General features: G+C 37.8%; 4 protein-coding genes across 4 annotated transcripts; 2 read left to right on the forward strand and 2 right to left on the reverse strand.

Annotated features, from left to right (window-relative positions):
* The first annotated feature begins 26,677 nt into the window (after window positions 1-26,677).
* On the forward strand, window positions 26,678-30,999 carry HSPA13 (heat shock protein family A (Hsp70) member 13). Its single transcript, XM_065741846.1, has 5 exons — window positions 26,678-26,732; window positions 27,108-27,448; window positions 27,902-28,115; window positions 28,688-28,855; window positions 30,249-30,999. The coding sequence occupies exons 1-5, from the start codon at window positions 26,708-26,710 to the stop codon at window positions 30,917-30,919; spliced, it is 1,419 nt and encodes a 472-aa protein (XP_065597918.1). The 5' UTR covers window positions 26,678-26,707; the 3' UTR covers window positions 30,920-30,999.
* A 4,297-nt stretch (window positions 31,000-35,296) lies between these two features.
* LOC136052045 (multidrug resistance-associated protein 1-like) lies at window positions 35,297-67,904 on the reverse strand. The gene is made up of 28 exons (XM_065741848.1): window positions 67,860-67,904; window positions 66,990-67,051; window positions 63,469-63,610; window positions 62,224-62,381; window positions 61,622-61,799; window positions 58,894-59,148; window positions 57,915-57,980; window positions 57,149-57,286; window positions 55,826-55,972; window positions 54,522-54,606; window positions 54,342-54,408; window positions 52,948-53,074; window positions 52,180-52,356; window positions 51,539-51,706; window positions 50,312-50,498; window positions 48,150-48,219; window positions 47,184-47,241; window positions 45,958-46,177; window positions 45,407-45,561; window positions 44,242-44,397; window positions 43,191-43,390; window positions 42,437-42,563; window positions 41,010-41,111; window positions 40,007-40,150; window positions 38,781-38,939; window positions 37,921-38,087; window positions 36,546-36,740; window positions 35,297-36,234 (listed from the first exon to the last, which is right to left on the reverse strand). Exons 1-28 carry the CDS (start codon window positions 67,899-67,901, stop codon window positions 36,123-36,125), a joined length of 3,864 nt encoding a protein of 1,287 aa, XP_065597920.1. The 5' UTR covers window positions 67,902-67,904; the 3' UTR covers window positions 35,297-36,122.
* A 1,648-nt stretch (window positions 67,905-69,552) lies between these two features.
* On the reverse strand, window positions 69,553-78,050 carry RBM11 (RNA binding motif protein 11). Its single transcript, XM_065741847.1, has 5 exons — window positions 77,929-78,050; window positions 74,482-74,644; window positions 73,453-73,531; window positions 72,624-72,717; window positions 69,553-69,942 (listed from the first exon to the last, which is right to left on the reverse strand). The coding sequence occupies exons 1-5, from the start codon at window positions 78,028-78,030 to the stop codon at window positions 69,610-69,612; spliced, it is 771 nt and encodes a 256-aa protein (XP_065597919.1). The 5' UTR covers window positions 78,031-78,050; the 3' UTR covers window positions 69,553-69,609.
* Window positions 78,051-81,531: 3,481 nt separating this feature from the next.
* On the forward strand, window positions 81,532-98,811 carry LIPI (lipase I). The gene is made up of 10 exons (XM_065744090.1): window positions 81,532-81,620; window positions 84,819-85,192; window positions 86,448-86,556; window positions 87,389-87,490; window positions 88,843-88,932; window positions 90,077-90,244; window positions 91,603-91,695; window positions 94,187-94,298; window positions 94,659-94,832; window positions 98,512-98,811. Exons 1-10 carry the CDS (start codon window positions 81,542-81,544, stop codon window positions 98,597-98,599), a joined length of 1,389 nt encoding a protein of 462 aa, XP_065600162.1. The 5' UTR covers window positions 81,532-81,541; the 3' UTR covers window positions 98,600-98,811.
* Window positions 98,812-129,239: the final 30,428 nt, after the last annotated feature.

Genomic DNA, 129,239 nt, shown 5'->3' on the forward strand with positions numbered 1-129,239 from the left:
GTGGTCGTCTTTTAATCACATTGATCATGGATTAAGCTGCCTGAGCATAAACAGTTCTCTGTCTGGCTTTCAGGCTGACTAATCTAAATAATTTCTTTTTAAACTCTTTCCAAGTTCTAGGATCTGTAGGAGAAAGTCTGATGGAGAACTGAGCCGCTTTTGAGGAATATTTGAAATGTCCGAGAGACACAGAAAAGGAGCAAGAGGATGGGGTTTTGTCCCTCTCTACTATTTTCTCACTGGTGTCAAGCTTCTGTTCATTTTTATAAACCTTCCTTCGTCAGTGAGGGGGATTACAAGATCTGTAACTCTCTTTCAGAGGTAACTGGGAGTCTGCTCTTCCCCACAGTTATAAAGCATACAAAAAGATGCAAAACCAGCCTGGAACGGTAAAGACAAAGCCAAGAGGGCCAATCTCACTGAAGCCAGTAGTGGCCTTCAGCTGGTGGGGATTTCCCCACCACAGAGGCTGCAGTGCAGGTGCAATGACTTCCCCTGAGGCTGTGGTACAGGGCTCACTACTGACAGGTGTGCAGCTACTCATCCTCAGCAGAAAGCCAGTGGCTACAGAAAGCAAAAAAGGTGGTGATGACCCCCATATCCCCGGGGGAGAATCACCTCTAGCCAGTTAACACTGCTTTTTGCAGCACTGCCTCATGCTCAGCCCCGTTTGCCATTCCAGCTAGCAGTACATTAAAAGGGGGATGTAGTCCCACAATCCAGGCAGGCTGGCCTGCAGGTCCTGAGAGTCAGCGTGCCCTTCTCTGGGTTTTGCCACCAAAATTCTGAAGGCAAGTAGACATAAGGGGATCAGCACAGAGTTTAGAAATGAGGAGCATTTGCATTCAATTTGCAAAGTTATGAATGAATACTTGAATGTGGTGAGCATATTGAGCACCCAATCCCATGCTTCACTCTGTGTTCCTCAAGATATCCCTGAGTACAGCTTTCCTCTGTCCAACAGCACATTACTTCTGCTATTATGGGGCAATACAAAGCCCACAATGTCAAAATGTAATTTACATGAGAGATTCACATTCTTACTTTCTAACTTATGTTTGGTATCAAAGATTGCCACAAACGATCCTCTACAGATGTTGTCTATACCTTTTCTCTTGTCACAGAATCTTAGCAATCTTAGCACAACAGAGGTAGGAAATAACTTTTGGGGCTCTCTAGTCTAGTCTAGAGGTCTGAGTCTAGTTAGATTTGTTTTCTCAGACCATGTCCAGCAGTCCTCCAGAGGTGGAAATCACACAACCTTTCCAGGCAACAAATACTCGTTTTTTACCAACTTTATGTTAAGACCTCTTAGCTGGCTCACTTTCATCTTCTTGTCCACCAGGACACCCAGAGCGTCTCCAGCAGAGCTGCTTTCCCATAAAAAGGCCCTGCAGACAGTCCACTCTGTTGCATGGAATAATTTAACCCCAGAAGCAGGGTGTCACATCTGTTTCTGTTTACCTTTATGAAGCTCCCATCGGTAACTTCTTCAGCCCTTCAGATGCCCCTTGAAAGCAGCCCTGCTCCCCAGGATATTAACCAACCTCCTCCAGTTCAGTGGTGTCTGCTAACCTGCTGAGAGCACACTCTGTCCCATCATCCAGACCATAAATGAAGACTAACAGCATTAGTTGCAGCTGGTCTCTGAGGGACTCAAGTGGTCACCACCTGGAACACTTGAACAACCCTTTGTGCCCAGAAGCTCAAACCATTTTGCATTTGCCTTATCTCCTGGCTATTCAGCCCATAATTCACCAGTCTGGTGAGAGTCAGTCTAGGTCTTCCTGTCCACAGAAAAAACACACACAAAACTCTGTGATACAAATATAATGAAAGAAACAAGCCTTTACAGTGTTTTTTTTTTTTTTGTTTGTTTGTTTGTTTTGGTTTTTAGCAGCTTTGAGTCTATCCTAACACAGTCTTAATGTCAGTTTCCCAATTTATTCATATATCACCATGAATGGTTTCACCTTCTTTAATATCAGAGGGAAGTGGTTCTTTCATATCTAGTAACAGAATGGCAATGCCTTTGTCTCCTATTCACAGCTCAAAACTGAGGTTATGGGTGACATTAGCCACTCAAGAGGTTATTTGCATCAACCTGTGTTGCCTGCTGGCTGTATATGTTGTACAATTACTTTATGCAATGATGGTCTTTGGTCAGTTACAGGAATAATTTACTTAGGATGAGTATAAGCAAGATTTCCTGCTGCATGGAGAGTTTGTTTCCATCCCTGATTTCAGGTAGGTAATGTGCAGATCGTCCCCTGCAACTCAGGAGAATATGGAAGAGGCTGTAAAGTGAATGTGTATGGCATTCAGTTTGTATATCTCCACTATATTTTCCATGTCATTAACCCACCAGTCTGTAGCTCTTTGTTTGACCATGATGACCAGAGGGCTGGCCTAAGGGCTGGCACTAGCTAGCATACTCACTACAGGCTGGCATCCAGCCACTGATTCTGTCGAGTTCCATTTTTTACCCAGTCCTACTCATTGGAACACAAACAGAAGCGTTGCAAAATCTTTTATTTCCTCCTGTCTAGGGAAGGCCAAGAGATGTTCCTCCAAACACGTGGAAAAAAAGGAATTAAGGAATCAAAGAATCATAGATTCATTTGAGTTGAAAGGGATCCTTAAAGGTCATGAAGTCCATCTCACCCGCAATAAACAGCAGCACCTACAGTTAGATCAGGCTGCTCAGAGCCTGGTCCACCCTGACCTTGAATGTCTCCAAGGATGGGGCATCCACCACCTCTCAGGACAACTTGTTCCAGTGTCTCTCCACCCTTATTGTAAAAATCTTCCTCCTTATTTCCAGTCTAAATCTCCTTTCTTTCAGTTTGAAACCATTTTCCCATGTATTATCATATCTTATCCCCCTCCTTTCTTATAGCTTCCCTTTAGATGGTGAAAGGCTGCTATCAGGTGTCCCCAGTCTTCTCCAGTTTAAACAGCCCCAGCTCCCTCAGCCTGTCCTTGTAGAAGAAATGTCCCAACCCTTGGATCACTCTGTAGCATTCATCTAGACATGCTCCAACAGGTCTATATCTCTCCTATGCTGAGGACTCAGTATCTGGATACAGTACTCCAGGTGAGGTCTCACCAGCTCAGAGAAGAGAGGCAGGATTGCCTCCCTTGACCTGCTGGTTGTGCTACTTCTGATGCAGTCTAGGAGATGTCTTTTTGTGCTAGGAGGATACATTGCAGGTCCTTTTCAGCAGGGCTTGCTCTTCCCCTAGCTTGTAATTATAATGAGGGTTGCCACAACCCAAGGTGCAAGACCTTGCTCTTGGATTTGTTGAACCTCATAAGGTTCACCTGTGCCCACTGTTCAGCCTATCTAGATCTCTCTGAATAGTAACCTGTCCCTCAGGTGTGTCAACCACAGAGCTTGGTGACATCTGCAAACTTGCTGAGGTTGCCCTCAATCCCATTGTCAGTGCAACTGATGCAGATGTTAAAGAGCACTGGTCCCAGCACTGACTGCTGAGGGGCACCACTTGTCACTGATCTCTGTTCTGACACTGAGCCATTGACTCACTGGGTATGACCTCACAACCTGTTCCTTCTCCATTGAACAGTCCACCCATCAAATCTATATCTTTCCAATTTGGAGAGAAGGATGCTAGAGGGTACTGTGCCAAAGGCTTTACCAAAATCTATACAGATGTTATCAGTGACTCTTCTACACTGGCACAGTTAGGCCATCATAGGCTACTAGGTTGGTCAATCAGGACTTGCCTTTGGTGAAGCCATGCTGGTTGTCTCAAAACACCTCCTGTTCTTTTGTGTGCTTTGGTATAGCTTCTAGGAAGATCTGATCCATGATCAGATATGAGGCTAACAAAATGGTAGATCCTTGGACCACCTTTTCTACCTTTCTTAAAAATGGGTGTGAGATTGCCTTTTTTTCCAGTCTCCAGGAACCTCGCTCAACCACCATGACTTTTCAGATATCATCAAGAGTGGCTTGATGACAATGTCAGGCAATCCCCTCAGGTCTCTGGGATGCATCACACTGGGACTCAGATGTTCATGTTCCTCAGGTGGTTGTGAACCTGATCTTTCCTTACAGCTGGAAGAACATTACTTACCCAGTTCTCCCATTTTTCTACTGATTTTAGGCACCTTCATCTGGATGCTATTGACCTGCTTTGATTGGATATGCAAGCCTTTTACCACCTCAGCATGAAAAGAAATAAGGCATTTGTAGGTTGTATCTATGACACATTATATCACAAATCTCTTTGAAATACTTACCATCGTATTTGAGAGCTGTCTCTTGCTGGCCATCAAAAAAAAAAAAAAAACACCCTCCAGGGAAAGCACTTCTTAAAATACTATCAGCAATAACTTTGCACTTTAGAGAGTACAAATGGAGAGTACAAATGTAAAAGAAGCAGTAAGAGAAAGTCACTCAAGTGGGGAAAATATTCTTTAGAGGAAATGTATACAACAAAACTGAAGAAATAGCATGTTCTTATAGAAATCTCACGATATATTACCCAAGTATTTTATCTCCTCATAGATTTTCTCTTATCACTCATATAAGGTGAATTACTAGCATCACTCTCTAATTGGCCTAATAAAGTAAAATGTAGCTTACTGGAAGATCAGTTATTTCTCTTTAAATACTTCCACGAGGAAAATGTACAGAAAATACCTATTTAACTTCCTTGACAATGTCTATCTATGTGGCTATTTAAAGACAGTGAAGTAGAATTGGAAGGATCTAGATTATTAGCGTAACTGATTGCTCTGTGCCAGTGAATTAATGCCATGAACATGCCTACAGGACATCTACCTTTCTTCTTAGTTCAGTTTTATTTTTAGATAAAATGTATTAGCAATCTTTTATCACTTCAAATTTTTAAGGAAAATGTGCTTTGTAACCTAGACAAGGCTTATATCTGGGGCTTTGGAGAGGTACTTCTTATTTTGTTCTCAAAGTAAGGAGAAAACTGTCACTAATGGAAGTGGCTGTATGAATAGCAACTATGTCAACTGTGGTTTCCCTTCATTAGAAAAAAATGGGGAAATTAATTGTTTTGTACTGAATTAGTGGAGATACTTAGAACTTAGATAAGATATCATAAATTTTTGCATGCTAACATTAATGCTTTGGCTATATTTGTGAGGCTCTACAGATGGATAGTGAGGTCTGTGAAAGGAAAGACAACAGCTAAGTGTTCAGCAGAACAAGACTATGACACCAGCTGCATATACTTCAACTTATGCTTTTATATAGCAGTGAATGCACATTTACAATAGCACTGATTTGTCCTGTGAGATGGACAAGCCACCTATAATTCTGTCATTAACTCTATCTCTACAGCACCATACTTTCATGTTTAACTCTGAGAAAAGACCTAAATCTTGTGCCAGAAATGTTAGACATTATTTGACAAAAATAAACAAATTTATGTGAGATGTGATTCAACAATTTAAGATTCTAGTCAACAGAATTAACTACGTACTGCACCGTACTTCACAATTTCAAAACTGAGTACAGGAGATCATTTAATTAAAACCTATTCAACTGAAAATCCTATTTGCCTGAAACAAATGTTTGTCCTATCTATAATATCAACAAACTACTCACATGAGCAACTAGCAATAAACAACAAAAGATGCACAATGAATGTCAATTAACACAATTTGCTTTCAAATAAACTTGTAGTTTATGTATATAGCTTTAGTACTGTCCTGTGTATCCATTATAAAGGTCAATTAACCTCAATTGCAGCTAGTCAGCTTGTTCAAAAACAAATTCAGCATTCCATATATTTTTTATTTTTTTAATCATCATCTCAACACTTCATTTGCCTGGGACTGAAGAATTTCTAAATAGCTAGAAGTCTTTGCTAGAAGTTTTAAGTTAGGAAATGTAAAAAAAAATAGAGCAAGAATGTCAGATTGGCTGAAATTGGTAAAGTGTAACAGTGTGTCTGGATGAAGCTTTTAAAGATATTCATTATTCAGCATATCATCATATGGATTCTGAACAACAAAGAGCCATGATGTGTGTGCCTCAGAGGAGGAAAATCTCCCTAAGTAAAGATTTCAGTGCATACACTAATCCAAGACTATACTAACAAATCTCTTGAAATGGAAATCTTTGCTGAAAATGATCTGTATGCATTAAAGACTATCAAAGTGTTTTTTTCTCCCTGTCCCTCTTTGGCTGCAGAATGTCAGCATTTATGGTAAAAGTCAATCAGGTGCTCAGTTGTTCTGCTTAATCAGGAAGAAATGGTATTACGTGGATATGGGAAGCTATCATCTGGAATTATACAAGCATCACTAACTCAAAGGACCATCAGTGTTGTAGAAAGCAAAGGTTAATGGTAAGAAGCCCAACATACTGGTCGCTGAAAGAGGCAGATGGTGACACTTCAAATGGGAATACTTGTAATTGCACTCATGAAATACAAGAAAATCACTAAACTTAGAGGAAGGCTTGTTTTATCAGATGTAAATAACTACATTGCTTAGTAATAAATAAATAAATAATATAACTAAAACAAACCTCAGTACTGATTATTGGTCATGCTATGTGACCCAAGCTGGCCATGCCCGCCACAACTGCTGTCACCTCACTCAGGTTGACCACACCAACCACTGAGTCAGGCTGATAACCAATTGGTCTGTGTTAATGTGAAAGGAGGTGGCTGACATAGTAAATCACAATTCTGGCCTCCTCTGATGCTTTTAGAGTAGTTTTGATAGTGATAGTACCTATAAAATTACAGCGGTGTATTTTCTCTGTAGAAAAAAAAGCATACAAGATTGTACAAAGACCTACGGGAAGAAAGATTGCTTTCTCAGAATGTACTAAAAGCTTCATTCACAGAAGGTCAGCAGGAGCTCTGTGCCTTCTGTGTCCTTTTTGAACTTTGCCTTTGCTGCTGGCAGACAGCAGTCAGTGCTACAGTGCAATTTTCCTGATGATACTGTTACTGCATCTCATGCAGTACCAAAAAAAATATGCTAAAAGACGAGAACATATAATTATGTTCAGACATAAAGCTGCAGGGAAATTTTTTCCTAGGTAAAATTTACTTGTGTCCTTAAGGTCTATGAAATACTTGTTTGCTATAGCAACCTGAGAACAACAAGGTCTCTAAACTACATTAAAGCATACAGACTCACTGGTCCTTCCTGCTCCCAATCTCAAACCCCACTAAAGGTGATCTTTGGGTACCCTTTTATGACTATTGCAACCTTCAAACTCTGTTACGCTACTTAAATTATTAGGACTAAACAATAGCAAGAGCCACATCCCTGGCAGATGGACATGCACTTTCAAAATTCAGCTACAAACAGGAACATTATTGTTTGTAACTGCTAGAGGTAAGAAAAATTTGATTTTAACTTGTTACCAGTGCTAAAAGATGCCTTCCTGAAAAGAAGTCAGTGTTTGAATCTTAGCATTATGGTTTTAGCATGATACAGATAAAACAGATGCTTGGGTGAACTGTTGATCTGAATAGACCACAGTGCTCATCCTTAAATTCATTGTAAAAAGTTACAATATATAGTTATTAATATAGGATATGTTGAGATGCTACAGATACCTCAAGAAGAGAGAAAAAAAAATTACCCTGATTCCTCAGCCGTTGAAAAACTTTGCAATGAAACAGTTTAGCACCCCTGTCAGAACTTCTTGCGAGAGCATGCCTCATAAACCATGGGACTTAGTCTGATAGTTATAAGAAACAGACGATCTGAATCAGCCAGCTTGGAGTAAGGTAATACCTCCTAAAAGGCATCCTGAACATCATCAGGGTCTTGTGAAACAACATTTTGATTATCTAAGTGAACATGAATCACAGGTGCTGGCATACAGCTACGCTATCATTTTATTCAAAGAATGATCAATTGGTAGCAGAGCGATGAAACATTAAGCAAAGATCAATTCAAGACATTATATTCTTACAATAATCCCAGATCCTCTACTCAGGACCTGATAGCTTCCACAAGACTTATCAGACATGGATGATAATTACAAAGATATGGTAATTGAAGGCATTAAATCAAGCATGCAAGCTAGATCTGCTGTCACAGCAAGAATTTCTTCATTGAGAACTGGCAGAGAAGGATATTCTCCCTCAACTGGCACAGCAGGATCATCATCCAGCCACTGGCACAGTAGCAGGTTCCACTTTAAATCTGTCCTATCTACACCCTGTTGAAGTAATTCCGTTAATTGCATGCATCAGTCTTTGGAGAAATCTTTCATACTGTTAGTTACGTCCTTGGATGAGTGTGGGAGCCATCAAGCACTGCAACGGCAAGCTGCAGCCTGTTAGACTTGGAATCGCTGTTACAGAGCCAAGAGTCCACTTAAGCACTGAGGGACCAAGAAGCCACAGGATCTTTGGAGCTTTTAAATACTATAAATTACACAAGAGATGTGGCGTAAGCATAAATGCTCAATGTGGCACGAAGCATTGTAGAGGAAAAAAACTAGCCAGAGCATGACTTGACAACTTAGAGAATGTGATACTAATATTAGTTTGTGAAACTTCTCTTTTTCAGCCTTAAAAGAAGAAGATGGAGCAGAAGAAACACTGAATACAACCCATAGAATTGCAAGGAAGGGAAGACAAAGCATTCACCCAGACAGCTGAGACACAGTTTTTTTTGTCAACTGTGTCAATGTATGTGCAGACTTCCACTTAAAGTGCTATTTTTTTTACAGACAAGGTTAACATTCCACAGTTTATTTGCTCACGAAATATAAGGTGAACAGAGACACTGATGCAAATGATCCAGTATATTAAAAAATGTACTGAGCCAGGAAATATCCAAAGTTCTGATGTATATTATCTTTTCAGGTCTGGGAGACTAGGCAGTGTTGTGCCAAGTCATACTAACTGGAATAGCTGGATTTAGAAGGAATTTGCTTTTGTGGCTGCTCCCTAAAAGAGGAATTTCTTGTCACACTCACACTATACAGATTTTTAAGTTATGGATTGCCTATCAACTTGTTAAGAACTGACTATCAAAGTAGACACAGCCAACTGAACTACTGTATTTCAAAGGAGCATGGTATAATAACAACTGTTTGATCCCTCCCTATTCCACAAAGGTTATCTCTGTCACTTATAAGTTTGAGGGGAAAGGCAAGTTGGCTTGGTTAGCTTCCGACATGAATTAGAACACTAGACTGTGGTGTTTCTGCTTCCTATATTGCACTCATAGCAGTCAGAGGACTAAAGACAAAGAGAGAAGAGCAGTGTTTGCATGTTACTGATTCAAACAACAAAGTTTTTCCACTTCTCTTCCTACTCCAGAACACGAGGCAGACACATTCCCAGCCCCCTCTTTTATTTTTAACTTTTATTCCACTGAGTCAGAGAACTTGAACTTTGGTAATAATGAAATTCTGAAAGAGCAAAATCCCTTAAAGAAATTCCCCCAAACTTCCAAACTGAGTGGGAAGTCCATGTGTAGGTGTCTGGTCTCAGTGTAAGGTGTATCTACATAAAGCAGTTTCACACGGAGCAGCAACACTGCAACAAGTCTCTGGGCAGACAGTTTTACTCTGCTGTGACACAGTTACTAGTTCCTATTTTTGAAGAAACTAGGGTTGGAGTGACTGATTCCAGTTAAGCCCCAAACTACTATAATGTTCAGGTGAGTATTTTGGGTGAGATGTAAATATTTGCAAAGAGGAAATTGCTAAACTCCACAATCAGAGAGTTTAAAGATTGCATGAGTATGTACAACACTAGTAGTTCTCTCTCTAGGGTTGCCCCTCAGTATTTAGGATTGCAAATTGCCGACATTTGCTGAGATGAATGAAAATGTTTTGACACAGACTGGAACAGTCTTTAAAATGAACTGTACTCATCCTCTGAGTAACATGCTACTTCCCCTCAAGAGACAAAAGCAGAAAGGTGAAAAAAATCTAATTGTCTACAAAATCTGATTTAAATATATTTGTTATGCTATGTGCTGTGATTGATACAGAAAAGAATCACAGAGTCATAGAAACATTAAGGTTGGAAAAAACCTATAAGATCATCTAGTCCAACCATCCCCCTATCACCTGTACTGCCCACCAACCCATGTACCTCAGTGCCACATCCAAATGTTCTTTGAACACCTCCAGGGACGGTGACTCCACCACCTCCCTAGGCAGCCCATTCCAGTCTCTGACCACTCTTTCTGATAGTAAATGTTTCCTAATAACCAACCTGAACCTCTCCTGGTGCAACTCGAAACCATTATGTCTCATCCTACCACTCTTACCTGGAAGGCCAACACCCACATCACCACAACCTCCTTTCAGGTCACTGTAGAGGGCACTAAGGTCTCCCCTGTGCCTCCCCTTCTCCATACTGAACAATTCCAGTTCCCTGTGCTGCTCCTCGTAAAATTTGTGCTCCAGACCCCTCACCAGCTTCACTGAACTTCTCTGGACACACTCAAGGGCCTTAATGTCTGCCTTACAGTGACTGGCCCAGAAAAGGGTCAGAGTTTTGATGGCAAGAGAAATTCCTCAGGAGTTGTATTGGCCTTGACCAACAAGAGATGCCAAAGAGATGCTGGATTTGAAAAGTTTTGGGACACCTTGCTCCCACTTTCAGTCAGGTTTATTTGCATTCAGCGTCCCATACGTTGCACTGAAAAGCCAAAAGAGACAACAGACTGTGCAGTCAGATGGGTCTGTGTTTCATGGTTCCTTGCTCAGTGCATGAGGTTTTTGCTAGGACCATGCAATTTGATCAGTCAAGCACAGAGGAACCCAGTCATCACATTCTCACCCATTCAGGCGCACTTTATAAACCACAGTATGTTAGCACTTTGTGGTGTAACCAAACCTCATTTCTATTTCTTCTGTCAAAAAATAAATCAACAGTAGCCATTTTTATAAGTACACTTCCCAGACACTTCAACTCAGCAGGTAATGTATATGGCCTCTTCCCTAGCAAGGAAAAGACTTCTGTAGTATTTACTATATGTGACCTACCTATCTGGCATTTAATAATTCTTTTTAATTTATATAAGAAAAATATCTCCTCTGGTATCTAGGCTCTTCAGGAGGTGGCTTTCTTCCTGTATAGTTTCACTGTGTGCAGTATGAAAAACAACTGCACTATTCATCTCTTTCTATCTCCTAAGCTTTAGCTCTAAGGTACAGAGCTGTGTACTGCTGCACATTATGCTAGAGGTCTATTAAGCAACATACTGGTGCACCGATCTGGAAAAATATAGCAGTCAATGATGCCACTACATTCAGCATGAGCCTCGTAAATTGTGGGCATGTTCTCTGCATTGCTTATAAGGTGCTGAAGTAAAAGAGAGAAGCTGTGCTACCTGCATGCATGAGTGATCATCAGCACCAATGTGTAGCTTCCTCGCCCCTTTGCTCTAAGGGGCACACTGATAGGGCAGGCAGAGACAAGCAGGAGAAAAAAGGGCACAGGGAAGCAGCCAGCCTGCACAACTATCTGCCTGTACTCACTGTGGCCATGGCCTTGGAGGAGCTGCTGAAGGCAGCATGCCAGAGCAGCTCCTGGCAGCTGCATGGTAGGCCGAGAGTCAGGCAAAAAGAGAAGCCAGAGTGCCTCGCCCTGCCTTGGCAAACACAGACTCAGCAAAGTGGAGAATGTGGCCCAGCACCTCTGCTGACTGCAGTGATGGGGAGGTAAGCAGGTTTGTGCCATTTGCATCCTCCCTCCAAGTCCAAAAGTGAAACATTTCTTCACGATTCACTTGCTGAGTTTTTAATTTTTTGTAGATGAATCGTTGTGTCAGCAGATTAAGCCTTGCTCTCTGAAAGAAGTAATCTTCAGCAGTGCTTTCAGGCAGGAGATCTCCAGAGCTGAGTCCAAACTCAGCCTAAGCAATGTGGGCTCTGGGTTCAACCCCAAATTCTGGCAGACATTTAATGTCACACAGCCTCCCTGGAAAGCATTGCTGTCCCTGCATCACATGCGTACATTGCAAGGTAAGGAGACCACATTTTGGTTAAGGCTCCAAAGCAAAATGGTGGCAGTTGGCATTACAGAGGAATACTAGGCTTCCTTCTCTCTGTGGTGAAGCTCTGGGAGTGTCAGCACCTCAGCCCCCACTGGCAGAACTGGGGCAGGACCTACATTTAACCTCTCAGCTGCTGCATGTGAGCGAATTCTGGAAAGGTGCACCCACTTTCTGCAGCACCTCGAAGCCCAGAACAGTCCCTCAAGAATCTTTCCTACTGAAGTGTCCAAACAAGCATCATGAATGATGATTAGGCATTCACAGCACAGACATGGAAACAAAACAAAACCACAGCCTTGATAACCATTTCAGAATAAAGATAAAGATAAAGATAAAGATAAAGATAAAGATAAAGATAAAGATAAAGATAAAGATAAAGATAAAGATAAACGCATCCTCTGCTCCCTGAGTGTGACTCAAAACAGCAGTGTGCTCCTCCTCCTCTTACTACTATTTTTGTCACTACCATACTGGTTGCAACTCTCCACCCCCCACCCCCCAGTCCTCTTCTCATCTGCTCATTTCAGGCTTCCACAGCTGCAGTAGAATTGGAAAACAGATGGGCAAGTTACAAGGCTTGACTTCTGGCATGTGAATGGAAGTACTTGCACAGCTCCAAGCAGCTTAACTGGAGCTCTTTCAAAAGCCAAACCTTCAGATGATCCAGAAGAAAACAAACTGAAAATCAACAATGTCATGAAGCAGGTGCCTTGGATTTCCCAGCTAAAAGCTTACAGTCTATGTGCAGCAAAGCACTCATCACAGTCCAATAGAATTAGGAGCATGAGGAGGTGCATATTAATATATGTAAGTCACTCCAAAAGTAATGCCTCCTATTAATTTCCATGGAAACTACAAGAAATACAAAAATCACAATAGCACTATTTGATAGAACAAACTTTCAGCTACAAAAAGTTATTTTTCAGCATAGTCAACACATACATTTTCACCAGCGAGGAACAAGAGTATGCATGTTGCACTCATTAAAATGTTCACCAGTGGAGGTAACTCACTGATATTGTCACACTGCTGAAATGCACTACCCACTAACTCACTGTGCTCACATCCCCTCCTTGGTCTCCAACAATGTTCAGCAGGTGTTGATGAATGTCACTGGGTGCCATTTATCACATGGAGGAATTCAATGACACACCTTTGCTTCAGATGTGCTTCTTCATCAGAAACCACTTTGCCAGACTGCCATCTGTCACATGCCTACAGAATGTAATGGAATATTGGCAGAAAGGTTCAGCCTCTACTGTCATACCACATGGGCCAAAATAATAAGACAGGAGGCATTACTTTTGGAGCAGTCCTCATACATCAGTGTGCAAATTCCCCTTTAATTGTGAAAAAGAGGCAAGCATCATTGCATTACTGAGGCTGTATTCTTTCACTATTTAATGTGTGTTTTGTTGGCTTTTTTTTTTCCCTATTAATTACGATTCATTGATGTTTTCTGTGTTTATGAGAAGTTGGGCATAAACCAGCCCAAGAGCAATGGTGAATCCTCACTGAAAGTTGCTGTGTGAATGGCTCGCTCCTCAGTCTGGCCTACTGTGCAGGCACCACTCTGTGAGCTGGGCTTGCAGCAGCCATCCTTGGCTTAACACATGGTTGCACTTAATACACATTTCTTCTCACACACACCTGCAAGTTTGGTCGAGCTGAAACCTCCTTTCCAAGCAAAACCTGATGAAAGCTGGCAGTTGTCACTGCACTAGGACACTGTGGCCCTTCAGGGGAGATCTGGTCTGCATCAACAGCAACGAGCAATGATACAAAGAGGCCTTGGGGGACATGTGAGAGGAAAGAGTGGCAGCCTAAGGCCTCATGCAAGTGTGGGGGGAAGAGTGTGAGGCCACAGCTTTACATTAAGGAGCACCCATGCTGTGGGTTAGGGACGTCAAAGATTCCTGGACCACTTTATGGTTGTCAGCAGTGTAAGCCGGCAGGGAGGGGTGAGCCTCTCCTTTGAAAAAGGGGATAATTAGGAAGTTGACACTTAATATATTTTTTCTTTGCTGTAAAAATGTTGCATTAGTGAGCTTCTGTTTTCTGTGGGGTTATAAAGGATGATAAATGGGATGCGAGTCCAGATCACCAAGCTTTCACAGAGAAGGTGAGAGCCGTGTTCAGGAATATCTCATGTTAAACAAGCAAGATAATTATTCTGCTCTACTTAGCATTGGCTGGGCCTCATTTGGAGCACAGCATTCATTTTGGGGCATCACATTTTAAAACGGACAGAGAAATAGGAGAGAGTTCATGTGAGAGCAACAAAAATGATGAAAGAGTTAGTAAATAAGACCTCTGAGAAAAGGTGGAGAGAACAGGGTCTGTTCAGTCTAGAGGAAAGAGGACTGAGGGGAAGCATTACTGTCTACAAATATGTAAAGGGTTGTTATAGAAAGGACGTAGACCAATTATTCTCATTAGAGAACAAGGACAGAACAAGAACTAATGGGTTTAAGATGCAGCAAGGAGTAATTTAGATTTAATATTAGGAAAACATTATAACTATTTGAAAAGCTAGGCAATGGAACAAGTTAACTGAGAAGGCTGCAGAATTGCCACTACCAGAGAAATATGAAGCTAAGAACAGACACTCATCTGTCATGGCTAGTTTAAGGCTAACAACGAAGCTCAGAATCCTTCTCTAGCGTACAGGGATGTTCTGGACTCCCTCACAGACAGATGAGCAGCAGCACAGTAAATAGAAAACCATTCCAAGAAAAACAAAGGGTTCATGTATACACACAAGTACATGTGAACAAATACTGCTGATACTATACAGGTAAGAAATAGTTCTTGATAGTAACAGCCTTTATTGTTTTGTCCCAAAATATCATGCCTTCATATCAATCTTTCTCTAGTGCTATAAAAACCATGATCCTAAAATTGTTACTACATTTCTGGACCTCAATTCTGCTGTTATTTCTCCAGAGGATGACAAGCTCAGCAGGGGACCAGTAGTAGCTTGGTAGTAGCTACAGTAGTAGCTGGAGCTTGATTGCAAACAAAAGAACATACAACATGGAAACTAACAGGCTACTGTCCAGGGAGATATTGCAGTAGCTCCATCATGTTCAACCCTCTGCCTTGGTCAGATACAACTGCAAAATGAAAACCAGATCCTTCCCACTCTATGATTACCTTAAGTGTAAGCCAGAAATCATCAAAGGCACAAAAGGAGAAACCACAGATGTTGATGGAAGCACTGAGTCACTCCTATTGCTACCTGTGGTGTTTGAAAACTGAAGAGACTGCACTGATAAACAGCACTTTCTTGCTATGAAAACAGCATGAAAACACAGGGAAATAGCAGTATCTTAAATTCAGATACACTATTACATTTGCATGATCAGTACCACCTCTGTGAAGGCCTAAATGATTTGAAAATCTACATAAGAAACTAATATGCTTTAGGAGGTAAATACTTATAGATGTCTAGTGAAATATTTATAAAGCATGAACACCACCCTTTGTCATTAAAAGATTGTCCTGTCCAAAACAAAAATACACAGCCATTCCACTGGATCTTCAAGGGCTATTATAATCATTTTGATATTTTGGAGTAAATAACTCAACTAATTGCAGGCAGGCAGTGTATGCACTATTAAGCCTAAAGTGAGGGTTTATGCTGGATTTAGAAATTCATTTGAAACAGATTTTTTTTTTTAAATGCAGATGGAGATATTATAAACAGCTGGCCCAACCAGGAAACATTGAAAATGGTGACAGGTAGCCAAGTGCAAGCACAAACTACTTATTTGCTAATAACCTCCTTGCTGTAGGTTAGTGCTCCACAGAGGTTATCATCACTGGACAAGCTCTTTGGAACATCACTGAGGCTATCTTAAAGGCAAGCAAGAAGCATGTGTTGATAAAAAACTGATTTGAAATGTCAGCCTTATGGGAGAAAGTGCCAACAGAGCTAGCTAGCTTTGTTTCTAACAAGTATAAAAGGATTAAAACCTTCCTGGTCAAGAAGTAAATCCTGGGGAAAAGCAGACAGAAGTCTGACAGGTTTGTGAAACTCATAGCCACAGCAATAATTTTGCAAATGACTAATAATAATGAGTCAATAATCCAAAGGACAGCCTCTAAAGTGGAGCACCAAATTCCTTGAGGGAGAAAATCAATTATCTCCTATGCAGCTTTGAGGCTGCACAGCCTACAGTATGTAAATGCACAAAAGTTATCATAGTCACAGAAACCTGAATATCAAACTTTAAAATGCCATGGAATTTTACAAGAATCACTGAAAGAATATCCTGCTCATGAATGGATGCATATGGGCTTTATTGAAACAGATACAGTGTTATTCTAATATTCTCCATCACAAAGGTTGACAGCCGTCTAGAGATGTCAGCATCTGTGAAAGAGATGCTGCACTGTAGTGAAAGCGGAACAGGGTGACTGGATCTGGTAGGCAGTACAGAAATCAAATTACCATCAAATACTGTGGGCTGATTTTTAACATCTTTTCTCTCACTGTAGTGTTTTACTCCATAACTAGGTCACTGAAATTAATGGGAGTGCTTGCAAGTAAAACAGTACTCAATGCACCTTAAAGCACCAGAGCCTGACCCACAGTATGTGTCCAAACATCACCTTAAATTTTAATGTTACTCAGACTGGAGGGCTTTTGTTTTTTTTTAATTATTATTAATTTAGAAATACCTTCCATATTGGGATCAGGCCTTATTTATTTATTTATTTTCTTACTAGATGCACAAATGTCTGTAGAGGAGACATCTGAGGTTTTGGCCACTTGTTATTAAAAAAAAACATTTCCATGCATGTGTAAACCACGTTCCCTGTAGGTTTTGAGAGCAACGAGTTTATCATTGATGAAAAGGGAGGAATACAGCCTGAGGGATGCTTGGGAACTCCAGACAGACAGAGGCCTCAAAGGGGAAGGTATTCTCCTCCAGCATCTGTGGGTGAGCAAGGAAAGGGTTGTATGAGACAGAATTCATCTACATTTCAGTTAAGCATCGGGTTCAAGCACATCACTTAAAATATATTTAACTTTAGGGTTGAAGGGTCATAAAATACTGTTATCCCTTTTTGGGGACCACTGGCCAAAGAACTGCATCAATTGAACTTGTAAGGAAGGGCCCCGCTAATTACAAGCACCACCTTTATGAACACACAAGGGTCATACATCTGAAAAGGATGAGAAAGAAATGGGATGAGGAAAGTTTCTTCAAGAACAGATTCACCAAGAGTGAGGATTCTTCTCAGTTTTGATGCATCACTGGCATTTTCGAAAAATGGGGACATAATGGTGTCACCTCTGAGACGCTAGAAAAAGCTGAAATTACTTGGACTCAAGCCATAGAAAGAGAACAACCCACTGAGGGACACGGATAAGGACCTCCCGGCATTATGGAGTGATGTGAGAGAAGGGACAGATACTTCTCTTGGGGTAAAAGAGAGAGAGTAAACATGTAAGTAGGTGTAAGTAGGGTTATAGTTACTCTTCTGGAGCAGCATTTAGTTAATGTGCACTTGCTCATTATATCACTCATTCTAAAGTTAAAAATATGTACATGAAAATAAAAAGGAAGATCTAGAAATTATACATTATAGTCCATGCAGCTGGGAATACGCTTGCTTTTGCTCATTATTAATAAAAATTACTGTTCTTGACCAAAAACCTGCCTCAGGAGGTTCCTTGAAACACTAAAACACATAAATTCTTGGAAGGTGCTTATAGCATATGAAACCTGATAGAAATGATAGTCCTAGAAATATTAGTTCCTATTTTGTACAGGTTAGCCAACACTGCAACTTGAAAGTCATCACTGCTTATATTTACTCTTGCTGTCAATATGAAAGTCCAGTCTGAGGCATCCACAACATTTAGTCTTACACAGGACAGCTCTCATCAAGAATTCAGTTCGCTAGGTCTTGACAGGTACTTTTTTTTTATTGAATAGCACAGGGAGTATATATATTTAAAGATAACACGGGAGATGGTTGCCTTAGTAACAGGATATCTCATCCACTGTGTTTAGTATTTACTCAGCACTGGAAATTTATACTGTATTGAGAAGAAATGTGGTACTTTTGTTAGTCTACCCTCTATTTATGCCCATCAGCAGCAAATGTATGCTGTGTAGCCAGACTTTCCATTTGTAAGCTATGTGAAACCACTGAGAAGACAGCATGCAGAAATGAAACCAGGGCACCAGGTGTAATATACTTCTGTTGCAAGTATTTTGAGAGAAAAAACTGTTCTGAGAGTTTGAAGTGCTTCACTAAGGATATTCCTTGTCTCCTTATTCTAACTCCAGAAGTAGAGTGTAAAAGCATTTATTTCCCATGGTTTCATATTCCGATGAAAAAAATCTCCAGAAAATAGTTATGAAAGAGGATATTTCTATGATGCCAGTTTCCACAGCTCTCGTAAAGTGCAATGCAGGTTTAAAATACTGTTAAGTACTATGTTTTACCTGACATCTAGGGGGGAGAGGAAGTAGGGGAACAGTTGAAGGGCTGTTTTAAAGCCTTCTTCAAGCCTTCTTATGGGAAAAGCAAAGAATTAGTTATAGCTACATCAATTAAAATTCAAGAGAAATTTGAATGAAGTAGAAAACAACCATTTAATTTTGAATCTAGCCAGGATGCCAAAAGGTTTACATCCATTCTTCTGGAAAATTGACATGGGATTTTTCAGTCTCCCACCAGCCCTGTAGAAACTAAGCAGGACCTACCTTCTGCAACTACCCCATGCTGCCTGTAGGGCTGCAAGGCCAGAGGAGGTCTTTTTAGAGGGAATAACACCTACTGAAGCAGCAAACCTTGCTCAGAAATCGACTTTTCACTCTCGCTGACTCCAATTGATTTTAGACCAAGTCCTAAGGACAGAATCTGCCCCTTTCCACTTGTCCAGCAAGTACATGGGGTGGTGTGGGAGCCAACCAGGGGGCTGGCAGCCCCAGGGCTGAGGATTGACAGCTACAAGCAGCATCAGCTCATCTGGCAGCCTGCTTCTGGTAATGGTCTGGGCACTGCCTCTAGCTCACAGAACTACTACGCCAGTGAAAAATCCATTTCCAGGCTGCTCTCTCATTATAATTTCGGATAATGTAGAATGCTTCCATATTAATACCAATTTAATATCTGATACAGTCTCTTTCATGGTACTATAGCAGACCCTTACAGGATGATGGACTCCAGTCTAATACAGCTTTTCCTCCTCTAACGACTGTGATCTCTTATCCATTTTACCACTCACACAGAAGAGTGTCTGTTCAGACAGAAAAGTAGAATATTATAGTTACATAGAATAACTTAAATGTAAAGGCAGATTGAGACCATTTATTCTATATTAATAAAAGGAGAATTTGAAAACAGATGTAGAAAGGCAATGCAGTGGTTCAAGTACTATCCAACAAGTACAGCCTTTTTCCTTCACCACAAACATCTTTCTTCTCCAGCGAGCTGGAAAGAGAGCAATAGCAGAAGGAGCAGAGGTGCAGATAGGTTTCCCAGAAGAAATCCCTTCCCTGAACTTGTACATAACAAGAAAACTGTTCTTTGGGTTTTGTTTGTTTGTTTGTTTTTAATTGAAGTATGATGCTTTCCTTGTCTGAAAGGACAGCAAAGGGAAAAGGAAAAAAAAAAGGTACATGATATATTTTGTTTAAATATGGCATTAAGATGCTAAGCTGGTTTTCCTGACAGACCCTCCATGAATTATCTCATTAAGATTATCATAGGCTGTAAACAAAACTGCATTTTTTCCTCAGGACAGCCTTTTACAGGAAGAGCTCTGATCCTAACTGATGATCACAAATTTCAGCTAAAATCTATCACCCTGCAATTTAAATAAAAATAATAAATAGAGCTCTTTTGAGAACTGAGGAAAGGTTTAAGCTAGTAAAGCTTTTGCCTAATGAACATTCCAGAAAAAAAAAAAAAAGTGCTTTGCTTGTCTTGATTAACTAAACTAAAAAATGTAAGCCAGTCACACAGCAGAAGGCTAATCCGTAACACTCGTACTCACACACAGAAGTCAGAAGGAAGATATGGAATGGCAATGAATCACCATCCTCCAGTGACTGCAGGTAACACTCAGATCAGTATTATTTTATGGAAGATCTACCATACGAAATTAAATTACCAAAGAGGTTTAACTATTTGGCTCCTTGTCATATACTCTTTGGAACTATCTGGACATGCCATATTTCCCCTGAATTCAGCAAAGATATTTAATACAACTTCAAAAAGTTGTGTGTTACTGACTGTGCACACACAGGATCATATATGATACACAACTTCTCTTTTGCTTTAAACAAATAAAATAGCAACAAGGATTTGTATGCAGATCTTTCAGTTCAGGTTATTTATTAGCACTGGACTTGCAAAACCTTTCCTTATCATTTGCTTTTGTTTTATTTTGCTGATATACGTACAGAACCTACCACTGCAGGTACTGTAGGTTTGTAGCTGCCATCTAACTACATTATTTTTTGAGTGCAACATCATTACGTATCTAGATCTACCCTGTACTTTTCCTGTTGTACCTAACTACTTTTGAAACAAAACCATGGAAGTTGGCTGCTGTAGCACACAGCACAGAGAGGACAGATAGCACATTGTATTATTACTCCTCGGATCCCCTTTAGTGAGCTGAGGCTAAGATATTGATGTTACTTGATACAAACTGAAACTGTGACTCCTTGTGAGACAGAAGACAGCCACTGGGGGAGGTAACAGGTAAGGAGAAAAATGAAATAAGTTTGTTTTTTTTCCAGCAGAAGAAGCTGTCAAGGTCCTTGCGAAAGGGAAAATCTGAAAGAATCAACATCCATCAGCTCTGTTCACTTTGGGACTGACTGACAACAAGAAATGAGCTATTATACTGAGACTAAAAATATTTGGAGCTTGTCCAGACATGTAAAGAAATGCATTCTCTGCCCAATAGTTCAGTGGAAATTAATATACTTCTATTACATTCTTCTGAGATTGCAAAATCCCTCTGTCTCCCTCACTCTGCTGTTTAATTCATATTATTGGTACTGTGGGAGCACCTGGGCATGCTGACAGCCCCAGGCCCTTTTTTGCTATGTGCTAAAAAGAGCAAAAACAGAAAAACAGACCCTCCCCGCCCAGTCAGACTGTTTGCACATAATCAAAATGTTTCTTAGAATGGTAACATAAACATACTGTTACATTTTTAACACTACTTCGTATTCTGCAAAAAAAATTCTGAAGCTTAAGGGCTCAGTGCCCACAGATATGCTGGCGTGCAGATTGCACATATCTTGTAAAGTCTACTACGGCGCTGGTGTGTGCATACACAGCAGCTGATTTTTCAAATGGGCAGAAGCATGCACTTGCATATCTGAGCAGCAGGACTGAGCCAAAAGCATGAGGATGAATTATTGGCTGTAAGAAGGTATTGATGCAGTCCAGTAGACCTATACACAGCACAATCATTCAAGAAAGAGAGAGAGAGCTGGCACAGGGCTTTTATTTTATTGTGATTGCACAGAGGCTCATTTCTGCTTTGGTGGATGGATCGTTTTCAGCAGCAAAGCACTCTTTTTTTTTTTTTTTTTTTCTAGAATGGCTCTAACTTTACAGTATCTGCTTCCAACAAACTTTTCTCCAGGCAAAACAGACACTTGCTACTCACATGACAGTGTGTGGGGGAATGATGTTGAGAAAAGAAGACATGTCATGGCTAACATCTTTGCTTGTCTTGTAAGAGTAATCTGACTAATGTCGAAATGATTCCATCAACATTGTCAGAAATAGGTTTACGAACCCTGCAGGTACATTGCAAGCCTTAGCACAGGCAAAGACTCATGCAAAGCAGACGTCAATTGACAAGAGGTGCTGGGAAGGTATGAAGCAACATTAAGGACCTTGAGTCAGGCTGATGAGCCTGAGTTTTCTTCTTGTTTGTTCCCAAGATTTCTTTCCTTGTTTCAGATAGACTAGAGTACATACAAGGCACTGTGGGATATGCTGTCAAGTGCTATTGGTTCCACATATTGCACTCAGAAATAAAACCAGGCTGAATTTGTATAACACTAGATGTGCTTGCTCACATCTTAGTCATATCTGAACTCTGCATCCATTACACTGAAGTACACTGGATATTCAGAAAATAGTGCCAACTCTAGTTCCTGTTCTCTAAAGACAATTAGGAAATACCATTACCACTTTCCCCAAAAAGCAATGTATAAATGAGGGCACTTCTGTCCCACTAGATCTTTGTTGGCTACCGTTGATACGAGTCCCATTTCTTAAAGGCACAGAAGAAGGTTGATTCTGCAGGGACCTCTCTTCAGTGGTGTTCAATACATCTTGTTTCAAACCATACTTGGTCTCTGTGCTCATTGTCTGTTCTTGAGTTGTATAGTCAATTTCTGTATTCCTTCACTTCACACTGTGCAAAGAGCAACCTATTCTATTCTGTTACTTATTTTTTCTTCTATATACTTAGATTAGAAATAATTTAGGTCGTGGAAAAACTCTTATGTGAAAGTAGGTATGACATAGCACAGTTGTTCCTAGAGTACCATAATACTACTTCTAAGTGTTAAATGAACTAGATTTTCTGTTCCTGTGATTCACCAGAAAGGCCCAAATGTTCTTATCTAATGTACAAACCCAGCGATGTACTCTAGGTGATGCTTTCAGGAAAAGAACAGAATGACTGTAAAATAAATATTCTGAGGCATCAGCATCAGTACCCCACAAACAGAAAAGGAGGACTTTTCTCTATCCAAACATATTGCAAAACCTCTTAACTTTGGCCTGGGGAGCTGCATGTTAAAGTAGCTAAATCTGAATGCATTCCTCTATTTATCCTTCTTTTTTGTCATGCCCAATAGATAAAATTGATAAGTCTTACTGACATCTGTATGGATTTCATATACACACAACACAAATGAGAAAACAGCCTCCTGGGAGACTGCTGGGATCCTCGTTCATTATCATTATCACTCTCATGATTCAAGCAGATGATGAGACTCCCAATCATATCCTCATTTCTGTGCTCCAGGTTGTGATTTGCAGCACATTGTTTCCACCAAACCATTGTACAAGTGATTTATTTCCCTGCCACACAGTTACTGCGGTATGGCTGTCCCTGCTTCTACATGGGACACCTTAGCTGAGCAGAAGCTGAATGATGTGCTCCAGACCTAGGGACAAATTTAGTCCAAGATCCACGCCCAACAAATCATGCTGCTTGTGGGTGGGTGGGGAGGAGCTGATCTCACAGCAGCATTCAGATCTTGGCCATGGAACACCTGCAAGGAATGGCATTGCAATGAAGCAAAAGAAAAGCTCCCATTAATTAGGCCAGCAAATACCAAACTTGTATCATCTCTTAAATAAAGGGATCTCTGCTTTTTTTTTTTTTTTCCACATCACAGCAAGCCTTCATCCATCTGTAGACCAACAGAATTTCAAGTAGAGAGGTGGGAGAGAGCCCAGTGGAAATCCCATTCTCCTGGCAGACTTTTTTTCCTGAACTCCGTCTGAGTTATGCTCTGACTGCAACCGTATTCATGAGAGAGGAAATAAAATTTTCATTGTTAACCTCAAAGTGATTTCACAAGGGTTCAGTGAAATGGAGATGTTAAGAGAATTAAACAAACTGCACTGAAAAATGAGACACCATTTTTATGACTTATGCCTTTACAAGAATTTGGATAACGTTTGCAAAAGGTTAATACGCCTCATATGAATCTGCAGGTTACCATTAAATATAAAAAGCAGCCCTGCATAGCAGGGACATCTGCTGGAAGCTTGACGCCAGTGTCTCACTCCTGCTTTTGGCGATGAATCTCTGAGCAGCCCTGCAGCAGCGTGCAGTGCCTCCAGTCGGAGAGCTGGTTTCTGACTAATTAAGGATTCCCTGCACACCTTCACAACTGCCGGGCAGTGGGAGCAAGAAATCTTTAAGCTATACTCGGGAATTTAAATGGAAACTTTTGCATCTCAATTGAAGGTTATACTTTTCTCCCAAACACCTGACATTGAACTGTCTGTCACAGAGGAAGATTGGACACTGATGAAATCCTTCCCTTCCACAACCAGATAGAGCGGGAAGAAGGTCAATGTTTTAATTATGTAGAGGAGGCACTTCTCTGCATTTCTGTAATTTTGGTGACACGACAGCACCAAGGCTAAGAAGCCACCTTTACTGAATTTAAAACCCAAACACGACATTTCAGATTATAGCATTTAAGTAAAATGTCTCTTTTCTCAAGGAGACATTGACCACACCCTCCACCTGGGAAGTGGATTCCAATCCCTGTCATGCTTGCTCCTGCACAGAGGTAACACCGTTTGATCAAACAGAATTGCTGGGAGCAAACTCTGCTTTTGACCGGCCTGGTACTCTGTGTTTTGATTTTGGACAATGTTTTGGAAATGACCGAGATGGTGCAGGAAGCACTCACTGAGGAAGAGGAAGCCCTGTTCTGCGCAATGGCTTTGCAAACTCAGTTCCCTTTTCTCAAAGTGCAGGAATACAGCTGATGAAAAGCATTCTAGAAATGGAAACAAGCTTTATTTGATTCAGTGAATGCTTGAACTGTGTATAACACATCACAGGTCTACGGTTTCATGGGTACTCCCCAGTGTAACAGTTTCTTCCTGCAGATACTAGTTTCTATCTGATGGAAGACTGGTTTAAAGCCAGCCTTTGCTCCTACACTGTAAGAACAACTCTCTCCCTCAAGCTATTTGTAGACATAAACATGTTTACCTCCACCTGTTAAGGCACCAGGAGAAAACATTATCCCCTTGAAGGAAATTAATCCCCCAAAACCTTTAGAAATGTTTTGAAAAGCTTACTACCAGAGTGAATAGACACACTAATAAGCCTAGCTGGGCTCTTGGCCCAGACCCCCAGAGGCAGGTCATGTGCCTGCCTTCTGCTCACATCAGTGGCAGGTAACGTTGATAGCCTGGTGTGCTGCCCCCAAGGCTTTATCAGCGCTGCACAGCCAGCACAAACAGACAAATCAGCAGAGATACTAGAAAGTGTGCAGAGACTGTTGTGCAAGTCACCAGAGGCTCTGATCCAACTGAGTTGAGGTGTATGGGTCTGAGCTTGCATTGCCTACCTTTGGGTGAGTGCTGAACACTGAAGTTTGGGCCTTCCTACCATTACAAGGATGTGGCTAAAACACATCATTTCAGGAAATAAAAAAGACCTATCTTCCCATGTCTGTTCCTAACCATGCTTGTGCTCAGTAGGCTGTCAGAGGGGCAGGAACTACCCATGGTCTTCCCTTCTCATAAGCCTCTAAATAAGCCTCTTTCTCTGGACCAATGAAAAAAAAAAAAAAAAAAAGATGTGGGATTAAAAATAGGCACTTCTGGACCTCATTTCAGATTGGGTGCTGAAGGACAAACATTGATTTCAAAGGATTGCAGAGAAAATTGGGTGGATGCAGGTTTCAATGCAGTTTTCAAAAAAAAGTCAAAAACAGACACAAGGAGGAAGGTGGCTCCTGGAGAAGTGTCTGGTGCGATGTGCAATTGCTGCAGTGATGCTCTCCTTGGTTTGACTCCTAGGCAGGTGTCCTATGCTGTGTAATTCTGCAGGGAGCAGGAAGGTCTCCTGGGAGCCAGAGTCAGGTGGAAAGGTCTTGGCTGATCCTCTGTGTTCATGAGACAGCTTTATTTTGAGGAGATGGAACAGAAGCAGTATGTGAATTCTCTCCTTCAGCATGCACATCACTGAGTGACCCCAACGCTTCCCAGAGTTTTAAGCTCAAGGATAAAAATAGAGCCTGGTCTGTGCTTCAGAAAGGATGAAATCTCCAAATGAGGTTCTGTCACGGTATTTTTGAAAGCATCCCTGTATGTCAGTCTCCAGAAGTGTGGGGTTTCAATGGGGTACATATGCACTAAAGCATACGGTGACTATCAAGTATAAAAAATTCAGGAAACCTCAGTTTAATCATAATCTCCATTTGTTCTATTTCACTATACACATATTTCATTATTATTTTTTTTTCAAAGTGTTTATCATCCACTTAGAGTTGTATAAAATAGAAAGTGCCAGCTCTTGAGTTATATGGGTGAAGAAATGCCATAAACAACCATTGGGACAGGCTGCCCAGGGAGGTGCAGTCCCCGTCCCCAGAGGTGTTCAAGTGGATGTGGCACTGAGGGACGTGGGCAGTGGGCACAGTGTGATGGGTTGGTGGTCGGGCTGGGTGTTTTGCAACCTTGATGACGCTGTGGTTCTCTGACCCAAGCTCTCCCCCACTCAGTTAGCTTTAGAACAACCACCTGGACAAAGATGCCATTTGGAGAGACATGATGCAAGTATTCAACACCAACTTTTGGAAAATAAGTTAGACACACAAGAAGAAAATCAGCTGGATGAGGAGCCCTCAAGATGGCCTAACTGCCTAACTGGCAGCCTTTCACACCTTGTGCGTCAAACTACCACACCCGACAAGCACAGCGAGGCAGCCGGACCCGTTCTGCGCATGCTCAAAAGCAGCTGCCACGCACCCTCCCTATCGACCATTGTCGTCCGCGTGCCTGCTGGGAGGTGTAGTTATTTCGCTGCAGGCAGCCTGCGTGCGCCGGCGGGGCGGGGGTGAAGCGCGGACTACAAGTCCCGGCGTGCCGCGCGGCGCGGCCTGGAAGGAGCCGTTAGGGACCCGTCAGCAGTCGGTGCTGCGGCAGCCGGCGTGCAGCGATGGCCGGCCAGATGGCGGTGTTGGGTGCGTGAGGGCGGGCAGGCAGGCAGGCAGGCAGCCGCTAGGGTCGGCACGGTTCCCAGCCTGGGGGTGTGGGCTGCCGGGCTCGGAGCTATCGCTCCTGCCCTGAGCACGGCGGGTCTCGTCGCTGGGTGCTCTGCAGCGGCCTTTCGTGACGTCCTTAAACCGGTTTACTTCTTTGTTTCTAAAGCGAGGGGAAGGCTGGGGGATGTGGGAGGGTGCGCTCGGGGAGCTGGGACGTGTTGTGCTGAAGCTTGATTTGGGAGCTCGTCACCTCTGTGTAATTTTTGCAGCACCTCGTTAACTAGGTCTCCTGTCAGAGTCGTTCCTAAGCAGTTGCTCCAAAAATAGTAATTAACCTGTTCGTTTGTGTTTCAGGTTCAGCTATTCTGGCTCTCCTTCTGGCTGGCTATCTGGCACAACAATATTTACCAATGCCTACGCCGAAGGTAATTGGGATTGATCTTGGCACAACTTACTGCTCTGTCGGCGTCTTTCTTCCTGGAACAGGGCAGGTGAAGGTTATTGCAGATGAAAACGGGCACAACAGCATTCCAAGTATAGTGTCCTTCACAGACAGAGATGTGCATGTAGGATATGATGGCCTAGAACTTGCTGATGCCAATCCTCAGAACACGATATATGACGCAAAAAGATTCATCGGGAAAATCTTCACTTCAGAAGAATTGAAGAGTGAAAGCAGCAGGTATCCGTTTAAGGTGAGCAAGCATCATCTTTGCTTATGTCCAAGTGGTAATATGTGGAAAGCTTTAAATATCTTATGAGGAACCAGTTCTTTTGAGTCATTCGGCTAAACCTGGTATGCCTGGAAACCGTGAGATGTATCCAGAGAGAGGAGGAGGAAATGGTGGTGGAAGTGATGTACTTCAGCAGGAGAGCTGATGATTTTCCAGGGGACCCTGTCCTCTACCGTGAAATGTGTTTCTAGATTACACGCCACCATAGTTTCCTATTGAATTTTTAACGGTACCTTACTGAAACTTTATTTTCCTTTGAGATAACTATTAAAAAAGAAAAGTATAAAAGTTGATGCTGTTTCTGTCCCAATACATTTTTACTTGGTGCTTTTCTAGAGCTAACTTGACCAGCAACAGGAGAGAATGGAAGGAAAAAGACATCTTACCTATGAGTTGTGCTGCTTTTCCTCCTAGATTTTCAACAATGATGGATTAGCTGAATTTTCTGTGACAACTAATGAAACCTTTCATGTTACTCCGGAGCATATCGGCTCTCAGCTCCTACTGAAACTGAAGAGAATGGCAGAAGACCATCTTGGTGTGCCCATTTTGAAGGCGGTCATTTCTGTGCCAGCAGAGTTTGATGAAAGGCAACGGAAAGCCACAGTTAAGGCTGCTAACCTTGCAGGTGTTGTCTTTTTATTCCAGAATTGTTCTATGGAGCCTTACGTTATCTTTATGTTTATTTCACTAATGGTGAAGTCGAGGGAGAATAGAAAGGCTTAGAATGGATTTATTTATTCTTTCTTTAAGACTGCTCACAATTGTGAAGAACAACTCTTGGGTACCAACAGATGCAGCAACTAATGCAAACATGGGTGGCTAGGAGAACTGACTCTTGGTCTAAGGAAGGTAGTTTTTTGGTTATCTCTAAATAGAGAGAACATACCAAGCACAACTGGGCAATAATTAAAATGCAAATAGAATGTGGACTCTACTTAGGAAAGAGTCTCTCGAGAAAACATGTTTGTGTAGATCAGGATTCATGCCTTCGTCCTGACCTAAAGTAGTATTTCTTCAGGCTTAAATAAGGAAAATAATTTTCTAAGCAATAATAATTGATGAACTGTTTCCTTGTAACTGGCATTTCAATTAACGTTTGGTTAATTGAACCAATGAATGAACATAACCAATGGTAAGTGTTGTTACATTGAGTACAGTTCTTGGTATTGTATGTGACTGTTGCTTTGCTCTTTTTAGGGCTAGAAATCTTGCGAGTAATCAATGAACCCACAGCTGCTGCTATGGCTTATGGACTCCACAAAGCTGATGTGTTTAATGTTTTGGTGGTAGATTTGGGTGGAGGAACTTTGGATGTGTCTCTGCTGAACAAGCAGGGAGGGATGTTCCTCACACGAGCCATGGCAGGTGAGAAAAACTCTTTTCTGTAGGGGTAGTGGGAGAGGGAAGATGCACCTGAAATCACCTTTAGGGGCGTTATTTAAAACATACCACTCTCACAAGGATGTGTTTGTAACTGACATTCATATGCAGCCAGGTTTGCAATTGGCTGTCTGTTAATAGAAATTAGATTTATAACCAACTCAAGATTTATAAATGGTGGTTTAATTTTATCTGAGGCTGTGATTTTTTACTAGTCTGAATGCTACTGCTTACAGAAAATACTTTGTTCTAAAGCTTTGTTACCTTTGAGCTGAGAGTATTTACCAAGTCAGTTTACTAAAGCTGAGTGCTTTAGAACATCTTTGCCTTGCATTTGGCTGCAGTGCAGTTGCATAGGGTTTGGCAACTGCATTTTGTTAACCTAGAAGTAACTTGTTTTTTTGTTTGTTTTTAATATATATATATGCCACAGTGATTCATCACTTGGCAAAGAGTTTTGGCAGCAATGTTTAGTAAAATTGGAGGGAATACACAACTGCTTTGCAGATGACCCAGATCTGGACAGAACTGAGATGCCCTGCTACTTTTAGCGTTGCCTTGAATGAACAATGTTTGCTGTCCACTAAGAGTGAAACAGCAAGAAATACTCAGCTACTTCAAATAAACCAGAGTGGATGGATGTTTAAGTGAATTCCTATTTTCACTCATAGCAGACGGGTTTGAGAATACAATTCAACACAGATGAAAACTGGCACTTTTAAATCTCCTTAATGGAAAGCACGGACAATTATTTGAAAGGTTTTGGAAATATGATGCACGAATAATCTTCCAGAGGTAATTGAGAGTAGGGAATACTTCTTTCTGTGAAGGCTAATGTAAGACATACCTGTTAACAGAAATGAACCTCATTGCTTGCATTTATTCTATTTCTTCCCCTATTTTTAGGGCATTTCCCTATACTCGGATAGCATGTAGCTTCTCCCACGTGAATGGATGAAACCATTGAATGACTTAAAAATGTTAAAACAGTAACTCCTATAAAGCTGCACTCTGGTAGTACTAACAGAAAAGTCTATTTGGGCAGAGAAAAAATGTAAATTTTCTGGGAACTTAAGCTGGGGAAAAATACTTGCTGTGAGATATTTCACTTCAGTGGCATGCCACCAGTTACAGATCTTTGTTATTTATTTTTGTCCATAGAAAAAAAATAATAAACATGTAAGTTACAGTCAATCACGTACTCTTCAGTGGATGATAATGATGTCTTTTTTCCTAGTTCAGCTAGCTCTCATTCTGTGTTTACAGTCCTAGTGTCGTTTTCTGGCCCTTGAGTTCCATTTCCCAGTAAAGAGAAGATGTGTGCTGCTTTCTGAAGTTTCAAGGGTGATGTTTGATGCATTCTATGTTGACATTTTAGGTAACAACAAACTCGGAGGACAGGATTTTAATCAGAGGTTGATGCAGCATTTATACGGTCAACTCCATCAAGTTTATGGTTCTCTGCCATCAAGAAAAGAAGAAATACATCGCCTCAGACAGGCTGTGGAAGCAGTTAAATTAAATTTAACTATTCATGAGGCATCTACATTAAGGGTGTCGTTGACTATGCCAGAAAGGAAGCTTACAGAAAAACTTCCTGAAAGAGAAGTAAAGCCAAATACTGTTCATAATGGCAAGCCTTCAGAGAAAGCCAAAGACTTGAAAAACCTTGGAGATGCTTCAGATGGAGAAAACAACTTCGTCAAAGTTGTGTTTGAAAGAGAAATTTCTAGGAAACTATTTGAGATGTTGAACGAGGACCTTTTTAAGAAGATTCTTGTTCCCATTGAACAGGTGTTGAAGGAAGGCCACCTACACAAAGAGGAAGTGGATGAAATCGTGTTAGTTGGGGGCTCCACCCGGATTCCTAAAATACGTGAAGTTATTCGGGATTTCTTTGGAAAGGAGCCCAATACCTCTGTTGACCCTGATCTAGCAGTTGTAATGGGCGTAGCTATTCAAGCAGGAATTGTTGGTGGGTCCTGGCCTCTCCAAGTAAGCGCTATAGAAATTCCCAATAAGCATTTACGAAAGACTAATTTTAACTAAAGGTAAACTCCCATTGCATCCCATCTCTCCAAAAGCATACTCTGATGATGCATACTTACCTGACTGTCAGTGGAGCCTAACCTTAGATTACAATGAAAAAAAAATATGGCTATTTGAGTTAAATGTTACCTTAAAGATACGAGTGATTATTTTAAAGATCTGAAGTTGTCTGTATTTCTTCTAGATTGGATATAGAATGCAGATCCTAAAGATGACACACTCACATTCTTTTGCTAAATTTTATTAGCAAATCCAGAAAAGGTGTTGGTTTAAAAATTAAATATAAAGGGAGTGTGACCAAAGGTTAGAAGTAGTATGGCATTGTAGTGTGGGTGTTTCCACGTGAAATGTATTTTACTTGGAAGAATGTGAAGCAGTGTTAATGCACACAGCACTAGCAGTGTTGAGCTAAAAGTTATTTATTAAAATGAGTCATTTGAGTATTTGAAAACCTTTCTGAAAGTCATGTTGCAGCTTGAATGAGATTTATGCATTCAGCTGGATCTTCTGCTGTTCATAACAGCATGCTAGTTTTACTAAGACCACGTGGCATATTACTGTCTCATGTTTGAGTCAAAACCTTAAGATATTTAGCTTTTGCTAATGTGGACTTGCTTAGTGGGTCTGCACTGGCTAACTTCCTGAAACGTTCTGGATGGTTAACACACAGATGCTGCTGTCTTACACTTAAGAACAAGTGCATATCACCAACTGTTTATACCTCTTCGCCATATTTGAAAACCGTGTTAATTCTGTATGTCTTGAAGCTACATGTATATTTTTTCCCATGAATTTTACCAACGTGAATTTAATTGTTGCACAATTACAAGTGTGTGACATCTTCCCTGCAGCCCTGCTGTTTTCAGGGGAAGAAGTCTGGGACTGAACGGACTGCTTGGATGAAGTCTAGTTCCTCTAGTTGAGGAGAACTCATCCGGCTTTGTCTTACATTTTAGCTAGAATCTCTGCTTTAAGTTGTGTCATATCCCCACTCTAACCTCACCATAGATTAGTGATGGTAGCTGTTCATCTGAGAAGGAGGCAGGATTTGAGGTAACGTTTCTCTGGACTTTATTTTAGGCAAACATTTTGCCATCCACCTACCTAACAAATGCACGAGGAGAAAAGAGAGATACAGTTAAAAAAACAAATTGTGAAGTTCAGCTTCTTTAGGAAAAGTTAAAACATTACTCAGTGGGTCACGGGATTTTCTCCACAGCTAAGACGTTAAGACTTCTCTTCATCCATCAGTGTGGTCTTAATCGGGTAAGCTCTAGTAATTGGTGATCTTAAGCATTTTCTTGTATGCCCCAAAAAATTACTGGAAAGTGTGCCAAGACGTAAAGTGTGGGCTTAGATCTATAGTTTAACCTCTGACCACGTTAAAATAGGCCTGTTATTTTCCTGACAGTAGACCAGATCTATTTCAGTGCCTTCTCAATTGTACTGATGCAGCTGTTTGCATACCTATAGTCTAAACATATTTGAAACAATCCTATTAAAAACCTCTTATATTGAATTTTAACTTTATGCAGCCATTCCACGGGTGCTGTTTAACTTCACAAAGATTCTCAAAATACCAGTTACATGCATAATTTCACTGAGTTAAAAACTGAAGTGACTTTTGATGCCTTTTTATTTCCCTTGTACCTTTTGAAAGTGACCCTGTCTTCACATCTATGTGGGATTTCGAGTAAAATGTGATGATATATTCAAGTAAAATGTTGCATGTTTATAAAAGCAAGTGAGGTAAGGGACCAAGGTGAATAGAACTAAAACTCTTGAGTTGAAAGTAGCATTTTCATAAGTTCATAAGTTCATAAGGTTGGAAAGGACCTATAAGATCATCTAGTCCAACCATCCTCCTATCACTATCTCTACCCAACTACTAAATTAAGTCCTTTAGCACCTCATCTTTCAGTGAAGTCATGAGTAGATGCCAGTATACAGTATAGTTCTCATATGCAGATGCCTTGCAGATTTATTTGTGCATATTTAAAATATTTTTCTGAAGCATTCAGAGTCATTGTGGCCTTTCTTCTGCCCTGCTGTTAATTCATCTCAAAATGTATTGGAATTTTTGTAGGACTTGAGGTTGACTTTTTTGTTCATTTGTTTAATGCATGTCTGCTTATTTTACACAGTGCAATAAAATGCAATTAAAATAAAAGGGCATGGCAGTTGAGTTAAACTATTAGAAACTTTTTGCAGTTTTGGGATGAGTTAGGCATAAATGAGGGAGTAACTTTAAACTGTTTAAGCAATGCAAATAAAGGAAGTGCTATTTTATTTTTTCTTTAGCACACTCCTTCAGTCTGGAGGTGGTTAAAAATCTCTAGTTTTAATCTGGGAGTTGTAATGGTAGGGCGAGCTGTTTATTTGTGTAAAAAGCCAACAGGGTATTGTTTCAGTTTTCTGTACAGATATTTGTACTTCACATCTCCCAATGCGTTTTTATTTATTATTTTTTTCTGAATTCTGCAGTCAAGTTATCTATTTTGGTTTTGATCTTACTACTGTATTTTGGCACAAACCATCATATTTTAAAGATGAGTAGGACGCTGCACTAAGTGGATGTTTCTAGATACGCAGATGTACTGCTTATCAGAAGTCTTTCTTTGTTTAAATAAATTGATATTTGAAGGCTGAAATCTTTCTACAACCTCACCTGGAAATCTTGAATATGGTTGCCTGTGGTGTTAAGTTTGACAGGTTTATACAGTTAAAGCTTGTATTGTGAGTTGAAATTCTGAAAGCCTAAGATGCCTCACCACAGTATGTTCCTGAATTGTTTCCAAGGGCAGACAATGAAATGCATTTTATAAATAACCTTTTAGAACGTTTTTAATAAAAGCAATTTCTGTCCTTTGGAGCTGTCTTGTTTCAGATTTTAACACCACTGTTTCCCTATTTCTTCCTTGAATTATGTCAGTCCAGCAGTAAGTACAAAAGACCTTTCTCTCCACCTAAATAAGTAAAACTACTAAGTAACACTTGTGCAACTCCTTAGATGACTTTCTCCCTACCTTGCAAGAGATGTCAGTCCCTGAGGTACTGCAGTCATTACCTATCCTAGTATTAACCCTAAAATATTTGTTAAGAGTAGCACCCAATTTTTTCCAGTTTCTCCTGTGCTACTTCTAGAAAAGGGTGGGTTTGGTGAGGAGTGTGAAGGTAAATAAGAGATGAAGACCAAGACAAGATTTCCTGGGCCACTCACTTCTTTACCCATTTGAAATGTCAGTATGGTTGTTTCTGCTTTATGGGGAAGCCACTGCTGCCCTCAGGTGGGGAACATGAAAGAGATGAAAAGCAAGCAGCTATTATTTCTCCTGAAAGTTTGTTCCTGCAGGAAGATCAGAAAACTGCAATTACCTAGTCTGGGTTGTTCCTACTTCTAACAAGTTCTAAAGTCACCATATTCTCTTAATCACCTAGTGCAAGCCATATTATATTTATTGTGCTTTACAGTCAATTAATCAAATTCAGCAGTACTGTTTTTAGTTTGCTTTGGTTGGTTATTCTTCACTGTCAGGAAAGGATAGCAATTATTTACCTTCACAGTAGTAGAATTGCATCTCTGAGGAAAATTTTCAGAAAGCCTCTGCTGTTTCTCACCACCTTTCTAAAACTGCAAACTTTGCTTCCTTCAGCTGATGTGTCAGTCAGCAGCACAGGCAGCAGCAACAACCACAGACCCACAGCTAAAAGGCAGAGTACACTTATTTCCATTATACACCTGGAAATCCCTAAAGCAGCATCCAGACAAAGGCACACAGGGAGAGACAGGCACCACTGAGCTTGGTCCATGCTAAAGAATGACAAGCCTAATGTTTATGCCCGTTGAAGTATAGTTTACTACTGTGCTTTGATCTTCTTCATTGAGCTCCCTGCTGTAATATGTTTAATAGAGCCTATACACCACCTATACATAAATGTTCTACTTGTCAAACACTATCTTCCAACTTTTAATCCATTCCTGCCCCATTCCACCCCCTTTGCTCAAAAGACCACTACTGCTGGGGGTGGCAGTATGGGAGAGTGTCATTTACAGAGGTGTGCAATAAAAACGTACAGGAAAAGGAATAAACATATCCCTACAATACTGTTTTAAGTAGGTGTCACACCCATCCTGACAGGGCATTGAATGTAGCCACAAGGCACCAGTGCTCAGTGCCAGGCCATCCCAGAATAGGGGCTCAATGATCCTGCCAACTGCACCCAATGTGTCAGTGCACACGGGCAGGCAGGCAGCACAAACAACTACAGACCCACTGCTGAAATGCAAAGAAAAAATATTTTTGTTACTTCACCAAGCAGCTGCAAGGTCACTTGAGCATGCGTTCAATCCTCCTCACCAGTCCTCACCAGTCCTCACCAGTCTTCAGTTCTTATCCTCCTCACAATCTTAGGCTTTTAACGCATTCCAGACACAGCTAGAATTGAACTTAAAGAGTTTAAGGATGTGTAGTAAAAACGGCAATATTTAGATGGCCTTTAGAAGCATGGGAATGTTTATCTGACACTTTCAGTAATGCATACATACTTTCGTGTAGCTCTAAATAGTAAAGTCTTGCATTAAAATCTGCTAGCAAATTGCTGTACCTATTTTGTAGTATTCTTTTAGAAAAATAATTGAAATTAACATGTTTTTTCAGCTGTTTAAAATAACTTTTCAGAAATCACAAAGTCAAAAAACAGAAAAATCAGCATGAGTTTGTTGCCAAAGAATCACTGAACTATTCACGCAAACATATGTGTATGTCCTGAAAATGGTTGTATGTCCATGCAGTAAACAGTTTGGTATTTTTATATATTCATGATGATATAAGAATCTATTAACTAAATGGGTGTAATGACCAAGCAAGTTTCTTAATTAAAACAGAAGATTTAAAGAAGATTAAAACAGAAGATTTATTTTTTTTAATCCATCTTTACTAGTGCAATATTTAAATATGCCATGAAAATCACTGCTTCATTGTGTTGGTCCTGTGCCAATATAATCAAAATCAGTGATTTGTATAAAATCAGAAAGTTGATTTAAGAAACTTGATCATTATGTACAGACTGTAGTTGTAGTAATCAGCAATGTTGTTAGGAACTTTCAAGGAAGTTCATAACATCAGGAGTGCTGCATATCTTTAGAGAGCGTACTTGTATAACGAATTCTCATCTTCACGAAGAATTCATTCATTAGTTTTCTTTATTTTGTTATACCTGCCTCTGCAACCATTTCAGAAAAAGCACTTTTTCGTTGTAACAAATTGTGTGGTGTATCATATTCTAGAATCCTTCCTGCATCCAGAACAAGCACTCTACAACACAAAAGCATAAAGATTACAGGAGATGTAATATTCAACCATATTTGACAACCCTTCTACAAACACCAACTTAACTGGAAATCTGAGAACATATATCATTGGTTTCTAAAATTCGTTATGCCCATCTTAATACAGCCTTTTGGAAATTGAATGTTCGCTCAGCAAAAATTCTACAGTGGATACACTGGGTTGTACAGATACAAAGCTACTAAGTTATAAAGAGCTAGAGTAAATATAATAGGTCTGAAAACTCACATTTAAAATAAGTCATTAATTTTTAAATGGCATATCAGAACTTAACTTACCTTTCTGAATCCATGACTGTATGTAATCTGTGGGCTATAGTTAATATTGTGCAGTTACAGAACTCTCTTTTGATAGTGGACTGCACCAGATTATCTGTTTCCATGTCAATTGAAGCAGTCGCTTCATCGAGGACCAGGACTTTTGTTTTTCGTAGTAAAACCCGGGCCAGACAGACCAGCTGTCTCTGGCCAACACTGTTAAGAATACATTGACAAGGTCAGGTTAGGCACTTTGAGGAAGGGGAGAATTATGTTGTTTCTCCAATACTTAGTCCTAGACATTGGAGCAGATGTTGTTGACATAAAGCTGGGACTACTATGGAGCAGATCTGTTCTAACAACACTTTATATTTCTCCAGCGTTTTTAGAACGATGTTTACTTCATTTTGGAAGTTTTTATTCCTTCTCACTCCGCATACCAACAGTAGATGCAGTATGACCTTTAAACCTAGCTTTGTCCTCAACTTCAGTATTCACAATATAATGAAGAGTCTGAATAGTCTGGACTGAACATAATAATGTTCAAGGTAAATGTTTGGATATTCCTGTATGTTACATCTGGTATGCCTCATAGATATTTCTGAAAACAGTCTGTCCTAGAAAACTGAAGTTCACAGAATCACAGAATTGTAGGAGTTGGAAGGGACTTCCAGAGATCGTCAAGTCTAACCCCCCCTGCCAAAGCAGCTCCCTAGCCCAGGTTGCACAGGTAGGCATCCAGGTGGGTCTTGAACATCTCCAGAGGAGACTCCACCACCTCTCTGTGCAGCCTGTGCCACTGCTCCATCACTGCACTGTGAAGAAGTTTCCATGCACATTTGCAAAGAACTTCCTATGCTTCAGTTTGTGGCCATTTCCCCTCATCCTATCACCACACACTGCAGAGAAGAGTCCAGCCTCATCCCTTTGCCTCCCACTCCCTAGATATTTATAGACATTTATAAGTTATTTTTCAATATACTCCATTACATTCTTGCTTATCTCTTTGCTGCTGAAAGCTTCACTATTTGTCTCTCTGAGTCCTATTTCAAGTGTCACTTTCCTTATCTATCTATGGGGTAATGTTCTACAAATTAAAGACAAGTTGTTTTGCCTAACCACACAAAACAAAAAAGTTCTCTGTAGTTTTGCTTTTTTTTTTTTTAAATAGATGAATAAATGAGCATTTTTGTTCCAAATCTAATTACGTGGTATATGAAGGCCACAGTCCCCATTCATTTATACACTTGAGCTGTAAAGACCTACTATGAAAATAATTCTTCTCAGAATGGAGAAGGGTAATCTTTACATAGGTAATTCATTACATAAATAAAGAAGGAAAACACAGTTTCACAGTATCAGAAAATAACTACAATAGCACTTGCTATTTATATACCTGAGATTTTCACCACCTTCTGAAATCTCATGAAGGAGCTTCTTTGGAAGTGACTCAACAAAACTCTTCAAGTCACACAGTTCCAGTACCTCCCACAGTTCATGATCAGAGTGTTTTCCAAGTGGATCCAAGTTTGACTGCAGTGTCCCAGAAAACAAGATGGGATCCTAAATAATAGCAGAATTTGAGTATACAGTTCCAACACAGACTTGAAAGAGTATGCCAAACACAACACTGCATTAATGTAGGAAAATGAAATAAATAATTTTGGATTTGTTGTAGTTTCTTAGGAAATACATAGGAGGCATTATTTTCAGAGAAACCTACAAACATACATGATTCATGATTATATATTACTTGATTCCCTATGAATTATTCAGTTGAGACTTGAAAACAGCATACATAGCTATAAACTTACAGATCCTGGAGAACACAAGTTACTCTGATTAAGACTGTTAAACTAAATCTGGCATAATAAAGCCTAATATCACAATTTGGGTCTGTTCTGTTTTGAGATTTCTTCCACATAAAGGCCAACATGCAATAATCATGACATTTTTCAAGATAGCATTATGCAAGCATTATTAAGGATCACTGCTCAATCGAAAAGCCAAGACTATCAAAAATTTGATTATAAAACCTGATTTGCCATTACAGAACCTGTTTTCAAAGTAGTAACATTCTATCAGAGTTTTATGCCTGTCTTTTGGCAGCCTGTAGACTTAGGCTTGTAATTTCTCCAACAACAACAAAAAAAACCCCCTCAGATCAACAACAAAAAAAATACTCCACAAAACTTAAATGTTTTGTGTTACAACCACACACACACACCAAGAAGTCATCTCAAAAACACATCTCACCTGTGGAATAATGTTAAGATTTCCTCGCAGGTCATGGAGTCCAATAGTCGATATATCAATTCCATCTATAATTATTTTGCCCCCACATCCCTCTAGAACTCTAAACAAGCAATTTGTGAGTGTTGATTTACCAGCTCCTGTTCTTCCTACAATACCAACCTGAAACAGAAACTTCTCTGGTAAACATTATAACATTCTACGCTGAGTTTTGTACATAAAAAGCAACTAATAAATTCAGTTTTACCATTCAGTTCAAATCAGTTTATTTCACCAACATTATAGGTGGATAAAATTGTTTAAAACTGACTTTTGACATGCTCACAACCATATTTCTCACTCCTGCCTGTGCCAGGTTGCATGGAAAGCCTTTCCTTAAGCCTTCCTTTTGTCTATGCTTCTCAGTTGAAGTGAATTACTCAAAACTAGGTTAGTGCTCCTTGATCCCAAACCCAAAGCTGTTTAACACCAGTGTAGTAGCACAGTTTCCTACAGCACAGTAGACAAGTGGTTTAATTTCAAATTTGGTCTAGAAATGACATATTTAGTTGGAATATCTGATTGGGAATGTGATTATTCACTTTTAAGAAAAGTAAGGCTCTCCTCAGAAGTTTCACATTATGATCAGCTACTTAAGAGAGCACTTTCTTGTACAAGCAGTGAACCAGCATTTACATCTTCCCTTAGCTAACTCTACCTAACTGCCTTACTCTAACACTAATACTGTTGGGCTGCCACTTTTCAGAAATAGCTCCATTTGCACATGAAGATTTAATATCTTCACCTCTGCAGTCACTAGGGTCAGAAAAGATCTAGAACAGTTTCAACCTAATCTTAAAAACGAGTAGCATTAAAATAATTAGCATAAATGCTATGTGTTTTAACCGTAATATTTTTTTGTTATGTAATTTTTTCCAAATGGCTAAAAATCAAATAAAGATTTATCTCAGATTCAAAGAGATACTTTTCCATCAAAGTATATGGGGAACCGTGGGAAGTAAAACATTATCTGAGTTTCTGACAGGCAAAAGAACTTCTACGGAGTAGGAGAAAATACTTTTATTTTTTTCAATTTGTCTTTAATATCTTACATTTTTTTCTGTACAACATAACAGAATATGTGCAATATATTCAGTACTAGAGTCTCTACATATGAGACATTTTTGAAATAGAAAGTTCAGAAACTGAAGTTTATATACTTCTGATTTATTTCGTAATATGAATAATACCTTCTCTTCATTCCGTGTCTGAAAGGAGATGCCATTCAGGGCTAAACCAAGATCTTTCCTGTACTGAGCTTTGTAGTTAACAAATTCTATTATTCCTCTATCAGGCCATCCTGCTGGTGGCCTCTTTGATGTAATCCATGGTTTCTGGAATTAAAAGCACTATTATTTCGGTATATGCCAGAAGTAAATAAAAAAGCAGAAAAATTATATACATCTAAAACTCCCAGTAGATTTAGGATAATTCCATTGTGATAAAAGGGAAAGAGAAATTTATTTAAATGATGTGGCCAGCAACAACATTCCAATTTGTTTGTTTGTTTGTTTTTTAAATAATATGGCCATTTAAAAAGCTGAACTGCGTAGATGCTAATAGCTCCATTATTTGACAGGCAAGGAACTGACTTTAATCCAATGCCTAATCTTTCAGGTATTTCCAACACACATTTTATGAGAAACATTTTGTTTTAAGGAGTACAAAAGAACAGCAAGATGTTAACATAAAGAAACAAAAACAAAGAAACAGAAACATGGAGAGGGGTAAAAGAAAATGAAGACATACAAGAGGGACTTGTTTCTGAGACAGACCAAGGCTCTTATTTCTCTTAGTACTACTTTCAGAAAAGCACAATTACCAAGGCCAATGGATTTGAAATAAACACCTCTTCAAGCACGTGAATAACAATGCTCCACTTCCCTGTTTGCCACCCTTAAAATGCTCCTCTTAGCTGCACACAGTATGGAAAGTTGACCCGAGCTGCAGGTGAATTAGTCTTACTAGAAAACCTACTATGAAGAAGGATGCCAAATAATTCACTGGTTGAAATAGATATAAAGCTGTTAACAATAAATATAATGAATAAGCTGCATATTAATGTAAAAAATTGACAAAGTATGTGATAAATTATAGCCAGCCTTTACTACACACCAATACTAAATCAAATCTACATCGTTTTCTGTGCACACAAATTAAATATTCATTTACCATTCCAAAAAGAATGCTCACCTCTTTGTCCATGTTTGCATATTCACAAACTCTTTCAATGGAAACCGCATTTGTCTCAATTTCACACGCTTTACGCACCCAAAAATTTAGACTCTGAATTATCTGTAGAAGAAAGTTGCGCTGTAGAATGTAACGATTCAACTCTACTAGAACACAGATTATTGATTTCAAAAATTACCCAGACTGAAAAATTTCATAAGCTAGATGCTTAATCACAGATGCCAAAAAGCCTATACAAAAATTGATGGCATGCCAAATGAACTATAACTTGGAAAATCACTGATCTGAATGCCCCTCTACATACTTCTTGTCTATTGCAATTTTCACCAACATAATAACATCAGGGAACAGAACCTATTTCGGAATCAATAGAAAGCACACAGTACCAGTATAACACGTGAAAGGAAGAACATTTGTGGCTCATACTGTGGGTACGTTATTACACTACTTCATAGATAAAGCAAGCTAGCAACATACACACTAAAAAAATCTATAATGGAGGTAAGCACGTGATCTATTATGCCTGCCAAATTCTTCAAGCAGGTGAAATGCTTCTACAGACACAATGAGTACCACTTTTATGTAATCAAGTAAGTGATAATTCTGTCACTAAATACAGGGAAAAAAAGTGAGCCCAAAGAGTTTTTTTGTTTCTCTTTTCTTTTCTTTTTTTTTTTTTTTCGTTTTTCAGATTCACCTGTTTTGAGATGTTCTACGCAACTAAATGAAGAATGCTGTGAATTTCATGTCAGATGAAGGTGAAACACCATGCAGTATCTGACTCTGTCTTCACTGAGTACATGATGATATAAATGACGATTATTCAGAAACAGAACAACAGGGAAAGGAATTCTTGTGAGTTGGGGGTGATGTGGATATTCCAGGATAGGCAATTCTCTTTTTCTTTCTCATTCTCTTTTTTTATCTTCCCTTCCTTTTTCCCACCCACTCACTCCGTCTGCCCTTTCCCCAGTTTCTATTATTTAGTATCTGTCAACTGCGTTTCTGAAACACTTTCCACAGTGAGAATCTGGACATCGCTAGGTTCCTAAGCATCACGCATTAAAAAAGCCCTGGATGTTTTAGTCTATGTGATCCTTAAGGACATATATATGAAACATATTTGAATGTGACCTGGTTTCTTACTCTTGATTTAACATAACAGTTAAAATTAATCCATACATAGTCTGATAAACTTGATTTTTAAATACAACCTACTAATTTTTATTTCAGTTTAATTCAGATTGGAAAAAATGTTTATTGTGAAGTTTCCCAGAATTAAAGGAACTTCAAGAAAAACTTTGTTCTGTTTTGGAGATTTAGTAACTGCTGCCACTGTATACATTTATCTACTCAACTTCATTGTACCAATTCTTTCCTTTTCATATGGAATGTGATAGCAGCAAAGAAATAAGTCCATGACTTACATTTAGTGCATATGATATTGATAAACCCACTGTAGAAGAACTCACTGAATTTCCAGCCAGCACTACAAACAGTGCAGCAAAGAACACCATTAAATTCCCCAGAAATTCAAGTCTGACAGACAGCCACCTGCAGTAAACAAGGCAAAGAAACTGAGTTACCACAAACATTTCTTTTTTTTTTTTTTTTTTGGAGTTCAGTGAACATATTGCTAATATAATGGCTCCTTTAGAGCTGTGTGTCAGCTTGCCTTTCAGAGAAGGTAAGTACAACCACTCCATTTTACAGATGGTCTGTTTGGTATCTAAAACAAGTAGCACGGTTCAGAACAAAACACAGTCTCTCCACAAATTACTAGTGTTCTCTTCACTGCTTGTACAGCTTTCCCTCCCCTCCTATCCTGATAAGATTCACGTATATGACTGAAAACTACGACCAAAAATCTCCATGTTAAAGTCTACGTGCAACTGAACTGAATCACAAATGAGGGAGGGGAAATGTAAGTATAGGCCGGGTTACTACTGTTGTAGTAGGCGTGGATGAGGCACCAGGATGTGACACAATAGGACCTCCCCTGCTCTGAGAATGATGTGTGACGCGTGCTTAAAGGGGCGTAGATGATGCTGGTTTTGTATATAAAGAACTGTCATGCCTTATTAAACGCCATTTTCCATTTTCTACATCACCATATTGGTGGAAACACAGTAATTGTAGAATTCTACAGGCAAAGGTCTCAGTCAGAGGTGCTTTAAGTACCTGTTTGAGATGACATTGTTGTAGAAGTAAACTAAATTCTCATACACAACATCATTGTTTTTTCTAATGAATCTCTCCTGGTGGCCAAATGCTCTGATTGTTGATGCTCCTAGGATAGTCTCTGTGAAGTGGGAGATGACAGGAGAATGTGATGCTCCTGCTAGCCGTCGAATTTGTCGCGAGCTCGCTATGTAGTATCGCTAATCAAAGAGTACAAAAAAAAGAAGACATTTTAAGTTGTTACACTTTCTTTTACATTATTTTAAATTATTTAATGTTAGTAAAAATATTTTTTCTAGTTCTAGATCAGTTAAGTAATTCCTGTAAATTTTGAATATGAATAAGTTGGAAAAAAGTTACAACAACATTTTAATGCTGAAAAATGCAATATGTATTACTGGGAAGGTTAAATTAAAAGAAAATTATTTCCAAATTATCTAAAAAATGTGCTATATTACAAGAGGCACACAGCAACCAACTAAAATTTCCATGAAAACTTGAAAAACATTGTTTCTTATACATATGAAAATTGTATTTTACTTCTTTAAGACAGTAATGCCTGTATTTAAATTCCTTAGGATAGACTGAGTCTAGGCACTCTTTGGCACTCTTTTCCTTCATCTATATTCTTTAAGAATCGTTAAGATCTTAATTACACACTGTACATTGAGCCTCAAGAAACAAGAATGCAACCTTTAGTCTTTCTGACACAATCATTCATTTTCTTCAAAGCATAACTGACAGTTTAGCCAAAAAGCCACAACAAAGGTAACAAGGCATCAGTCTATTTTAACACCAACATTTTATCTAAGAAAAGAAAATCTAAGGAGAAAAATATAAAATGTTAGAAGTTCCCAAGCACTACAAGATATATTCAAGAACTGTTTTAATTTCCTTTTAAGAAGCTCGATTTTTTAATGAGATTTAGATGAATTCTGTAGACCTTTTTTTTTTTCCACTGTGAGTAATAATTTAAGCCTGTATCCTTGGTTGTTTTGAAAATCCTACATACATATATCTAGAAAACCTTATAAAAGTTTAATGAACTTACTTGGATAATAAAATACATGTATCCCAAGGGAATAACTACCACTATGAACAGTGGTGAGGAAAACGTGATAACTAGAATGGTTCCAATAACATCTAGTGTACAGTTCAGCCATGTTCGTAAGTAATAATGAAAACGTATGTCCACTATAAATAAGTCCTGTAACAATGCACAGAAGAATAAAGATTTTTGAGTAAATTCTGCTACTGTATCAAACTCAAAAATCCACAGTATGTTAGTAGAATTGTGCCCCACCTGATTACATCCTAATGAAATATATTCATAAATCATTATTATTTTCCTAATGGTAGTAGATACAATAGCTTTTAGAGTACTCATGATATGTCAGAGAATAGGCTCTTCTATGTTAATAACTCTGAAGTGCACTGAAATAATCTCCTAATGTACTCAGTAGCGCATTTTCAAACCTTTTTTAGTAGCGTTATATTATAAAGAACAGAGGCTTTAATGAAACCCATATCAACTGACTTCTGAGTGCATTACACAGCTAGCCTCAGGTCTATTCTAAAATACACAGCTCTCAAGAGTTATTGAATTTGGATTAATCTGTAATGCACTGCAACAATCTGAACAATCTTGTTATGACGAGACTAGGAAGTATGAATGACATAGTAAATAACATTTGTTAGAATGTTAGAAGTTCCAGTTAAAGTCAAAGTGCTCCAAAAAAAAAAAAAAACCCAAAAACAACAACAACAAAAACCATCAGAAAATAACATTTACTGTAAGTCTATACACCCTAGAGAATGTGAATTGATCTATTCATTGGTTTTGGCAATTGCATCCAATTCTGATTAAAAAAATATTAAAAAAAAATCACAGAGCTCCTTATTAAAAAAAGCAGATTAAATTTAGGTCTGGCAAACTCAATGCACTGCAGGAGTAGAATTTGACAATTGGCCTCTTAATGATCATAGACAGTGAGTATACAACTTATGACAATAATATATTTTGAGAATTTTGCATGAAAATAGCTGCAGACATTTCTGTATGTTTTTATGCAGTGAAGCAGCTTTCAGTCATTAGATACTGCATTCATTTACTTTGATATCTTTCATTTTTTCTACAGTAGTAAACAGAATTAAATCTGTAATCACTCAAGCTTCACTTTCTTAAAAGAGAAAATACTCATGAGTTTTCCATTTACCTTTGTGAATCTATTGATGATCTGACCTACTGGATTCATTTCAAAATGCTGAAGAGGAAGGTGCAATACACTGTCCAACAGCTGATGATGTAATGTCCTAGAAGCAGCAAGGGAGCCCCGGGTGAGCACATAGGCACCGCAGCAAACAAGTAGACCTTGGGAAAGGATTAAAACAGTCCGAATGGTAGGGAAGGGAGAGGATTTAACTTCATACCTTGGTTTTTATAAATTTTTGTATTGGCATTTTGTTGACAAATTTTACTTCTTTCTAAGCATGTCCTCCCTGCAATTAAGTCTCAAGCTGGCACATTTCCCTCACCTAGATGCTAACATAACTTCATTTGGTTACATCCAGATGTTCTAAGAACTCACAGAAGTATCAAAGTTAGAATGCATTTTCTTCTACATTGCTGTATCCAGGTTACACAATTATATCATGTTGCATATAATTCTGTTTATGACACAACTAGCATTATTTCTCTAGTAATAAACACTTCTGTAGATTAAAGTTGGCAAACGGTGGGAAACCAGTTGTAAATGCTCACGCTTACCTTGTAAGAATCCCAAAAGCCCATAAATACCAAGTCTGTAATTTTGCGACTGTTTCCATTCTGTGAAATCACTGACTTTTGCTGTCTCTGCAGTCCAGTTGCTAAGCCACAGATTTTGCCCAATGGCTAGTGCATTTTGTCCTAAATAAGCAGCCACGGTTAGCCACATCCATCGCCAGTTGAAGGCTTGAAGGTATTTAAGAACAACTGACATTTTCATCTGAATTACAAAAAATATTGTTAATAATAATAACTATAATAACAGGAATTACTCTTAAAAACAATATCACTGTTGAAGACAAATAGATATTATATAATGGGAACTGAATATATTAAATTTAGAATAAATCTACAGAATATCTTCATTTCTTAAATCTGATATCTAAGGTGTATGCAATCATAGTGCTAAGGGGTTTCACCGTTGACTGCATTCTGCTTTTTAATCATATGTATCCTGGGCAATCTTGCTTGTGACACTTTGCAGTGACAGACTTCAACAATTATAGGCATGTAGATTACTAAACAGATAAGCAAACAAAAACACACCACTGCAGCTACCAACAACAAAAACAAAACAGGAAACTGAAAAAACTTAGTGTGCAAAACCTTTGCAGTTTATTTAAAGCAAATATTACTCCTGTTCATCGCTGTAGTTAGAAACTTTAAAACTGCTTCTACAAGCTACAGAAGCCAAAGGAATTAGTGATAGCAGGATAGAGTTCCCATCCCTGCTCTTATTTTATCTCCCAGGAAGTTCTGATCTCCACATTCTACTTCACTTGTTCTTCTTCCTCTCCCTAGCATCTGGCAGGTATTTTTTTCTTTTTTTGAGACTGCAGAAAGTGCATTTCTAACCCAAAACAATACTGCAGAACTAATAACATGCAACATTTCTACTCTGCTCCAGCACACAGGTATTTAAATTTCCTAAAGATGAGACAGAGAGACTTTCTTCCTAAATAAAACCTTCTAATTGCCTTCCTTCTGAAATACGCAGAACAGACAGAACCTAGATGTAATGTGAAAATGAAGCCTATAGCGGGTCATAAAAATAGAAAATATCAGGGTAAATTGTTAAAGATTAGTAAAAAATATATAAGATTTGTTTTAAATGCAGTGATTAAATGCCAGGGAATCTTAATGAGAAAGAGGAGAGTGAATTGAAAAACAATATATTTTTTCTTATGTGTAAAAAAAAAAAAGTTTTTTCTATTACTGATACTTACACCACCAGTGGCAACTTTTTCTTTATTATTCCTGAGCTTTTTCCATTGATCTAAAGAACTGCAAATAAGAAACACACTTTCAAATCTCCTTTCCAAATCACTAGAATATATCCATTTTTATCCAAGTATAAAAATGTACACTATGAAATCTTGTATATTTTTCTTTCTTACAGACATACCATCTGCTCTTAGCTATTCTAATTTTTTTCTTACAATAACTTCATTGTTGAGGACCATACTAGGCACATACTTTTCATTTCTTGTATTCCTGCATGCAGATAAAACTGAGATTGGCCTGCACAGACTGAATTCTGGGTCTGCAGCAAGAAATGTAATGCCACTCTTTTCTGAGGCATGCAACTTGGATCTCAGCCCTTGTCTGGGCCAAAGAATAGGGTTTAATATTTGCCACAACTGTTCCTAGTACTTCTGGACCGAGGTGATTAAGCTCAAGTGTCCTGCATCGTCTTTGTTTGGAGGAGTCTGTTCTGCTTCCAGGAGCTCTGCATTATCTCCTGCCCCTGAAAATATGCCACTGAAGTGCACTACAAATTGATCAAGGAGTTCATTTCACCACTGGAAAGATTGCACGTTTTCTTAAAGATGGAAAATAAAAAAAATCACTACAAGGAAAAACAACATATATAACTTGTTAATATACCAGGAAGTCAAACTACTGCCAGGACTGAAATTCCCCTTCATTCCCACTTAACATACTTTAGACAGGGAAGCAGCCCATGAATTAGATCCCCTAAATTCATGCAGCACATCAACTGCACTTCCTTCATATAGAACTAAACCAGAAGATGAGCTCCAAGTATAGACTGCAGCCAACTGCTAATAGGACATTCAGTCTTAACCCGTGTTCACAAAGCTGAGGATAATGACACAGCCTTCAGCATAAGAACTTCAGGTTGTTCTAACATTGCATCAGATTGGCAATGTCTGTTGATTTTTAATACTTACTGCCTGGGTTTCAACAACTCTCTTTGTTGCAGATTCCTCTCCATTTGGCACTCTTCATTTGAAGAACTCACTATAAAAGCAAAAAATAGTAAAATCGTTTCAGTCATTATAAAATGAGTGGATAGTGAAAGGATCTAGAAAAAAAAAAGGTAACAGAGTAACAAATGGGTGTACTTTAAGTTATGAATCCTATAAGTCAACCTAGTCTTGAGACAAGACAGACATGAGGCAGCAAAGTGCCCCCACAACCCAGAAAGCCAATGGTTTCCTGGGCTGCATCAAGAGAAGAATGGCCAGCAGTGTGAGGGAGATGATCCTGCCCCTCTGCTCTGATCTGGTGAGACCTCATCTGGAGTACTGCATCCAGATCTGGAGTCCTCAGTACAGGAGAAACATAGACCTCTTGGAGCACATCCAGAGGAGGGCCACACAAATGATCCAAGGGACAGAACACCCTTCCTGCGAGGATAGGAAGAGAGAGCTGGAACTGTTCAGCCTGGAGAAGAAAAGGCCCCAGGGAAGTCTGAGAGCAGCCTTCCACTATGTAAAGTGGTACTATAAGAAGGGGACAGACTCTTCAGCAGGGTCAGTTGTGGTAGGACAAGAGGAAATTGTTTCAAACTAAAAGAGTGGAAATTTAGATTTTATATAGGAAAAAGCTTTTTGCCATAAGGGTAGAGAAACACTGGAACAGACTGCATTGCAACAGAGAAGCATTGGATGCCTCATCCCTGGAAACATCCAAGGTGAGGCTCAATCTGGCTCTGAGCAACTTGATCTAGATGTAGGTATCCCAGTTCATTGCAGAGGAGCTGGAATAGATGACCTTTAAAGGCCCCTTAAAACTAAAAAAAATATACACTTTATGATGATGTAATACAACTATGGCAAGTAAATTTCTCTCCCAGTGTGAAGAAGTTAAAAGGAATATTAAAAAAATTGAAACATTATAGTTTGCTTGAATGTATGAAAGGAGCAACTTAGAATTAACAATAGGTAACATAACACTTCCTTCCTGTAACTTTAGACATTTTATATCTTTCACTGTGGTATCACTGAAGCAGAGAAGCCTACAGTCTCTCACAACTCTGCTCTTAGTGAAAATATTATCCTGTAACTCCCTACAGATATTAAGATTGCGTTTATCTCAAAATATACTTGCAACTTAGCTGAAAAGCTGAGCTTCTTGTTCTTTGCGTGTTAACAAAATAAAACAATGCATTTTTTAGGAATGGATATTTTGCCTTCATATTTTATGTAATTTAAGTCAACAGATCTGTAAAGACACAGTTATGGTTTCTACACCTATCTGTCCTTATGAATGTACATCCACTGAATAACTTTGAATAAAAAAATACTGCATACTGTTTTTCCTCCTTGTTTCTCTGGTTCCCTTCACCAGTTTTTAGTCACTCTTCATGACTAGTTCATGTTTCCTCACACCATTATCCCTATAGCCAACCCAAGAGTGGTTCCTGCTGCCTCTTGTAAATCTGCTGTTCTTCCCCGCCCTCCCCATCAAATCCCAGTAAATATATGGGAATGCTGGCTCCAGTATACAGCCTGAAGAGCACATACTGATCAACCAGAGTACAGAACTGAATCTGAAACTATGTAAACAATTTGTAAATATGTTTTTTCAAGGTATTAAATGATTTTTGTTTGTTAATACTGTCTATTTGTAGGCTGAAATGTTTCTGAAGAGTACAAATAGCTTCATTTATTTGTTTCCTACAAATAGATAATATTTTCCTATGCCTTCTATTTTGATTACAGCAATCTAAGGTGAAAGAAATGGGAAGCATCCAATATAAAGTCACTGATGCTTGAAGACAAAATTGAAACATCCACTAGATATTTACTGAATAACAGAACATTAACAGAATCAGGTAATTAAACCAAGTAGTCAATCAGTAAGTAAAAGCAGAAAACAACTGCACAAGGCAGCTTAATCATACATCCTTTAATTGAAAGAGTAAGCCATTTGATCTCAGAAAACTAGAGCCTGAATTTTATATCAAAACATACAGAAACGTTCTACATTTTCCAGAAATTATTCAGTTCATTACAAAGAAGAGGAAGAGGAATATTTTGAGAAGCTTGAATGAAAATTGAATGAAAAGGAAAAATACTAAATAAATACACTATACAAATGTTCTCACCTTCATTTGGAGTTGATTTATCACTTTTCTTTTTTGCACTGAAGACTTGAGTAAGCTCAACAAAATTAGCTCTCTTTGAAATGAGTTCTTGGTAGTTCCCCATTTCACTTATTTTCCCCTCTTCCATTACTATTATAAGATCAGCATGAGGCAGGATTGTTAAGTTATGTGTCACCAAAACACGAGTCTGAAACACAGTGTTTTCCATTTCACCATATAAAACAAAGCAAGTATTAAAAGTAGGCATTTTATTAACATAGCAGTTGAATTTTTCTTGGATTTTGCTTATTTATCTACCTTCTTATTACTGTCATTTGTTGCCAGCTTTACTACATTTCTCCTTAAACTGAAAAGTGTAATGTCAAATTGTTTATGCTTATGTAGCTATTTCATACTACTTGTACTTACCTGTTTCTTAATGTGCATCTTAAGTTCAGGAATGATTTAGATTCAGTCATAAAGAGAAAAAGCAAATGCTACAGCTGTTAACATACTAAATGTAGTTTGACAGTCTTACTGTTGTAACTACTAGAAGCCTACCATTACAAGAGTTCTTTCTTCTGCCAGATACTTGTCATCTATGAAGCAGACAAACTACAAAAAGGGAAATGTAAAGAGGGGAAGTGGAAGACATACTTGTAGTACGTATAGTATTCATAAGAACAAGTATTGCACACTGATACATGTGTTCTGTGGGAATAAGCTTGCATCATAGAGGAGTAATCCGCAGTAATTCATACAAACCATCTTACCTTCCCACAATAACAGCTCTTACATGGAAGAACTGATTCACTCTGATTCCACTTTCTTTTATAGAATTTCTTCACTCAACAAGAAGCCCTTCTTTCTATACCCTATATAGGCTACAACTTCTTCGTGGTAGTGAAGCATCAAGAGTAACCACAAAGGGCTCCATCTTTCTTTGCCTTGCCATGAACATCACTGTACTCAACAACTGTCAGCAAAATGGAAATGATCAAATTTCATGTAACTCAAACTTCCGGGCCATGCTAGATCTCAGTCTTATCTTTTTCAGTCTGGGTTATGGGCACTTGATAGGCTTTGGAGCTATAGACTCAGCACTGCTTTTTATTTATTCCCTTTACACAGAATAATTTTCAGCACAATTGATGAACTTCTGAAGAATGACTGTGAGGATGCAATTATGTCATTTGCATTGTACAAAGTAATTAATTCCTAAATTAAGAAACAGCCTCCCTACTTTACCTTGCTTCTTAAGAGACCTGAAGGCCCTATGAGCTTCTCAAAAAGGTGTTTTCCAACATGTACATCTACAGCAGATAGGGGGTCATCCAGAAGATACAAGTCAGCATTGCTGTACACAGCTCTGGCAAGACTCACTCTCTGTTTCTGCCCTCCACTTATATTGACACCCTAAAAAAAATAAAAAAAAAAGGAAGCCAAAACAATCCACATTTTAATAGAAAATACTACAGAAGACCAGTTTTTCAGACAATGTTATATTTTTCAGGCATCTAAAGTAAATTTTATAAAATAGAAAAGTTATAATTTGGATTTCCAAGCAATTAAAGTTTGTCCTTTGTTGATTAACTTACCATTCCAAAATGGGCAAATGTAACGTACTGTGTTAGCTACTATTTATAGGCATACAAGGAACCCTTGGAAAAAAAAAGACAGATGACTCAAACATCTGTATAGGTCCCATTTTAAAAATTACTGAGAATTCAGAACTTGAACAGAAGTTTAAAGCTAAGTATGAAGTTGAGCTACATGTACTTTTTGAGCACCGAATAGTGATCAGTGTAAATTATCAAATGGATCACAGATAAAAATATAAAAGCCATAACTTGAATTATCAAACCATTTCTGACACATCAAATTCTCACCCTTTCTCCAATCTCTGTTTGATCTCCATTGGGTAACTGTTCCAAATCCGGCAGCAAAGCACAAGACTCTAAAACAAGCTCATAGTATGATCTATTTAGATTTGTGCCAAAGAGAATATTTTCCTGTAAACTGCCATTTTGAATCCAAGCCTGCTGAGCAAGGTAAGCCACTGAGCCCTAAATAAAGAGAATTGAAAACACTTTATTAGAGCTTTCTGAACACACACACACACAAAAAATAAAAAATAGTATTTTAATATATGTTTGCTATTCTAGCTTTATCTCAAAGTAACTAGACATTACTTACATAACTCAAACATTATTAAAGTTTTAAAATATTTACTAGGATAATATAAACAATCATCAGTTGAATATTTCTGTACAATAGCTTGCCTCTAATTGTGATAAGTGCACATATTGTTAATAAACTTGACAGAGCTGAGACATACTTAGCAAAGCCTTTCAGGAAAAGATCTCAGTGACAATCAAGCACATCCATTTTAAGATATAAGATATAAGAAATGAAAATAGCTTTGCAATTACTTACATTAAAAACAATTAAAAATATTTGTACAGTTAACCAAGTGTGACTATGTTATTTTTCTCTGAAGATAAGAGATTAAAGAAAGTAAGTACTGAAGCTTCCATTGCCAGTATTTTTATAATCATAAATAGATGAAAAATAAAAGCTGCACTTCCAAAAGCAATTTTGCTTAATTTAGCCATGGGCTAGTGGGTTAGGATGGAGGGACAGTCAGACAATCTTACTCTTCTATGAACTGATCCTTCAAGTTTCTCCATTTCTCCGAGAAGAGCAGAAAGGAAAGATGATTTTCCAGATCCAACCTGTCCCACAACAGCAACTAAAGAACCTTCAGGAATGCTGACAGTCAAGCTGGAAATATTGAGGAAGAAATTAGTTATCCTCTTCATAAATACTGCATCATGTTTAGATTGTGGACACTGTAAGAAAGAAATACTATTTTATCCTCAGAACTTTGAGAAATCTGTGCATCATTTCACATGTATTTTGACATGCAATAATGAGAATAAATTTACTTGTCTATAGATCAAGAGGTTGTGCTTTCACCTCATTACAATACAAATGGCAGAGTGTGTAACCAGTAAGTGGACTCATTCTCCTCAAGCCTATAGATGACTTTCTATCTTACTCAGACAATGAACTGCTGGACTTCTCATGTAGCATCCGCTTCAAAAATTGTGTGAAAAATATCTGAGTAATAAAAGGCTGCCCCTCATCCTCTGCATATTTTGCTATCAAAATGAGTATAATCTGATCTCACACGAGTTTGTATACAAGGAGAGCCATTTGTGCTGTCTGTACTCCATGCTATGTGGATTTCAGTATGTACTGATATAACGTCCTATGCTAAGATAAACACATTTCCTTCAGATTGGATTCTACAGCACAAATGAGGTTGAGAAAGACTTTACACAGAGACTATATCAGACTTTAATTAAGGCTGATGAAGGTAGTTTATGCCTGGATATTACGCTTCAGGCTACAATGCCTGAGATGTGGACACCCATGCCATATCATGGGAAGTAATCTCGTCAAACATTGAGATTAGTAGGGTTAAACAGCACACTGAGATAGTTAGACTGGACGGGCTGTAACCTATTCAGGTGCCCTAGTAAAATATAACAGAGGTTATCAAATAGAGTCTTCACTCCACTCAAGTTTGTTTACTCTATTTCATTACTAACACTCCAAAGAATTAATTGTGTAGCACTTTAAACAGAGCTGAATTTACACCTAAAAAATTACTCGCTAAGAAACGACAAACAAAAAGAGAAGCATTTCCAGGCAAGAGAGACCACTGTAAGAAAAGCCATTTTTTTCTTTTTGCTTTATCTTTACAACAAAAGTCAAAAGTCCCTTCTGCAAAATGAAGGGTGAAGTGATAAGATGTTGGGAAACCATATGCTATGTGACTTCTCTTGGAGCATGAGGGAAAACAGGTCAGATCTGACTTTCCAGAGCACACGGATTACATGAGTACTCTGGAAATAATAATATATGCTCCTTCTGGTACCTTCATCATGAATTAACACTAATAAGTATTAACTAATCCTGAAGAAAAATCTTTATAGATGTCACATTTAGCTAACAGAGTTAATAAAAATAATAAATATCTTACTTTTTTAAGACTGGCAGGCCATTTTTCTCCCAACAGAAAGAAGCACCAATAATCTCAACAGCATGATCTATCGTAGTAAGGAAAAAAGAGCAGAGTTGCTAATCCATACCTTCAGCTGAGATTCTTAATGAACAGCCATGTAAACTCATGTACAATTAAAAATGAGCAACTCCTGCTTACTTCCACTGTAGTTTGTATCAACGTCTTCAGGGTTAAGATCCTCAGCAAACAGAAAATCCTCTAAACGGCTCAGAGAAACTTTGGTCTGCAAGAAGAATATAAATATATACAGCATGCACAACATGCCTGAGATACCTGAATTCTTAAATAAAAAATTACAATACCCTAGACAGTATGGGAATACGTATTTCTTGTTTTAATTAATTACACCTTCACGAAAGGGTGTTTAAAAAACTATTTTGTTTAAAGTACTAAACAATCTAAAGACATAAGTAAGCATTGTTTTTATTTTTCCCTGAGAGTGTACTACTTGGTAAAGAACATGCTCAACTTATCAATGCTGAAAAACATCATTATCTTTGAATGGCTGGTTCTTTCAACTCAAGTAGACTGTTTTCAAAAACCTACAGTGAAATATATATATATTTTTAATGAAATAGTGTACAGTAACTATCTTCACAGAACAATGAAGACAAAAAAGTATTTTATTGTGAGTGCATCATGAGCGGTCCATGACTGTGCTGTGACATAAAATGAGATGAACTTCCAGTATTTAAGCTAATGGAACTAAACCATTAGGTAAATTCATTTTTGATCTAACATGATGCTGGTCATAAAGGAAATAAATTAGGGTAGGTAGCTGCTTACACTGCTCTCTATCCTTACAAAAAGCTGGGTTGTATAAAGTTGTGATTGTACATTCATGAGCAGCTCATATAATGTGCTATAATAGAATCTTAAGAGCTTGCAGCAAACCTATTGATATACAACTGGAGCTGAAAGCTGCTGATGGGGTATCCTCAGCAGCTTTACTCCTTTTATCTCTAACCCTTTCAAGTGATGACTGGAGAAACACACTACTATAAAGACCACACTGGGCCACTCCTCCACTTGGTACAAAAGGTTCCAACATATAACATTGGCCAAATTATTTAAACTGGTGCAGCCCAAGTTGGTCACACTTTTCACTGGACTGTGAAGAAGAGAAGTTGAGAGAATAGGAGTAGAAGATAAGTCTTGACTACTCAAGGAAGAAAAGTCAGAAATGGAAAGCTCAGTCCCAATCAGCTGTGCTAGTCCACTATCTCTCACCTAAGTTTGTAAGGCACACTTACAAACATGAGCTTCGTCACACTTACAGCGTGAGCTTCTCCTACCATAAAAGTGAGCAGTTTTATCTTAACCAAACATAACTACAGATAATTAAATGACTTAATCATTCATAGTAATAGAGGAAGCATGACAGAAGATCAAAAAGAGAGTAAACATCAGCTTTTTACAGCAATTACTCATAATTCACTTACCTGGGCTACAGCAGAGATCACAGATGGTAAATCAAACAAGGGCAGTCGCAAAATGTTAAATAAAGAAATAGATGTAAAAACTTTAGTAGCTGTTAAAACGTTCTCCTTGTCCAGATAGAAGTAGACTCCAAATGTAGCCAATGAGACCTTTTAAATGAAAAAACAAGCAAATTCACATTATAACTGAAATTCATGCACATAGAGTTTTTTTGTTTTGTTTGCATTTCAAAGATGTGGGCTTCTATTTCTGTTCATAACCAAGCAGGGACTCAGGAAATTTACTTCTGTTTTTAATTTTTCCTGTTGTTACGATACTGGTCGTAGTATCATAGTAAAATTATTTCCTACAGGTAATTTTATCATTTTTTATTTTTTTTCCCCCCAAACATGTAGTCTGTAATCATCAGAAAATACACTGATCTCCTACACACCAGATGTTCAAGCCTTCAGAATCACCCAGAAAAGCCTGAAGTTAAGAACCTGTCCTATGGTGTCTCTTGTTCTTTTTCTTGAGTATAGGAGGAGTCTTAAACTAAACTAGAAACCCTAAACAAGAAGGATTCATAAGAAATTGCTAATAAGTTGATAATTTCAGTATAGTTAATTTTAACTTCACCAATATTTCTGACCCACTGCTTAAAGTTCTTCAATTATCAACACTAACAAAGTTAACAGACATAATCCTTCCTTTCACTATTCCTAAGGAATATTCCTTCTCACCTGTTACACACTGCAAGTTAAGCACTCAAAGATTCCAGTTGTATAGCTTATCTTAAGATTGGCCATTTATCCCTAATGAAAGGTCCAGTCTGATCCTTCTACTTTCCAGCAGAGTTTAGCAGAGAGATTTAAAGATCCAAAGACACAAACGCCTTCCTAACACAATTCCACTGAAACAAGGCTGGGATGAATTTGTCTCATATTTTATTTTTTCATTTATTTAGTAGGTGACTATTTGAGGAGAGACTGTTAAAAATTTCAGAAAATTTAAAAAATGCATTTTCTTAAAACAGAGGAAATATAAAGTAGAATGTTTCTATTGCATGGAAAGCAACTGTACAATTAAAACAGAAAAAAATGAGCTTCAGGAGAATTCTCACTTTTAAACGAAGGTCTCTAAAGGCTTAATTAATCCATAATCTCTTTGTCTCATTCCTCACCCATCATATAAACAATATTAGAACCTGTGAATTTAGATAGATTGTGTTGATAAACTATATTTTTGAGATACTGCAAGGCAACACTTCTGAGCCATCCAGCTACTACAGCAACTGGCAACACGAGAAACAGATCTGCATAAAGGAATACTTTTATAAAACAAACCATGAAAGGAATACATGTCAATGTTAGCATGGAGTAAGCCGTCAGATATCCACATGACTTCAAAACATCCACTTCACGCTCTCTAATGTCCATGACCTTCCTTTGGTATGAAGGTTCCCATGCATAAAGTTTGAGGATCTATTGGAATAAAACAAAAAAAGAAGCAATCACACTTCACAAAGTAAGCTTAAGATTCAAATGTTGATTTCAGATATTCAGCAACATTAAACTGTAGAAACTTTCATATTAATATTATAAATAAAAGTTATAAATTAATATTAATATTTTAATTAAAAGTTTGACCCAAGATAACTCAAAACTAGGTTGTTCTTATGGAAAACATGCTCTAGCCACCCCTTATTCTATACATTTCAATATATTCCTTGTGTATCATAAACGATAAATTCAGAACAGTATAAATAACAAATACAAGTAGTCTACTTAAAAAGGTATTCTCCCTACACACCAAAATTACATTCTGGTAAAGATTTTCAGACATCAACACATTTTACATTCGAATAAAAATGTGATAGTGAAAACAATGCATAATGGGTAATAAGGTTTTCAAATCAAATAAAACCATTAAATACTTTTCAAAAAACCACTTTAAATACATTATGTTAAAACGTTTTCTTTTTTAACTTCAGTCATTATCAGTTGAGAGATTATTCAAAGAACCCCACTGAAAACAACTTCTTTTCAGTGATCAAAAGCTAACAAAACAAAAACAAAAACAAATCCCACAAGTCATTAGTTGTGGCATTACCTTTATTCCATGTAACATTTCACTTAATAGCTTGACTTGTTGATCTGAATATTTCATCTGGCATTTCTGGTTAAAAGACAACAATGCTCCCATTTTTCAGTAAGGAAATGAAAAAAGTAAAATATGTGGAATACATATTTTTTATGCTATTTCTGCCTGAAAAACACACTAAGACTGAAGTTAAACCATGATCAGATATATGTGTAGTCATACAGTTCATTACATATGATAAGGGATTATAAAGTACATCATAACAACATTTTTTCGCTAAAATATCTTACAGAGTGCATTTCAATTCTTCTCTTTTTCCTTTTTTTTTTTTCCTCTGCTACCATCATTTTCTCACATTGAATTAAAATTGTAGAACCACAATAACATATATTGGTTTTGTTTGAGTCAGAAGACCTTAAAGAACACACAGCCTCAAGTCTCCTGCTGTGTGCACAAATGCCTCCCACCAGCTCAGGCAGTCCAGGGCCCCATCCAGCCTGACATTGAATGCCTCCAGAAGTGGGGCATACACTCTGGGCAGTCTATCCCGGAGCCTCACCACTCTCTGAGTAAAGAATTTTCTTGTAATATCTAATCTAAATTTACCCTCTTTTAGTTTAAAACTATCCCCCCTTGTCCTGTCACTGCATCACATGATAAAAACTCTCTCCTCATCTTTTTTCTGCCCATAACTTTTTCCTACAATTAGTCATATATTAATTTTTACTAATATAAGAGTACTGTTTTAGTATAATGAAAAGTTAGGCATGCAATCTAAATACTAATTTAGCTAACAAAAAATATGGTGTTCTTATAAAGTTATGCTCCCCTTCTCTCAGTAGAAAACATCTGCAGCTCTGGGTTGCTTACTGTTACGTTTTTAACTTTGACATATCAATAGTATTTCTATACATACACAATTTAATAGCTTCTCTCCTGCACTATGACAATTAAGGTCCTCTTTATTATACCCATTAAAATGTCTCACCTTCAGACTTTTCACTTTGGCTGCAATAAGCGCATTTACAGGTATAACTAAAAGAAGCACTGCTACACCGGCCAGGACTGAGGGGCCAAGTTCTTTCCAGAGAAAGATGACAGCCACGATGATCTGAAAAGGTGCTGACCACAATAGGTTGATGTTTACAGTTAGCTCCATGAGTTGCTGAGCATCTGCTGACATCAGGTTAACCATCTCTCCAGTTGTATACCTTCGTCGTGAGGAATTGGCTAAAGTTAAGGCCTGCATCCAGAAAATACAGATGGTAAAAGTTGCAAAAATCAGTGATTTTGATGGGTTTATTTTTCCAGGAGAATCTAAAACAAACAAACAAAAAGAGTAAGACAACAAAGAGTAAAGCAAAGCTGACTCAGTGATAACAGATTTGTAACACTTTATGGTAAATAAGCAGGACACCATAGCACAAAGAGAGTTTAGAGGGACTCAGCTTTGGGCTGGTGCAGGAGTCAAGAACAGCAAGCTTCATAGCAAGTACAGGTATAATCCCAGCGTGGCAAGCTGACATCACATGTTCAGGTGTCTGGGGATGGATACACCAACAAATCACACACACACACACATCCTCTCTAAGGACCTCATATTTATCCACTGTACCACCTGCAACTCCTGCACATAAGAAGACAGTGCTGCAGCAACTCACTCCACCATCATTTTGCATCATTCCAGAAGCAAGGCACAATTTGATCTAGCATTCACTAACTGACTATATTCAAAGAATAGACCATGTTGTCCCTTCCCTCTGTAGCTGTGGATACTTGCCAGAATACATGTCCACCCCAACTGCAGCCTCATACTATTCCATTGTTCATGACACGATGCACTGACATACCCTCACATGTGACATGAAAGAATGAATTTCCCTATTTTCCCAAGTTGCAGCTAAGAAGCAAAATATTTTATACTGGTACAGAAAACATCCGAGAAGTCTATACCAAAAGACTTGTTTAAATATCTTTGACAAAAAGAAGCAATTTAAGAGACAGTTTTAAATTTAAATTTAAATTTACAGATGTTATTTATTTCAGATATGGATTGTCTTGTCTTCCCTAACTCTTTCTTCACAGTCAAATACTGCTGTACAAATACCAACATGTCACGTTCATAATAAACTAAATTAAAGGTGTAGCACTGAGAAAACAGCTTCATCTCATATGCTATATATTAGTATAATAAACTGTAGTATGAAACATTTCATACTAAATAGTAAATCTTGTTTTGTAGATCACACGTAGTTATTTTCAATATTACATTATTAGCACCTGTATCTCTCCTTGCTAGTAACTATGCCACCCATAGAGCATCTTATTAAAGTGGGATAAGCAATACATAGGTTTCCACAGCAGTTAACCTACTGCTTACTCAAATCAATTGAAAATCAGCTTCTCCAAAATCAGGGGAAAATATTTAGCCTCTACAGGAGACAAAGTAGCAAACTTCAGTTTCTTATGTTTGCAAATACTACATAGTAAAAACAGTGACTATATACATATTTGCTTTTTCCCTGGACATCCAGCCTAACATGCTATCCCAGTTCATTCAATAAATTTGGAGAAGTTAACTCAGGATCACAGAACCACAGAATCGTTTGAGATGCTTAAAAATCACCTAGTCCACCCCATTGCCATGGGCAGTGACATCTCTCACTAGATCAGATTGCTCAAAGACCCGTTCAACCCAATGCTGAACATGATGGGCTGCAGATAATTTCCCTATGTAGCCAATTCCAGTATCTCACCGTCCTCACTGGGAAATACTGTTTCCTTATACCCAGTCTAAATCTAATAAAAATGTGGAAACTGAACTCTTCCTGTTATCTCACCAACATAATCTTCGTACAGGTGACTGACATAAGTATTTAATTGCTTGATCACATAAAAGTATTTAACAAGCACAACTGTGCTCTTGCAGCTCGGAAGGCCGATGGCATCCTGGTCTCCATCAGAAGAGGAGTGGCCAGCAGGGACAGGGAGATTATCCCTCTCTATTCTGCCCTCATGAGGCCCCATCTGGAGTACTGCATCCATTTCTGGGGACCTCATACAGGAAAGATGTGGATCTGCTGGAGAGGGTCTAGAGGAGGGCCACAAAGATGATCAAAGGGCTGGAGCACCTCTCCTGTGAAGACAGGCTGAGAGAGCAGGGCTAGTTTGGCCTGGAGAAGATAAAGGCTTTGAGAACTCATTGCAACTTTCCGGTATTTAAAAGAGGATTATAAAAAGGAGGGGAATTGACTTTTCACAAGGGTAGACAGTGATAGGATAAGGGGAAGCAGTTCTAAGCTTGACAAGGAAAGGTTTAGATTGGATGACAAGGGGAAGTTCTTTACAGTAACAGTGGTGAGGTGCTGAAACAGGCTGCCCAGAGAGGCTGTGGAAGTTCCATCCCCAGAGGCTAAATAAGACTCTGGCCAATTGGTCTAGAACCAGATCTGGAGGTTGTTGGCCCTGCCTGTGGCAGGGAGTTGGAACTTGATGATCCTTGGGGTCCCTTCCAAACCAAGCCATTCCATTAGAGCCATACATTAGAAACTGTTGAAATTCCAACTTCTTAAACATAAACAACTGTCAAAATATAAAGTCAGTCTATTAGCCTGTCACTAGTTTATAATATCTTGGGCTCTGATCGTGCTTATCATTAAACACTAAGGACTTATTTTAAATTTTTGTTCTGAAAGAAAATCAGAAAACATTATTACCTTCTTGTATATCAGGCCAACAACAGCAGTCTTGATTTTGATGGCAGTAAGCATGTTGTTACGCTGGTATAATTGATGTAGGAGAGTTTGTGAGAAAACTACAAAAAACAGGGCAATAGCATAGCCATATCCACTCCCATATGAACTCGTGTAATTTTCGCTTACAGTTATGATTGATCTGAAAAGGAAGCAAAATAAATTTAGAATTCTGTGCATATAGTCAACATCTGACAACAGAAAGTTCAATAAAGGGACATACTGGCAACTTGTTTAATTAAGTCCATTTTACACCCAGATACGGTGGCAGGTCATGAAGAAATACCATGTTAAAAATGGTAGTTCTTATCTGTGCTTTCCAACTTGATATCCTAGAAACAATTCTCAAACACTATTCTAAAAATTGATCAGCCACCACTGAGCGTTTCTTCATTACATCATTTACAGATAATCACTGGAAAACAAACACAGAAAAGCCAACAAACAGCCCACCCAATCACTATATCTAAGCTGTTAAGTTTGGCTTTTATATTGGTAACCCTTCAGCTTTACTCTTACTATTTTACTACTCTCTGAACTTAAGGAGAAATGCATTAAAAACTTACTTCATTATTTGTGGACTCATGAAAGCTAGAATGTCAGCTGAGGCTTTTAGAAATGCAACTTTGAGCAATAAAAACTTAAATGTTTGCCACAGTGAAAAAATCAAAGACGATTTACAGAAATTTCTTGACTTAAATAGCACTCTTCCAGTGTAAGAATCCTGCAAGATTACAAAAATATGTCCAGAATTAAGAGAGGAAATTATTTTGCCCCACTAAAACACATACATAATATTAAAAAGTGCCCACCTACAACCATTATTGTACTTGTGTTCTATAGGACATTTCTGGCAGTTGGAACAGAAGAACTGCTTTGGGGTAACAAATAGTCTGGGTTTTTTTTTTTTAACTCTGGCTCAAAAAAAAAAAAAGCTTAAGCGGCTCTTAATTATCACAATAATGAAGGACAGAATATTTTTTAAAGACTACTTGGATGACGGTATTAATAACATTAATATCAGAATTAAAAATAATCCTTAATGAAAAATGCTTTTGAATGCTTCAATAGAAAGTGCTTTAATAGATATCTCAACAGTAGAAGAAGAAAACAAATCTACAAATAGATGAAAAATACTCAAGAGATGCAGTAAAGCCAGACTTAAAGAGCAGCCCTCTTCTCTGTAATTCCAAAATAAAAGTTACAATCTTACTGGATTTACAGGTTAAGCTCTCTCTCCTGTGAATTTCCTAGCACTGTGCAGCACCGAGTTTATTTTAACATCAACAACAAAGTAACAACTCTGACTGAGAATGGCAAGTACTTAAATGAAAATCACACATGAAAACTCAAGTAAAACAATCAAAATATTCGTAAGACTCAATTTTGATAAAATTAAAGGAAACTGAAGCTTGTTTTGGGTGTTCTCCAGGTCAGAGCATCCACTAGCCAATGATGGATTTCTCTCAACACCAGACATATAGAAGTAAAGAGAAACCAGGAAGTAGTAAGACATTTAAAATAGATGGCGCTTAATCAACAAAACAAAAGTCATGGTAATTTCCACACCACTTGACGTTTTAAAATGTAATTAGATCTTTTTTTGTAAGCAATATACTTGTATTTGTACAACTAAGAAAAATCCTATCGTCACATTAGAGACCACAGATCATAATACTGATTGGTCGTTGCAATCTACAGCAAGTAGTCTGTTCAACAAAAAATAGGAATTTAAACAATCATCTCTAGCTTCTTAAAAAGACTCTTTAAATTTAGAAAAGGATTTTGCCTATTTTCAGAATTATCACTACCATCAATCCTGCAGCAGACTTTTGGATTTCTTTCCTCCATCGCTTTTCAAAGTTAGGACCCACGCTGTATGGTGAATCACTTTCATTCAGTTCAAACAGGTCATCTCTCTCCAAAGGCTTTTTATAGCCTACAGATATTAGTCTGAAAAAAAGGAATGAATTTAGACAGCACAGAATACAGCAAACTAAGCAAACCAAAATAGAAGTTCAAAAAGTTTATGATACCATTTAGTGTATGTAAGTACAACCTACATTCAAAATAATACACGTAATCTTGAATACTGAAATTTTCCTAATATATGAAGAGTCTAGACACATTGTCACTTCTGAACAGTGAATTCTGAGGAAACTTTGTACGTACAATTTCTGATCTCACATCTCTCCAAAGGAAAATACAGTATTTAAAGAACAAACTTCTGTAGCATCACTACGCAGTTACTATTACAACTGGAAATTAAATACCCTTTTTAAATAAATTAATAAATCATCAAACTGCAACACGTTGCAACTTCTTTTTAACCAAGGTAACAACCTTAAAGTACTGGGTTTCAGCACAAGCACGATGGAAACTTCCTATCAGGAGATCTTCATGTGCCAAAATTTTGTTTCAGTAAAGTGCTTTTATTCATTTATTTGTTAAAACAAAAGTGAAATTCTTCCTGAAAGTAGCAAGATAGGGCTGATGAATATGCTGAATCTACAGGAACTCTATTTCAAAGAGTAAGAGATGATGTGTATTTTCTGATGAGCAGACATTTCAGAGGACTCAAAGAAAACAAACGTCCCATTACTGAAGTTGGAAAAAATCAAGGAGACTTATGTTGACAATGTCATTCATCTTAGAGAAAGCCCTAAACACCTGGGAAACAACAAGAGACACACACATGGATATGGGCATGTGTCCAAACAGTAGCAGCACTAATGCCTTTATGCTGCAGGGCACTTCTCACTCTGAGGGTAGATATGCAGATGCAGAGTCCATCTTCTGCAGAGTGCGCTCTCATTGTACAGCTCTGTGCCAGTGCTGGGCTTCATGCTAATGTGTGTGCCATCATGCTTAGCAAAGATGGGAAATAAAATTCAGAAATACTTTGGTGACAAAATTCTAGCAGGGGTGGACTTTGCTATCCCCACACGTCCCCCAAAGGCCTACTGAAGCTATTATGTTTAAGCAAAAGCAAATTTGTCTTACTCGAGGCAGAAGTAACACAGCCTTGCACTAAGAGCACCAGCTTTTGAGATAGATGAGGAAAACAGACTCATTAGCACTTGAGTTATGCAGAATTCTCAAACAATAGTTCCCATTCATCTCAGTGCTAAAACCCACTGGACAAATCAATTTATCAAGTGCCCTTCACACCACAATCTCCAGACTGCTTGCAATCTAAGGAAGCATAACATATACTATATAACAATTAATTTGAGAACTCTTCATTAAGACTGGAAGCACTAAAGACAAGTTTATATTTAACGATTTATTGCTTGTGTTTGCTTCCATTTGGGAAGAATGACCATCCTTAACATTTACTCCACTAGTTTGACTGCATCCCATTAATTACTTCATAGTGAAGCAAGCTCTAACCGATGAGAACTGAAATCATATTTCCCTTCCTCCCTCCCTTCATTTAACATCATACAAGCAGTACAACCACAAGATATCCCAACTTGGACACTCAGATTACCACCGTGACATAATGAACTAATAAATACCATTTGAACATGCTGCACTTGGTATACTACATGCTTTTATACAATATAGAATGCAAGGACTGGTAAATAGCAGTGAACAGTTAAATGCAGCTGGTGACCAGTCACAAGTGGTGTTCCTCAAGGGTTGGTACCCAGGCTAGTCCTGGTTAATATCTTTACAGACAATCTGAATGAGGGAACTGAGTGCATCCTCAGTAAGTTTGTAGCTGACACCAAGTTGGGAGGAAGGGTCAATCTGCCTGGGGATAGGAAGGCCCTACAGAGTGATCTGGACAGGCTGGATCACTGGGCTGAAGCTAATGGGATGAGGTTCAACAAGACCAAATGCCAGGTTCCGCACCTGGGCCACAACAATCCCAGGCAATACTACAGGCCTGAGCAGAGTGGTTGTAAGACTACAAGGAGGAAAAAGATTTGGGGGTGCTTGTTGACAGCTGGCTGAGCATAAGTTGCCAGTATGCTGAGGTGATCAAGAAGGCCAGTGGCAAATTGGGATTGTTTAGTCTGGAGAAGGCAGAGGGAAGATATATTCTCTACAATGACTTGAAAGGAAGTTGTAGCAAGTTGGGGGTCAGCCTCTACTTTCAGGTAACCAGTGATAAGATAAGAGTAATGACCTCAAGTCGTACCATGGGAGGTTTGGGTTGGGTATTAGGAAAAATGCCTTCTCAGAAAAGGCTGCCCATGGAGGTGGTGGAGTCACCATCCCTGGAGGCATTCAAGCAATGTGAACATGTGGTGCTTAGAGATGTAGTTTAGCAGACAATATTGGTTGTAGGTGGACAGTTAGACTAGATGATGTCATAGGTTTTTTCCAACCTTAATGATTCCATGACTGGTAAAAAGCATGGTTACTTTGAAAATTATGGCTGAACTCTTAAACTCTGGCCCTGCTGACACGACATTAACTAATTACATTCAATACATGAAACAATCTGATTACTTTGGTTTCAGCTTATAAGTGCAGATACCATTTTCAGCTTTTGCTTAAAAATAATAATACTGAATAAAGCAATAAATAGTTATGATACTCAACATATTTTTTCTCACTTAAAATTTTTCACCTGGGACTGGTTCAAACGATTTTTAAAGGAATAAGAAAAATGTTACAAATGAGCAACAGTCACAAGATGTAACACATGAGATTGTTTCAACCACCATCCAAAATACCAAGTTACAGGAAGCTGCACAGCTTGATACGGTTGAACTTTCAGATCCTATTTTTGAGTGAAAGAATTTCCAAGAAGCAGAGGGACTCTACTAGTGTTTAGAACAAGTGCTCTAGCATAACGGCATTTGGCCTGACATGAAAAGGAGAGGAAAATAGGAATGAAGTTGGCTACTTTGTAAATGTACTGAAACAAATTACTGAATATTTGTTTCAGGAGATCAACAAATTGCTTTGTCGCTGTATCCAGCACAAAGAAGACATTAATTTATTGTCCCTTACCAAATTTTTACAAAACAAAAATAACAAGTAAAAAAGGAAAGCATAATTTGTCTGTTTAAATCCTGCTGTCTAAATGTAGTTTCTGTTGTGAAAAGAACACTGATTCCAACTATCAAAAAGAATAATTTTAAATAATGCTACTAAATAACATGCAAAATAAGTATTGGTATCTATAAACAGTATTCTATAAAATATTTGAATATGATCCCTAAAAATCGTAAACTTTGATTTTTATGCAACAAGCTAACAGCAATCTTGGGTTCAAGCTACAGATCAAGCCTGAATGATGGTGTGAAATGTGTGCGCCGTCTTAGTGAGAGAGCATCAGGAAAAAACAACAAGACATTTACTGAATTCTTACCTGCTAAACCAGGAATATGTTAATTTACTGAAGCAAGAAGCACTTTCTTCAGGGCTGCATTTCTATGAAAAGAAAAAGAAAAAGAAATTATTAATACTTGTACTTTTTTTTTCCCACCAGTGCACTCTTAACACAGGTATGACTGATGACAGACGTGTGGTTTCATGACTTAGCAATGCCCATGACTTACCGTGCTGTGAAAGACTCATTGCCCACCACCTTAGCTTGATTTTGTAGTGCTTAGGTATGCAAGGGAGTACTACACCAACAATAAAACATGTCCAAGACGCGCAGTTCTGATAGCTACAAACTTGTGGCTTTCTCCCCCGCTGAAAACCCGGCCATTGGAGCAATCAACTGCTAACACCTGCAGAGCACCAACCTCCTTTCAGACTGCAAGGGATGAATTACTGCTAAGCGCAGTGAGCTTGCTGCCCACTGGCCGAGATGTACCTCACTGCGGATGCAAGGAAACACGTGTGGGCTGTCTCCCACCTCTCGAGAAACCCGTACACCCGCCAGGACGGACTCCAGCAGCCCCAGGGTGTGTGTGATTCCTGACGCTAAGGAATTCGGCGTCACCTTAACAAACAAGAGATGCCGTGACGGTGCCATTCGGCAGGTGGTGTAAAAAAAACACTCATCAGATGCCGCTGTATTTCTTTTTCTCCACAAATTTTCTCGTACGTTCAGTGATAATATAATAATAATAATAATAAACCCTCAAAGCTGAGAAATAAGCACGCAAGCAGAACTCGCACGCCCCGCCGCCCTCCATCACGGCTCCCCGCGGCGCAGCCACCCGCCCCGCTCCGCCCTGCCCTGCCTGCCATGCCACCCCACAACGCCGCTCAACCCGCGCGGCCGCACCTTCCCGCCCGCCGGGCTCAGGCGCTCGTAGAAGCCGGCCATGGCCGCCGCAGGCCGCGCGTTCCCTGTGCGCGCTGCGCGACAGACGTGCGAGAGAGGGCGGAACAGCCTCTGCCCCCCCCCCCCCCGCGTCTGCCAGTGGCCAGCAGCGGTGCGGCGATTGCTGTTTCCTTAAAGCGAGCTGGTGTATTTTACTCGTGGAGTTTTCCCGCTGTTGTGTTAGGCAGTGGTTGGGCACTTAACAGGTTTCTTAATACACACGGTATAAACCTATTTCAGCCTCAAACTTCTAAGTTCTATGCAGAAGTTCCTTCTAGAAATGGTTAAATGCAGCTGCTAGTGACGCTTCAACGGTGCCGTATCACGGTGCTACAGCAGGAGTCTCCCCAGGCTCGAGAAGTAATCCCTTCGGCAAGTTAGAAGCAGCATCCTTCAGGAATTGATTTCAGGAACTGATCTGTAGAAGCAGGAAAAAACCAACCAACCAACCAAACTGATTCAAGCTAAATGTTCCTTTTTCCATTTCTTAAACTCATTTGGGCTTCTAAAACACAGCACTTTTAAAACAGTAAACTTGGGTATTTTTTCCTACATGATGTGAGGATGAAAATATCCCTTTCGAGCAATCTAACATTATATCCAAGAGAACTAAACTTAATAAAACCAAACTTTATAATGTCAGGTTCTCTTTGGTCCAGTCTAAACAGGAGACATTATACTAAGTATCGATAAGTTCTGCTTTCTCATAGGGGAACCATGGAAGTGCTTTACCTGTACTTGGTCTCATAGGACAAACAGCTCCGTCTGTAAGTCACTGGTGGCAGTTGTGAATAATGAGACAGAAAACAGGTCACAATTTTCATTCACCATGATATGAGAGAGTTTATTCTTCCTCTACAAACAAGGGAGGAACTTTGTTCTTAGGAGGCAGTATTAACAAGAAACCATGGATCCTTGTTTTTAACCTACCCTTTAGAACTCCAATAGAGGAGCTCAGTTATTTTTTTATCCATTTCTCACAATTCACGATTAGAGTCTCAAAGAAGCAAATGGAGCACTGGAGAGTAAATTTATAGATGTATCACATGTATGTGCATATGCAGTTCTAGTCAGAACGTACCACAACCATAAAGTACAACAATTTGAGATCTGATACATTATGTAAGTCCTGTAGTTAATGCAGATGTCTGGTTTTTTTACTTTGCATTTACTATGAGAGGGGAAAAAAAAGATACAGTAAGTGTACATAGTGATCCTAATGGAACATAACAGTGGAGATGCATCAGGAAAGAGGAAAAGTTGTAGGTGTTGATACTTACAGTGATGAGCAGATCAGTGATGAGCAAGAATTTCTAGCCCGCTCACTTCTTCAGAAAATTCTTGAAGCAGTCACAAAAGTAAATTCCATAAGTCATGGAAGTGATACACACACTTTATGAGTGGCTCGAAGTACACATTTTCACAGTGTCTACATTAGTGAAATAAAATATTTCCATAATTCATGGAAAACAGAAGCATAAACATCTAGTCTTTCTCCTTCAGTAGGATAAATCTAACTTTTTAAATGTTTCCTATACCTTAAAATACTTTACTCTTTTACGTGGTTGAGGTTATATAAAGTATCAGTATACTTTATACATAACGTATTCAAAATCAATGACTCTTGACCAGTCATTAAAGAGCAACAATGAGATAACTTCTCTCAAATAAAAACAGGTAATATAACTAAAAATAATCCAATTGTACAGTATTAATGCCTTTTTTTCTTGGCTTTGCACTTGTTGTATTTTTGGTCATGATCTCTTTGTCTCATTCTGTCATCTTCAGTACTTGTGTCGCTGTCACAACTTTGCTGTTCTCTCTTTCTTTTAGAGGTGCATTCATCCACCTGGTACAATTTCCCATCACTTGAATGAGGCACGGCCACCTCAAAGGAACTCCATCCAGACTTAAAATTTGCAGCTTGATTCTGATAGGGAGGAATGGATAGGCTTGAAGGCAGTGGCAGAGCCACGTGGTAGTAAGGAAACTGCTGCCCCATCGCACTGTGAACGGCGTATTGCTGTTCTAAAAAATGGTTCATCTGGAGAAATAAAAACTTGAGTTGCTAATACCATTAAGAAAACGTTCTGAAGAGTTTTATTTCATATGCTTTGCAGATTTTAATGGGAAAATATTGATAGAAAAGTTGTATGAAATAACAATGTTTCAAAATAAAGCTTTTGATTTTATTAGATCAACTACCAGAGTAAGAAAAAGTAAAGAAAACTTTCAAGGAACAAGTATGCGACCTAAGTTTAAACTACTCATTAAGAATTTGTGAATGGTAATCAAACACAGCATTCCTTTCATTTATTTGTTCATGTATTTGCACAAGTAGCTCTATCATTAATATAATGACATGCACATCTGCAATTGTTTTAATCTGGTTTAATTCACTTTGAAATTACTTGAAACAAGTTCCAACAAGCTACAGGGAATGAAAGCACCTGGAACACAGCAAAGTGCCCAGCTTCTTCCTGCATTTCCTGAAGTCCCACAAGAGCCCCTCTCCTATATGAATGCTGCTCTGAAAGTAACGCCTCCTATTTTATTATGTTGTCCCATGACATCGGGGAGAACGTTAGTGCCATGGCAGTAAAGGTTGAACCCTCCCATCAATATCCTGTTATGTTTCTGTTGCTTTGTGACACATGGCAGCAGAGGGGCAGTCTGACAGAATAACAGCTGACATGGAAGTGTATGTGAAGCAAACGTGTACTACCGAATTCCTCTATGCAGAAAAAAAATGGCACTCACTGACATTCACTGATTCTTGCTGAATGTTCACAGAGAACAAACAGCAGACACGAGCACAGCGAGAAGGTAGGTGGTGTGTTTCATTAGTGGCAACAGCATGTCACCTCTGCACAGTTTTACAAGTGCAGCATGCAGGTTCTTTTTCATTGCTGGCAAAAATGCATAGGTAATGCTGGTGACCACGCTTTGTAGCTGAGAACTTGTAGCTCTATCAAATAATGTTATTGCACTCTTTGTATTTGTTATAGTTTCCATGGAAATAAATGGTTTTACTTGTGAAGCAACCTACATAAAATACACTATCCAAATACAAAAATATAATTACATAAGTCAGAGGAGAAGCAGTAGCTTTCTACTGACTGGCAGTAACCAGAAAATGTATGGGAAGCACTGAGTATGTCCTTGTGTTCAGAAGAAAGCTGGATTACTGACATAAAGGTGCAAAAAAGAGTATGAAAGTATACATGTAAACAGCCTCCTGCTGACACTGAAACAATCTTTATGGCCGTGCTGCAATACTGTCTCTTCTAGCAAGCAGAAAATGGGATGCAGTTAATGTTGTGTGCAGGCCTGCTAACTTCTGAAAAGTTTGGTCTCAGCATTTGTATACTGCATTGTTACTGTAACATGGCTTTGACAGCACAGTGAGGGAACATGGTACCCTCAAAAGCATCCAAACACAGTGGAAGGGCTGGGAAAGTCTGTGCAAGCACCAGCTCTTCTGAGGGCAGAGCAGAGGCAGGTCATCACTGGATGCGTGTATTTTCCTGCCCATACTGCAGCTGGTAGGGATAATCTATTCAAGGTTCACTCATTCTACAGCTACATGGGGCTGGACTACTCTTCAGTCACACTGGGCTGTCCAGCAAGTATCTCACATTAAATGCTTGGTTTCCTCCATCCTACCCATTCATACTCATCAGATTTAGAACTTCTGCAATGGGTTTGATGAGTAGGGTTTTATCCATAAGATGCCATCTGAAGAGACTGGTTGTGGGGTAAATAACTCCCAAGGATGGTACTTCACAACAAAATAGTATAGATGATAGTATATTTTGAGTAGTTCTATATAGATGGGATACAAACAATTCAGAAGAGAAGATGGCTCACCTTTAGGATGACAAGGCTCGCAGGGGACTCCACATGGGAGGGATCTCCAAGAAGAGATCCTTCCCTGGTGGTGGTCAGCCCTTAAATGGGGTTTGGGAGAGGTGCAGCCAGGCTCCACCCCTTCCACTCACACAGGTATATCACCTCCACCTGTGCCCCCATGGCTGAGTCGGTGCTCACCTCAGGTGACCAATCAGTGGTTCAGGCCGTGATTCAGCAGTTCCCATACACTGGTTCATGTGCCCTATGGAATACCTCAAAGAGATTAGGCCAAGAAAATGCACCAGTCTCAAAAGGAAATAGGTTTCTCACTGTCTTACTGCAATGAGTGTAAATAATCAGTGTGAGAATTGCAGAGTCATGAAATGTTTCAGGCTGGAAAAAACAAATTGCCGTTGCCATAACTTGTTTCTCATACTGGAAGTGATGGTTTGTTGGGGAAGTGTAATGTTTGATTTTAGGACACAACTAAATTTCAAATTTCTAGTAGGCAATATTTAAAGTGAGTAGAAGATATGAGAGTGTCCCTTACTGAAAGTCATATATGAAGTTACTGCTTGCATAGCTGTAGTTTTACTATGTTAGCTCGTCTCACCAAGGCAATTTGAAATGAAACACAACAGAGTAAATAGTTCCTAATGCCAAATGACTCCAGTCTCCCTAAGTCATGTCTTTAACACATTCCCACAGTAAGAAAATGGGATTGGTAGGTACTTGAAGTGATAAATAGATCTTACAGATTGAAATTCAGCAGCCTAAGCCACGTTTTGAGTCATTAAGTAAGCACTTGTTTGCAAGAATACCTTCAATTTCGCTGGTAAGTTCACATATTTTTAACTTCTACCACAAACTCACCATCTTTTGAAAGGCAGTATGTTCCTGAGGTAAACAACTGTTCACTGGAAAAGGAGTAACAGGAAATGGAGGATTTCCATAAGGCTCTGGATACCTAGTAAAAACAGAAAAACACACAGAGAATAAACTTCTCTCAAATACTATCAAGTAGAGTGCTGATTCTCAGCTCTTGGGCTATAGTGAGCATATTCAGGAGAATATTACAGATATAAACAATTGGGCTTCTACAAAATAAAAAACAAATCAAACAAGGAAAATAATTCCAAAGACTCAAATTAAGTAATCCTGACAAAGCTCTGGATTTCACCACAGGAGTTTAGCTTCCACAGAGAGTTCTGTTACACTTGCAAGAGATAAAAATGAGAATTGAATTTAAGATGTTTAAACTTTGAAGCTTGGGTGTTCAGAGTTCTATTACAACAGTGTGTACAGGCTCTACCTGTACACTGCCACATGCATGACATCTGCTCATATATATACACACAGCAAGGAAACTCAATGGAGTTTATTAAGATTATCTCAATTGTGAGATTTTCTTTTCCACTAAGAACTGCAAACACTGCTAGTACAAACACCATACTTTTTCACATTTCTGTATCTTGCAAAAATAAATAGGATTTGGAATTTAACTAATTGAACCTCTAGCAAGCAAAACAACCAGATGTTAACTAAAACCCACTGTGAGTCACCAGTATTGCTGCAATTAAAGCGTGCAACTGCTGTGTTAAAGAAGAGACTAAAGACTGCTTTGCTGTATCTACCACATCATTTTTAATATTTTTAATTATTATCCTAATAATACAATTAATTCACAGGAGATCATTTTTACCTATATGAAGGTGAATATAAATCAGCATAGCTTTCAAAACCATGTGTTGGGCTGTTTAGTTCTGAAGAGTGTGAACTCCCTGTAAATACAAGACTGTAATGAACATTCAATTTTGACTGTTTGATTAACAAGTTAAAACACAAAGTACTGTCACCTGCACTGTGCCAGTATATCAAAGTTGGCATATGATGGAAAGGTGTCATTTTACAGCAGACAATGTATACCATCAATTAACTGCTTGAAAATGTTAATTTATCACTTATACTCAGCCACTTACAGAAGCTGAGATCAGGACTCTTAAATAATCATGAATGTAACCATTCCCACTACTTCTGATTTTAGGAATCTCAAGTATTTTTACTTAAACAATTGCTCTGTACAGACTTCCAGGTAAGGAGTGCCACAGTGCAGAGTGGGAACAAGTCAATGTTTGGACTGCAAATACTGCCTAATCATTTGCTTTCTAGAAGGTTTATTTTCATAAACATAAAATGAAGAATTTGACTTTGATTTGACTGTTTTCCTAACTACGCTCTCTTCCAACTAAAAGAAAACTGATAGCTCCATGGCTTTAGTATAAAAACTATCAAATAGCTTGATAGTTGCTGCTCTTAACTGACTCAAAACTGCAAGCAAAATCACACCACACCTGTTAGGGTGTTGCCATCAGAAATCACCTAAATGCAACGTGGCACAAGAAACATCCACACCACAGTTGCAAGACAACTCCAATCATACTCCGTGGAAGATGCCAACAAGCTGCGCTGTTCAGCAGCAACCTGCTGTTTTGTCTTAGTGAACATAAAATAGAAAAGGCAAACACCTATCTCCCTATGCCAAAAAGAAAAAAAAAGTTTCTGTTCCTAAAAAAAAAAAAAAAATAACAGAACGAACTGGAACACATTCAACTAGAAACTGACATCTTTCTAAAAGATTGTAGGATTAAATATTAGTCATTTTAGGAAAAAATCCTTCAGAAAAAGAGTTTATGAAAAGGGTCACAATAATCACTGTGGCTGCTAAACCTACCAAACCGATACCGTACTTTAATTGGTCTTCCATACAGACGGATTCCATTCAGCAAAGCTATTGCATAAGGCACTGATTCTTTGTGCTTAAAGCAGACAAATCCAAAAGACTTAGGTTTTCCTTCCTTGTCTTTACAAATCGTCACTTTGGTTAACGGTCCAGCCTGAAAAAAATGTGCATTATTTTCTCACAGAACTCTTACTTTTCTTAAACAAACAAAAAACCCACAATCTATCATTTCATAATTATATATATTGTCATAGTCAGAAATAGTGTTTCTCACATACAGGATTCTTTATTTTATTTTAAAAACCTCTCAAATTCTGAGCATTTAGAAAACAAAAAGCAGCCCTACAAATATTAAAACTAGAACCAACCATCAGTCCATGGGTGTTGATTAGTTCTACTTTAATAATCAGACTACTTTTATTATTTTTAAAAGATATTTATGACAGTTGCAAGAAGGAATATTAGGTTACTCAGTTCCCATAACAAAGGTTAACTCACATATGTACAGTTTCTTGTACAACTGTTACATAATTTTTTGCACAGCTAACACAACTGTACAAATGGATTGTATCAGCTGTGTAAAACCAAAGTAATCCATTAATATGATTCTACTTTCCTTAAATTCCTAAAGAGGGAAGCATCAAAACTGTTGGAAAGTAAGCATAAATAGAAAATAGTTCTTGTGGAATCACAACAAAATCTAGTTTTCAATACTGCCTAGCCCTATCACTAGGACATGACAAAGAATCAGGAGACTCTATTATCATCTAAGCAGAGATAATATACTGTTACCGACCAAGAGAAAGCAAACAAAAATACAACATAAACCAAGGAACAGAACTCCTACCCCCTTTTAGGTTGCCCTGTTTGGATTTGATGAGCCCCATGTGTCCCTTCCAGCTCAGGATATACCACAACATATCTGCATTGAAAAGAAGTTCTATCTCTGCCTAAGTGCACTATTACAATTGTTGCCCAATACTTCCAGAAGAACCGAATTAAAGCAGTGATATTACATAAATACTGGCTCCATTTTCAAATAAGTTATTTCCACAACAAACACATTTTTCAGATACAGTAACAAAGTTTCTGAATGCTTAAGTTACCATCACGGATGGAGAACTGATTGTCCTGAATCAGAAAGCAGCACTCACCATCAGAGCTGGCATACCCTACTGCTACTGTTATCATGTGAACTCAAAAGTAAACTACAGCTTTAAGCAAACACACGTTAACTAAATAGTGATGATTTGGAGCCATCTTTGATTCTAGCCATTATAGTGTCAGATTAAGAGTACTAAGGACTGTCACCTGTGATAATGTTTGATTGCTGTATGCTTTTGCCACCTAAGCATAAACAACTCCTCACTTAAATGTAATATTCTTGCTGAAACATGAAAAACATTTCCTCCTCACATCCCAACTTTGGTGAAAGCAGGAGAGCCATAAAGACAAAGGATCAAAAATAATGTATTTTATTACTGGCGCAGAAAGAGGATCAGGCTATGTAGCAACAGATACTACCTAGGTTGACTTGCGTTGAGAGTCTTGAATACGCTGGTTTTGTCTTTCCAAGTATCTTCACATTTGGTGGTTTGTTTTTTGTTTTTGGTTTTTTTTAAAGAAGGTGACATTCTGAATATGCATTTTTTCTGTTGTTGTTCTGCACTACACTGCAGTTTTTCTAAAAATGGCATATATCCAGTCTTCAAATTATTTGCCTGATGAGGAGGTCTGGATCTTCAAGAACTAGAAGTAAGAAGCTCTAGAAGTAACAAGCACAAAGCACTCTGAAGATCAGTCTTAAATATGTAGTCTTCCTGTTCATAAACAAAAAATATTAATAGTTTAGAAGTGCTAATAATAGATATTTTATCCTAATTTCATGAGGGGAAAGCTACAGCTCAGCAGTACATTTTTAGGGCTGTACTACAACAAGAATATAGATCAGTGTACTTTCCAAGAAATGGCAATACTTCAGTGAGAAGCATGTGCTACTGCAGCAAAAACAGAGAAACCTGAGCAAGAAAAAAAGGAAGAGAAGGAAAAAGTTGGTGCTATTGGCGTGACCTGAAGACCTGGATAAAAGTTAATATTCAGGAGACTGAAGCAGATTATACAGAAGATTTGTGTAAAATTGCATTCTGAGGACATCTGTTTATTTTCATCACTTTTGTGCCAGGATTTATATGGTAAATTACTTGTGTCTCCTGGTAAGATGAGCATTTTTAACCTAGCTTTTACAGCTAAACCACAGAATACTGTCTACTCTTGGAAACAGACAGGGATACTGCATAGAAAATAAGAAACAGAAGACCATTTCTTTCATAATTTTAGGGAAAAGTTAAAAACTTTAAGTTAGTAAGAAACTGAAGGAGCTAAAAGACTACAAGGCCAGAATATACCAAACAAAAGAGGCTTTTCAATGTGAATGGAGTAGCATGCTGATACCTTGCCTACTTAAGACGATAATGTCACATTAATTGGTGGAATAAGAATTGTTCTGACTAGTAAACTAAATAGGAAAGGAGCGGATTAGTCTGCCCACTTTTTTTTTGTGCACTTTATTTTTCAAACACACCAGAAGGCAGCAAAGCTCTTTCTGTGACTGGGAATAATTACTGTTAGCAGAAGCAAATGTATCACAACAATGTTGGCAGAGCTGCCCATTGTGAGCTAGATACAGCCTGGCTGTATGAGGGCAGGAGAAATACTTCATCATCCACTGCTGTCAATCCATCCTGCAGGTTGATGCTTGCACTATTTACTGACACAGTGCTCCCTCCTCACCACCCACGCTTGCTTTTCCTTAGTGCTTTCAGGTTAAAAAGCCTGGCTTAGTCAAACATTTTGTTAATAGCAAATCAAAATTGAAGCCAAGTCAGCCCCTTAAAATAGGCCACCCCTGAGTCAAGTCCTTCAGGTCTTGGAGAGAACAGAGAGAATGGTTTGGATCCCACTGACAGAATTAATATCTTCTCAAGCATCAGAACACACAACACTTTGTAATAAAGAATGTAGCACTGGCAGTCCCACAGCCCACCTGAAAGCCGTTCATATCCCCTGTACTGCTCTGTTCTGCAACCTTCTCACAGAGAGGTGACATAGGAGCAGCTTCAGCCCAGCAGCACACCAAGCCACAAACGCTGCCATGAACATTGCAAGCACGAGGTGTCACAGAATCACAGATAGGTTTGGGCTGGAAGGCACTTCAAAGCCCACCCAGCCCCAAGCCCTGCCATGGGCAGGGATTGCCCCCAGCAGCTCAGGCTGCCCAGGGCCCCATCCAACCTGGCCTTGATGCCTCCAGGGATGGGGCACCACAGCTTCCCTGTGCCAGCGCCCCACTGTCCCCCAAGCGAACCATTTCCCCCTAACATCTAACCTCCCCGGCGCCTCCGGGCCGCGGCCCCGCCCCGCCCGGGTCCCGCCCGCCACCTGCAGGAAGAGTTCGTAGAGGATCTCCTCCCGCACGCGGCTTTCCAGGTTCCCCACGAACAGCGTCCGGTCCGCCTCCCCCACCCGCCCCGGCCCCGACATGGCGGAGCTGCCGCCTCAGGCGGAACGGGGCCCCGCTGCCGTAAAGGGCTGCACGGCAGCGCGCGTCGCTAAGCAATGGGATCCGCGCCCTGCTGGATGAGACCTAAAAAGCTCCGCCTGACCTCTTGTGGGGTCGGTGGGTAATGCAGCTGCTGCGCGGGGACCGGGGGGAGCAAATGCTCCCAAATTCTTTAAAGCCCTCAAGTGTCTAGTCGCCGACACAACAAAGAGCTCTGATAATTACTAACGAAACGTGCATGATTGCTACCTTTGTTGTTATGCCTGCACTCTAGCCCACTGTTACCTAGAATCATGGAATCGTTTGGGACGGAAGGGACCTTTAAAGGCCGCCTGGTCCAACTCCCCTGCCCTGAACAGGGACATACACAGCTTGATCAGGTTGCTAAGAGCATCTCCAGCCTGACCTTTACTGTCTCCAGAGATGGGACATCTACCACCTCTCAGTGCAACCTGCTCCAGTGTCTTAGCACCCTTATTGTAAAAAACTTCTTCCTTATACCTAGTCTAAATCTTCCTTCTTTCAGATTGAAATATTTTCCACATGTCTTATCTTATTCCTACTATCCTTACGCCTACTCTTTCCTATAGTCCCCCACTAGATGCAGAAAGACCACTCCCAGATCTCTCTGGAGCCTTCTCTTCTCAGGCTGAGCAGCCCCAGCTCTCTCAGGCTGCCCTCATAGGACAGTTTTCCATCCCTTGGATCATTTTTGTGGCCCTCCTCATGACACACTCCAACAGATCCATGTCTCTCCTGTACTCAGGACTCCACAGCTGCACACAATACCCCAGGCACGGTCTCTACCAGCACAGAGTAGAGGAGCAGGATCACCTCCTTCAACCTTCTGGCCACACTTCTTTTGATGCAGCCCAGGATACAGTTGGCTTTCTGAGCTGTGAGGGCACATTACTGGCTTGTGTCCAGCTGCCATCCACCAGTACCCCTAGGTCCTTACCTGGTTGCTACAATCACCTTTCAAGCACATACACACATATAACATTCCATACATATTTTTAAAGTTTAGTTTTGTTTTAACAAAGGAGTACATTTCCAGAAATCATTTTGATGACAGCAGTATAAGAATTTTTTTCAATGAGTTGATTGTTTTTTCAGGCTTTGATTGTGTGCTTTGCCTCCATGCCCATTAATTTCTCATGAAGGCTCAGTTACTGACCTGTCAAGTCTTAGCTAATAACTAGTAAAAAAACATGTTTTTCTTCTGTTTAGAGAGGGATTATCCATTTACAGGTATTACAAGCCTAAGCGTAGAACCGGTAATGAGATTTAAATTTCTTCCAGACAGACTATTTTTTTTTTACCCTTTGTAATCTTTAGAGGGCTGCTTAAAAACGGGTTTGATTTCATTTTGCCTGGAAGGAAGTAGCACTCTAAAGCTTGCGGGTAGAGGAGGGTCAGTATTTGTTCCAGAGAAGTGGCTTGGTTCACAAAAGAATTCAGAATTCTTATAAGAATGATATTTTCCGAGATTAGGACATTCTTGATTAGAAGGGGAAATACACATGACTACAGATCAGGATGTTAGAATTTGCATGAGAATTTGATCTTAACTTTGAAAGCCATGCCAGGATTCTGTAACATTTTTGGCTGTTACTTTATCGGAATCCTGGGGGCAAGGAACTGAAGACTAAGAGTCCTATTTTCTTATCTGTAATTCCAACAGTCTTGCACTGCAATAGAATGAAGCTTTTAGGTATTTTTTATCTTGAATACCTGGCAAGTCTTTTGGGTTTTTGTAAAAACTGATGGACTGTGGGCTCTCCCAAATGCATCACAGTTTATTCAGAAGGGTCACAGTCAACCATCATTTGTGAGGAGAAAGTTCTTTTCAATGAAATTAATCTCCTTTTATGACACAATTACCCATCTAATTGACTAAGGGAAGCCAGCTAATGTGATCTTTCTGGATTTCAGCAAAGTTTTTGATATTGCTTCTCACAGTATCTGGAAAAAATGGCCAGCATACATCTAAACGAAAGCATAGTATGATAGGTGAACAACTGGCTAATGGGGTGGGCTCAAAAACTTCTAGGAAATGAGGTTAGATCAGGCTGGTGACGAGTCACAAGTAGGGTTCCCCAGGGCTCCATTCTGGGACCAGTTTTCCTCAGTGATTTCATCAGTGGCTTGGATACGGGACTTGAAGGCATGCTAAATGAATTTGTGGATGGAAGTAAATTGGGGAAGATGTTGACTTCCTGAAGGACAGAAAGAACTTGACAAATGTGTGGGTAGAGCACTCACCAGCCAAACAGAGTCCAACAAGAGCAAGTGCTAGCTTTTGCACCTGAGATGAGGCAGCACTGAATCTGTATACAGACTGGGAGACAAGAGGCTGAAGACCAGCCCGGTAGAAAGGGTTCTGGGGTTCTTGTTGATGGCAAGTTGAATATGAGTCGGAGTGTACCTTGGAAGCCAAAACAGTCAACCATACACTGGGATGTGTAAGAGTCTGCATTGCTAGCCATTTGAGTGAAGGGACTGTCCCACTCTGCACTGTGCTGGTGGAGGTTGAATGTTAGGAAATTGTTCTTCACAGAAAGGATGGTTTGGCACTGGAGCAGGCTCCCCAGAGCTGCAGTCATGGCACCAAACTTGCTGGTGTTCAAGTAGTGTTTAGGGGAGCTTACAAACATAAGGGAGACTGACTTTTTACAAGGGCAAATTTGATAGGGGACAAGGGGGAATAGTTTTTAACTAAGAGAGGGGAGATTAAAATTAGGTATTGGGAGGATTTTTTTTACCTAGAGAATGGTGAGGCACTAGAATAGGTTGTCCAGATAAGCTGTGGATGCCCCATCCCTGAAGGTGTTCAAGAGCAGGTTGGATGGGGTGCTGGGCAGCCTGAGCTGATGGGTGGCAACTGCTTCCCACAACAGAGAAGTAGGAACTAGAAGATCTTTAAGGCCCTTTCCCATGTATACCATTCTATGATTCTGTGATTCTATTAGTTGAAATCGATGATCCTTTCCAACTCAGAATAATCAATGATTTTATGATTCTCTGATTATTTTCAAGTTCTCATAGAAAAATTCTTCTGTTACCCCAATGACTTTTCGTGACAAGTTTCTTCTACCTAGCTCACTGCTCCTAATTACAACTGGGTGACACACTTGAAAAAAGCAGACTTGGTGAGTGTCTAATGTGATGTACACCTAGTCACTCTGCTTCCAAGCTCTGTGGGTGTAATGGAGTCATCTGTAATATGTAACGTCGATTGCTTACGTGTCAACCTGGTGATAACCAAATAGAGGGGGAAATAGATTAAAAAAATAGTCCCAACTCTGAATGCCCAGAAACCACCCTACCTTCTGAAGTCATTCAATAGGAGGAGTCATGAATTGCAGAAGCCTGAATACAGTTTTATTTCTGCTTCCTAATCTACATGTCAACTGCTTCATCAGTAGCATTCAGTTAAGTTAAAAATCTAACATGCTATAAGGAAGCACCTGGTTTGTTGCTCACTTCAGGATGTTACAAAATACTTTTCTCCGTTTCTCAATGTTAAAATTGTGTTTCTTCATCTGTTTGGTGTACTGGGTGAAATCAGGTAAGAACTATTATCTTATTGTCTGTGATGTGGCTGCATGGCTCTATTAAAGTATAGAAAACTAATATTTCTTTATTTAAGTTGGCCAAAAGACTAAATCCTGTCTACTGTGCCTAATGAAGCAGAGGGTTGGTAAAGGGAATTTGATCTCTTTGAAACTGAGCCAAAGGTTCTTATTTTAAAGTAAATAGAACGAAGTCTGATACTTTATCTCTTGCTGTACTTTGTACAGAGACACACGCAGGTATGTGCACCTTGTACAAAGTAAATAGGTAATTGTCAAATAGTTCTAACACATTAAAGTAAGCTTGAAATGGGTTGGCAATTTTCTATGTTGACAGCTTTTTAAATTATGTTTTATATTTTAAAAAGTAAAATTCAGTTATGGAAAGGTAATGTACGCTTAAAACACTTATAACAGCTACAGACTTACACAGGAAGGTTAACATTGTACTTTAACTGAATTAAACTGCATATTTAACTGCCCAACCCCTGTTTGTATTTTCTCACAGTAAAGAAAAGTATATTTGAGTACTCCCACAAATGTGCACAAAGAGCAGTTGGGTATTGCTTCCAGGTGTCAAAGAAACATTTAAAAAGCATCCCCTTAATGACTCATTACTAAACAATTCAAAACAGAAAATCTACACGTTTGTGTAGTACTTACCTAATTCACAGTAATATTTTCTCTACTCACTTTTCGCACAACAGTTCTGCTCTCATTTCTTAGCCTTAAGTAAATAAGTTTTATTCTGTTCGATGTTTCTCAGCAAGTAAATAGGTTTCATCATTTAAAATGCATTCCTTTTGATAGTTTTCTCCCTTACATGGACCAGACTGTGCCTCTGTTATATGTCAGTGTCATTCGATTGATTTAGAAAAAATGAGTTCTCATTTCTGCCAACCAAATAATGCAGTAAGAAATCAAAACATTCTGAGTGATATAAAGGAACTCGTCAACATTTAAAATATCTTAGTAGAAGTTTTTATTTGTTAAAAATGTAAGAGTGACATTGTGAGGACTGGGGACTGAACTTGGATTTAAGAGTATTAGAAAAAAAAAGAAATAATTTCATGCTGTAGCTATGAATCTGACTAGCAAACATTGTCACTAAATGCCTGTTCTTTTATTATTTAGTTTGTATATGATGCTTGTTTGTGTGAATTTCTAGTTTTGTCATCATGCATTATCGTATGAAAACTAGACTTCAAATGTGAAATGTTCTTTTACTATTTCAGAACCATTTCAATTGTATGACATTTTGCCAGGTTCTTGAATACCACTTCCACTAAATTCAAGGCAGCTGAACAGTTCTTGATTTCAGAAATTTTCTTGGATAAATTTTCACAATGAAGTTGACTTGCTTTCCTATATCAGTAGTTAAGAACCTGTCCAGTAATCACAATAGAAGTTATTTAAATTATTCAATGTCTAAATTAAGAGAACTGGAATATTAGTTTTGAAACATGGGTCATTTTAACATGTGTCAGACACTATTCTTACAGGTATTGTTACTTATTATTAGGTAATGATGACCAGGAACCTTTTATCTTATCAGTGTGAGACAGGATGTTTCAAGCCATTTCTATAATGCTGTAACTTCAACTCTATTCTGGTTTGCAAATATCCATTATTTTTTCTGATGTTTGTTCCAGTGCTGATTGCTGAAGTCATTGTAGACTAGGTTTGGCCTAGAAGTGATTGGTCTAGTTTCCTCAGACTGTGTTATTTTAGGATCTAAGATAGTGTTGTTTTTTTTTTTTTAAAGTAGTGTTTCCTAAGTTAGTATTATTAGTGTTCTCCTGCATCTTCACTGCATCTTAAGTTCTACAATTAAGTTCTGCAAACATTTTTTAGCTTTTAGACCACCACTATAATATCAAATATATTTTTCAGATACCTTGCAACCTGTTGTACTTGCATCCTTTGCAAGACTTTATAAACTGTAGGAGGTTCTCTGTCTGAGAAGATGTGCAAATATAGTAGATTTGATTTGCATGCTGGTAAAAGAAGGACTAGAAATGCCTTCTCTATAACTCAGAATTACTGTGAAAATCATATTATTTTATTTATTTATTTATTTTAAGGAACTGAGTAGGCACTATTCCTCTTTCTAGTTTTGCTTTCTACAAGTTGACTGACTTTTGTTTCATAAAATTGTTGATGGCAAGAATGTTGACACAACTGCCATCAAATGTCAAACAAAAGATGTAAAGTAGCCCATTAGAGGTCCAGATATTGGCCCAAATTTATTTGCTCATAAAATGGCTATAAGCATGGAGAATCTAGAGTGATCCTACAGAAGAACTACAACAGGCAAAGGAGTTGTGCCCAGAATCTTGAAGCCACTTTCCACACAGTATCACCTCAATTGCCAAGGGTTCTTTTTTAACCACTTATGGACTGACATTGAGAAGAACACAGGGGAAATTAGAAATCTTTGTAGACTCTTTTGGAAATCTACATCCTTATTTTGGTCCTGACTTATCTAAAACTTAAACTTGTGTACCACAATTGTCTGAGTACAGAAATGCTAAACACTATAGGTTCTCTTATGCCCTCTATATACAATGATCTTTCAGCTTTATAATTTTTTCAAACACAGAACAGTACCCTTTGTTTCTTTATTTTTTGGTAATGGTATCCTTGTGGAGGTCCATAATTAGAGAAGAATTCTGGATCGTTCTCTACGGTCGGACAACTGTTTATTATTGATAAATCAGCTGACAAAGTGTAGCAGTTAGGAACTTTCACACCCCTGCCTGAAAAGAGGAAGAAAAACCACAGCAGTCTTCCTGTTTGTCCAACACACACTGGGTGTGATAAAGGGAGAACCTACATTGGATGGTTAAGAAAATGATTTTATTGGCACTAGATGCTAATTTGTAACTAATATATATATATATGTATATATATATATATATATATATACGCAAAATATAATATAATAATATATATTTCAGAAATAACTAGAAAGGTTAGTTTCATATTTGTTTGAAGGAACATAGTGATATCTGCAAGGTTGATACTGTGGTCCTTTGTCTTTCAGTACTCATTCTGGCACCTCTTCCCAAAGATCTGGAGTGAATACAATGCAGGTTCTTCACCTTTAGTGGATAAATATAGAAAGTAAAGAGGTGATATTTTTTCTGGTATGACTTTTCAAATTACTATCTAATACTTTTATTTTTTTTCAGATGAGGAAAAATGTCCTGAATTTACAGATCTTAATATAGGCAATGCTTTGTCTGGAACGGAACTCCAAGTCCAGCTACTGCTATACACAAAGGAAAATCAAAATTGTTCTGAGAAACTCATTGAACATAATGTTACTGCATCTGAATACCTTAATACTTCCAAGAAAACTGTCTTTGTTATTCATGGCTACAGACCAACAGGGTCTCCACCAGCATGGCTAGGTGATATGAAGAAGCTCTTACTGTCTTCTGGGGATATTAATCTCATCATAGTTGATTGGAATCGTGGTGCTACAAATGTGATTTATTCAACTGCTGTTGAAAACTGCAGAAAAGTTGCAGAAATACTGAAGAACTATGTTGACCAGATGCTGGTAAGGCAGAGAGCTTTATTTGTCTGAATAAGATTAAATAGCATAGTTTGTGTGAAAATGAATATATTAAATATAGATATGTCTAAAGAGGAGCACAATGAGCAATGTTAAGCAATGTTTCTTTAACAAAGTATTTTCTAACATTGCATCCAATTTTTATTTCTCTTAACTTCTCATTTCTCTTTCACTGAATACATGTATATGAGTGTACATCTCATTCCTTTAGCCAGTTGGAATTTTTAAGTCCTCTGGAAAGAGAGAAAGCACCAGTGGGAAGGTACAATGAGAGCTATTTGAGTAATTTGCAACAGTAAAACACTGCAAAACAGCACACAATTTTTCCATTAATAAATAACTGTAATTAAAGATTTTAAATAAAAAATCACCGACAGATATACAAACATTTGTCTCAAAGTTGCATATACTTCTGGACTGTAGAGGTAGGTGATGAAACAATTTTTGGTGCCAGTGTTCTTCAGTGGGCCTTAAATTTATATCCCAAATCAAATGAATTGAAAATCTTACAGTGTCTTTTATTCCATTTATCCCACAACTATCTGTTTCATACTTGCAAGCTGTAGAAAGGTCTGTGGTAATTCATTTTGAGATGCTTTAAAATTTCATATTCTACTTGTCATCCATCACTTTGCAGATATTCTAACAGATGCATTGACAATACTGCAGAGTCCTTTAGTAGATTGTGGATTTTATGATTTCAGTTGCTTTATTTTTATTTTTGGAGGGGTGTGGTGGTTGAGTGGGGTAAGGGTTTTTTTTGTTTTGTTTTGTTTTTTGTTAGTACTGCTTTCCTTTGGGAATGGCCATGCTGGGGCTTTCCTACCAGAGAACATCTGGCACCTTTATTCATGTAATCTTTGTTAATAGTATTATATTTTTAATTTATTTTACTGGAAAGATAAAGCAGAAAGGTTTTTTCCCTCTAGTTAATGGTTTTAGTTCATCTTTCTTGTATCTGGTAAATGTCTTCACCTTCTGTCTCCATGCTCTTCTTCTTCAAATAAACTGATGCGACTGATTGGAAGAAACGTGACTCAAGCTTCCTTTCTACATTTTTGTAGTCACTTCATAGTTGCTACATTATATAACTGGTACAGAATGTCAATCTGAAACAAAGTTTGTAATTTCCATTTGTTTTTAAAGAGTTAGAAATAGTGTATCGACCAAATGCAAACATTAAATCAGTCTACTGATGTCTAGTTAACTGTGTGTGTTGTTTTCAATTGTTTTCTCACAGGTAGCTGGAGCTTCTCTAGACTCTCTATATATGATTGGAGTTAGTCTTGGGGCTCATATTGCTGGTTTTGTTGGCCATAATTATAAAGGCAAACTTGGCAGAATTACAGGTAAGACTATTAAGCCTGATACATGTAATCTAATGTACTTTGCTTGTTTGTCATAGTTGTGGATCACATAGATGCTAGTATTGAAACAATGATGAATAAGAACTGATTATTCAGAAACGTACAATAGGGCAAATGCATCCATTGTACCAGTTTAAAAAAAAAGTTCCTTGAGGACATAAGTTACAGGTTTAATCTTACAATATTTTCACTTCTAGTTTCCCAAGTGCAAACTGAATACTGCATCCAATGCCACTTAATGCCAATGAAGTGGTATGCTGAGTTTCTGCATAGTTGATGGAGTGTAAAATTTCCAAATCTCATTCAGATGAGAATGTGATAAAAAACTAGTATTTCACTTATTTTCCTATGACAACTGTTAATAATTCCAACACTAACTTGTGAAATGATTGAGGCTTGGTTGAAGTCATCTCCATCTCAGTTATCTCCATCTTGAATTCTTGTGACAAGAGTAGTTACATTTCACTTTTTTTTTTTTTTTATGAAGTAGATAATAGGAATTATATTTTCTGGAGGAAAAGAGAAAATGAATTCATCTGATTTGACCTTTAATATAGTTGGCTTTTAGTTCATCTGGAGAACAGAGAGATGAGACCAACTTATTAGAAGGCAGAAAAACTCAAAGATCTGGGTTGTTTGGTCTTGTGCTAGGAACTCATACTTTGCTTAGCATGTAGAAGACTGGAAACTGGTTTTTTTTCTTATTATTTTTACCCCTAGAAAAATGTGTGAGTCAATAATAAATAATGTTCAAAAGTCAGTCTTGAGTAAAACTTTAGAAACAGACATTAATGCTAGTGTTATTTTCATGTAGGTCTTGATCCAGCAGGCCCTTTATTCACTGGAGCACCACCAGAGGACAGGTTGGATCGTACTGATGCACAGTTCGTTGATGTAATTCATACAGATACTGATGGTAACAACATAGCTTGAACTTTACTACTTCAACTTGAGGAAAGGCAGGAAAGGGAAAGGGAAAGGGAAAAGGAAAGGGAAAGGGAGAGAGGGAGTGGATAAAGCTGTTTCAGGAACGTCCAAATAGCACTGAAGTAGTTTTCTGTCATTGTTTGCTTTGCTGTGCTGTTGATTTCTGACAAAATGTATTCTGTTGAAGTTTCTTGTATGTTATTATGCCTGTTTATCAAGTAAATGAAACTCATCTTCACTGATGAATTAAGCAATCATGGGCTGTTATTGAGTTAGTTTCATAAGTGAGCCTGAAAATATTGGAGCAACTCTCATTTCCAACATCTAACTGAAGGCACATGTAGATAACTATGGAGTCATGAGTGCATTTAATGCCGTGTAGATCTAGTCATTTACATCTTGTTTGTTATAGCATATGCCTTCTGAATAAAAGTAAAAAAAACAAACAAACAAAAAACACCTTTGCATGATGAATAAAATATGAATATTGCATTAATTTATGATAATATTCTTGCAAAATCCTTTTACTCTAGTTGTGTGTATGAATCTGAATGTTGCAATTCAGTCATTATCATTGAATTAAATTCTGTCCTCAGAAAACCGGTCTCAGTTCTATCACTGCACAGATCCACTGCTTAAAATTCAGAAAGGAATCACATTACTGTAAGGATACTATGGTCTACTTAATCTGTACAAAAATCTGTTTTTGTTCCAAAAAATATAAGTAAGCCTTTCAAATCTAATATACTTGTCACATATTTCATATCAGTTTCTTTAATAGTACTAATATGTAGCATCTTACTATATAAACTCATATATGAAGCTGTAAATAGCAATTTTTGTAGTGCTCCCATTAGGTGAATAAAGGAAAGGAAGCTAAAAAGGACAATAGGTTTGATAGAGCCAAATCATTCTGTCAAGGGATAGGACAAGTTTGGATTTTTCTACTTTAGTGTATTGTTGCTATTAGTGTAGTTCAGAATCCAATCTCATGTGCAAAAAAATGGGAAATCCTACTCAATTTTACACTGGTAGAGAATTTTTGTTGCTATAGAGAACATGAATTTCATGAGTTTGTTTGTGATATGTCATATCTACAGTACTACAGAGGTCCTTCTGTTCTATCCATTTTAACTTGCTTAATAGGAGTTAATAGGAGTAAATAACTTCCTTACAATGAGGAAAAGAGCATGAATTTTAACTCAAGGTTAACCTTATTTAATGAAAAAAATAATAGCATTAATATTTTCTTTAAAATCTCCATATTATTTTGTAATGGAATCAGATAATAGATTGTTCCCTGGCTAATTCTGTTTATGTTTTTATTTGTGGTGTTTTAAGCACTAGGTTTCAGGAGACCTTTAGGAAGCATCGATTTTTATCCAAATGGAGGAATGGATCAACCTGGTTGTCCACAAACTGTATTCAGTGGTAAATAAAAGTTTGTTCAATTGAAGGGAAAAGACTCTGAGATCAAATTAAGAAAGATTAACTTGAATTTGATGGACACCGCACATACTCAATAATATGGTGTCTGAGAGTTTTGTATGCATTCTTTTTTCCTTTCCAATTCATATTCAACAGATGAGAAGTAACAAAGATATTGAGTTGGGTTTTTTTCTCTGTTTTTGATATTTTTTTTATAAAGAGCATCCCATAAACACACATTTTTCATTGTGTCAATTTTATTGTATACATAATCTGCATGTATTTATCATTATTTCCCCGTGTTTATATATGGTCAGGTATAAGGAAAGATGCTGTGTGGGTGAATGGTTTGGACAGGATTACCTGTATAAGACACGGAAAGCAAGGGTTTCAAGTCTTTACTATGTGTCTCAGGTTCCATCTGGCTGGCAAAGGTGTCCTAGGTTTTCAAAAGGGCTTTTATACTCAGCAAGAAGAAAGCATTTTATTGCATGATCTTTTGCTGTAGAATTTTGCTTATTTCAACCTCCATAAATCTGAAGAAAGGTTGCTATCTATTGTTTTTATTTCCTAATTTTTTGTGTATATTGGAATGCTTGTGTTTCTATTACAAATCTGCATACTGCTGGTATGAGTATGCTTCAGAAGCATAAGGCTTCCACTTGGATGACTGTGAGTATGGACCAATCCCTTAAGAGGGATTGTCTTTCTGCATACATTTCTATTTTGCTAGGAGAGAAAGGATTTTATTACCCAAAAACCTGGATGGAAGAATTTCTGAAGTACTACTCACAGTAGCTTTTCTACCTAAAAGTTACACATAGCCGATTAACCATAAGGTCAATTGTAACGCAAGCTCATGCTTGCTAATAAAACATGCTTGACAGAAAAAACAGACTCTTTCTTGCATATAAAATTCTGCATAGTTTTTTTTTCTCCATACCAGTAATATTCAAAACAGTCTAATTTCTCCTTGTTGTGTTTGTGTAGCCAATTTTTTTCTTACATTTGGAGGTCAACTAAACATAATAGAATCATTGCTAACAAAGAATGACTTCGTTAAATCGAAAACCTGGGTAGTTTGTTTTCTTTCCTGAAGAAAAATTAAGACATAATACATGTATATTTCATTTTTTCTTTCCGGAAGGTTTTCAGTTTTTTAAATGTGACCATCAGAGGTCTGTCTTCCTCTTTTTATCATCTTTGAAAATGAAGTGCAACATAACAGCATATCCTTGTGCCTCCTACTCGGATTACAAGAGAGGAAAATGTGTTGATTGTGAAGTTTTCCAACCAATGTCCTGTCCAGTACTGGGTAAGAATTACTCTGTCTGCATTGGGATGGGCAAGATTTTTCAAGGAATTTATACATGCTCTTTCTGGGCTTGCTCCAGGGATCTGTAGTGTCTTGTTAAGGAATCAGTGAGATTGGCTGAGTACAGAGCTGCATACTGTCTAAAACTGTTTGAAGTTTAAGGCTTTGTCTGCTTCACAGTTACCTCTGTTAGAGTTCTGAATGTTTCTAATCTTTATCAGTCTTTCTAGCCTGAAGTGGATTCAGAATGCATTTTGTCTCTAAAACTGCTACTACTTAATGAATCTTATCTTCTTTAGATCCTTAAATACATCTACCTACCTGCCTACCTATCTATCTATCTATCTATCTATCTATCTATCTATCTATCTATCTATCTATCTATCTATCTATCTATCTATCTTTAAATACATATATATCATGTATGAAGAGAAAGCACAGACATATCTGTACACTATTTTATAATAAGAAACAGCTGTTACATTACTTTATAGTAGGACGAGAAGAACTTGAGTATTTCTCCAGAATGGTTATTAGCCATTATGTGTGAGGCACTTCCATAGAATGCCCAGGCTGGAGAAGGACAAATATTTGACCTGTCAGCTGACACCTTTTTTTTTTTTTTAATACCTGTTAAACCAATAAGGAAATTGCAGGTTGCTGCATCTGGGAACTAGAAAGAAAAACAGCATGCTTCTGACATATGTTCTCCCACTTGCTGTCTTGCAGCGGCCTCTGCAGCCTAGATCTAGCACTCACTGACCATTCTAGTTAAAGAAATGAGACCGAGAAAATAGCATCAACTATTTTATAAACAAGGACTGTTATCAAGACCCAAAACCAGAATATAAATAGCAAAAAATTAAAATTCACTGCATCCAAGACCTTAGGTGGAGTAATAAATGTCTAATGTTTTATTGAATAATAAACAGTTACAGACTACATGGTTAAAAAATGCTTACTTTAATGACTTGAGAAAGGAAGGAAAAAGTTTTACTGAAAGTGAACCTGTTCTGTAACTGCTCTCTCCAAATATGTGAACTAATTTTTTAGGATTGTTTTTATTACCTCTGCAGAGTTTTTTAAACACATTTTTTTTGATTTATTACTTGGACTAGATTCCAGCTATTTATGACAATTTTATTAATACTAATATATGAGAAAAGTGGAAACACATATGTGACGTGCTGTTACACTTAGAAGATTTCAGCATTTTCCAAGTCAATTACTTTCTAATACAATGTTTTAGAAAATTAAAGCAAATCTGTCACTTTTGGGTAACCTGCTTTTATGTAATAATATGTGCGTCATGATATCCCTAAATGTCTGAAATAAAATATTTAAACTTTCAATTTCAGGTTATTATGCTGACAGCTGGAAAAGTCAGTTAATTCTGAGGAATTCACCAACAAAAGCTTATCTTGATACTTCAGATAACGACCCATTCTGCAGTAAGTGACTGAATACACGTGCATACACATATTCATATACACATAGCAAAGTCAAGCGAAGTGTTACGGTTGTCATTTGCTAGCTGATTTGAAGTGAATGCATGTTAAGAGTAGAAAGGCACTGTTCCTTGGGTTATGAGAAGGTGGAATAAACCATGAACTAATCATAAGTTCGCAGATTAGGGGAAGGAGAAGAGTGATTATGGCAGAAGAGTTAGCAATGTGTGAACTGAGAAAGAAATATGACTTCAAAAGTAACGAGATGTACTGTCAGAGGAGGAAGGAAGCCAAAAAATGAGAATTAAGTGGCAGGGAAAAAAAATGGACTGAGTGAACCTGCCTCAATGGAATAATTCTTATCATTTTCAGAGAGTAAAATCCTAGTACCATGGTTGGAGGAAGAAACTTTTATGTTCATCCCTAGCAAGCAAAGTGTCCCAGAGTGAACCTAAGCTACTCTTGCTTTTTAAGTTCTGTATCTCCATGTGAAGAAAACAGTGGAGGGAAAACCTAGCTAACTTTAATAGGGTTATACTGTGTGGGAACGAACACTCATGGGATGGGGTTAAGCTAGAACTTTTCAGATAATTACCTCTCCATCTGGAGGCAGGTCTGACTTAGATTCTCATCCAATTTCTGTTTTTTATCAAGAGACTTTACACTCTACTTCTAATTGATAATATTACAAGTTCTTTGATTTGGGGTATGAGAATGAGCTTAGATGAAATTCAAGTGAAATCAAGTTCTCCTATTAGCTTTTTTCATAATCTTGGCAAGCTTTGTGACCAGAGAATGAATCTCTTGCTACTATGGTAATTGTGCTTACTTGCATCCCCATTTCTTCCAGAAGGCTTGGGAGAGGTTAATGAAGGTGTGATAGATATTACATAACCTAGTGGTAGGGCTATCAGTATGGCTGACTGACAAAGAAGTTGTCTTGGTGTGCAGTGTGAAAGACTTGCATAACAAAACCCAAGGTACAAACATCAATTTGTTTATGTATATGCCTTCAGTGGTGGCAGATGGAGGTTAAAGAACATTTGAGTTGCTGATTGCATGTCAAGTGTGCCAAGCTTAATATTACTGAAATGCCTGAGTGCTCTTTTCACACTCTAGAGCCTTCCCAATCCTTCTTCTTTAAACTACCCAAGTCCAATCTTCTTCCACTGGCCCTTCTCGACCCACAGAAGAAGAATAATTCCTCTTCTCAGTGATCTTTCTGCTGAATCCAACCTTTTACTAGCAACTCTCCTCTCCCCCTTTCATTTCTGCTTGGAGTGTGCTCTTCTATGCTTTCAAGGCTGAATGGGCCACTAGGTCTCCCTGCTTCATTCCTCTCAGGGAAAAATATGGCTTTGCTTCCACTATTGTTCAAGTCTGGGCATCTATCAGAAATCTAACTAGGCAGAATCTTGGTTCTTCCTGGTGGAAAGAATATAACACAAGAAAAAGGACTGCATACAGTAGTCTGGAACAAGGGTGACTTCTAGAAGAGAGAAAACAGGGTAATACTACCAACATAGGAGATACATGGAAAGGGATAAGAAGTGTTGTAATGACAGCGTAATTTTCAGGGAAAATATGCAGCATCATAAATAAAAATAAGTCTAATAAGCTGGTCTGAAAAAGAGGGAATTTATTAACTAAGCTATATTTGAATTCTTAGATGTTTTAAAACATGAGAAAATAGAAATAAACAAGAGTTTGTAAACTAAGTTAATACTGTAAGCCTGTCAGGACAAGCTTTTCATTCAAGGTGAGGCTTTGAGGAGGGAATGTTAAAAACCAACATCAAATAAAAAAAGACATATTTCCTTACTTAGTAAAGCTACCCTCTGGATAGCCATAGCACAATTACAGTATGAGTGATGGCTGCAGAAGTGCAGTAGAAGGCCGGGTCGGTTTCTTAACGTATAGCTGAACAGGTCAGCTGCCTGCTATCCTCCAGAACAATGTCTCTCTTTGGCAGTTGCATCCTGTCTGATCAGCTCACTTAGCTAACTGCCCACTTTGCCAGTCCATATAGCTTGCACGAATGCTGTTCTTCCCTCTTCTTGCCAATGTTTCACTTCTATTTTCTGGATGCTTCATTTTGTAGATAAAGTGATAGTTTCACCATGTTAGTAACTCAATTATCTCCACTTCGCAAAGCCTGCCAAGAACTGAAGGTTCCACTTAGGACTTAATTTTACTTAGGCAGGTCAAGCTCTGATGGCAGGGTTTTTTGTTGTTGTTGTTGTTGTTTTTTATGCAAATCCTTTCCATGTAAGAACTGGAAGAAATTGCACATTAATTACACAGAACTCCAGGCAGCCATTTGGTAAAAGCTATTTTTTTTTCAGTCACCTTATTATTCCAATTTGAGCTGGTATATTTGAGGTAAAGGATCACTATCACTATCCAGTAAATACATCTGTCAGGGTTCTAATAGCAAACATATACCGTTGAGGTTCACTCTTTGAATCTTTCTATTTCCTATTTCTTTTTGCAGTGTACAACTATTTACTGGATATTACTACTTGGAATAAAAGCATTAGGAGAGGTTTCATAAAAATTAAAATAACAGATTATGCTGGAAATACAATAGAGTCAGAGATGAATAGGTACGTCATGACTTGTCTCTGAATCTTTTGTTCTCTTTCCAGAACTAATTTCCTGAGTTTCCTAAATCTTGCTTCAGACTTGTTAGCCTAAGTCAAAAGTTATCATCAAGTCATTAAGTGTTGGCCACAGCTCCTTTTCCCAGATCTGATATGGCTCAGTCAGAGGCAACATTCCTCACACTGAAATGATCCTCTCTCCCTTTACAAATTATGCCCTTGAATCCAGTTCTCAGTGTCTTTGTTTTGAATACTCTCAGCTGATCCATCTTGCAAGACTTCTGGTCTTAGTAAAAATTATTATTAATAATAAATGTTTCTTAGATTAAAAAAAACCTGACTGGAAATAATATTTTTCTTTAGTGAAGCGATGACATTTCAGCAATATAGAAGAGTCAAAATGTTAACTGGATTTTACCAGGATTTTGAGAAAATATCCAAAATTTCATTGACCTTTTCTACGAAGACCTTATTAGGCCCAAAATACAAGCTTAGGATTCTTCAGATGAGATTGAAAGCACTAAATAATCCAGAAAGGTAAGTGCTTCTCATGTATCAAAGTTGTATATCAGCCAGACTTCTCTGGATGTTTCCTCAGAAATTTGTACTTGCCTCTACTGATTTTTTTCTTTTTCATAAATGCATGAATATCCTTCTAATCCTCTCTCAAATTCATCATATGTTAATCATATGGAAGATGTGTCCTGAACATCAGCGTTTATTGCACAGAATCCTCAATTTGTATGCCTTGAGCTTGTAAAAGTTGTGCACATTCTTTGTTACAGCAGGCTGCTGCTGCTTTCTGGTCTGAGGGAGCTCTCAAGGACCACTTATGTATGGCAGCCTCATTTAAATCAGCTTAAATGAGCAGAGACTGAATAGTGAAGTTCTCTTCCTGAAGATGAATTTTATGAAGTACTTTTCTGATTTTAATTATATGTGTGCATACAGCTTTTCACATTCGGATGTGGAATGGAGAACTTTAGATACTTTTATGACTGAATGAAGCTTTTAGTCCTGTGGCTGACAGTAAAGATCCTCCAAGACCAAAACATACAGTCTGTGCTTGTCTGCACTTAAAATGAAATAATGTTTATAATACTGAGTGCTGTTACTATTCATTATGCATTTATGTCTTGAAATATTTTAGCTGTTAATATATATTCATTTTTTACGTCTCCAAAGTTACCTGTACCATGGCATTAGTAATTACATTTTTAATGTTCAACTTGTGATAATAGTGTATTACTAGCAGTAATTAATAAATGCCATGGAGTAGCAGTATTACTGTGTTTCAGAGTTATTGCATGTATTTGCTTCTCACGTATGGAAGATTCAACAAAGACCAAATTTAAAAGAAAATCTGCACCAGGGAAGGTTCAGAATGGGTATTAGGAAAAGTTTCTTTACTATGAGTGTGGTTAGATACTAGAACAAGGTTCCTAGGGAGGTGGTTGATTCCCCACAGCTGTCACTGTTCAAGAGGTATTTGAACGATGCCCTCAGTAATATGCTTTAACTTTTGGTTAGCTCTGAATTGATCAGACATTGGACTTGGTGTCCTTTGAAGGTTACTTCCAGTTTTCCCTGCCCATCTTCCCTTCCCTTCCCTTCCCTTCCCTTCCCTTCCCTTCCCTTCCCTTCCCTTCCCTTCCCTTCCCTTCCCTTCCCTTCCCTTCCCTTCCCTTCCCTTCCCTTCCCTTCCCTTCCCTTCCCTTCCCTTCCCTTCCCTTCCCTTCCCTTCCCTTCCCTTCCCTTCCCTTCCCTTCCCTTCCCTTCCCTTCCCTTCCCTTCCCTTCCCTTCCCTTCCCTTCCCTTCCCTTCCCTTCCCTTCCCTTCCCTTCCCTTCCCTTCCCTTGTAACAAATGAGTGGGAATATTCTTACTTATTTATATTTACTTGTATTCTACTTACTGTGAATATTCCTTTTTGGTTTTGAGTTTTCATCCCTGTTAGTCTGACTCATTAGTTTTAAAGTAAGATGCACTTTATAGGATCCCCTAAAATCCTTATGGAGCTTCATCAGATGGCAGTCGTACAGGCACATTAGATGTTTTAAGATAAAGATGAAAAGAAGTGTGTTAAATTAGCATGTGAAGGTAATTTAAATGCAGATGTTACAGTACCATTGGTTAGTATAATTACAGAATTGCTCATTGTAATTATGACTACCTATATTTACCTTATTTAGTTACATGTAATTACACCAATTACTTGAATACAGGATAATCAACTAGAAACTACTTTAAAAATATTTAAATAATTCACATAAGAAAATAGGAGGTGGAAAACAGGAACAGATGCAGAGATAAAAGACAATAGGAGTCTCGGTCTCCTCCAATTTGGGTTGATAGTGAACAGTGGGATATCACTAAGAATTGTTTACTGACCCATTATTCACAGAAATCGTGTGTGAATGTGGGTGTGCTAAGGAATACATACAATTTTCAGACATTTTCTAATCTCTGAGATAAAGCATTCTGGCTCTGTAAAAAACAGAAAGCTTTTGTAACTTGTGTGTGTCCAAGTTTCCATTCTCACTAAAAGCTTTTGAATCTGTCAGTTGGGTTAAACTCAATTGCCAGAGAAAGTGAATGTCTCAAAAATACTAAGTCCAGCCACTCTTTTTTTTTTTTCTTTTAACAAAAGCAAAAACAGGAATAATAATAATAATAAGGCTTTATTAATGTCTCTACTGAACAAAAGAATGGACCAAGTCCTTGCTTTTCAGTAAATGGACTCCCAAAAAAACATCTGTGTTTTGTTCTTTCTTTGGAGAACCAAACCTACTTGCCTGGTACTTGATAATGACAAATTTAGATGGATTTCACTTCAAATGAGATACAGTATGTTGAAAACCACATGTTTTTATTTCTACCACTCATTATTGTGTCAAAGCACTGTATCCCTTGTGATTAGATAGAATCCTTCCCTGGTGACTTCTTTTGGAGAGCAGACTAAGCTAACATATTTGGGTATTGTGTTGCAATTGTGCTGAAATGCAGCACTGTAAATTGAAATTAAATTCAAGAAATGTATCCAAGTAAGAATCTTACGTTGTTTTGGTTGGAATTTTGTCTTCTGAATTCTTTCACAGGCTTTTAAAGGATATTTATGGTGCTTTTGATTTCTGTGCTTTCATATTTTTTTCTCCCTCTGCAAAAATAATACAAGAGCAAATCATAACATTCAAATTGAAACAAACTGTGGACAAGGGACTGCATTATATTATGTTTTGCATTATATAAAATACCAGACTTTGTCTTGATCATCTTAGTTGTAAAATCTAGCACCTTAGCTTTGTGGGGATTTTGACAGGCCTCAAAGTGTGTCAGTACCACATGCAGGTAGCTGGAGCCATGATTGGTTGGCAATCTCACACTAATGTGCAACAAGAAAGTTGCATAACAGGGCATTCTTTCTTGGCTTTTGTTCCCTCACGTGTTTCACTATGTGTAAGTGTCAGTTCCACAGAAACTGTGTTGTACAGCCAGTTCAAACCCATACTGATCATATTGAATAAAATAAATAACATAGTTTATGTGCCATTAGAAGAAAGAATATGCTAGTAATTTGCTTGTCCAAACCAGCTCACACAGTCTATCTATAGTAGTTCATGAAGGACAGAGCTATCATCTCTGCCCTAAATGCAGAGTTAGCTTCCTTTGACATCAAAAGGTAAAAATGTGCTTTCTTGACATCTGTATATGTTTGTATAGTATTGCACAGTTCTAGATTTTCTAGGCATTCAATGACTACTCTTCTGCATGAAACTTTTTTATACATGCTTTTGTTATACCTGAAAATCAGAAGTGTGATAAGAATGTGTTGAAAGAAGAAAAACTATCATAGCTAGGGAATTAAAATAAATTGAATTTCCCAGTGTTCACAGGAACTGGGCTGTGCTTGGATCACTGTTCTAAATAATTAATCTTAATGCAGGGTAACAACTTTCTGTTCAGACTAATATGAGACTCTTCATACTTGTGGTATTACGCTCCATCTATCTAATGTTCTGGTTGTTGTTCATAATCTGGTAAACTACTCTAGTGCTGTATAATATAAGTTATAATCTCAGACAAGAAGACATTTTTTGTTGTCCTGAGTACCATCTCTGAGAGGTGGTAAATATTGGACTTAAATAATTCAGATACTAAAAGATTCTTCAATTTTATGATTTCTGTTATGCACATTTTTTCTGTTTCTACTTTTGTAGGCTACAGCTGTGCAGATACGATTTTGTACTGATGGAGAACACTGAACTGACCTTCAAACCCATCCCCTGCCCAGAGAGGAATAAATGAAGAGAAAGAGCTTCTACTAACATAATTTCTCTCATGGCAATGACATTTTGATTCTTCCTCAGGATAAAGACTGCAACAAGAAGGGAATGAGATAAGCTAGATTTATTTTGAAGAGTCTTTGTGGTAATAGGCATTACTTCCTTTGAGTGCCGTAGGGTGAAATTCATTGAAATGTTCAGATACCTCTGTATTTCAGAAATTTTAATAAAATAAGTGTGTCATGATAGAGAACATACAATGATCTATTAGTTATTATTTGTTAGCAGTGAGACGACTACTGAATTAAAGATGAATTATCTGCATAATCTTGGTACATGATTAATCAAGTCGTACATATATTTAATTATTTATTATTTATAATGGATTTTACATTGAAACATAATTATCTGTCTACAAAGTGAATTTAATATACTGTATATGTGATCTACAGATCTAATATACAGCAGTTTTGGTGTGCTACGTTCATTGGATAAATGAATCCACATTTTCTCATTGTTTAATGTCTCAGTCTCTAAGAAATGCAACAAGATTTGTGAGCACATAAATTTGCTGTTTAAATCAATTATCTTTATCCTCATCCAAGGACATCACTGCACCCACTCAGATCTTTTTTTATTAAAGTTATGGACAGGGCAGTGATGTCACAGATATGAAGTAATTTTAAAGACTATTCTGAAGAGAATAAAGATGAAATATATGCATTTATATTCTACAGGTTAAAATTGATGATAGTTTTTCACTTATTTTAAAGGGAGCAGGAATAATGTTATGCAAAGATTTCTTCCACCAGTTCAAAAAAGTTTTTACAATGCCAGATCACCTTTTCTAATGGTACTGACTGAAGAAAAGAGACATACATTCTTTTTCTTTAAGCTTATTGCATGTATTTAATCCTCCTTTCTAGTGTAAGTAAGTTCTAGGCATGATTTCCTTTTTCTCTTTGTCCCATGCCCATACTGCTCCTGCTCTTGATAGAAGTACTTTGTTGAACCTATTGGCCAATTTCATCTGAATGTCAGTGGTGTGGGATGTCCAAAACCTATGAATAGAGAGTTTTGCTGAAAGCAAATAGATTAGAAGGCAAATTGAAGATAGTGTCCTAACTAGGGAAAAGTGAGGTGTAACTTAGTTTTATTAATGCAAAAGGCAGCTCCAACATGAAATTTAATATGTGCCATTGCACATGCCTTTACTTGTCTAGACAGACAAGTGCTTGGATACACCAAGGCAAATATATACAGACCTGTGGATGGAAATCTAATTATCCCATAGAAATGGCTTTTCTCAGGTGGTGCCTCACTCCACTTAGGCATTGAATTGTACGCTTTTTTGGTTATGTGAAAGTGTGTAGTGGGAGACTGGTCTAGTTTTCTTTTTGTTTTGTATTTCATCATTTTATTCTCCTTTTTTTTTTTCTGACCAGCTCCTTGTTTCACTTCTGTAGTTTTTTTGGGGTTTTTTTTTTACTTTACACAGCCTTGCTCGCAGCACCTCTAGGTTGTGTTGGGGCCCTTGGAAAGGGGAACTTTCTTTTAGGCAGTAGTCATAACTCATATATACAACAGGCTGCTAGCCTCATGGTTCTGGATCACTTATCTGTCATATAAACATACAGATAAAATGGTGCCTTTGCAAGCAGTCGTTATATATTTAATTGTATGTTAGAGTGTAAGACATAACAAAAAAACCTGAAGACTGGGATACCTTTCTAGAACTTTTCCATTGTAAATGCATGAAATAAATGCCAGCTAAGGTGCTGCTGAAGATGCAAGGAGAAGCAGTAAGGTATGACTAACGGTGTTAAACATTGACGCAGTATAAAGTCAGTGGTAATGTTTTCACACATTTTAAACATACCTATATAAGCAATGGTGAGGACCATACCTATGTAAGATATAGCAGAAAAGAAATGATGATTTGCTCCTTATTTTAGGTATACTTTGGGTAAATAGGAGAGGAGTAGTGGGGCTAATCAGGAGATTCCAGTGATCAACAGGAGACGGAAAGAATGAATTTTCTTTTTTTCTGATTTCCCATTTTAGCTTGTAATTTCCATTTTGCAAAAGAGCTAGATTCAGGCAGTACATTTCCAGCACATAATTGCCCTTCTCAAGTGGCTAAGCACTTGGACTGCATCCTTGTATCTCCCAGCACCAGCAAAAATGTGCTGTAATTGTTTGGAAATGCACTGATATTATGGCCCATTGCCACATGCTACTTTGCACTAATTCTGTCAACTCTCTTAAGCTCAGCAAAGGATGTCACAGTCAGGCAGAAAATGAAAATCTTCCAAGGGAGTTCCCTATTCTGAAGCACAAGATGATGATAGCTCAGTGAGCAAACTTCTGCATCAGAGCCAGAGGGGTTGGACTCACTACAGTACTATTTTGTATTCTCTGTCAGTTTACAAAACATCCACTAACACTTTTCACTTCACTACAAAAATGCGATCGCATGTTTTCAGTGGGAAGATTCAGAGTGCACTGAAAACCCCAAGTCAATTTCCACTGAGAAAAATCCAAAAGGAAGAAATAGGTTTTTTTCAGATTGATTTGGCTTGGAAGTAATTAAGTATTTGCTTCATAGAAGTACACTGAGCTCTGTTTTTCTGCTGGTTCAGCATTAGGCTGAAAGCACTGGCCTGGCAAAGGCCTGGTGATACTGCCATGCTTCAGTTTTCTAGGTTTTTCATGTAAAATGGAAATCTTTCCAGTAAAAAGTAAATCTTCCCAAGTTATAAATCGTTAACTTCATTATAGTAGTTTACTTGCAGACAGTGTTTTCAACTGTAAGGAACACTCTTTATACATATGAAGAAAGATATATTCCAGGAATAAAAATAAGTTCTGTAATTAACAGCTTATTGTAGTTATACCAGTGTCAGTATGTACACATTCTAAGTTATTACCATCAAATGTGACAAGTTTGGACCATTTTCTGCAGCACTTATGTTCAGTGCTTATTCAAAGGAAGATCAAAGTGTTAAATGACACATTTATAAAGCTAATACAAGCTTATTTTTTGTATGTTCACATTAGGCCTGGTTTATATTTGATAAATACATCTTTCCTTTTAACCGTTACTTCAAGTGACATGATATTGGGGATATGTCAAGAAATTCATTAAGCACTAGTAAATGCTGGAGTAAGTAGTAGCTTACTTAGAGGACAACGTATGAGCTCAGTACATCTCTCACTTAATTCACAAAGAGGTTGCAATGGTCTAGATTAAAGATATGTAGAACAAGACCATTTGCCAGTGTAATTTGAGATGGCTGCATTACTTGCAGTGATGCTATACACAGTTATGGCTGTTTTTTATGGTTTCTGCCTCAGATAACCTAAGGATTGATTTCACATTGGGGTTCCTTATTTGTACAAGGTAAAGTGCAGATGTAAGTTGGAATTACAGGCTATGTTTATATGCAGCTAAGTGGAAAGCAATTCAGTAAGGAGAGGCTGAAAGGAAAGCAGGGAACACTTCAGGAAGAAGAAAGATCTGTAAATAGATCCATTCTTTTTACATGAATGTTATACGCAGAATTACTTCTAAAGGAACATTTCAGAATAATTAACAATTACACAGACACTGTCTGAATGGCAAGTGACCAGTACAGCACAGCTGAAGTGAGTGAGAAAGGCAGGACACAGACATAGAGACGTAAAGAAGTGCTTAACCAGGATCTATGCTAAATCCAAAGTTACCCACTGCGTTTGTCAGCTGCCACTGCAGGTGCTCAGTGTGTACCTCAGTCACCTTTTTTTCTCTTTGACATTCACAACATTTCTTCGGAGCAAATCCAGATCTGAGCAATTTGACACTGTGCCCTCTAGCTAATCAATATCTGAAGTCATTCATGCACCTCTCCCTGCAGCCTAGTGGGCATACCTGAGGCACACCTAATACTTAGGACACAACTCCACACAAAGCATTCGGAAGGATTCTACCTTCTATTGAAAAAAGAAAAAAGGAATGTAAGGAGAACTGTGTGCTGCTGCTCCTAGCAGATATAGTCTAGGATTAAAAGGCCATTTGGAGCACAAGTTAGTCAGGCATGATATAAAGGACACCTAAATCTACACGCCCAGATTCCCAAGGGAATGCTTTTGCTCTTAGGCTGTAAACTGTCCTGTGCTGGGTGCATTTTTCCCCCTCCTCTTGAAGCTGGGGTGACATTCAGAATGGGACTGAGATTACCTGGACTAGAGAATGCAAATGGAAGCCCATTAAGGGGACCATTCAATGAGAGAGGGACTCTTAGGTCACAGTGCTTACTTCCACAGCTTACTCTTCAAAGTCTGTGTTCATTTCTATTTTGTGGAACTGTTGCTCTTTTCTCATAAGAAGGAAGCCTTTATACCTATAGCTGCAGAGAATTCCCATTTTAATTTCAATGTCTGCATCTTTCTGTGTACTGTAGCAGTGTAGGAGAGAAACTTTAATCAATATCTTTATTCCCCCAAGAAAGTAATGTGGTAGCTTTTAAATAAGCTCAGCTCACAGGTCCCTGACCTGCTTCAACTTCAGTGCAGCTGGAGATGGTGGCTGTGGCCACTTATTTAATTTCAGAGCAACTCCTTCTATGTGTTCATAGATAGCTCTGCAATGCAAACTAGATGTGGATAAGTGATAAAGGTATCAGAAGCACAGTCCTGATTCAAACTCAAAGGCTTAAGCAGATACTGCAGATGAAGGTATCCATAATGTGTGTGCATCACAAAAAGAAGTGGAAGCATGACACCTGTGGCAGATGATATTTCTACCATGCCCCAGAATACCAGGTATCTACATGCTTCCTGCTTGGCTGTTTGAATAGTGGAGGGATACAGATTTTTACCACACTTACTAGTTAATGCAGTTTACATATTAATTGTGTAGTGTATTTATTCTTCTTACTTTTACATTTCTTATATTGTTCTTTTTTCCCTTACACTGGAAAGGGATAATCATCCCACCAATGTGGGATCATTTACCCTGCAGTGAAACAAATGGTGAAGTATAATTGGAAATGAAAAAACGATGCTAAGAATTTAGAAGAAACAAAAAAGTTGTCAGAAGAGGGCAGCCTTTTCCCGTAAACTATAAGTTAATAACAAAACAAATTATTCCTTTTCAAGATATGTCAGTGCGGGGTTAATTGTGTTAAGAAAACTGCAGCGCCCACAAAGATGGATCACAACACAAATGATTCTCTTTTATGCTGCCTGGTATTCAAACGACGGAGGTTTACTTTTGTGGTTTTTTTTCTGTTACTTGGGACAGTGGAGTGAGAAATGTTTTTAAGATGAGTCAGCAAAAGGAAATCTGGTCATCCTTTGAAGACATTGGGTAACTAAGTGTATTTGCTCTAGTTATTGCTGCAGAGAGCTAAGCCAGTACTTCATAGAACCTGAGAATGGTTTGGGTTGGAAGGGTCCTCAAAAAGCACCCAGCCTCAACCCTGTGCCATAGGCAAGGCTGCCCCCCACCAGCTCAGGCTGCCCAGGGCCCCATCCAACCTGGCCTTGACCTCTCCCAGAGATGGGGTACCACAGCTTCTCTGGGCAGCTGTGCTCTCTGAGTAAAGAATTTCCCCCTAATATCTAACACATTTAACCTAAATCTCCTTTCTTTTAATCATTCCCCCTTGACCTATCATTATCAGATGGTGTAAAATATTTGTCTCTCCCTTGTTCATAAGGTTCCTTTAGGTATTGAAAAGCTGCAATGAGGTCTTCTGAAAGCCTTCTTATCTCCAGACTGAACAACCCCAGCTCAATAAAACGCTAGTGAATGGAATGAATTACAATTTATTAATGTGTTTTTAAGCATATCAATCTGTGTCAGTATTTATTCAAATACAATATTTAGTCATGAAGACTGTTTCAAATAGTGAAGTTTTTATCATAAGCAATTGGCAGACTAAACTAATTTTCCTTGTGTCTGTCAGCAAACTCCAGCTACAGCTAGTCTACCACTATTCCAGGGAATGTATCTCTGCATGGGGAAAAAAAAAGAGAAAACCTAACATAGAAACTCCCAAACTCTCTAGGTAGGGCTTTAATGAAGATCGCTACTAATGTAAGTAGGCATACCTTGTAAAATATGCACTCAAATATGACATTCTCATGCATTATGTATCTGTGTCCCTTGGAACTTTTATGCAAGAAGATCTTCCCCTAAAAAACAAATTAAAATGTCCAGAGTCTCAGCAAAGCCTATTAACACAGCCATTGTTTCTAAGTGATTTGAATACAAGAGCTACCTGATGACTCAGAGCAGGAGTGGAGGGAGCTTTTATCTCGTCTACCTGTAGCTGCTCATCTGCTGCGTGTGGAATGGGTGCATTGTGAAAGATGAACACAGGCCAAAGAGGATGACGACAACCAGCTCTGCAGATAAAACTTAGATCAGCAGAGTTCCTTGAACATACAGGGACTTACATAGTGAAATGCAATCCGTGTGGTTTTGGACCCTCTATTCCCCTGTGAAGTCCAAAAGTGGTCTGTAATATAATTACTGTTGAGGCACAGAGGCATGATGCATCTATTTCTTTTTTATCACTTCTGTGTCCTTCCTTGGGAACAGAGAGAATTAGAGCCTCCCAATGCATTCTACAGAAGAATGAGAAATAGCGAGTAATAGGTGAAAAGTAGGGTTATGTTTACATTGTTTAACCTCAAGATGGATGTGAAAACGAACCAAAGATTGTATGCAGACTGCACACCTTTTTTGTTCTAAGAATAGAAAACCCACCTGCTAGCTATGCAAGACTAAGCATATTATTTTATTATGTGGCTAATGCCAAAAAATGTCCCCAGCTTTCCTATGGCTTGCAAAGCTATATTGACTGGAAATCTGGGGCACGTGGCTGAGTAAGGACTCAACTCCTGTTAAAGGAGTTTTTAGAGCTTGGCTTAGTAGAGTACTTAAGCTCCAGGTGATATAAAGTGACTGATTAAGATGAGACCTAAGCAAGGACTTAAACAGGAACATAATTGCAGCCTCAAGCAATTAAGTATACTTTGCTCGAAGATCACAGATTTCCACAATGCTCAAAGCTATCATGTAAAATTTAGTTTGTGTACACTATGCAAACCTATGTCTTTGTTACAATTAAGAAACAAAGACGCAGCAAAAGGAAGGGGCAAAGTGTTTCTAAATGCTCTATCTCTCTTCTCCCTCCCACCCAACTAGTCCATGCTTAAGGATGCTGTTTGTAGCTCCCGCCCTTCTGACAACTTTAGGGGGAAGAAAGAAAGTTAATCGTAGCTCGACATACTGCTCAACATGGAGTGCATGCATTGTTATGTACTGAATGCCAAGACACTTCTCTTTTCCTATAAAATATAGCAAGACAACTTCACTGTAGATGCAGAGCAGATGGGGATTTGCTTTTCAGTGCTTATCCAAAACAATTCTTTCACTTTAAAGTTTTTTGATTTCCAACTGATTTTCCTTAAAGGAACAGAGGGCTGTATGAAATGTTTCCAGTCCATACTTGCAATACTGAAGGTGTAGTACTATGTATGATGCAAAATGTGGTCTTTAACAATAGCTGAATTTTGAATATTCCCAATGTTTTGACTAGAAAAATACATGGGTTCCTGGTAGGACCCTGGGATTGAAGAGACACATACAAACTGGAAATTTTTCAGAAACATTATGACTCCCCTTGTCTCTTAAGATTGATTTCTTCCTGAGCCTGGTTCCATTGAAGGTAATAGACTCCATATGCAAATATACACAATAAAATTTTCAGCCTTCATATACGTTACTGTTAATTTGCCTGCAGAATCCCTAGACCACTCTTAATAACCAATACTTACTCTAATAAAAATGCACTTAGTTTTTTTTTCTTTTTTGCATTTTTGTGTTCCATTATTTCTGAAATAAAAAAGGAGAAAAGTTGTTCCAATCATCAAAATTAACAGATCTACTGCAAAATCTTTACCAAAAAACCAACAACAAATAAATAAATAAATAAATAAACCCTAACTGCTATGAAATGTCTTAAACTAGAGTATTTAAAAAATATAACAAAGGGTCAGGTTGTCAGGTGATGTAGTGTTTCACTCTACCAAGAAAAGTACTTGTAATGATTTATATTGTATCTTGTCCATCTGCCCTTGCTTTTGCAAACAGAATGGATTTTCTTAATAGCTTTTGAGTCTAAACTATTTTTTTTGATGCTGTTACTCTCTTCCTGGTGGTTCCTTAAAGTAACTTTATCTAAATTTTATTTAATGCTATATAACAAGGAATGAAAAGGCATATCACTGTACGAAACAAAGTTCAGCTGACTTCTGATCAAGACTATTTACCAGCTGTTCAGCTACTCAAGAAAGATTATGGGTTATTGGTTGTTTTGATGTTGTTGTTTTTTTTGTTTGTTTGTTTGTTAGCTTTTTTTGAGTGGCTAAGTTTGGAGAGGACAGGAGGAGAACATGCAAATAAACCTCTTTAATGGAAAATGAAGTAACAAAGACTTTATCCAGTATGTTCAAGTAGGCGTCAAGACTAGAACAGAAGCTGACTACCCACATGACTGAAGTGCTTCCCTGAGGACTGATAAACAAAATGCAGAACAATGTGGACAAAGCGTACCTAACTACTGAGAAAGCTGGCGGATACCTACTGGTAACTCTTCAGGCTTTTGCCTTTCCTACAAATACAATTGCTGCCCAATCTATCTCAGTTTATTTTGAGTGATAACAAAGACCTACTGTTTTAATTGCTGTGGCTAAACTGTGTCATCTTTATTGGAATAGGTTAGTAAATATGAAGACTTGAAGGCAGTGTAACTGCCAGCAGGAGAGTTATGACAAGTCACAAAGAATGGAGCTAGAAAAAAAGGAATGCAAATCCTTAATCTGATCAGCAGAGTGAAGTTACAGAAACAAAGAACGCAGGGAGTCTTCCAGAAGGATTAAAAATAAAAATAAGGACAACTGCAAGCTCTGGAACAAGTCTAGTAAAAAGGAGGGAAGCGCAGTGTTATCTGGACAAAGAACTTTGAATTACTAAGGATGTACGTGTCCACCAAGTCAGAGCTTTGTCCATAAACACAGCTGCATCCAGGGTTCATCTCAGTTCAGATGAGTGATCTTTAAAGTCAAAAACTGGATTCCAATCTGTCTGTTAGCTGAAGAGATGCCACCTCCAGTAAGTTCTGTTCTCCACCCTGGTATGCTTTTTCCTGGGAGCTATGCCACCCAAACTTGGCTCAGAGGGCAGCTCCTCCTTCCCCTGCCCACTCAGGCACAGAACAAGAAGTCCCCATCCCTGGAACTGGGTGCGAGTCTCTGGCAGCTCACCCACTCCTGCTCCTACCTCCAGAGTGATTTATTTTCCTAATAAAAACAACCCACAGGACCACAAATGCTACTTAACTGCTTGGTTCTTAGAAGTGGTGTACAGCCATGGAATAAGTGTTCTGCTTAAAATAACATGTGTCCATTTCACAGAAACGATCACAACAAACATTACAGATATTCTCAAAAATTGGAAGGTTGAAAGGAAAAAAAGTGAACCATTAGAAAATCTACACATGAGTGAAATTCATTTCATAATGGAAGGAAGGAGCAGTGTGATAGTCTCAGTACTTCCCACTCCATGCTTTCACTGTATAACACAGAAGGCTCCAAGTTCTTATACTGACTTGGTATTGGTAAAGTATTCAGCAGAGTTTATCGGAAGTCTACTGCTGATCAAGTGGATTTGAATGAACCCTACACTGACAGTTCCCCCACTGAAAAAAAAAAAAAAAAGGAGAAAGAAAAAGAGAAAAAAGACAAGAAGAAAATAACAGGTATTACCAACATCAGTTCTAAAGCAAATAAAGGGAAGAAATCTATAAACACATGCCTATTTCAGGTACAATGTTACTGACGCTTTGAAAATGCAGTTTGTTATAAAAAAATAAGGATAACATTTTAAAAAATAAATATAACTAGAGTTTTTTCAGCAGTTTTATCTCATTATCTGCAGGAAAAAAATATTCCACTTGATTTCTGTCTCAAATAAGACTTTGAAGAATATATAGGAGTTTCTAGCATACAAATCAGTAGAAAACAAGATCCAAGATTGAATGAAATAAGCTTAAAATGATTATCTAGATGGAGATACAGCTTTTGCCTACAGTATTAATATATAACAGCTTGGCATCTCTAAATTATAGCTGCGAAGAATGCTGTGAACCTGCTAATTAATAAGACTTCTCCTCAGACATTCCATTAACCTAAACTTTTTAGTTTTCTGTAGATTGAATGCATGCATGCCTGTTTTTAACCTTTGTACAACAGCTCTTAATGTTAAAATTAATTTATTCCCATCATCGAGAAAAGAATATTGGGTAATATAAGTAAATCAAATTGAGTTGTGCATAATTTATTCTGATCAATATTTTTGAGAATAATATTTTATTTTCTCTGATGACTTTTAATTCTATAGAGGCAATGTACTGTCAAAGAAACCAGCAACACCAGCACTCTAATATTTTAGAATCACAGAATCATTTGATTTGGAAGGGACCTTTAAAGGTCATCTAGTCCTACTCCTCAGCAATAAACAGGGACACCTACAGCTACATCAGGTTGCTCAGAGCCCTGTACAGCCTCACCTTGGATGTCTCCAGGAATGGGGCATCTATCACCTCTCCCTGGGCAGCCTGTGCCACTGTCTCACCACTCTTATTTTAAAAATCTTCTTCCTTACTTCCAATCTAAATCTCCCCTGGTTAAGTTTGGTTAAGTAGCTGTAGAAGGGTTGTCAGGAATAAAGGAGTATCTGTACTCCTGGAGGAAGCAGGGTAACATGTAACAATCATAAGATCTTCTTTAATTTGCAGCCAAGGAGGCACCGGGGGTTTTCTACTGTGTCTGTGAGCCAATGGGGATTTTTGCCCCCAAATAGGGCAAAGCGATCAGGGGAACAATTTATTGCTGAGAAATATTCCCAGACTTAATGAAGGTGCCACATAATTAAACTACATCCCTTGCTTCTTGTCCTTCTTCTCTTTTCCCTTTTTTTCTTCCTTGCTGGTGTTATTGCTGATGCCATCACTTTGCAGAACTCTGGGAGGGGAATTTGCTAGTTTGTTGGCTGCCTCCGCAGGAACCCTAAGTTGCAATGCTGATGCTAGATGAAACAGATGTACTGTTCCTTTAATAATTCATCTGTGAAAAGCCATCAGTTAATTCACACATTTTTTATTAATGATTAAAATTTTGTTACCCGTAATAGATAATGAACTAAATATAGTTTTTATGGGGCCTACTTGAATAGAGATACCAGGTGATGCAAATTTTACTGCTGTAGATCCTCATTAAATCAGCTTAAAGTCCTCATGAGAATGAGATTTTTCCACTAGGTAAAGGAGGCAAGGAGTCCATATTTTGGAAAACGAAGGATAGTTCCGTGTTTTAGATAGAGTGTGGTATGTTAGCAAAAAGGAATGTGAAAAAGATGGGTTGATACTTATTAGAAAGAGGGAGTAGCAAATGCTACAGATGCAGGACGTTGCTCTCAGTATTTTGCATGTCTGTGGTCAGGTGGCCCACAGAAAGAAGATGCTCAGTAAATCCTGTTAGGCAAGAGAAAACATTTTTTTTGCTTTCTAAATTATTATAATTTCTTTTGTCAGAGAGCGGACCAAAACTTCTCATTTCAAATAATTGACTGTACATTCTCTTATTCTTCTTTCTTTCACAGCTATAAGTAAGAAGAATGTTGTTGTTATGGTACCCCCTCTCCCTCCCCCCAGTTTGGTAATAAATAGGCTTTCAGGAACTCAGTTATGCATGCAGTGTTTTGAATTCCTGTTATTTCACAGTTTGCAGACAGTTTTGGTTTTCCTGCTTCAGGGTTCATTTTATTATTCCTCTTGTGATGGTTTTGGCTTAATTGGTGTTTATTACATACACTTTCCTAATTATATGCTTGCATACTGGAAAGTTTAGGAGTTTAAATGCCTATTATATGCCCATTCTGAAGCAGCTCACATTTTTTTCTATACTCTTTTACACTGCAGTCTTTGCAGAAAGAATCATTAAAATCATCCTTCACATCTTTTAACTCAGTAAGGGTCACACTTGAAGTTTGTTTGCTTTGTCATTCCTTTTCCATATTTTCCTGCTTAAAAGTTTGGCAAAACATAATGAAAATAGCAGAATGGCAAGAAAAGGAAGTAAGGCAGTAATTATCTACTTTGCATGCATACGTTGTGAAGCATTCCACCCTGAGCATTTTGAAGACTTGTTGATGAGTGCTGATTTAGAATTATGTATATTTGTATAGTTACTTCTTTTTTATCCCCCCTCAAGAAATAGTTTGTGCATGCATTGATCTGCTCAGTTCAGAGCATGTCTCACCTTATTACTTATTTATTGGTATGTCAAGTAACAAAAAATGAAATAAACTGGCAATTCTGTCCAAGTGATGCTTAAGGTATGATTTGACAGTATGGTAAGAGCAGGGTAGGAAACAGACTGGGTTGAAAATAACAGCAAGAAAAACAGGAAAGAACTTTTTCAGACCCAGCTTAATTCCGAGAAACAGTTCATAGAAGACACTCACAGACCATCATTCTCATTCAGCTGAACCCCTGGTTGCTGTGCCTACAGTTACCTGTCCAAAATCCAGCTAGTATAAGGTCTTGCTACCACAGCTGTTAAATAGACTGTAAATCTGATTTGAGTTCAGAAATCTCTTCTGTGACAGGAGTGGTTTGCCTTCTTAGTAGTGATGTCAGCTTTCCACAGGCCAGTCTCTTCAGCACTTATATTTTCTATTCTGCTTTTATTAAATTGACAAGCTGGTCTGAAATATCCCATCTTGACTTCTTTTTCCCCTCCCTTCCTCACCATAATTTATTGCTCTCTCATTTCTACCAGAATATCATTAAATAGGAAAGATGAGATAAATGGAAAAACAACAGTAACAAAACAACAGCAACAACTACAACAACAACAAAAATACAACAACATTACATGGTAAAAATAAGCTATATCTCTGAAATATTTTTTAAACTCAGAAAATTGAAAAAAAAAAAAAACAGTCTTACTGCATCTATTTCCAAACAGTTTTATGGAATAATTCCAGGAAGATGAAATGAAGCAGAAGATGGGGAATAATCTGGTTTTACTGCAAGAATAAAGCATCTATGAAGGAACACCTTCAGTCTATATTTCAGATTTCCTTTGAAATTTTTACAGCTAGATGGTAAATAGCAGGAGTTTCGTGAATCAATATGAAGATGCCTGTGGATGGTTGCAGTGTTTTCATTACAGCCAGCATAGGAGGCTTATTTCCAAAGAATGGAAAAGATTTTCTTCTGAGGATCTTATGGTGAGTTTTCTTACCATAGATTTTTTTTCCCATCTAAAGATAACATTCAATTGTTCCTGTTGATTTAAGAAAGAGAATGTTAATAAGAGAATATTTCAGTTATGACAAGTCAGTAGGAGCTATTGCTGCTCAGCTGCCATTTAATAATGGGAAAAATTACAAAAACAAAACATAAGATCTGGTTTTCAGGCTATTGTGGCATTTCAGAATTTTCTGGGACAAGTTAAAAAGTTTGCTAACAGCAAATCCTAACTTCAAAGCCTCGATATTTTTACTGAAGCCAATGTAAATGCACATAAATATTCTTTTTAGAGTAATTTTTTTTTTTTTTTTTTTGCAAGCAGGCATTCATGATGTAGGCATGCATAAATGAACAATTGTGATCTTGGAATTTCCTGATACGTTTCACTATGTTGACATTATGATTTTTTTTTTTTTTTTTTGCTTTTTCTATTAATTCAGCTTTCTGTGGAAGTTATGGTCTTACACCATTTTCCAAACCCAGGACAATGTGGCTAGCAGAGATGGCAGTAGATCTACTCCCCATATACACTGTTTCCTGTCAGATAACTTATCAGATACTTTACTTGCTTAATAACTTCCTTTCCTATGTCTGTGCTTTCCATATGTGTAAGCTTTTTAATACCAAAGCACTCCAGCCTTCTGCAGATCTCTATTAAAATGAATAAAAACTTTGCCTGATTGCAAAACACTGCAAAAGACCTTATCTGAATGCTGCATAACAGCTCTCCTTATCTTTCAGGCTTCCCAGATTGAATTGTGGTGCAAGAGTTCTCTTTTTTTGAGTTAGAATGAGCCCATAATTTTATTTCTCAATTATCTGCAATACAGTGAAGGCGTTTTAATTCCTGAAAGAGGAAGAAAGCAGAAAGCATTTTTGCAGAACACATTCCTTTTATCTTATTAGGGCCATGTAGCTTGTAAAAACAAAAGGAGTGGGAAATAAGAAATAAATTCCACAAGACTGATCATTATAATCAGTTGGTTGCTTTTTTTTTTCCTTTTTTTTATTTTTATTTTTATTTTTTTGAAGTTGAAGTGTTAAAATTGTCAGTGCAAGCAATGACTAGCCCTGACTACATCCACTTGTATCAAGAATTCATAAGCAGTATAGGTTTATGAACAAGAAGAGTTTAACCACATATGTTCTAGTCAGAAACAACGTAATTTATTCCTTAAACGTATATGGTTTTGTTTTACCTAGTAGAAAGAAAGTCTTTAAAAACACACACAAGCATATTCTAACCTACAGGCAGAGAGAACAGATGATAAAGAATGCAGTAGAGCTGGGGAAAAGTTCAGAAATTAAGATTGCAGGAAAAATATGACCTATATAGATAGGTTGCAATTGTGTTGTATATAGCATCTGTGGAGGATATGATTCTGCATAAAATGCTGCAGCAAAAAATGGAGAAATGTGTAAATGTGCCATCTGCATACTCCTGTATTTTTTTCCTCTAACAGAATGAGAAAATGTGTGTTTGGAGGGAGTGATGAATCCAGGTGTGTTAACAGAAGGCCAGGAGGCAAAAGCTGCAACATTTTGAGCTATCCTCGCTTTCCCCACTGCTACTGATGGCACTATGTTTCCTTTGCTACTAATGTCTTGAGACAGTGGGGCCATGAAACTCCTAAGCTACTAAAAATTTGTAGCACTTTCTTCAGACTGCTTACCAGCACAGTGCTGTGGCAAATCCTGCAGAAATCATCTCTGCTGCCTGTGTTCTTTCCTAGTGGTGATGCCTATCAGCAGCCAAAGCACCACATAATCTAGAGCTACTGAGACTCTTCTTGTTACAAGAGAGATTTTCTTATGAAGTCAGGATGACAATGGGGAAAAGAGACAAGGACACTCGCAGTGTTTATGAATGAGAGTGAATGTATTGTATATGTAAATAGCTAAATGCAATAAGCTGTAATCTGTTCATCTTTTGTGAATGAATGTATCTGCATACCAACTTGACCAAAACAAATCACAGGACAGGTGTTGTCTCATAAAAGGAGAAGACATAACTTGGACAGATGTTTTCTCTGTCTCTCCTGCAAAAGAGATACTGTCTTTTATAACATTAGTACCTAGCTATCTACACGCTTCTCCCAATAGCTGCATAACAGACCCTATAAAGATAGGTGTGTTCATTAAAACCATCAGCTTATCCTAGGTTTCAGACCTTTGTCCTAGTTTCATATAACGCTTTTCATATCAAGCAAAATATTATCTCAAAAAGCTAACAGAATACCTATGTAGGGTGAATACCCCAAAAGAAAAATATCCACACAAAATAACGAAGGTGAACAATATATTTCTGTATGGCTTATCCAGACAATCAGTAAATAAGGAATGGCTCACCTGTCATTGACAGTCAAGGCTCGCCTAGGACTCCACAGGGGAGGGATTGCCAACAGGAGATCCTCCCCCAGTGATGGTCAGCCCTGAAATGGGGTCTGGGAGAGGTGGAGCCAGACTGCACCCCTTCCAGTCACACAGGTATATTACCTTCACCTGTGCAGCTGCAGCTGACTTAGTGCTTGTCTCAGGTGATCAGTCAGTGGTTCAGTCTGTGATTGAACAGTTCCCGTTCAACCTAACATGCCTACATTTCAGGAAAAGATTCTGCAGAGCTGGAGTTACTAGGAAAAACCAACAAACCAAAAAAATTATATTGCATATTGTGAGGGATAGGCTTCTACTGTCTTCCCATGTTAAACCTAGGTGGATCTATAAGGCGGCAGTGGCAGTCTTTTATCTGGTTTTTGTGTCAGTTATTTCTGAGTACCACTCTGTTGGCTGAACACTTGCGAAAGATTTTGACCCTACTAGCCCTGTGGGTCCCATATGCTCAGTGTCCAGAAGTTGCTCTACCTAGCTGAGTGAGACTAGATCAAAATCTCACTGGAGATACAGAGCAAAACCTACTGCTCTATATCATTGCTGTTAGTTTTCTTTTCTTTTTATTTTTTTAATGTCTTGGGAGACCTGAGGCCAAAATTTCCAGAACAGACTTTTTCTGCTCTGACTTAAGATGAGTAGCAGAAACTACTGAAAGAATTTGAGTTGTCTACAATGAGTACTTCTGTATCCTCTAGACTTTTTTAAGGGAGAATAGAAGAGATCTCAGCGTTTCTCCCTCGGGGAATGAAAGAAGGATATTTTGCATTTTCTTGATGAAATGTTACTGATACTTCTACCTAGGGCTATCCATAATCAGGAAAAAATTATAGTAGTAGAAATTATAGTAGTAGAAAGTACATCCTGATATTTAGGGCAGTGGCCTAGCAACCTAGAAATGACAGTTCAAACTCACGGTCATGGATAAAGCATTTCACATTCTTCTTCTGCCTCTTTTCTCCATTTGTAAAATGAAAAGCAATCGTATACCTCTGCTTCCCAGAAATTCTATTTAAAGATGGGGAATGCAAACGTATAAAGTTCTCAGTGAAAAACAAACACAACATTTTTTTGCTATTAACAAGTTCTCCATAGCATTTATTTTACACTTAATAGTCAGTTTTAGCTAAAAAATGTTTTAGTACTAGAGCTCTCAGAGATTTTCTTTTTGTGGTATTTATTTATTTATCTATCTATTTATTTATTTATTTGGTAATCAGAAGTACAATCAAGATTTCAAGCTAGGATGAACTGTGCAAGAAGTGATGTCAAATTAAAACCTTTACCTCAAACAAAATCCCTGCATTCACTGCTTTTAATAGTTTTCAAATATATTATGTGCCTGGATACAGTATTAGCATACATAACCTACCCAAAACAAGTTATGTGAAGGGAATTTGTCTTCCCCTTCCTCCCACATGCTTTCTAGCTTTCTTGTTACTTGATCATTCGTATCCACCAGAGGAAATAATGTCATGGGCCATCTGTTGACCAAGGACATGGTTGGAATCAAAGCACTTGATTTCCTACGTAAGCAGTAGAAGCTTTTTGGATAACTTGAGGGGAACGCATATGAGGCACAACCTCCATTTGAGCAACATCTGCTCACCTGGAGATGTCCTGTGCATAACTGCTGATTGTCTAGATCTGGAGATACAGGTTCACACACCACAGCCTCACCAGTCCTAGAAGAGGAAGGATAAGTACACAGTGCTTCCCACTGAGGGATGCTCATCACAGCTGGTGTCAACGTCCATTCTCTCAACCCCACCTGCTATCCCCACAGATGAAATGCTTGATAACCTCTAACCATTGAAACAGATAATTCACTTAGGAAGTAATGGAAATAAAAACATGGGGGTGGGTTTTTTTTAATGCTGCTTGTATAATTTCTTTGTTAGCAGTTTTTACTGGGAGGAGATCCATCAGTGCAATAGGAAAATCAGATCTGTGGTAATTCCCATCTCTGGGAACAGTGACCACATTCAAATCAGCAATAATGAACAGACAGGAGAGCTCTAATTCCTCACTACTTCTGGTAATTGAATGCTGTGTTGAGGAGGATGGTAGCATTAAGCTGTCACGGACAACAAAGAATCAAAGCTTAAAAAACTAAATAGAGCACTGTACATCAACTTGGGTGACAGATCAGTGTCACAGTGTCTGAGGGGTAAAGCCCTGTGGCAGTGGGCATGGTCTCAGGGATGTCAGGCAGACAGAGAGAGGCCTGTGCTGGGGCAGCCATCAGCCCTGGCCTTGCCCTCAGTCTGGGCACCATATGGAACCTGTTCCTTCCCAGCCGTGCCTGTTGTCCACCCTGGTGACCATCTCCAGGCCAGCACAGTTTACCTTGAAGGATCTGTGGGACAGTCTGGGAGGGAGGTAAGGCCCATTGGTCACTGCTGCCCCCAGCCTCAGCACCATGAGGCATAGTGTGATCCACATTGTGCCATAATGTTCCCTTGAATCGTAACATCACAGAGTTTATTGCAAATAACACTCCCAAGAATTCGTCATTTCAGATGGATATATTCAACATTCCCTGTTCTCCTAGGTGTCAGTGCCTGTTTTAATTGTTTATTTAATATGTTCCCATGTAGATGGGAGACAGCTTCTATCAAATGATGATGGACTCTCTGTCCTGGGTACATGTAGCTGTATGGGTGACATTAAGTCCCTGCACAGCAGTGTCAGGAATGACGTATGTCATGGTGTGAACAATTGTGAACAATCTGGCTTTGAGCTCTGGCAGAGATTTAGCAGCTGAGAGCAAGGCCTTCTAATCTACTTGCTGTGACAGTACTTTATGGCATGTTCTCTTTCCAAATCCTTTTGTGAAGAAATATTCCTTGCATAGGACATGAAACAGAAGAAAGAACATTTCTGGTGCTCAGTGCTATTTCAGAACTGCACTGTAAACAGAGCAGAACTCATTTTTGAAAGTGAGAGAACTTGATGAGTACTCTGATTGCTTCTTATCCAGTCTTCATGTTGGAACGCTCTCCATCAGGAATACTGAATGAGTAACCGGTCAGGGTTTGGTCTGTTACCACATGGATTTAAAGCTTAACTGTATAAAGCAGTGGCTTGAGGCAGGAATAATTGTTTTGAGTGGTTTTATTTGGGCCATTGAATATGGTTTATTTTAACCTCTCATTTCAAGATATTTGCAAATTATTCCACATGCACATGAAACTTCATGTTGTAATAGATACCCAGTTCATCATTTGTGTGGTTAAATAAATAGACCTGAGAATGAAATATGCTAAAATGCTGCACTGAACAATATGTAATTCTTCCTACAGAATTAAACAAATGGAAGCCTGTCACTTTAAATATAGGGAAATCTCTTGACTTTAATGATACAATTATAAGACTTTTCTGCAGCAGCAAAGCACACACTAATCTGGAGTGAGTCTTTGAAGTGCAAATTATACATTTCCTACCAAACACTTAAAGTAAAAATGGGATACATCAATTCACACTAAAAAAAAAAAAGGGAAGAAAGAAAGACTTCAGATTTTCACAAGAAGAAAGGTTTTAAATTTGCAATTTTCATCTACAAGATAAGGTGCTAATGAATTTTATATTTCACCCAGCTGGGTATGTAAATTTCTTCTGAACTTTGTTACAGAGCATCTTTTGCACAATGACTGAAAAGGGTGGAGACTGTAGTCAGTCGAGGGAGAAAACATCTAATTTACCATGTTGTGTTCTTTTTTTTTTTTTTTTCCTGATTAAATGGAATATTCTGTATTTCAGTATCTGCTGTCCATTTTCATAGCCCTGGATTTCTATGAGAAGAGTGGCTTTGCCTTCTTTACCTTCATAATGCCTATGTAATTATGATGAAAATTTTTTAAGTATTTTTATTTCTGGATTACAGCAAAATGATTAGTTGATGAATATTCTGTACTTATTCCATTTCCTTCGCCAAATTTTTCTCTTAGTTTATAACTTTGGCTCTGTTGTATGAAGTTGTATTGCAGGTACAGGAATTATGCTGCATGAATCCTTTGTCAAAATGTGAGCAGCGATCACCTCTACAGAACCATTCTCTACCAGCCAAGCCCTAAGAATTGCTTCATAACTGCAACACACACATTTGAAGTCATAGGTGGCAGCATATCTCTGGCTCTTCATAGTAATGCAATTCTTGAAACGTTTAACATTTTTAACTCAGGAAACAGTCCTCAACCATGAATTTTGTCTCCAATTACTAAGAATTTTTCAATTATGAACCATTTTCTAAGTGTAGAACTGAGTCCAGTCTAGATCTATTTCATCTATGGAATAAATCACTAGGACAAATTTCATGCTTGACTACAGCAGTGTAAATGTAAAGTAGATTCATTGGAGTCAGCTGAGTAGCTGCTGATTTATGCGGCCATTAGTGAGAAGTGATTTGCTGGAAATGTTTGCATTTTCTACATCCTCATTGCTATAGTTTCTCTACTGCTAAAATGTGGCCTTAGTAGCATTGCAACAACAGCACAACAGACATAAAACAAATGCAAATTAAGCATAAATAGTTATTTTGAGGGCTGCCTTCCTGTAAGCAGTAGGAAACCCTGGTTTTCTTTGACATTGGTTATGGTGTTGGGCTCTTTCTCTTTCCAGCACTTCTTTTTGGTGTTTAACTCTTCTTTTAACAAAGATTCCATGTTAGAGACAGTAGCTTATGCATTTTATGGCAGTAGGTCCTGCAGAAGAGACATGATTTTAGCTCATCATTGTATTAAGTACCAGAGCACCCACAAAGGACAAAAACATTACTGATGTCCCACTCACAGAAATACATCTTCCAGAGCTCAAATTTTAATACAAATCAGAGAGGTCAAGTATGAAGCAACATCAGGCAACATTGGTTCCATACGTTTTGCTGTTCCTGGAGCTACATGTAAAATCAACAGACTGGCAAAAAAAGTAACTTCTCTGATCAGATACTACTATCTTTTTTGTGTAGCTAAAGGGAAACAAGAGTGTACCAGAGAGGATATGGATCACTGCAAATCATGAAAGGACTGCTTGGATAACCCATTCTTGGAAAAGAATATTCTTGTTCTAATTATCATGAACAGGAGGCTTCCCAGCTGGTTGCAGTACTGGATCTAAGGATCTCTTGCATGACAAGGTGGTAGTAGAAGAGTCCTAAGAGATTTCAGACTTTACCTAAATCCATTCTTCACGCCCACTTTTATGACAGTGGTCATTTATGACAGAGTCCATTAGAAGAAAAGAGTGATGGTAATATATTTTGCAGGCCTACCTGCAATAAATTAGATATCAGTTCTCAAAAATTGTCTTATTCATTAAAATTTATTATTTAAATAGTTATCCAGACTTGTAATACTATACTTTTCCTCTGAAAACTGTATTCTCTATTACAGCAAATACAATGGATGAAAACCCCTGCTTTAATTCTGCAGATTGATAGTGTACTTCAGTTTATTGCAGTCTAACTGGTCTGCAATGCTTATCTGCCCCTTCTCTTCTTTGGAAAAACACTTTAAATCTAGCCATTTATTGCCCAACTCAGTTTTAAAATGTCATATAAAATTGAATTTTAATAGAAACTGTAATAATCAATGACCTTTCAGGAGCCAGTAAGTGGTTACAGAAAATCCTGCCTGCAATATCTGCAATGACCCTATTCTTTCTCCAAATATCTGAATGATTACCCCAGGAATTTAATGAAAACTTCACAGACTATCAAATAGAGCAAATAGCCTCTCTTGCCTTGTGATTCTTGTATCAGGAAAGAAAGTTTTTGCAAGCAGAGAAAATGTTTAGAACAAACTGTATAATATTTTGCTGTGAGAGACCATGTACAGAGCCATTGCATGCTCTGTCATTGCTGAGGTTGTAGCTGTTCTGAAATTCCAAAGTAAAGTTTCAGATATCTCAGCCAGATCTTGCCTCTTCTTCTGGTTACACAGAATATAGTTACAGGTTTATTTGGACAAGTACCTCTCCTGAGGCCCCAGGTGAGGTAGTATAGCTAAAACTTGAGTGCTGCTTTGAGTAGTTGTCTACAAATACCCAAACTAACAGGATTAAAGTTACATGAAGTCCAGTTACTGTTTGGATTGTGTTTCAGGTAGACTTGAAAGCTTTCACCTATGTATACCTGTACTAGAATTATCAGTTTCTGCAAGTAGAACTGTCTAGGTAAATTTAATGGTGGGTATCTGCTTTTGTCAGGGAAGTTTTTGTCAGGGTGCCCAGATAATTTCTGCACAATGACCGCTTTGGAATAAAGACTTCCCCTTTCTCCACCTGCACACCTTTTTTTCCTGTGCCACTGTTTTTATTGCTGAGCATGATGTTATATGTCATGGAATATACTTCTGGTTAACTTGGATCAGCTGTCTCATTTGTGTTCTCTCCCAGCTTCTTATCCACCAGACTACTATCGGTGGGAGCTAAGTAGAAAAAAGGGAAAGCCTTGATACTTACTCAAGCATGGCTCAGCAAAAGCCAAAATATTGATATGTTATCAATGCTGTTTTACCCACTAATACAAAATATAGCACCATATAGACTGCTATGAAGAAAGCTAATCTTATCTCATGAAGACATCATAGTCAGGGAGAAAATAAAAGATTAGTATCTACAGTGAGTTTTTGCTGTTCTTAAAGCAAGGGAAACTCAGTGATATTTGTCCTAGATTGAGACCTGAAGTAATAAAAGAGGCGTTCAAACATCAATGCTCATGATGTTTTCTAACTTAATAAAGTAGTTGAAATTTTAATAATCTAATGATCTAGTGAAGATAATGCTAAAAGCAGATGCAAGATGCTTGTAGAAGGAGTTCCGATACTTCTCTGAATATTTTTAAGTTTCTTCTGTGGAGACCATTCTTCATTTTCAGCATAAAATAAAACATAAACTGCAGATACAAACTTTAAAAAGGTATATATTACCCTGCATTTGAAGGTAAAAATTTTAATTAAAAAGAATACATACAGATTTACAACAGTTTTTGGTCCTTAAAATTCTTTTTACACGGAACATGAAAGTTATTTACTTACGTAGCAAATTCTTCAGAGGGAAGAATGATTGGAATCTTTTTTTTTTTTTCTGTTTATTTCTAAAATGTGTTTATAGTGCGTATCCACTTCTGTGTTAGTCTAGTACAAATACTTGTGTGACAATAAATGGCTTGCCAATATGTTTCTTTAACAAAAATTTATTCAAGGGGAATTCTAAGCAGGCACTTTCAATACTCAATTGAAAATCTATCTTGGCAGACTCAATTTATTTGCTCTACTATGTGAAAAATAATTAACAAATTTTTATACATGTCAGAGAGAGTATTGAAAAGGATGCACAAAACACTAAAAGGAAATATCCAAATGTACAGAACTCATCAAAATGCACCAAAATGCATCATATAATAAATATAATATAAATAAGGTGCCAGTGGAAGTAGAGTTTCCTAAACCAAGTTGTAACTTTTGAAGCGATTGGAATACCAGTTTTACTCTGAAGACATAATCCTACATTTCAGAAGAGTGAAATAAATCTAATTCAGACTGCCTTTATTAACCATAGACTTTTACAAATAAGGTGGATTCATCTGAATATATTTCAAGTGTCAAATTCTTACAGCTGTTTTTAATGAAGATAAAACTCGATTTGGAGTTGAGGGCAATTGATTGATTGATTGATTTCAGTGAAATAGCGCTGAAATTTTTTAACTCCCTAAACAAAGCACAACTTAGTTTGATCAAGTCACACTTGATAGGCACAGTATACAATAATTATTTTGTCTTGTATCACACTGGGTGAATAAATGTCCCTTAGTTTAGTTACTATGAAGAATGAAAATAATTAGTAAGATCAAGATTATCTAATTCTTTGCTTATGTTGATCTAGTTTTCTGGAATTTGTTTTTTTGAGTGTCTCATTACAAGTATGACTGATAACTGGAGAACATCCTGCTTTATATTCTTCAATTTCTATTCAGATTAGTTGCGGGTCTCAAGTGACAGATTTGATATGAGGAATCCCATGTTCCATGTCAGTTTCTGTAGTATTTATTAATCAACTAACTTTCACTGTAACTTAGAAACTCTGTATTTTACTTTCTTGTTTAATGACCTTTATCTTTCAGGGTTGAAATCCTTAATGTTTATAAAATATTGTTTTACATCAGTAAAATCATGGAAACTCTTTTACGTTACTATAAAAGATGAAGTAATGGCATCACAAAAAATAGAAGCATCATTATTTATTGGTATTCAGACTACTTCAGTTAGGCTGTCTCTTGAAAAATCTGATTTGTATCATGTCCTGTAGTCAACAATATCAACTCTTCAGGGCTCTTCAGAGAATGTATCTTTCATTTTCTGGATAAATGCAAAAGAATAAAGAGGAGGTGTGGATGGTGAGCTTGTTACTGAATGCTGGAAAGAGCTCAAGCATTCTGCATGTAGCCCTCACGTATACAAAACCGAATTGTCAAAAACAAATTGAAATGTGGATACAAAAGTGCTAGAGCACAAGCATCTCTGTGATCCTGCCCCTACATTAATAGGAGAGAGTCACTGATGTGCAAGAAGAACCACTGCTAAGAGGGCACAGTTTAAATTGCTCGTCTCTTTAAGAGAAACAGAAAAAGATTTAACGTTCTATGGAATGTTTTCTATTAAGATTAGTAATAGGTTTCCCATTTGAAAGGCTTGTTAGAAGATAGACGCAAATAAGAGATATTAAAATTACTTTCTCCACCACTGCTGGATTCATTCATTATTACTTTTTTTTAATTAGCAGCTTAGTGTGCATAATAAGTATAGACACTGCCATACCTACATGTTTGTAAAGGATGCTTGCTGGACTGCAATTAATTAATAATTTTTACCATCTCATTCAGTTGCATTATCAGCAGCTGTTTTTAACTTCTGTTTCTCTTGCCAGCTGTTGTTTCAGGAGATTTTTTCCCTACATAGCCTTCACTTTACTATTTCAACACTAATGAAATGTAGAGAATGACTCATAATGAGCACTTACTACTAAAGTTCCTATCCCTTTAAAATATTCGTGAAATATAAGCAGTGAGGGTTAGAGAGCATTCTTGGGTGAATCTTGAATTATTTCTTCAATGAAGAGAGAATTTGGTAAGATAGAAGTTTATCAATCCATATAAAATACTTTTTCTCACTCCAGCTTATTAGTTTTACTAGTATCCTTGCATTAAAAATATGGAGTACTTGAAAGGGAAGAATTAGTTCCTTACCAACAGCAGAAAGTAGAAAACCATTAACAAATTGGAAGAGAGGTTTCCATCCTTTCATAAGAGGAAATCCCTGATTAAAATATATCAAGGATACAACTGAGAATTTGTCAGGAAATTAGAGCAAAATGACTTCTCAAACACTGCTTAAAAGGAAAGTTTGGAAAATCTGCCCGGGGCAGTACAGAATTATTTTTGACACAAGGAAAGTAGGCTTTTAAAATATATCTTAAGAATATAGATTATGTGATTAGTACACATATAAACCAAAGTTAGAAGATGAAAAGAAGCTGTGAAATTAGTTCATATAGTGGACTAGAAAACCGAAGAAATAGTACTCATATTTTCCCCCGTAAGTGTGGTAATCTGTAGCTGTTCAAAGTTTCCACTAGTATTCTTCCAACTTTCATAGGTATATACTCAGAAGGACAAATAATAGAGTCTAAATATCCCTTTTATTTTTCCTTTTACTTAGCTAAGTAAAGTGAATGGAATGAAGTAAAATCTCTCAAAAATGTACTAAGTTGATTGTGAGGTACCAGATAATGAAACCTAAGTGTATTCTGAGTAGAGTTAGAAAAGTAAACAATTTTTTATTTTAAGATAGGATATGAAACATCACAGCTTCTTCCAGTCAAGGTCATTACCAAGCATTATGAGATGTTATTTACTATTTTAGGATGACTAGTTTCATTGGTTTTGCCAGCCATACACAACACATAAATATTTTTGGAGTAAATATTCATTTATCCCTATGGTACCTTCTTCAAAGCTTTTTATTGATTTATTATTTTCATCTGCCACTCTTGAGTAACTGTTCTAGTGCTTATTATATATTTTTTTAAACCTTTATTCCCTACATTCCTGTTGGTATTGATTTTTTCCGATTTTTTTGTGCCACTGTGAAGAATTAATCCCTTTTGCAACTTTTTTTTTTTTACGTGGTATGCATAATAAGAAAATCTAGAGCAATACATTGTCTTTCAATTAAAGGACAAAACTAATAAGAGTGACACTGTATTCCCAACTCTCCGTCTTCTAGAAAGATAATAATGATATTTGGGTTTATCTCTTAGGGAATGTTAGCAAAAGGAATTGAGGTTTCTTTGAAGGTACAAGCTCTTTCTCTTTGTTGTCTTGTTCTAAATCACAAAATCACAGAATCCCAGAATTGTAGGGGTTGGAAGGGACCTCTAGAGATTATCAAGTCCAACCCCCTGCCAAAGCAGCTCCCTAGCCCAGGTTGCACAGGTAGGCATTCAGATGGGTCTTGAGCTTCTCTAGAGAAGGAGACTCCACCAAATCTCAGTGCAACCTGTGCCAGTGCTCCATCACTGGACTGTGAAGAAGTTCCCATGCATAGTTATGCAGTACTTCCTATGCTTCAGTTTGTGGCCTTTTGTGGCACCTTCTCCTATTGCCACACACTGCTGAGAAGAGTCCAGGCTCGTCCCTTTGCTTCCTGCTTCTTAGATGTTTATATATGTGGATCAGATCCCCTCTGAGTTTTCTTTTTTTCAGGGCTCAACAGATGCAGGTCTCTCAGCCTTCGATCATAAGGGAGGTGTTCCATGCCATAAAAATGGTTTATAAAAATCATTTAAAATCTAGTTTCATTTTCAAAGGGATTATTTTCCCCATTATTTCTCTTCTTTCTCTTTATTGTCCCTTAAAATGTCTATTTATAGTCCATTTTAATTCTGAAAGCAGCCTGCAGTATATGAAATGGAATACCATACTTCAAATTTTTGTATCATGTGCTGGCGAAGACAATTGCACATCTTAAAGAGTTCACATGGGTTCCAGGTGCTTTGATAGCTTAAAAGCCCATAGGAACATCTCAGAAATGCATCATAACTTGGCTCTGCACTAAATTAGGTAATATAATTAAAATTTTTATTTTCCAATCAATTTCAAGCAATAGTGAGATACAGATTTGTACTCATCTCTGCTCTAATATGCAATTGGAAATTAGTCCTTTCTCCATATGCAGCAAAGAAAAATATCTTTTGTCAAATCTCTGAGGCATATAAGCATTATTCTTTCCTGTCATTGAAATGAGGAAGCAAGAATATAGATACCTGAAATTGACTTGACCTTCATGAAAGGACAGAGGAAGAAAATCAACTTTCTCTGTCTAACATTGAAAAAATCAACACATACAACAAATATATATACAACACATACAACAATCAAATACTTCTAGAAATTTATTTTAGTGTGTCTGGAAGTGTAAATGGTGTATCCAGTAATAGTCTAAAATAATTTAAAAATACATATCAAAGATGTATGTATGTATATCAAAGATACTCTCTATTGTGTCTTCTACTTCTTTAGTGATATCTGAGTTTCGTAATCCTGTTCTAAAAAGATTGCTGTTGTTTCAAAACACCACTTTGAAACTAAAGAAATGATGAAAAACATATAGAATATATATTTGTAACAACCATTATATGACACAGACATCATGTTTTGGGGTGATATATTTCCTAATCCACTACCAACAGTGCTTCCATGTACCCAGTGACTAACTGCCTTCACTGAGCATTGCTTGCTGGACAACTATGAAGTAGCATAGCTTCCTTCCTCTTTTCTCTTGATGTCTTATTTTCAGCTCTACTTTGATGTCTAAAATCATTTCCTTTCCACCACTATAAGTAGTAGTTGCCTAAATAGCTCTTATTAAGAGCAATCATTAGTTTGTTCAGTTATTAAAATCTTCAACACTTGTCCATGTCTTTGCTGTTTGCATTTTTTTTCCAGCACAAGAAGAGAAGGAATCCCAGAGATTCTTTCCCTTCTAGTGCAGCAGTCATTTGTGTTTGCTACAGTACTGTACTCTGCCATTTGAGCTGCAACAGCCATGCTTGTGGCAGCTCTGCCCTGGAGAAGGCATAAGGGAAAGCACCCTTTTAAATGGAAGAAAAGGCATGCTTCCTTCTCTGTAGTTCAAAATTTTTGCCTCTGAGGCAGTAGAGGAAGTTTGTTGTTGTTTTTCTTTTAATTTAAAAAGTTCAAACATTCACGTTGTCACTGGGTAGGGGTCAGATTAATAATTGATACAGAAACAGTATTAACGTTTGATTTTTTACAGGAACTTTGGCACTGATGAACTGAAAAGATGTGCAAAGGCTTTCAATTCTGTTGGTAGAACGTTCGATCTCTTTAGGGAAGGCAAAGCAAGAACTAGAGCTTATTTGTGAATGCTATTGGTCAAAAGAGGTGAAATTGTATCTTTGTTGCTAGTAAATTCTAAAAGAAATCTTACATGCTGACTCATTATTTGAAGTTAAGAATAAAGAGTTCAGAACCAACAAAGACAGGTAGATGCTATGATATCCCTCTGGAAATAAATTTTTTTTCAAGCACTAAAATGCTTTTAATGTTCATCCTGGGGCCAGAGGGGAGGAAGTGCTTTATCTTCGGAGAAAAAATCGAAAGTCTCAACTTCACATCTTAAAGCTTTGTTTTTGGTATGAAAGGCATTTGACAAATCAACCCATTATGATAATCAGGAGTGCTGGTCTAACACCTGCTGTCAGGCAAAGATCTTCTGTTCTCTCTTTCCTCTCTTCCTACTTCTTTTCTTTACTTAATGGCTAAATTCAGACACAATCTGTAAATAAAAATCTACTCAATTCACTAGATCTTTGAGTCCTGGCTTTCAAATTCTACTCTTTCACATCCTTTATATATATATGTAATTTCAGAAAATTAGAAAGAAAATATAGTATATACATACTATATATATGTTTTCTTTTGTAGTCTGATTTTGCATTAAAGGAAGTAGCAACATGAATAAAAAAGGCCTTACTACTAAACGTAAATGTATTGCTTTACATACTAGGACACATTAGAGTGGAAAATGCTTGCCCAGTTGTGTGTGAGTGGGAGTGCAGCTGCAGCACCAGAGTTTAATCTCATATGGTATTAATGAAATAAACTACAACATGTTGCATATGTATTTTTTAGGTTTAAACACTCCAAGGAAATATATTGTTATAATTGTTTCTTTCAATAAAACAATGCTCTTACAGAAATAATTTATCTTCTCTAGCAAGTACATACCAACTCATTTATGTATGTATAGATGGATTCCAGGTGCAATACTTAGACGTCTGTCAATTTACAGATTATAGGGTTATTCTGCATGTGGCTTTTGGTTAAGCACTGATTCCAAAATTGGTAGTTGTGAGAGTAATTAAGATCATTATCTTACTATTGAGCATTTTCAAAACAGAGTAATTGAGACCAAAATTCAATTTCTTTATTCCCTGCAGTTTTGTTTGTGGTTTTTCCTTTCCAATTGGAAGTGGAGCCAAGGTCACAGCATATTCAATAACCCTACAGTCGATGACTGCTAAATATCAATCCCTTGAATGGAGTTACTACTTTAAAAGAAGTGTATTGTCCATTTGCTCCAAATGCATCTTTGATGGATGCTTCTGTATCTTTGTGACAGATTTTTTTTTTCTCCTATATAATGCAATTGTATAAAGAGTTACAGTGTTGTCATAATCAGTGGTGTTATAAAATCAATTACAAATTGGTCTGGCATTATAAAACTGAGAACCTGGGTCAAATTCTAGCTACAAAGTAATCAAGGTACTTAACCTTCTTGCCACTGGGGTATTACAAGGTTAATTTTCTCTCAAAAGCTTTATTATATTAGTAATTAGGCATGACTGTTATTTGTAGTGTAACAGATCTTGACACAACTCAAATCAAATTATCATTCAAAGTCTTAATTGATAGGCCAAACAATTGGAAAAAGTTTGACCTCTTATTTTTCCTGGTAATCAAATATTTTATTTTACCCTAAAGTGACTATAATACCACAAATAATGGGTTTGCTTTTATTCATACCATCAGTCTACAATAGGGAGAGTCAGACGCCCCTCTTTCGGCTGGTAGAATGTAAATATGGGTAACTGAGGGAAAATTAAGGGGTCAGTAGACATTCCTCTGAAAAGAAAATGCGTATCTCAGTACTTATGATAGTGACTTGCATAGATATTTTATAGGCTTAATTAGAGATATTGCTGCGCATATGGCCTATTCTACATCCTCCTCCTGTCCTGTTAACACGTCCCTATGTCATGCCCACTAAAATATTCTAATCCTGAGATCATTGCCAAAATTCAAATTCGTTTCAATGTACCAAATGCACATTCACAAAGTTCAGCCTTTTTGAAACTTTTGCAGATAGATATCTATCAGCTTAACGAAAGACAGTTGCTCTAGCTGATCTTCCTATTCTGACTACAAGAGGTGATTTTCTGTTCTTCTCACTACCTAGTAGTAACATCTGCAAAAAAGAAAATCTGTTCAGATTTTTTTTTTTTGTAGAAGTAGGATGACACTCATAATAATTTTCTTGAATAGGTGATGTATTTGTACAGAAGACTGGCACATAAAGCTGAGCATCTCATCTTTGTTCTGAACAGCTGATACGTACCTAATCTAGACTCTTCTAAGAGGACTTGAGCAATAAATGCTACAGATTGGAAGTGGCTGAGTGACTATTAGAATAGTTTTCTTTCTTTTCTTTTCTTTTCTTTTCTTTTCTTTTCTTTTCTTTTCTTTTCTTTTCTTTTCTTTTCTTTTCTTTTCTTTTCTTTTCTTTTCTTTTCTTTTCTTTTCTTTTCTTTTCTTTTCTTTTCTTT

This window comes from Cyrtonyx montezumae, unplaced genomic scaffold (genome assembly GCF_038088225.1).
Source record: "Cyrtonyx montezumae isolate F1298 unplaced genomic scaffold, pur_monq_1.0 scaffold_3, whole genome shotgun sequence".
NCBI classification, from domain to species: Eukaryota; Metazoa; Chordata; class Aves; order Galliformes; family Odontophoridae; genus Cyrtonyx; species Cyrtonyx montezumae.

Bases quoted from the DNA above. Each gene is read 5' to 3' on its own strand.
- LIPI (XM_065744090.1), top strand. From the start codon at position 81,542: ATGTTACAAAATACTTTTCTCCGTTTCTCAATGTTAAAATTGTGTTTC. The intron at 86,557-87,388 runs GTAAGACTATTA...ATTTTCATGTAG, and splicing joins CAAACTTGGCAGAATTACAG to GTCTTGATCCAGCAGGCCCT. The intron at 94,299-94,658 runs GTACGTCATGAC...ATTTTTCTTTAG, and splicing joins ATAGAGTCAGAGATGAATAG to TGAAGCGATGACATTTCAGC.
- RBM11 (XM_065741847.1), bottom strand. From the start codon at position 78,030: ATGTCGGGGCCGGGGCGGGTGGGGGAGGCGGACCGGACGCTGTTCGTG. The intron at 74,645-77,928 runs GTGGCGGGCGGG...CATTTTTTTCAG, and splicing joins TCTACGAACTCTTCCTGCAG to GCTGGACCGTTAACCAAAGT. The intron at 69,943-72,623 runs GTGAGTTTGTGG...TTATTTCTCCAG, and splicing joins ATACTGCCTTTCAAAAGATG to ATGAACCATTTTTTAGAACA.
- LOC136052045 (XM_065741848.1), bottom strand. From the start codon at position 67,901: ATGGCCGGCTTCTACGAGCGCCTGAGCCCGGCGGGCGGGAAG. The intron at 51,707-52,179 runs GTGAGAATTTGA...TATTTTTTTTAG, and splicing joins AAACAGAGATTGGAGAAAGG to GGTGTCAATATAAGTGGAGG. The intron at 45,562-45,957 runs GTAAGCGTGAGC...TCCTTTCCCAAG, and splicing joins GCTTTTGGGATTCTTACAAG to GTCTACTTGTTTGCTGCGGT.
- HSPA13 (XM_065741846.1), top strand. From the start codon at position 26,708: ATGGCCGGCCAGATGGCGGTGTTGG. The intron at 26,733-27,107 runs GTGCGTGAGGGC...TTTGTGTTTCAG, and splicing joins CGGCCAGATGGCGGTGTTGG to GTTCAGCTATTCTGGCTCTC. The intron at 28,856-30,248 runs GTGAGAAAAACT...TTGACATTTTAG, and splicing joins CCTCACACGAGCCATGGCAG to GTAACAACAAACTCGGAGGA.